This window comes from Elephas maximus, chromosome X (genome assembly GCF_024166365.1).
Source record: "Elephas maximus indicus isolate mEleMax1 chromosome X, mEleMax1 primary haplotype, whole genome shotgun sequence".
Taxonomy (NCBI): Eukaryota; Metazoa; Chordata; class Mammalia; order Proboscidea; family Elephantidae; genus Elephas; species Elephas maximus.
Genome location: NC_064846.1, coordinates 171,196,949 through 171,341,127, shown reverse-complemented (window position 1 = coordinate 171,341,127; position 144,179 = coordinate 171,196,949). Strand labels below are relative to the sequence as shown.

The 144,179-nt window shown below is 43.7% G+C and overlaps 1 protein-coding gene across 2 annotated transcripts; it reads right to left on the bottom strand.

Moving 5' to 3' along the window:
• Window positions 1-45,601: 45,601 nt before the first annotated feature.
• Window positions 45,602-125,995, bottom strand: LOC126069591 (uncharacterized). 2 transcript variants are annotated; one of them, XM_049873136.1, is made up of 2 exons: window positions 125,970-125,995; window positions 45,602-46,436 (listed from the first exon to the last, which is right to left on the bottom strand). In XM_049873136.1, exons 1-2 carry the CDS (start codon window positions 125,984-125,986, stop codon window positions 45,764-45,766), a joined length of 690 nt encoding a protein of 229 aa, XP_049729093.1. In that variant the 5' UTR covers window positions 125,987-125,995; the 3' UTR covers window positions 45,602-45,763. The 2 variants fall into 2 exon arrangements, with proteins under 2 accessions (XP_049729093.1, XP_049729092.1); XM_049873135.1 differs by lacking the exon at window positions 125,970-125,995 and adding an exon at window positions 48,441-48,539.
• Window positions 125,996-144,179: the final 18,184 nt, after the last annotated feature.

The following is a 144,179-nucleotide window of genomic DNA, read 5'->3' as shown; positions in this document are numbered from 1 at the left end:
TATTTAAGAGACAGGTTTGCTGGACAAATGATTCTTGGCTGGCAGTTTTTTTCCTTCAGTTTTTTAAATATGTCATCCCACTGCCTTCTTGCCTGCATGGTTTCTGCCGAGTAGTCCGAGTTTATTCTTACTGGCTTTCCTTTGTAGGTGACTTTTTGTTTATCCCTCGCTGCTCTTAAAATTCTCTCTTTAAGGTCCATTATGTTATGGAAAAAAAAAAGTTCTCTCTTTATCTTTGATTTTGGCAAGTTTGATTATATGTCTTGGTGACTTTCTTTTAAGATCTACTTTATGTGGAGTTCGATGAGCATCTTGGATAGATATCCTCTCATCTTTCACATTGTCAGAGAAGTTTTCTGCCAACAAATCTTCAGCAATTCTCTCTATTTTCTCTTATCCCTCCCTGTTCTGGTACTCCAGTCACTCATAGGTTATTTCTCTTGATAGAGTCCCACATGATTCTTAAGGTTTCTTCATTTTTTTTTTTTAATTCTTTTATCTGATTTTTCTTCAAATATATTAGTGCCAAGTGATTTACCTTTGAGTTCAGAAATTCTGGCTTCTACTTGCTCAATTCTGCTCCTCTGACTTTCTATTGAGTTATCTAATTCTGTAATTTTATTGTTAATCTTCTGAATTTCTGATTGCTGTCTGTGGATTTTTCCAGCTTATTAAGCTTTTCATTATGTTCCTGAATAATCTTTCTGATTTCTTCAACTACTTTATCTGTGTGTTCCTTGGTTTTTTCTGCATATTGTCTCCTTTCCTTCTTGATGCCTTGAAGGATTCTGTATATTAATCTTTTGTATTCTGGCCCTGGTAATTCCAGGAATGCACTTTCATCTAGAAGATCCCTGGATTCTTTGTTTTGAGAGCTTGTTGAGGTGATCATGGTCTGTTTCTTTATGTGACCTGATATTGAGTGTTGTCTCCAAGCCATCTCTAAGTTATTGTATTAGTTTATGCCTGCTTACCGTGTCATAGCATCTTCTTGTTTTGATATACTCAAATGTGTCGCTTGAGTGAACTAGCTTGATTATTTTTGCCTTTGGAGCTCTGGTGTCCTGTCCCCAGCTGGCTAGAGCTGTTATCAGGTATATCAGTCTAGGAGTCCATTCACTTTTCTTGTATGAATTCACCTCAGGTGTCCAGGTACCTGATCATCAAGTGTGTGGTACAGGCTCTGTCCTACAGTCCTAGAGGGGCAGGGGTGATTGGTGTAGGTACCAATAGTTGGTTGCAGCAGGGGGTCACGCTCTGAACAAGGCAGGGGGCTGAGAACCAATCTCTGAGTGTCTCTGAGGAAAGCACGTCCCTGTTCCCTAGAGCATGCAGGTTGGTGAGTTCTGCAGATGGACCCTGGGCACCCAATGTTTTTGGTTGTAAAGACTGGGAGGTACCAGTTATCCTTGGACCCCTATCACGGGTGGCTGGGTGAACTGAGTGGAGTTACCAGTCCTTAGGTCCCCGATGTGGGTAGGTGAGGACCTTGTTTAATAGGCAAAGCAATGTAAAACATCAAACACCCGCCCCTCCACCGCATAGCTGAAATGGTTGGAGTCTGACAACAAGGGCCTACACTCCCAAAATAGGTCCACACAAGTCCATGCAGAAGGGAAAGGTGCTCGAAATCCACAGACCATTTATGCCTGGACAGGAGCCGCTTCTGACCTGAGCTCCTCCAGATAGTAAAAATAGTGGAGCTGGCAAATTATCTTTTTCCCCAAGTGCAAATTTTTCCTTCTCCAAGGCTGGGAGGATGGCTCTATGTGTTCAACAGGGCCTATCTCAGGCCCAGGGAATTTAGCTGCTGAAGCCGGCTTGGGGGCGGGGGGTGTGGTATAATATATGCAAGTGCTTAGCTTTTGCTGAGAGCGCCATTCTTCTTAGGTTCCGGAGGTGTGAGTAGTCTGTGGGGCTGCTGCTTCTCCCTGACGAAACTGCGGCCGAATGCTAGTACCAATCTGCTGCCACCACTCCAGGAATGGTGCCTGAGAGCTCCCCACGATCAGGTCCAGTAATTCCTCTTCACTTCTAAACCGTCTCTTCCTCCCCCTGCCCCTCAGTTCATTTTCTAAGCTTGCCTTTGAAGCTCAGGACTCCCAGCTTGTCACAAATATACTCATTTTACTTCTTTTTTCAGGGCTTTCTTGTAAAGAGGGCTCGCCGGAAGCATCTATTTGGCCGCCTTGGCTCTGCCTCCCTTTTTTTCTTTATTGTACTTTAGATGAAGGTTTACAGAGCAGACTAGTCTCTCATTAAACAGTTAACACACATACTGTTTTGTGACATTGGTTGCCAACCCCACGACATGTCAACACTCTCCCCCTCTCAACCTTGGTTTCCCCATTACCAGCTTTCCTGTCCCCTCCTGCCTTCTTGTCCCTACCCCTGACCTGGTGTGTCCATTTAGTCTCATTTTGTTTTATGAGCTGGTCTAATCTTTGGCTGAAGAGTGTACCTCAGGAGTGACTTCAGTACTGAGTTAAAAGGGTGTCCAGGGGCCATACTCTCAGGATTTCTCCAGTCTCGGTCAGACCAGTAAGTCTGGGCTTTTTTTGTACAAATATTTTTGGGGACACAATTCAGTCCATAACAGATGACTATACAGGGCCATCCTTTACCCCATTTAGGTGGTGTTGCTTTACCACACTGATGTAACAGAAGGTCACCCTGTCCCTCATGACCATGTGGCATGGGTTATAGAGAGGGGAAAAACTCTCTAGGGAAGCCCTGCTTTCAACAGGTCTCCAGCGCTGGGCTGGGTCTCCAGCGCTGGGCTGGGTCTCCAGCGCTGGGCTGGGTCTCCACCCTACAGGTGAATTCAGATATGAGAAAGTTCTGGAAAGGCCCCCACCCAGGTACCCATTTGGCCCCTTCAACAAACTTTGCATAGCATTGTACTAAGTAAGTGGTGAAGACACGCTGCTCTGTTCCTGCCCAGCCGGGGCCACTGTGTAACTGAATTATTGTTGTTAGGTGCTGTCAAGTCTGTTCCCACTCATAGCGACCCCATGTACAACAGAACAAAACACTGCCTGGTCCGCTTTCATCCTCACAATCCTTGCTATATTTGAGCCTACTGTTGCAGTCACTGTGTTAGTGCATCTAGTTGAGGGTCCTCCTCTTTTTCACTGACCCTCTACAAGCCTGATGTCCTTCACCAGAGAGTAGAGTGGTGTAGTGGTTAAAGTGCTCACCAATTGCCTTAGGCTGACCTCTCTAAAAAAAGAGGAGCAAAAATAGTAAATCGTATAGATATATAGAGAGAGAGAGATTTATTTCAAGGAAATGGCACACACAGTTGTTGAGGCTAGACTGTCCCAAGTCCTTGGGTGAGGCTGGAGGCTTCTGATTCAGATAGCTGCAGGGGCTGGTGAACCCAAGATTGGCAAGTCAGACAGCAGGGCTCTGGCTCACAGGCTGCGAACACCAATGAACCCCAAGATCGGCAGGCAAGATGGCAGGTAAGCTGCCAGCTCAAGTCCCAGGAACGGAAGGTCAGACAAAGAGGAGACAGATCCAGGATCCAGAGAGAGCAAAAGTCCCAAAGCCTTGCTAGAGAGTCCACCTCTATTGGATGCAGGACACACCCCTATGGAAATTCCCTTTCAACTGATTGGCTACTCACAGCAGATCCCATCATGGAGGTGATCACGTTATATCAGATCTCATCATGGAAGTGATCACATCATCTTAACTACATCATAACTGCCAAACCACTGAGAATCATGGCCCAGCCAAGCTGACACACAACCTTAACCATCACAGTATGGAAATAAGAGTTTCTGTGTATGTTAACCTCTCACAGTTTTTTCGAGTTGTCTTCAAAACCAGCAACTGACCTTATGTCCTCTGGCACAGTAATAACTTCTCTATTTTATTATATAAAACTTTTCAAGATGCACAGAAGTAGGGTGAATAGTGTAAGGAATCCCCTATGTCCCTCACCAGATGCAGCAACGGTCAAGATTCTGCCGTATTAGCTAGATCTCCCCGCCCCACTTCTTATCTGTTTCTTTTTCTGAAATATTTTAAAGCAAACCCCAGACATCATGGCCCTTCATCCCCACATAGTTCAGTATTCTGGACTAAAACTATGAACATTTCCTTCCATAGCCACATTATACCAAAACATTCATAATTATTCCTCCTTGTAAGGATCCCTGGTGGTACAATGCTTAAGTACTCCACTGCGGTTTGAACCCACCCAGGAGCTCTCCAAGAGACCTGGCGATCTGCTCCTGGAAAGATTTCAGCCTAAGAAACTCTATGGGGCAGTTCTACTCTCTCACATGCAGAAACTGTGAGTCAATCGATTCAATGGCACCTGACAACATCAACAAATATTACAGGAAAATGATGTAAATTTACAACCTTAAGCCTGATCAGATGATAACCTTACTTAGAGCACAGAGGGGGAAGAATGGAATTTACCTTTGTCACCAAACACAAAACAAAACCTGGTGGCACAGTGGTTAAGAGCTCAGCTGCTAACCAAAAGGTTGGCAGTTTAGCACATAAACCAGAGACTCCATCAGCCTGAGACCAGAACTAGATAGTGCCTGGCTACCACCAATGACCACCCTGACAGGGAACACAAGAGTCCCTGACAGAGCAGGAGAAAAGTGTGCTGCAGAACTCAAATTCACGTAAAAAGACCAGACTTAATGGTCTGACTGAGACTGGAGGAACCCCAGAAGGCTTGGCCCCCGGACTCTCTGTTAACCCAGAACTAAAACCATTCCAAGGCCAACTCCTCAGACAAAGATTAGACTGGACTATAAACCACAAAATAATACTCATGAAGAGTGTGCTGCTTAGTTCAAGTAGATACATGAGTCTAATGGGCAGCTCCTGTCTGGAGACGAGATGAAAAGGAAGAAAGGGACAGGAGCTGGTTGAATGGACACGGGAAACCTGGGGTGGAAAGGAGGCATGGGCTCCCACATTATAGGGGTAGCAACTAGGGACACATAACAATGTGTGTACAACTTTTGGAGAAATTGAGCTGTAAACTTTCACCTAAAACACAATAAATAAAGGTCAGTAAAACAAACAATCCAAAAAAAAAAAAGTTTCGCAGTTCGAATCCATCAGCCGCTCCTTGGAAACCCTGTGAGGCAGTTCTACTCTGTCATATACGGTCACTATGAGTCGCAATCGACTCGATGGCAATGGTCAACAGGTTTTAAGGGTCTTATGAATTTCAGACTGTTGCTTTCTAACCGTGGGTGCCTGTGCAAGGAAATTTAGGAAGGTACATTCCAGATCGCCCTGACTTCTCTGGTGGTGGCTTCTGACTCCTATCATGGAAGACCTTTCCATCCACTGTGTACCTTCCCAAAGTTTCCCAACTTACTAAGACTCTTAGGAATTACAGTGATTTTAAGCTGTTGTTAATTGAGTCAATTCCGACTCATGGCGACCCCATGTGTGCAGAGTAGAACTGTGCTCCATAGGGTCTTCATGGCTGTCACCTTTTCACAATGGAGCTCCGGTAGCGCAGTGCTTAAATGCTCAGCTGCTAACTGAAAGGTCGATGGTTCGAATCCACCAGCCGTCCAGCGGGACAAAGATGTGGCAGTCTGCTTCCGTAAAGATGACAGCTTTGGGAACCCATGGGGCAATCCTGCTCTATCCTATAGGGTTGCCGTGAGTTGGAATCGACTCAATGGCAATGGCTTTCGTTTGATTTAGGGTGGTACAAACAATTTGCAGTCAACTACCAACCTAAAGGTTGGTGGTTCTAATCCACCGGCAGTGGTACTGCCAATGAAAAGGCCTGGAGAGGCGGAGCCAAGATGGCGGAATGGACAGACACTTCAGGCGGGCCCTCTTTACAACGAAGACCCCAAAAAACAAGTGAAACGAATATATTTGTGACAAGCTGGGAGCTCTGAGCATCAAAGGCAACCTTAGACAACGAACTGAGGGGCAGGGGAAGGAAGAGACCTTTCACAAGCGGAGAGGAGTTGTCGGACCTGAATCGCGGGGAACCTTCAGGCACCATTCCGGGATTGGCGGAGGCAGTGGTGGCGGGCTGGTCTTAGTGTTCCGCCGCAGTGTCCTCGGGGAGAAGCAGCGGCCACACAGCCCACTCACACCTCCGGACCTGAGGAGAACGCAGCTTCCTGGGGGAGAAGCAGCAGCCACACAGCCCACTCACACCTCCGGACCTGAGGAGAACGCAGCTTCCTGGGGGAGAAGCAGCGGCCACACAGCCCACGGAGACCTCCGGACCTGAGGAGAACGCAGCTTCCTGGGGGAGAAGCAGCGGCCACACAGCCCACGGAGACCTCCGGACCTGAGGAGAACGCAGCTTCCTGGGGGAGAAGCAGCGGCCACACAGCCCACGGAGACCTCCGGACCTGAGGAGAACGCAGCTTCCTGGGGGAGCAGCAGCGGCCACACAGCCCACGGAGACCTCCGGACCTGAGGAGAACGCAGCTTCCTGGGGGAGAAGCAGCGGCCACACAGCCCACTCACACCTCCGGACCTGAGGAGAACGCAGCTTCCTGGGGGAGAAGCAGCAGCCCCACAGCCCACTCACACCTCCGGACCTGAGGAGAACGCAGCTTCCTGGGGGAGCAGCAGCGGCCACACAGCCCACGGAGACCTCCGGACCTGAGGAGAACGCAGCTTCCTGGGGGAGAAGCAGCGGCCACACAGCCCACGGAGACCTCCGGACCTGAGGAGAACGCAGCTTCCTGGGGGAGAAGCAGCAGCCCCACAGCCCACGGAGACCTCCGGACCTGAGGAGAACGCAGCTTCCTGGGGGAGAAGCAGCAGCCCCACAGCCCACGGAGACCTCCGGACCTGAGGAGAACGCAGCTTCCTGGGGGAGAAGCAGCGGCCACACAGCCCACGGAGACCTCCGGACCTGAGGAGAACGCAGCTTCCTGGGGGAGAAGCAGCGGCCACACAGCCCACTCACACCTCCGGACCTGAGGAGAACGCAGCTTCCTGGGGGAGCAGCAGCGGCCACACAGCCCACTCACACCTCCGGACCTGAGGAGAACGCAGCTTCCTGGGGGAGCAGCAGCGGCCACACAGCCCACTCACACCTCCGGACCTGAGGAGAACGCAGCTTCCTGGGGGAGAAGCAGCAGCCCCACAGCCCACGGAGACCTCCGGACCTGAGGAGAACGCAGCTTCCTGGGGGAGAAGCAGCGGCCACACAGCCCACGGAGACCTCCGGACCTGAGGAGAACGCAGCTTCCTGGGGGAGAAGCAGCAGCCCCACAGCCCACGGAGACCTCCGGACCTGAGGAGAACGCAGCTTCCTGGGGGAGAAGCAGCAGCCCCACAGCCCACGGAGACCTCCGGACCTGAGGAGAACGCAGCTTCCTGGGGGAGAAGCAGCGGCCACACAGCCCACTCACACCTCCGGACCTGAGGAGAACGCAGCTTCCTGGGGGAGAAGCAGCAGCCACACAGCCCACTCACACCTCCGGACCTGAGGAGAACGCAGCTTCCTGGGGGAGCAGCAGCGGCCACACAGCCCACGGAGACCTCCGGACCTGAGGAGAACGCAGCTTCCTGGGGGAGAAGCAGCGGCCACACAGCCCACGGAGACCTCCGGACCTGAGCAGAAGGGCGCTCTCGGCAAAAGCTAAGTACTTGCCTATGTTTTACTGTGCGCCCCCCTCCACCCCCAAGCCGGCTTCAGCGGCTGAATCCCTGGGCCTGAGATGGACCCTGGTGAGCACCTGGAGCCGTCCTCCCGGCCTTGGGGAAGGGAAAAACTTGCAACTGGGGGTAAAAGATAATTTGCCAGCTCCGTTAACTGGGGGGGCTCAGGACAGAAGCGGCTCCCGTCCAGGCATAAACCGTCTGTGGACCTTGAGCACCTTTCCCTTTTGCATGGACCTGTGTGGGCCTATTTTGGGAGAATAGGCCCTGGTTGGCAGACTCCAGCCATTTCAGCGGTGCGGTGGAGAGGTGGGTGTTTGACGTTTGACATTGCTTTGCCTATTAAACAAGGTCCTCGCCTACCCAGAACAGGGACCTAAGGACTGGTGGCTTCACTTGGGTCACCCAGCCACCCGCGACAGGGGTCCAGGGATAACTGGTGCCTCCCAGTCCTTACAACAAAAACTTTGGGTACCCGTAGTCCCTCTGCAGAACCCACCCACCAGCACACTCTAGGGAACAGAGACACGTTTTCCTCAGAGACACTTCGGGGTCGGTTCTCAGCCCCCTGCCTTGTTCAGAGCGTGACCCCCTGCTGCAATCAGATACAGGTATATACGCCAATCACCCCTGCCCCTCTAAGTCTGTAGGACAGAGCCTGTACCACACACTTGATGATCAGTACCTGGACACCTGAGCTGAATTCATACAAGAAAAATGAATGGACTCCTAGACTGGTATACCTGATAACAGCTCTAGCCAGCTGGAGACAGGACATCAGAGCTCCAAAGGTGAAAATAATCAAGCTAGCTCACTCAAGCAACCCATAGGGGTATACCAAAACAAAACAAAGCAAGCAGCTATGACACAGTAAGCAAGCATTAACTAATACAATAAATTATACATGGCTCAGAGACAACAGTCAGTATCAAGTCACATAAAGAAACAGGCCATGATAACCTGAACAGGCTCTCAAAACAATCCAGGAATCTTGTAGATGAAAGTGCATTCCTGGAACTACCAGATGCAGAATACAAAAGATTAATATACAGAACCCTTCAAGACATCAGGAAGGAAATGAGGCAATACGAAGAACAAGCCAAGGAACACACAGGTAAAGCAATTGAAGAAATCAGAAATATTATTCAGGAACATAATGAAAAGCTTAATAAGCTGGAAAAATCCACAGACAGCAATCAGAAATTCAGAAGATTAACAATAAAATTACAGAATTAGATAACTCAGTAGAAAGTCAGAGGAGCAGAATTGAGCAAGTAGAAGCTAGAATTTCTGAACTCAAAGGTAAATCACTTGGCACTAATATATTTGAAGAAAAATCAGATAAAAAGAATTAAAAAAAATGAAGAAACCTTATGAATCATGTGGGACTCTATCAAGAGAAATAACCTACGAGTGATTGGAGTACCAGAACAGGGAGGGATAACAGAAAATACAGAGAAAATTGTTCAGGATTTATTGGCAGAAAACTTCCCTGATATTGAGAAAGATGAGAAGATATCTATCCAAGATGCTCATCGAACTCCACATAAGGTAGATCTTAAAAGAAAGTCTCCAAGACATATTATAATCAAACTTGCCAAAACCAAAGATAGAGACAATTGTAAGAGCAGCAAGGGATAAACAAAAAGTCACCTACAAGGGAGAGCCAATAAGAATAAGCTCGGACTACTCGGCAGAAACCACGCAGGCAAGAAGGCAATGGGATAACATATTTAAAAAATTGAAGGAAAAAATTGCCTGCCAAGAATCATATATCCATCAAAACTGTCTCTTAAATATGAAGGTGAAATTAAGACAGTTCCAGATAAACACAAGTTGAGGGAATTCGTAAAAAGCAAACCACAACTACAGGAAATACTAAAGGGAGTTATTTGGTTAGAAAATCAATAACATCAGACCCAAGACTAGAACACTGGGCAGAGGAACCAGAAGTCAACCCAGACAGGGAAATCCAAAAAAACAAAGCAAGATTTAAAAAAAAAAAAAAAGCCCAACACAGGGTAATGGCGATGTTATTATATAAAAGAAGACAACATTAAACTAATAAAGAGGGACTAAGAAATGTAATCATACACCTTCCATATGGAGAGTAAGATATGGCGATACAAAGAAATAAAACACAATAAAAATTATTGAAAAAAAAAAAGGCCTGGAGATCTGCTTCCATAAAGATGACAGCCAAGAAAATCCTATAAGGTCACTAGAAGTCAGGATTGATTTGATGGCAATGGTTTTACTTTTTTTTAAATAGGATACTTCAGAAGCAGATTGCCAGGCCTTTCTTCCAAGGTACATGGGGATGTGGTTAAAAAACCCAAAAACCCATCGCTGTTGAGTCAACTTATAGTGACCCTAGAGGACAGAGTAGAACTGCCCCATAGGGTTTCCTAGGAACACCTGGTGGATTTGAACTGCTAGCATTTTGGTTAGCAGCCATAGCTCTTAACCCCTGCTCCACCAGGGCTCTGTGGGTGGGTTAGGACCTCAAAAAAAGAACTTTAAATCTAGAAAGCCTTCAGTTTTCAAGTGGTATCTGACTCCTCTGGCCCCCTAGTTTGCCTCTGTCATGTGACTACCATTTTCAGAATTCTCTGACCAGCCCTGGTAGTTATGGAAACGTAAGAATGTTTCAATTTCCAACGACCTCTCAAGCTGGCAGTTACCACTGTTAGCACTCCTGAGAAGTCCTCTTCTCCTTTTTTCTCTGTCAGGGTGAAGCACTGTGGTTTAGTTATATTTTTACCCTGGCTGAGGTCACTGAGGCTTTTTGGTGGCCGGCTTTAATCTCTTAGTCTTCTCTGTGAAAGATCAGATGTCCCGTGATGGCCAAACAAAGCAGGTAAGCCTAGGCCGCCTTTCTGTTGCTGTAAACAAGCTTCATTTCATTTTCATCACGGACTGCTAGGCTGTATGCCGTTGGCAGTTAAAATGAGGCCACCTGAGTATCACTTTGAATGTGAGTTGTAACTCCTCACATTGGCCAATGTTACTTCCACCGCCACATCGCTCTTTACATGAGAACCATGACAGGATTTAGTGTCAATGTGGGAAGAAAGTAAATGCCTAATGTGTGACTTAGCTATATGTGATGGTGTCACCAAACCACAGGGTGTAATTCCTTTAATAAACCCATTGCATCTTTGCTCTTTATGAAGTATCTAATCTTAAAAGGTCTTGAGTCAAATCGAGAGAACAGAGACCAGAAGGGAAGTAGATTTTAGATCTTCCCATATGCTGCTATTAGTCAAGATTCACTTTTTGTGGGACATAGAGAAGGCCATAGGTCGCCGTGATTTTAGTGGACATGGTATTTGTCTATTGGTGTCTTTTGATGTGAATAAACGCCATGGACTATTAGCCAGGAAGCATGTGTCTAATGGCAAGAACTCTGAAGTTGTTGGGAATATCAGGCTTCGCAGCAAGGGGATAGAGATTGGAGGCTCCAAAATGCTCCATATGGACAGTCACTTACATTAGCCACACACCTGGTGACTCTGAGCAGACCCTATATCATACCCTTCTGTGCAAAGCAACTGAGGGGGAAGTCGTATGAGGACAGTTTTCTGAGTATCCCTGCTTCTTACTCCCAAGAGTTCGAATTGACAAGAAATGCACTTCAGTTGGTTCACAATCTAAATAAAAAAAACCAAAACCCAGTGCCGTCGAGTCGATTCCGACTCATAGCGACCCTATAGGACAGAGTAGAACTGTCCCACAGTCTAAATACTTAGTACAAATTCCTGGAATTGGAGTTGCTGAGCAAGGTACAACATGTCAGTTTTTCATAGATACAGTGAAATTACACCTCAAAAATGTCTTACAAGTAGATATTCCCACAGTGGTCATGGACTTATAGACTTCTTTTCTTTTCTAGATTTTATTTATTGTGTTGTTGTTGAGAATATACACAGCAAAACACACACCGGTTCAGTAGTTTCTACACGTACCATTTAGTGATGTTAATTACACGCTTCAAGCTGGGCAACCGTTCTCACCCTCCTTTTCCGAGTTGTTCCTCCCTCACTTGTTTTTTAATATACTTTAGGTAAAAGTTGACAGAGCAGATCAGTTTCTCATTCCAAAATGTATCCGCCAATTGTTTCAGAACATTGGTTGCCACCCCCCCCAATGTGTGAGCACTCTCCCCCTTTCCACCCCAGGTTCCCCATTTCCACTCGTCCAGTGTTCCTGTCCCTTCCTGCCTCCTCAGCTTTGCTTTTGGGCAGGTGTTGCCCATTAGGTCTCCTCTGCCTGATTGAGCTAAGAAGCACGTTCCTCACTGTGTTATTGTTTATTTTGTAGGCCAGGCCAGGGGAAGTCCCACGACCATTCTGGGGAGATTTTGTGTGCAGCCAGGGAAGCGTGCCTTTCCCCCTTGATATTTCATTAGCAAATGTCTATGTGTATTTCTACATGGGACACGGACCATTCTTTAACTTCTTTGGCTTCCTCCCTTGCTTTTTATGGAGCCCTGGTGGCACAGTGGTTAAGAGCCTGGCGGCTAACCAAGACATCAGAGGTTTGAACCCACCAGCCGCTCCTTGGAAACCCTATGGGGCAGTTCTACTCTGTCCAATAGGGTCGCTATGAGTCGGAATCGACTTGACGGCAACAAATGTCCTTTTTACCAGTTAAGCTAAATTATTGTTAGGTGTTAAGATGACTTCAGGGGATATTTTTGGTTTAAAAGTTAAAGATTCGGCTTCTTTTATTCTTACAGAAGATACTTAGAGCACTAATTGAAGGCCAGGAAGGAGATAGAATAGGTAAATATCACCTCAGGCAAGAAGGGCAGGATGTAAATAGTCAGCACCTTTGAAACTGTAGCTCATCCAATCTATTTTTTTTTTCCTCCTTGGTGTTCCTGGCTTGACTTCATAACTCCTCTACCCCGTCTGCAGTCGACTTGAAATGAAGCACTTTCTCCGCAAACTCCTCGGCCTCCTTTTCAGTTACATGTCTTGGACATGTGGCATCATCCTGGCAATGAGCAGATCCTGGCGAGTGTGGGAAGTGGACAGCGAGATCGTTCCCATGGTGTCTATTGGACTTTGGGAAGTTTTTTATATTCAAAACCTTAACATCTCTGGCGTGCTGGTCAAGATGGGGCAGGTGTGTGTTATGGATGGGAGCTGGGCCCTTCCTGATGAAATCACGTATGCGCAGGAGCTGATCGTGTTAGCTAATTTGATGAAGTCAGTAGTCCTGAGTTTTGGCACAATGACCCTTTGGGTCAGTTGGATCAAAGCTCCGTACCCAGAGTTTCTTAGAATGTATTACAAAATCTGCGCCCACCTTCTTTTGCTCAGCTCTTGCTGTACCCTGAGTGCAATGATCTGGAATTTCAGTGCGGATTTTTCTGGAGAAACCCCCTTTGACTTTCCAGAGAGCTTTCCTGTTAAAAAAGAAGCACTGATACGGGAAAAGGGCTCCTATGTCCTCCCATTGGCTATCACAGCTGCCTTCCTGTCTGTTATCAGTGCCTTCAGCTTCCTCTTTGAGCGATATTTACTAACACAGATTCGTGTGGAGCCCACAATTTTGGGCAGAAGTTCAAAACAAAGAGTATTCTGAGGGCTTTTACTTTTTGGAATGGCGACGTATACTTTTCCTGAAGAAATTTCTTACATATACATAACATTGTCGTAGCCATCCACTCATTTGAAATAAACATCCTTATTTGACTTGTCAGGGTGTGTCTGAAACTGATTTTCTCCTTTTGTGCCCCTTGCCATAAACCTGTTCCTTTCTTTGAAGCCTTCACTTCCTGAGATCTGCAGGTAATCACCTTCTATATATACCTGACTCATAGTGATCCCATAGGACAGAGGACAACTGCCCCATAGGGTTTCTAAGGCTGTAACCTTCATGGAAGCAGATTGCCACATCTTTCTCCCTTGGAGTGGCTGGTGGGTTTGAACCACTGAGCTTTTGGTTAGCATCTGTGCACTTAACCACTGTGCCACCAGGGCCCCTTCTTCTGTACATACACTGTCAAAAATCAAAGGCAGGAAGGAGAGCTTTTGCTTAGGAGGCATGGAGTTTATGTTAATGGGGGTGGGATGATTTGGAAAAGGATAGCGAGAATGGGTGCACCTCAAGGCTGTTATCAACTTTGGTGAAGGGAAGGACAACATACAATACAGGGGAAGTCAGCACAACTGGACTAAACCCAAAGCTAAGAATTTCCCTGAACACAACCAATACTTTGAGGCACAGAGTAGCAGGGGTTGGGGCCTGGGGACCATAGTTTCAGGGGACATGTAGGTCAGTTGACATAACTAAGTTTATTAAGAAAATGTTCTGCATTCCACTTTGGTGAGTGGCGCCTGGGGTCCTTAAAAGCTTTGGAGCGGCCATCTAAGATACATCTATTGGTCCTATCCCACTTGGAGCAAAGGAGAATGAAGAAAACCACAGACACAAGGAAAATATTCTAGAGGGCTAAGGGACCACATGACCCAGAGACTCCACCTGCCCGAGACCAGGAGAACTAGATGGTGCTTGGCTACCACCAATGACTGCCTTGACAGGGAATACAACAGAGAGTCCTGGACAGAGCAGGAGAAAAATGTAGGCCAGAACCCAAATTCATGTAAAAAGATCAGCCTTAATGGTCTGACAGAGACTGGAGGAACCCCCCAAACTATGGTCCCTAGACTCTGTTAACCCACAAGTGAATCCATTCCTGATGCCCACTCTTCAGACAAAGATTAGACAGGAGTATAAAACAAAAACGATACGCCTGAGGAATGTTCTTCTTAGTTCAATCAGATGTAAGAGACCAAATGGGCAGCTCCTGTCCAAAAGCAGGATAAGAAGGCAGGAAGGGACAGGAACTGGTCGAATGGACACAGGGAGCCCGGGGTGGAAAGGGGGAATGTGCTGTCACATGGTGGGGATTGCAGCTAATGTCACAAAACAATCCGTGTATACATTTTTGAATGAGAAATTAACGGGAGCTGTAAGCTTTCACCTAAAGCACCAAAAAAATTATATATATATATAAAGGTGTATTGGCTTGGGCATCTAGTAGACTAGGTTCTGGGTTCCACCTCATTACTCCTAGTTGTTTTTACAGAAGTTAATTGACTATTCAGGATTCCCAGGTAAGCAGAAAATCACAATGCCTTACAGATACTTCAAGTTTACTTTTTATTCTTTGCTTTTAAGTAGATTTATTTAGCCTATGGGAGATTTTTGCACTGAAAAGTCCAAATAAATTATTAGAATTATCTGGTTTCACCTATGGAATTAACAATTTATTTATCAAACTAGTTCTTAGGGCAGTCTTTACGGTTCCAATTGCTCTAAATTTAGTTTACGTGCCTATAAAATAATAGGAGTAGAAGGAAGAGGAGGAAAAAGAAAAAAGGAAGAGAAGGAGGAGAAATGATAAACTCAAAGGATAAATGACAAATTGGAAATAAATATTTGCAACTGAAAGTATTAACCAAAGACTAATATCCTTAACATATAAAAAAAGGCCTTAGAAACACCAGTCCCATAAAAAATGGACAAAGATTAAAAACAAGTGTTCACAAAAAAGGAAATACACATGTTGAACGTGAGTAGATATTCAATCCTCCGTATTAAGAGAAGTACACATTAAAACTGTACTGAAATATTTTCAACTCTCAGAATGTCAAGTGATCCTACAATCTGATGATACAGTTTTTGGTTGGGGCCAAGGGAAACCGACATTCTCAAATATTATTAGAAGAGTGCAGTTGACTCCTGTGCAGGGGATTCTGGCTTTATCTATCGGCTTCACTATCTGTCGTGGGCCCTCTCAGCCAGCAACCCCACTTCTGGACTTTGTCCTACAAACACCCTTGAACATCTGTACACTTGTGCAAATGATATTTGTACAAACATTAACTCAGACATCGCGTAGAATGGTAGAAAAAGGAAAACCGAAAACAATCCAAGTGACCAGCAATAGGGAACTAGCTAAGTAAACTACACAATAGAATACTACTGTCACGGCTTGAATTGTGTCTCCCCAAAAATGCCTTTCAACTTGGCTAGTCCATGATTGTCAGTATTGTGTGGTTGTCTACCATTTTGTCATCTGATGTGGTTTTCCTGTGTGTTGTAAATGCTACCTTTATGGTGTTAATGAGGTGGGATTAGTCACAGTTATGTCAATGAGGCCGGGCTCAATCTGCAAGATTAGGTTGTATCTTAAGAGAAAAACAAGTAGAGAGAGAGGGGGACCTCATTACCACCTAGAAATCAACACTGGGAGCAGAGTGTATCCTTTGGACTCGAGGTTCCTGCACTGAGAAGCTCATAGACCATACGAAGATTGATGACAAGGACCTTCCTGCAGAGCTGACAGAGAAAGCCTTTCCCTGGAGCTGGCACCCTGAATTGGGATTTCTAGCCTCCTGGACTGTAAGAGCAAACCCTGGTGGTTCTACGGCTGCTAACCAAAGGGTTGGCAGTTCAAATCTGCCAGGCGCTCCTTGGAAACTCTACGGGGCAGTTCTACTCTGTCCTATAGGGTCGCTATGAGTCGGAATCGACTCGACGTCACTGCGTAGACTGTAAGAGAATAAATTTCTCTTTGTTAAAGCCAAAAAAAAAAAGAATGCCTTGATGAAACAATAAAAAATATTAATTGTATTTTTTAAAATGTAATGAATGTCACTGAATTATACAAGTAGAAATTGTTGAGATGGTGTGTATTTTGTTATGTATATTCCCACTGCAATGAAAATATAAACAACAACAACAAAATCAAAGGGATGAAAAACTAGTGTTGTAGAGCCAGCACGGGAAACAGTACCAGTAAACACAACCAGCTCTAAGCTGAACCAAACCGGTTGCTGCTGACTTGATGCCAAAACTCACCTGTGTGCATAGGGAAATAATCATGTTTAGAGCTTAGGGATCTTATTGTTGTTAGTTGCCGTCCAAGTTGGCTCCAACTCATGGCGACTTTCTGTACAACAGAAGGAAACGCACCCTGGTCCTGCGCCGTCTTTATGATCGTTGGTATGTTTGAGTCCGTGCTTGCGGCTGTTATGTCAATCCAGCTCATGGAAGGGTTTCCCTAGTTTTCACTGACTCTGTACCGAACATGATGTCCTTTCCTAGCAACTGGTCTTTCCTGATGACGTGTCCAAAGTAAGCAAGTGGAAGGCTCGCCATCCTGGCTTCTAAGGAGCATTCTGGTTGTATTTCCTCTGAGACCGATTTGTTCGTTCTTTTGGCAATCCACGGTATATTCAAAAGTCTCCACCGACACCAAAGTTCGAATGCGCCAATTCTCCTGTCTTCCTTTTTCACTATCCAATTTTTGCATGCGTATGAGGCGACTGGATAGACCATGGCTTGGGCCAGATGCACCGTAGACATCCAGGTGACATCTTTGCTTTTTAAAACTTTAAAGAGGTCTTTTGCAGTAGATATGCCCAATGCAACTCGTTGTTCCATTTCTTGACTGCTTTAATGTCTTTAAGACATTACAATTGGTTAGGTGAGAGCACAGTTTCTCAACCTCAGAACTGTTGACATTTTCAGCTGGGATACTTGGGTGGTGGGAAGTGGGGTGGTCATACTGTGCTGAGCATTGTAGAGCAATGGCTGGGAAATGTGGATTAAGTCACAACGGGTGGCTTTAGTTGGGCCGCTATAGTCTGTGAGGTCATTCTCTTCACTCCGTAAAGCTGGGCCAGAAGAAAAGCCCCAGGGAAGAAGCCTGACAAGAAGCCCAGTCAATGCTGTAGGGAGGCAGGACAAGGGCAATGAAACAGGGATCCGTGGCTGGACTGAAGCTGCCACTCTGAGTCTTCCCATACCAGGACTGGTTTCCTGTGCTCCTCCTTGAGAACCATGACTCTTTGGATCCTTGGCAGGAATTGGTGTGAATGTCACCCTCCCGTCCTAAGCCATCGAAATATGGCTGGAGTTTTACAGCTGTAGGAGTTATTGCTCATTTGATTTTGAGACACCCTGAATAAGAGAACAGCCACTGAATGTCTTCCTGAGGCTTTGGAGCATATAAGGAATGTTAAGACCCTTAACTGCTAATAAGAGAAACCAATATCTGTTAGCCTAAGTCAGCGGTCCTCAGCTGGGGATGATTTTGCTCCCAGGGGACATTGGGAACGTCTGGAGACAGTTTGGATTGCCAGAGCTGGGAGAGGATGTTATTGGCATCTAGTGGATAGAGGCCAGAGATGCTGCTAGACATCCTACAATGCATAGGATGGCCCCCACCACAAAGAATTATCTGACTGTAAATGCTAACAGTGCTGAAGTGGAGAAACTCTAGCCTACATCAACAAACAAAACAGAATTATTTGAAGAGTCCTGTGCTAGTTCACAGAATCTAAGGAGAAGTTGAATTAGTCTTTAAAAAGGACAATACTATCTATATGGGATCAAATTGACAGCAGCAACTCAAAAGATTAGGTAGGAAACATAGGGGACAGTGAGTTCATGTTAATCGGGGAGGAACAACTCAGAAAAGGAGAGTGAGAATGGTTGTACAACTCAAAGAATGTCATCAATGTCATTGAATTGTACTTGTAGAAAGTGTTGAATTGGTGTATGTTCTGCTGTGTATATTCTCAACAATAACAAAATTTTTTTTTTAATTTTTTTAAAAAAGGACAATACTTGTGCTAACCTGTGATCCTGGGCAGTAGAAGTTCATGGACGTTCATCAAGCTGTATTGTATATATCACTCAACCCCCCCAATTCCCAGTCTCTCAGTTCAAATTTTCATAAGAATTTGATTGGTCTAGATTGGTCAAAGTCTCCTGCCAAGAAAATCAGCTGTGGCCAAAGGAGCAGGGTCTAGTGGTAGAAACGTGGCACACAGCAGACACTCAATAAACAAGAATGAATACATGACTGCAAAATACTAGGATATGATAGTAGATGTGTAATTCATGAACACTTAGGAAAATGGCGGTCATCTGGAGCCAACATGAATGTTCTAAGAACAACTTAGCTAACTATATTTCTACTTTTTCTTAGTCTGTGATGATGATGGTGTGAGTTGTGATGCTTTACAAAAAAAATAAATAACACAGTGCCCTGGACTCCAGCAGTTCTGCGTTGGGACTTGAGAATTTGCATTTCTAACAAGTCCTCAATGAAGGGGGATGGTTTTAGTCCAGGGACCACACTTGCGAATCAATGCTATAAAGCATTTCTTAACTAGAGCTTTCCCACTTTTACCTAAAGCTCACTCATCCTGAACACCTGGCTAAATTAGTAATAATTTTTAAACACTAACTCTTCAGTGACCACTTTGCTATAAATAGTTTGTGTCAAGACTGCTACGAATTAGACATTATGGTGTTGCTCTTTCTCATTTCCTAATTCCTAAGTGTTGATTTTTTCACCTTCCACATTAATGATAGTATGCAAACTTTTCCAGGCACGGGATAAACAGACTTCATAGAGTACGATACTTGATTTTGAAGTGGGAAAATTGAGTATAAATTAATCCCTTCAAGGAAACTTTGTGAGCTGGTATTTAACAAAAAGAACAACAGGTGAAAATTAAGCCAGTCTGTAGTGGGGGAAACGAAGAAGGAGAGAAATAATCTAAGTTCTGTAAGACAGGGAAAACAAGTCCTCCCGCATTTGAAGTATTCTTAAGGAAGTTCAAGGTCCATGTTCCATTTTTAAACGAAGTCTACTGTCTTAGTTTTCTAGGGCTGTGATAACAAAATACCACAAAATGGGTGGCTTTAAAGAACAGTAATTTATTTTCTCACAGTTCTGAAGGCTAGAAGTCTGAATTCAGGGTATTGGCACTGTTATGCTCTCTGTTATCTCTAGGGGAAGATTCTTCCTTGTCTCTTGGGTTCTGGGAGCCCCAGGCGTTTCTTGGTATTCCTTGACTTATAGACAGATCCTCACACTGTATCTTCCTGCTATGTGACTCTGTTTCCTTGTCTGTTCTCCCCTTTTACAAAACACCCCTCACAAGGAATTAGGACTGGAACCCACTCTACTCTGGTATGATTTAACCGATAGTATCTTTATTTTGTTTTGTTTTTATCTTGAAAGAAAGACCCTATTTACCCAAACAAGGTCACATTCACAGGTGCAGGGGTTAGGACTTGGAGATACCTTTTTGGGGGACACAATTCTTATCGTCTACTTTATCAAAAGGCACTTTTCTTGGAATGTCCAGTTTGGGAGAAAACGAAGTGAGGTTTCCAGTCAATCTGTTGACATAAAGCTGTGACATGATCAAAAAAAGGCCTCCAGTCAAAAGGAAAAAGCTGCCAGTCCAACCAAAAAACATGGCACTGCCATATTTCCACCAAGGCGTATCAGTTGGGAACTTGGGGTTCCAGAACTTCTGCACGGTGATGAGAGCAACATAGGACACAGGCACTAACATGGTGAGGCCGGCAAATAAAAACAGAGCTCCCCCTGCAATGGTCATGCTTCGCTCAAAAGAACTCCCCAGATGCAGACCCCAAATTCTCACAAAAAGACCATACTTAATAGTCTGACTGAGACTAGAGGAATCCCGGCAGTCATGGTCCCCAAACCTTCTGTTGGCCAGGACAGGAACCATTCCCGAAGACAACTCATCAGACATGAAAGGGACTGGACAGTGGGTAGGAGAGAGATGCTGATGAAGAGTGAGCTATTTACATCAGGTGGACACTTGAGACTGTGTTGGCATCTCCTGTCTGGAGGGGGGATGGGAGGATAGAGAGAGTTGGAAGCTGGCAAAATTGTCACCAAAGGAGAGACTGGAAGGGCTGACTCATTAGGGGGAGAGCGAATGGGAGTACGGAGTAAGGTGTATATAAACTTATATGTGACAGTCTGACTTGATTTGTAAACGCTCACTTGAAGCTCAATAAAAGTTAATAAAAAAAAAAAAGAACTCCCCAGTACTTCGGATAGGTCAGGCCAGGAAGGATGGCCAGGAATCTGAGCGTCCCAGCGGCCCTGGCGAGGCACATGAGGACACGGGCCAACCGGATGTCAGTGGAGAGTTCCAGTAGGTTGGTGTAGGCCTTGCACACGCTGTCAACCAGGGTCTTGAGTCACACACGCTTCCCATAGACCCAGCATGAACATCTCCCTCTCCAGAAAATCCCAGGAGATAGTCAACCACTGCGAAAGGAAGAGGGTCGCCAAGGTACACATGTGGCCAGCCACGGCCACCAGGAGCCCCGTGTATCTGATAAAGTAGAGCCTCCCAGTTCTCATTTTGCTCCCCTGTCCCAGGTGATTATGAAGAACTGTGTCTCTCAGGAGCATCAGGGCTGCCTTGTCAGATGGAAATCTTGAAGAATTTGCTGCAATGGAGCCAGCCCCATGGCAAGCCTGAGTTCACACCCCCCTTGCCCAATCAGAATGCAGCTGCATGTTAAATCAAGGTCCTTGGTAGCTGGGCTGCTATTGTTCACTCGTAATTCATGCAGATACATGCATACCGTGAAAACAGGTGGGAAACCTGTGGCCACTATAGGGCCAGGTGGGCGGCCCCACAGGCTGGGGCCGGTCCACAGGCAGGAAGAAGGCTTGCTGTTTGTACAAGGTAGTTATTGTAGCAATTTTATTCTCTAGAAGTAAACCACGTGGAATGTGGACTTCTTCAGCGTTAGAGTCATTGATCACGTTTTTAAAAATGGCTATTTGGTCATTTTTCATTTTTTTAAGTGCTCTGTCATATTGTCTCTTCCAAGGTTTGGTATCTGGTTCCATCATCCCTAAACCTGTCTTCACAAGAAGCCTCCAATTACCCCAACCTTCCATTAAAACAAGAGGTGGAGAGCTCCCTGAATTGAGACACTCCAGCTCCGAGTCAGGCTCATCATGGCTAGTGGCAGAGGAAAAGTTTCCAAGAGCTCCCTGTTGAGTCTACAATAATGTCTGGGTCCCTCAACCTGCTACTGGGGGTTCTTCCTAAGACTAGCCTGCAGTGCCCCTTTCTGGATGGAGCTTTGCACACTCTTCTTCCTCGAATTTCCTTCACACCAGCCAAGCCCAGCCTCTTGATTTTCCAAATCCCCTTCCTTCTGGGCTCTCCCCTCTCTCACCTCTCTGAAATGACACCTTCTCCAAGAAAGGCTTCCCAATCCACCCCTCCTTCTGTGTTGCTCTTCTCCTAAGGTGAGGCCACCTCTGTCACATTTTATTTGCAGAATATCCATGTTCACGCGCCCTGGTCTGTGAATTCTTCAAAAGCAGAGACCATTTCTTCTTTATAAGAAATTGCAACGAGAGTGGTAGGAGCACAAAGTTGCTCCTGCTTTTCCATATGCACAACTTCTTACATCTCCTTTGCATTTCCAAAGGCCTGTCACAGGTATCCCTCATGTCTCACACACAACCCTGAAAAAACACAAGTGAAAGGGTCCTGGTGCAAGTGGTTTGTGATTGGCTGCTAGCCTAGAGGTTAGCAGTTCAAACCCACCCAGCAGCTCCATGGAGAAAAAGGCCTGGTGATCTACTTGCAAAGATTATAGCCAAGAAAACCCTATGGAGCTCAGTTCTACTCTGTAAGACATGGGGTTTGATTTTTTTGGTTTTTACCTAGCTGGCACTTCCAATATCGTTTGAGAATTGTGATCATAGGTTGCAAGGGGATTGATTGTGCTATGATGACTCTGAAAGCTCCAAGAAAGTCTACTGTGGCTCCAAGTCTAGTAAAAAAAAAATTACAAGCTGGAGGGACTCAGGATCCTGGCAACTAAGAGTCTAGCCCAGTGTCCCAAGAAGTGGTGTAGCTCTCCAGTACTCTGGACATCATCCTGGCACCCTTCCTCCCCAGACAGGGGCATATATTGACCTTGACTCCATCAGGGAGTCAAATGGTAGTAGAATGGAAGACAAATCCACCAACAAACTCCTACAGTCTCCATTCCATTTGAGGGTATGGTTCCATGAGAAATCTATGTAACAAAATATCAACCCAGAGTCACCTTGCCCATCACTTGGTTTGTCACAAGGATCAAGGAGAGTTCTGTTCTCTCCTACTTTTAGAGTGAAGCACTTGGAGGAGTCTTTCTCTCTCACACACACACATACACACCATCTCTTTTTCTGAGGGAAAGGAGGAAGGAAAAAGAAAGACTAGGCCTATAGGGTCGCTATGAGTCGGATTCAACTTGATGGCACTGGGCTTGGTTTGGTTTGGTTTAGGCCTTGAGCTGCTAGGAGGAGACAGCATGAGGAGGGTGTAATTACTGCACACTCAGTCTCCATTCTTGGCTCACAGATACGATCTAGAGGGTAGAGACTCACAAAGGGACACACAGGTATGATTGTATTTGTGGTTTGTGAAAAAAATTTTTTTTTTTTTTTTTTGTGTGAAGGATGCCCCAATCCTTCACTCCAATGCAAAGAGGATGAAGAGGAATTCCAGTGAGTTCCAAGAAGGGATCCAATATAAGCATAATTGGCTTTGGTCAGAGCCTGTTATATTCAGGTGAATTTCTAGATTTTAATTACTCCATTTGGACTTTTTTTTTTTAATTGTGGTAAAATAGACACGGCATGAAATTTTCCATTTTAGCTATTTTCAAGTGTACAATACAGTGGTATTAATCACACTCCTCATGTTGTGAAGCCATCACCACTATTTGTTTCCAAACCTTTTTCATCACCCCAAACAGAAACTCAGTACTCCTTAAGAAATAATTCCCCATTCCCCTTCTTCCCCAGGCCCTGGTAACCTCTAATCTGCTTTCTGTCTCTAGGAATTTGCCTCTTCTAGATAATTCATGTAAGTTGGATCGTACAGTATTTGTCCTTTTGTATCTGGGTAATGGACATTTTAAATAAATGATTATATTGAACCCTATATTTTACACAGGCTTCCTTTCTCTTATGGGACACATCTCCAGGTGCTCCAGAATTTGAGAGTAAGTGCCAGGGCTCCGAACACACCCATGTTTGTCCATTAATTGAGTTTCCCACAAAAGAAAACTGGGTCATCAGAGGATTGAGATCACAACATTATTCATGACAATAATATCTGTGAGCCAGTGCCTCTGCATTGCTGGTGGCTCAACATGGCCTCCCGCCCAGGACAGGGGAAACTGCTTGGAACAGGTAGCAAAAGGACCACATGCCTCCAGCCATGCCCTTGTCTCTCCTGCCCCATGGATTCTTCATGAGGCTAGGTCAGGAGCAAGGATGTTCCGGGTCAGCCATGCTGCTCCTTTGACCAGCCCCTATGTGAGTCAGAAGCCCCACAGATGGGGGCTCATGGTTCTGTCCATGCCCTGATAGGAACCTGGAACAAATCCAACCTCAGAGGCAGGCAAGGCTTGCTTCAGCGATAAAGACTATGCCAGTAATTCTTGTCAAACCACTTTGATGGCAACACGTGTGTAGCCCTCGAGCATTCTGGCTCCTCTTGGGGCCCTTCCTGCTTGCTGACTCTCAAAGACCTTGCTTGGCAAGATGAGGTCAAGGTCAATGCCATCCTCTATGGCGGTCTACTCTGGTTGCTCAACATGACCCAGAATGACACAAGCACCTTAATTATTGCTGCAAGAGTTTTTGAATAGAACTTATATTTTTATTCAGAGATACACAATAAGTACCAATGACAAATACATTTTAAACAGATTGCTGTTATCTTATGGATATCATGGCCTATTATGATTTAGGTTCAGCTGGTCAAGAATTTGCTCTACATGTGTGTTGTGGTTGTTAGCTGCCATCAAGTAGGCCCCTGACTTATGACGAGCCCATACACAATGTGATCAGACCATTGTGATCCATAGGTTATAGGATACCTCACCAGGGCCTTTACTGCAGGCCATTTCTCATCTTGGCCCTTTCTTCCCTGTTGGGAACTCGAAAATGGAGAACTCCTAGAAATGGCAATCCTGCTGGTAGATTCAAACAGTGTGACTCAAATTTCAAAGGTGGCAGAAGTTGCGAGACTGAGCCATATCCTGCAATTACTTTGCTCCAATTTTCCAAGCAAATACCCTTCTGTTATACTAGGTTGTTTTGTTATTTGTTTTGGGGTTTTTTTTTTGTTGTTTGTTTTTTTGAGGGGGGAATTCACTAATAATTAGAACAGAATCTTAAACTGCGTCTCTTCAAAAGCCATTAAGCAGCTTGGAAGAAGGACTGTTAAATACGACCCAATCATTCAAATTCTTCAAGTGGCTCACTGTGTCAAAAACTTCCCATCAAAGCATTCCAGCCCTTCATACATCATTCCAACAATCGGCATTTGTTCAGTACCTCTGATGGGCCAGGTACTGTTGGAGGCCCTGGGAAGACAAATTTGATAAAGATGGAGGTCAGGGCATACTGGGGAGGCCACCACTTGAGCAAGGGCGAGGAAGGTGTGAAGCTGTGCCTAAGGCTTCTTCTGGACCAGGCCCATGTCACCATGCCGATGCCGTGTGCTGGAATGTGGGGAGTGAGGTGACAGATGGAGGGAGCAGGAGATGAAATACAAAAGAAAAGCAGAAGGCCAACTGCAGAAGCTAAGGGGACCGTTCATGGATTTGTTGCTGGGAGAGGGCATCAGGACTGGATTAGCATTCTGGAAAGATCCACCTGGCAGCAGTTGAGATGGGGGCTTTTGTTCCATGCTTCTTCCTCTGGTGCCAAGAAATGAAAATGCATTTCTATAAGGAGAGGGGAGCAGGTGCGTGCAGGATGCCACTCCTGGGCCTCACAGATACTTCTGGAACCTCCTGGCATTCATCAGCAATGTGAGAAACTCGGCAGATAGCTCAGCATGACGAGCCCAGACTTGGCTCCAGACGGAGCTGAGTTCCAATTCTGCCGCTTATTAGCTGTGGGTCCTTGGGCAGCTCACTCGCCCTCTCTGAGGCTCAGCCTGCCCACAGATCCTGGGATGGTTTCATGGAGTCAGGGAGGAATGCAGTAAGGCCCTGTGTGTCACAGTGTCCCCACAGTGTCTGGCATCAGCAGGGGTCTGTAACAGCACCTGTTCTGTTACTGCTTGGGGCAGGGCGAGGAGTCAAAGCTAGCCAGGGAGCCCAAGAAGGAAGGAGCACAGGAAAGGACAGGCCCAGGAGAGCCCACAGCAGAGAAGTCGGGAAGGCTGGGGATGGCTGCTTGGTGGCCTTGCTGAAAATGGTTTTCTGGTGTCTAGAGCCAGTACAGACAGCCCATAACCAAAACCAAAAACCCAGTGCCATCGAGTCGATTCCAACTCATAGCGACCCTATAGGACAAAGTAGAACTGCCCCATAGAGTTTCCAAGTAGCGCCTGGTGGATTTGAACTGCTGACCTCTTGGTTAGCAGTCTGTATAAACAGCACATAGGGGCTGTACTGGGAAAGGGGGGAGGGATGTAGACACTGCGAGGGGCAGAGAAGGCAATCAAGTCATCAGAGCCCCACTTTAGGTTTTTCATTTCTGAGAGAGATATGAGGCCCAGCACAGGGTCAAGAAAATGGTGGACTAGTTCCTTGGTTCTTGGGTCTCGCTCCATACTCTGATTAATCTGGATGGAGCCACAGGAATATACTCTCTGGTGTCTAGTCAGTATGGTCCCTGGAACCAACCCCAGCAGCCTCCTTTCATTCCTTCGCTGACGCCTGAGAGCAGTGGGTTTCAGTCAGGGGACATCTGGTGATGTCTGGGGACATTTTTGGTTGTCACAACTGGGGTAGGGTTGCTACTGACATCGAGTGGGAGGGCAGGGATGCTGCGTATCACCCTACAATGCACAGAACAGTCCTCAGCACAGTGAGTTTTGATTATTTTGAATACCAGATAAATTCCACTGAAACTCAGGAACCCTGCTCAGCTCTCCATAGCCTGCTTAGAGCCAATAAGGTCTGACAGGATTCAAATGGTGTTCCTCCAAAAAACTTGTGTTTGTGGTCTTCCATAACCTGAAGCAAATCTTATGGCCTTGTCCCATTCTCTCCCATATACAGATGTGTGTGTGTGTGTGTGTGTGTGTTTTACCTGCACGTGAGTGTGATTTCAGCATTAGCACTTTACTACCAAAAGGTGGGTGGGTGGAGCCCACCAGTAGTGGCAGAGAAGAAAGACCTAGCAGTTTGCTTCTGTAAAGATCACAGCCAAAAAAACTCTATGGAGCACAGTTCTACTCTATCCCACATGGGCTCCCAATGCATCGGAATCAGCTAAACAGGAAAGTTAAGCAACTGACTTAAGGTCCTTATAAACGACAAGACAAGCTTAAGTCTATGCCAACTTAGGTAGGGAGCTTCCGTGGCGGGTCCAAAACGACTGTGTCCGTGATCATCATGTGTGCAGGAAGTACTGAGCTCTGATGACTTGAATTCCACCATGGCCGCCCTGTGCCCAACATTAGTGGGAGGCACACACTCTCTGGGCCCCACGGAGCAGTATCCTCAGTGTCAGCATTCAACGTGGGGGATCTCTGGGTTTACCCCGGCCTAGGGAATCCAAATCTGCTTTATAACAAGCTCTCCCAGTGACTGCTCTGCACATGCAATTTAAGAAGCGTTGGCCTAGAGGTTTTTCTACCATAATTTGATACTTGATTATTTACTTCAGGTCGAGTTCATTTTAGTGCAGCCACTTTTCTGGGGCAGGAAAACTAAATATTCCTTCTTTATTGTTGCCGTGCATGTGGGGAGACAAATCACAAGTGTTATGTAGTGTAGTAAGGTTCTACGAAAAAAAAAAGAGAGACATATTGGTGAGGACAAGACTGCAGGTCACAGCAATGGCCGTGCCTCTGATGTGCTGTTGCTTGAGTTTAATGTTCAACAGGGATCATGGCAGGTTTTATTTGTTTTCAATAAAAAGTTGACAATTTCCAATTCAATTACGTTGATAAATTGTCTCTATTGTTGCTGCTGGCTGCCATCAAGTCCATTTCAACTCATGGTAACCCCATGTGACCCAGGAGACCTGCTCTGGTTTTCTAGGCTGCTTGAGCTCATTGTGGCAGCCACTGTGTCAATCCACCTTTTCCACAATCACTTTTCTGGAGCAGATCAATGAAATATTCCTTCTTTATTCTTGCTGTGCATGTGCTGAGATAAATCCCAAGTTTTATGCAGCGTAGAAACGTTCTAGGATAAAACAAAAAAGACATGGGTGCAGACAAGAGTGCAGGTCACAGCAATCACTGTGGCTCTGATGTGCTCTTGCTTGAGTTTAATGTTTGACAGGGAACAGGGTGCCATTTTTTTTTTTCAATAAAAAGTTGACAATTTCAAATTCAATTACATGGATAAATTGTCTCTGTTTCTGCTGGGTGCCATCGAGTCAATTTGATCTCGTAGTAACCCATGTGATGGAGTAGACATGCTCTGGTTTTCTAGCCTGTAATCTTTTTTTTTTTTAAATAATTTTTATTGTGCTTTAAGTGAAAGTTTACAAATCAAGTCAGTCTCTCACGCAAAAACTTACATACATCTGGCTACATACAGCCAAATGCTCTCCCCCTAATGAGACAACCTGCTCCCTCCCTCCACTCTCTCTTTTCATGTCCATTCCGCCAGCTTCTAACCCCCTCTACCCTCTCATCTCCCCTCCAGGGAGGAGATGCCAACATAGTCTCAAGTGTCCCCACCTGATCCAAGAAGCTCACTCCTCACCAGCATCCCTCTCCAACCCATTGTTCAGTCCAATCCATGTCTGAAGAGTTGGCTTCAGGAATGGTTCCTGTCCTGGGCCAACAGAAGGTCTGGGGGCCATGACCACCGGGGTCCTTCCAGTCTCAGTCAGACCATTAAGTCTGGTCTGATGAGAATTTGGGGTCTGCATCCCACTGCTCCCTCAGGGGTTCTGTGTTGTGTTCCCTGTCAGGGCAGTCATCGGTTGTATAGGCTATAATCTTTACAGAAGCAGATAGTCAAGTCTTTCTCCAGTGAAGCTGCTGGGTGGCTTTGAACCTCCACCTTTAGGTTACCAGCCAAGTACTTCACCATTGAGCCCCTATCTTTAATTATCCATGTGTAGAATACACACCTGGATTTTAGGATCGACTTTCCCCAATCCGAGGCATTCTTGTATTTGTCCACAAGAGGGCAGCATAAGGAGGTGTCTTAGCAAAAACCTTTGGCCAGTATGGTGTAGGAAATAACGCTACCATCTCGTGGGGAAATAGGAGACTGCTTCGTGAATGGAGATGAACGCTGTTCTTTTCTGTTCAAAGTGCCCTGGTGGTGCAATGGTTAAGTGGGCGGTTCCAAAACACCAGCTGCTCCTCAGCAGAGAAAACCTGGTGATCTGCCCCTGGAAAGTTTACAGCCCTGTGGGGCAGGTCTACTCTGTCCCATTGGGTCGCTGTGAGTTGGACTCGCTCAAGTGGCACACCACAACAATTGACTACTCGCTTTATTTTGATATGACTTGCACAAACATACTGTTCATGACATGATTTTTCTGATAAAAATGGTTATATATTCATTACAAAATTTGGTATAGAGATGAAAACACAAGTTGTCTGTATTCACAACGCTCAGAGGCAGCGAAGGTGACCAAGTTGGTAGTAACCTCACTTTTCTAGATGCCGCCTGTGGGACAGAGGAATCTACACATTTTAAAGGACACAGGTCCCCAGTGTAAAATGTTTTCTCATCTTCCCTTTCACATCAAATCTATCTTGAGCGTCTTCCCCATATCCCCAGATATTCTTTGATATTAATTTTTTTCTTTGCTGTAATAATTTATTTATTTGTTTTATTAAAATGTAGGTGAATGTTTACAAACGAAATTAGTTTCTCCTTGAGCAGTTAATACACAAATTATTTTGTACCATTGGTTGGAGAGCCCACTTACTAGTACCCAGGCCAGAAGTAACCTGATATCAGCTGATCTCAGTAAAGAGGGGAAGGCAGGGTTCCCTCAATCCTGTGAAGATGAGCCAATGGTGGGTCTTCTCTATTTCTCCCTCCTCTTCTCCTTTTTTTTTTTTTTTCTCCTTAGAAGGCCCACTGTACCCAGCTCCTTGGACCTTTGGCTATTTCTGGAATCCAAATGGCCTCCCCCTTTTGTTTTTTCCCCCTATGCCTATGAAAATACCGCTCAGAAGAAACCTTATGTTCAAATTGCAGTGTCCTTTATTAGGTGCCACCCAGTGGTTTGTGACCCAGCAACCACATGTGACAGAGAACTACCCTGGAGGGTTTTCCTGGGTGTAATCTTTATGGGAGCAGATGGCCAGGTCTTTCTTAGGAGAAGCTACGGGGTAGGTTCCTACTGTTGACTATTAGGTTAGCAGCCGAGCGCTTAACCTTTGCACCACCAGGGCTCCTTACCCTGAGATTGGACAGCTATTAATTTTGGGTTTCATACTTAATGCTTTAAGACTTCAGGAACTTACGTCAGTATATACAGTACAAAGCTTAAACTAGTAAATAAAAAAGTTACAAAAATAATTTAATATATGGTCACTTAATATATGGAGGTGTATGTTAGTATGCATTTTTCTAGGTGCTTTACCCTTAATAATAAAAAAGTTAAAAAAAGAAAATTGTAAGTGTTTAAAACCAACAAATCGAAATACTCATCTGCCTCGTGCAAAATAGCTACTTTATCAGGCTGCATCTCCTGGTACTAAATCATTTTAATAAGCACTTAATTGACAGAAAGATCGAGCCAGAAATTGCACCAAGCTGCACCTCTCTGTGATCTGCGTTAGGGCACAGGCCGCCTCAGCGTAGAACTGTTACAGGAGAAAATGGCCTCGGTTCTTGTCTTCGCTGTAGGGAAGAATTCCAACACTGAGACAATTAGTGCCAAGCAATTCGAGGTTTATTAGCTAGCAGAGGGTTAGTAGGGATAGTACACTTGACCAGGGAGTGTCAAGGGGGCTACTCAGAGAGAGAGAGAACCTGAGTGCCCCATCCAGTCATTTTCTTAGGACTTTATACCCTTTTCTTCTACCTCCCCCTGTTAACCCTTCACTGCCAAGTCAGGGACCCCTGTAGGGAGCATTTCCTCTTTCTCTTTCTAGTGCAAGCTCTCCCCCTTCTCCTTATATCATCCATTTCCTCTCTTTCTTTCCCAAGTGCAAGCTCTGCCCCTTAGGGAACCATTGAAAAACAAAATAAAGTCAGTAGAGTAAGATCAGTCTCAGTGGGCTTTTCTAGTAAATCCATCAAGGAAAAGTTTAAACATTTCAGGTAACAACTGTCAAACTTTTTAAGAGGCAAAAAGTAAAAAAAAAAAAAAGAACAAAAAGAAAAGTGAATGAAAGAAAAAACGATCATATCTGTAGGGTGCTGAGATGCTCTGAGAGACAGAGCAAACCGCTGCCCCCACCAGGCCTAACTCACCCCCAGCTGACTTCTACCACAGGTGGTGTTGGGCTTTTGCCCAGCCCAGGGCACGTCCCAGGGTGCTGAGGATCCTCTAGAACACTTGAGAACTGGTGGCTGAGGAGAGAAAAGCGGCCAGGTGTAAATACCCACAGCACCCAGAGTTAAGACAGAATGCTAAAACAGTCTCAAACTGCTCTGAAAAAGGACCACCCTAAATCCCCCCTTGCAGCACTTCCTTCATTTATTTAATGTGGTAAGATCTCTTTGGAGGAACCCCAGTTGCACAGTGGCTGAGAGCTCAGCTGCTAACCAAAATGTCGCCAGTTGGAATCCCCCAGCCGCCCCATGGAAGCCCTATGGGGCAGTGCTACTCTGTCCTATAGGGTCTCTTTGAGTCAAAATGAACTTGAGGGTAGTGGGAAGGAGACCAATCAAAGAAAAAGAAAAAGAAAAAGGAAGTGAGAATCATTAGCATAGGGCTCTAAGTAAAGCAGGTAACTTAATTATGTCCTATCAGATAGAGGAAACATTCTTAAGTTTCTGTAGCTTTGAACTTAACTAGAGTCACAACATATCTTGCCATATCAAAGAGTTCAGGTCAGAGCGGGGCTGCTGTGCTTTCTCTGTTCCCAAGTCTGAAGCCAAAACAAGAAACTGGGCATCTAGGAGGCTTCTCTTGCATGAGACACTCCACTATTCAGGTGAGTTTTGATTCTTTTGAACAGCAGAGAAATTCCACCCATGTCAGGAACCCTGCTCAGGCGTCCATAGCCTGTGTAGAGCTGAGAAATGCTCATACCATTCAGATTGTGTCCCTCCCTAAGGCTTGTGTTTCTGTTCTTGTGTAATGTGAATCCAATTTTCGGCCCTTGTCACATTCTCTCCCATTTACAGATGTGTGTGTGTTCCCCCGCACTTGAGTGTGATTTCACATTTTCAACTTGATTACTGACCAAAAAATGGTTGGTTGGAACCCACCAGTGGTGGCACAGAAGAAAGGCCTGGCAATCTGCTTCTGTAAAGATCACAGCCAGCAAAACCCTATAGAGCACAGTTCTGTTACTGCAACTGCACGAGTTAGATCCGCCTGTCGCAATTCTTGAGACAGGGGTCAGGTGGGTAGCAAGAGCTTTATTAGGTATGCCGGTATATGGAGACACAGGGGAATGATCTCCTCCTAAAGTCTTCTGTCTCACCAGAGTGCCGATCCGTTTGGGTTTTTAAAGGAAAAGGGGCCATAAGTTTTAGACTTGTGGGATGTGCACTCTCTTTCTTCTGTTCGGTTTTGGTGGTCATATCTCAAACATGTTGATCTTTTCCTGCCATTATCCCATCAGATCAGGGGGTAGCTGGCGCCATCCTTCGTCTTATTTGGCGGGCTTAGATAAGTATCACTTGTTTTCCTATTTGGCGGGCTTAGATAAGTATCACTTGTTTTCCACAGTCTTAGAGGAAACATTGGTTAACAGTTAACCCTTTGGGGAGCCAACATCAGGATCTTACTTGGAGGCAGGGATGGGCTAGGGAAGGGAAAGGAGAGATAGAAGGAAAAAAAAGTTGGCTCAGGTGTTGTTCAAGATATGGCTCAGCAGCCAGTTTCCGTTCTACTCCGTAACCTATGGGGTCTCCGTGAGTAGGAATCAACTGACAGAGCAGAGTTAATCACCTGATTTAGGTTCCTTATAAAAGACAAGCTTACATCTATGCCAGTTTAGTAGGGAGCTTCGATGGCAGGTCCAAACAACCCTGTCTGTGCCCCCTATGTGCCCAGTAGGTACTGAGCTCTGATTGGTTGAATTCCACCGTGGGCGCCCTGTGCCCGACCTTAGTGGGAGGCAGGCGTTCCCTGGGCCCCATGGAGCTGTACTGTCAGTGTGGGCACTCAACATGGGGAGTCTCTGGGCTTACCCCCGACCTACCGAATCCAAATCTGCTTTCTGACAAGCTCCCCAGGTGAGTCCTACGCACATGCAATTTAAGAAGCACCGGGCTAGTGGTTTTTCTACGCTAATTTTATACTTGATTATTGAGCTCAAGTTAATTTTTGTGCAGTCGCTTTTCTGGAGCAGGTAAAGGAAATATTCCTTCTTTTTTATTGCCGTGCATGTGGTGAGATAAATCACAAGTTTTATGTAGTTTGGTAACGTTCTAGGAAAAGAAGAGAGAGACACATTGCTGCAGACATGCGTGTGGGCCACAGCAGTGTCTGTGGCTCTGACGTGCTTGCTGTTCCTTACGTTTAATGGTCGACAGGGATCATGGTAGCTTTTATTTATTTTCAATAAAAAGTTGACAATTTTGCCTGGAGCAAAGGCAAAGGAAGAACACCAAGGTCACACGACAACTAAGAACCCAAGAGACAGAAAGGGCCACATGAACCAGAGACCTACATTATCCTGAGACCAGAAGAACTAGTTGGTGCCCGGCCACAATCGATGTCTGCCCTGTCAGGGAGCACAACAGACAACTCCTGAGGGAGCAGGAGACCAATGGGATACAGACCCCAAATTCTCATAAAAAGACCATACCTAATGGTATGACTGGGACTAGAGGAATCCCAGAGACAATGCTCCCCAGAACTTCTGATGCCACAGGACAGGAACCATCCCCGAAGACAACTCATCAGGCATGAAAAGGACTGGTCAGTGGGGGGGAGAGAGATGCTGAAGAAGAGTGAGCTAATTAAATCAGGTGGACACTGGAGAGTGTGTTGACAACTCTTGACTGGAGGGGGGATGGGAAGATAGAGAGAGAGGGAAGATGGCAAAATTGGCACGAAACGAGAGACTGAAAGGGCTGACTCAATAGGGGGAGAGCAAGTGGGAGAAGGGAGTAAGATGTATGTAAACTTACATGTGACAGACTGATTGGAATGGTAAATGTTCACTTGAAGCTTAATAAAAATTAATTAAAAAAAAAGTTGACAATTTTAAATTCAATGAAGTTGATAAATTGTCTCTGTTGTTGTTGTTGTTGGGTGCCATCAAGTCAATTTCAACTCATAGTAACCCTAAGGAAACCCTGGTGGCATAGCGGTTAAGTGCATGGCTGCTAACCAAAAGGTCAGCAGTTTGCATCCACCAGGTGCTCCTTGGAAACTCTGTGGAACAGTTCTACTCTGTCCTATAGAGTCGCTATGAGTCGGAATGGACTCAGTGGCAATGGATGGGTGGAGTAACCCCATGTGACAGAGTAGACGGGTTCTGGTTTCTAGGCTGTAATCTTTATAGAAGCGGATATCCAGGTCTTTCTCCAGTGAAGCTGCTGGGTGGATCTGAACCTCCACCTTTAGGTTACCAGCCAAGCGCTTAACCATTTCGTCCCTATCTTTAATTACCAATATGTCAAAAACATCTGGATTTTAGAAATGACTCTCCTCCAATCATGACGCATTCTTCTATTTGTCCACAAGAGGGCAGCATAAGCATGTGTATTAGCAAAAACCGTTGGAAAGTGTTGTGTCTGAAATTGTGTTGCCATCTTGTGGAGAAATAGGAGAATGCTTCAGGAATAGAGATAAAAGCTCCTGTTTTCTGCTCAAGGAGCCCTGGTGGTGCAATGGTTAAGTGGGCAGTTCCAATCCACCAGCAGCTCCTCAGGAGAAAAGACCTGGTGATCCCCTCCTGGAAAGATTACATCCCTACTGGGCAGTTCAACTGGGTCACGTTGGGTCGTATGACTTGGAATTGACTCAAGGACACACAACAACAACAACTGATTGCTCACTTTATACTGATATTACCTGTACAAATTATTCATTAGATTATTTTCTGAGAGAAATGAGTACATATTCATTATAAAAATTGGTATTGAGATGAAAACACAAGTCACCTATAGTCACACTACTCAGACGCAGCCAAGGTCAATAAGCTTGTGTTTTCACTTTTCTGGATGATAGGTCTGGGAAAGAGGAGGAATCTACACATTTTAAAAGACAATATGTCCCCACTATAAATTGTTTCTCTTCCTCCTTTTCACATCAAATGTATCTTGAGCACTTGCCCTGTATCCCTAGATATTCTTTGATATTACGAGTTTTAAAGATTGCATGGTGTTCCATTCTTTGTATACATTATACCTTGTTTATCAGATATAAACTGGCCATTTAGGCTGTTTTACCTGTCTTTAAATTACAAAAGATTTCACATGTAGAAACTCTATAGATAAAAAAGAAATCAGACACTCAATCACTACCCAACTGTGATACATGTTGATTTTTTGCCATCTTCGCTTCAGTTTTATTTGTGAAATAGAAGTTTACAGGGAAAGTTGAAGTACTCTCTCTACAATTAATCGCTATCCTTCTATCCCAGAGGTAACCTTGTATGAGAAGTTGGTGCTGTTCTTCCCACACTTGATCACACGTACTTTAACTTCAAAAGGATGTACTCATAAACAACATAGTATTGTTCTGTGTTTTTAAATTCTACACATAAATGTAATCACAAATGCATACACTTTTTTCACTTAATATTATAATTTTGAGATATACCAGTGTTGCCATAGACAAAAAATAGTTTATTTTAATGGTTCTAAGATATCAAAATTTATCAACATAATTTACTGGATAAATATAATTTCTCAGCACATCCCCCCTATTGAAGCATTTAAGTTGTTTCCAGTGATTAAGAGTCAGCGCTCTTGGATTTATGCAGTTGTGGATGAGCTCTCTAGGGGATGTCTCTAGTGAAGAGTTGAATATAAGAAACCGAGGTTATTGGGTACCTAGAAGAGGAAAGACTGATTCAAAAGTGTGAGCCTCCTCAGTTCTACTAGACACCACCACACTGCACTCCCGGTGACGCTAATTGACAGTTCAGCCAGGAGTGGATGAGGGTGCCCTTTCCTTGATTCTCTCCACCACCCTTCCGACCTTGCTGTAAGCCTCTTTGAGGTTAAGCATCTCTAATGGGTTGAATTCTGGCCCCTTCCCGAAAATATATGTCTACCCTGTCTAAGAGTAATAGTGCTCACTCTGTTAAAGTAAAAACAAAGAGATTTATTGAAGGTAATACAAGTGTCCAGTTGGGGAAACAGAAGGCAGAGAGGAATCTGTCAGGTTCTCTGAATAATGGAGGGAGAGGTGGCTTTTTATAGTAAAGATGGGGAAGGGAAGAACACAGTGGTCACATGGTCACAAGGTGTGTACCTCAGCAGCAGCTACCTCTTCCTAGAACGTCTAGAGTAAACTCCTTCTACAGTCACAATGCTGACCCTCACCCTTACTAAGAGCTTCTGAAGTGTATTCCTGACCTCCACTCTTATTGGACATAAGTCACCTTGGGGCTAGAGCCAGGCCTGTTAAACAAGCTGATTGATAGGTGCTGGGCTTTTCTGAAAGCACTGAGCCAGAGGCCCAAGGCCATATGCATATGAATGAGATAAAGTCAAGGTTACATTCTCAGGAATGCAGAAGCAGGAGCCCGGGAAAAATGGAGTGTTGATTGAGACCTCCTGTCAGCTGTTACTGTGAAACACTGATTTGAGCTGCCTGCTGCAAAGCCAATACTGAGGCAGGGGTGAGGTAACCAGCAAGAAGGCTTTATTGGATACCAGCATACAAGACACAGAGGGAGATGGGCTCCTCCAAAGTCTGTCTGTCTGCTGGAGACCGACCAGAGGATTTTATAGGGTTAGGGCTTAAAACAAAACAAAACAAAAAAACCAACCAGAGGATTTTATAGGGTTAGGGCTTAGGCCTGAAGAATCTGGAGAATGGCATTTCCCTTGGAGGGGGGGCATGTTGGCCACATTTCAGACATGGTGACCTTCTGTGGTATTCTTTAGAGGTCCTCTGATGCCATCCTGGTTTTCATCACAAGATGGGCCCCCATTGTCTGGTTGGCTCTTCCCAGATCTTATTGATCTTTGTTCTGCTCGTTCAAGAGGAACATAGGTTCATTTTAAACTTTATAGAACTGTGGAGAAAGGGAGAGGAAAGGGAGGAAACAAACCAGAAATCACAAAGTCACGGGGGTATGCAAAAGCTAACTATGCAAGCCATGTAGAAACAGTGCTCCATAGCCAGGACCTTAGGCCCCTAGGATCTCTTTCTCACGCCGCCCCTTTCACAGCCATTTTGGAAGCCCTGGTGGCCTAGTGGTTAAGAGCTACTGCTGCTAATCGAAAGGTCGACAGTTCGAATCCACCAGACACTTCTTGAAAACCCTCAGGGGCAGTTCTACTTTGTCCTATAGGGTCGCTGTGAGTCGGTATCGACTCGACGGCAACGGGTGTTTGGGTTCGGTCAGCCATTTTATTATGCCAAGTGCTTCGGTTTTAGGTATTTGCCAGCACAACCAAGAACCTGAGCGTGTGGCCTTACTTGGGAGGAGGGTCTTTGCAAGCCAACGACAAGTGTCCTGTCCAGGCGGGGAGAAGACATAGAGAAGAGGAGAAGGCCAGGGGAAGATGGAGCAGTGATTGGAGTGATGGAGCCACAGGCCAAGGAACATCCGGAGCCGCCAGCAGCTGGAAGAGGCCAAGAGCCTCCAGAGGGAGCGCGGCCCTGCCTGCGCCTTGATTGCAGACTCGTGGCCTCCAGAACTGGCGTTTAAAAAAAATTTTTTTATTGTGATAAAAATAGATGTAACAACATGGCATTCACCCATTAAACATTTTCTACACGTTCATTCAGCGACACCGATGACATTTATCATGTTGTGCAACCATCAGCAGTATCCATTGCCAAATTTCAGTCCCCAGAAGCAGATCCACGTTCCTTCAGAAATGGTGTCGCCCTTGCCCCTCCCTCCTGCCCTGGTCACCACTATTACAGTTTTGTCTCCTCATTTGCCTCTTCTAGATATTTCATATAAGTGAGATCATACAATATTTGTTCTTTGGTGACTAACTTACTTCACTCAGAATGATGATTTCTCGGCTCAGCCTAGATCAGAGCTTCACTCCTCTTTATGGCTATAGGGTCCCATGACTCGGAACCGACTCAGGACAGCGGTTAATATTCCATTAGATATAATCAGTTAAGGCAGCCCTAGGAAACTAATACCTTATCTCTCTGTGTTTAGTCTTGTTAGCGGGCCTGTGGGGTGAAATCTCAGACCCTTCACAGATTCCTGACTTGCCAGGAACGAGCAGAGCCTGGGCGCTGTCACTGTCCTCAAGGAGCTGAGCTTTGGCGGAGGGACACAGCCAGCCTGTGGCGACTCTCAGAGGTCAGGCATTGTAGGCTGCTAAGCCTCTTACAAAACACAGATAACAGAGACTTATGTGGCCCCAAATGTCCATCGCACTGAGTTAGAGAAACCCTAGGCTAGAAAAAATGGAAGGAAAGAGCAGTTTGGATTTGTTCCCCACTGTATCTCCTGTGGAAATCGTGGTGGTTTAGTGGTTAAATGCTAATGCTGCTAACCAAAAGGTCGGCGGTTCGAATCCGCCAGGCGCTCCTTGGAAACTCTACGGGACAGTTCTACTCTGTCCTATAGGGTCTCAATGAGTAGGAATTGACTCGACGGCAACGAGTTTGTTGTTGTTGTTTTTTTTTGGGGGGGAGGGGTTATATCCTGAGAAAACTCTGTTGAGCAGTGGTTAAAAGTTACAGTTTCTAACCAAAAGGTCGGCAGTTCGAATCCTCTAGCTGCTCCTTGGAAACTCTATGGGGCAGTTCTGCTCTGTCAATAGGGTCACTATGAGTCGGAATTGACTCCACTTTACTTTGGTTTTCTTCTGTTTATAAACCTCACTGTACCTGGCTTCTTCAAGCCATTTGCTCATTCTGGAGTCCAAATGGTCTCCCTACAGGAATAGAGAATAACTGCTCAGAATAAACCTTATGTTCACATTCCAGTGAGTTTTGATTATTTTGAACACCAGATAAATTCCACCCACACTCAGGAACCTTGCTCAGCCCTCCATGGCCAGCTTGCTGCTGATAAGGTCTAAATCGACTCAATTTGCCTTCCTCCAACAAACTAGTGTTTCTGTTCTTGAATAATCTGAAAAAATGTTCTGCCCTTGTCACATTCTCTCCCATTTGTATGTGTGTGTGTGTTGTACCGGCACATGAATATGAGTTCACCCTTAGCACTTGACTACTAACCAAAAGGTTGACGGTTGGAACTCACCGGTTGTGGTGCGGAAGAAAGGCCTGGAGATCTGCTGTTGTAAATACTACAGTCATCAAAACCACATGGAGCACAGTTCTCCCTGTTTACATGGGGTCCCTACGAGTTAGAGTCAACTCAACAGGAAAGGGCTAGTCAACTGACTTAGGTTCCTTATAAAAGATAAGCTTAAGTCTATGGCAGTTTAGGTAGGGAGCATTAATGGCGGGTTCAAAGAACCCTGTCCATAGGCACTATGTGCGCAGGTAGTACTGAGCTCTGATGGTTGAATTCCATCGTGGTCGCGCTGTGCCCAACGTTAGTGGGAGGCACGCATTCTTTGGGCCCCACGGAGCAGTACCGTCAGTGTCAGAATTCAACATGGGGCATCTCTGGGCTTACCCCTGACCTACCGAATCCATTTCTGCTTTTGCACAAGCTCCCCAGGTGAGTCCTATGCACATGCACTTTAAGAAGCATTGGCCTAGTGGTGTTTCTACCATAATTTTATACTTGATTATTTACTTTAGCAGGAGTTAACTTTAGGGCAGCCACTCTTCTGCAGCAGGAAAACGAAATATTCCTTCTTTACGATTGCCGTTCATGTGTGGAGATAAATCACAGGTTTATGTAGTGTAGTAACGTTCTAGGAAAAAAAAAGAGGCAGAGAGAGACATATTGGTGCAGACAAGAGTAGCAAAAAAAAAAAAAAAAACGAAAAACACCTAGCCCGCTGGTGCCATCGAGTGGATTCTGACTCATAGCGACCCCAGGTCACAGCTATCGCTGTGACTCCGATGTGCTGTTGTTTGAGTTTAATGTTCAACAGGGAGCGTGGTAGCATTTAGTTGTTTTTGATAAAAAGCTGACAGTTTCAAGTTCTATTGAGTTGAGAAATTGTTTCTGTTGTTATTGTTGGGTGCCATGGAGTCAATTTCAACTCATAGTAACCCCATGTGACAGAGTAGACCTGCTCTAGTTTCCTGGGCTGTCATCTTTACTGAAGGAGATAGCCAGGTCTTTCTCTAGCAAAGCTCCTGGCCGGGTTTGAACCTCCACTTTTATGAAACCACCCAAGTGCTTAACCATTGCGCCACTACCTTCAATTACCAATATGTAAAAAACACATCTGGATTCTAGAAATGACTCTTCTCCTATTAGGACGCATTCTCCAATATCTCCAAAAGAGAGCAGCGTAAGCAGCAAAAACCCCAAACCCATTGTAGTCCAGTGGATTCCGACTCATAAACCCAATAACCCAATGCGGTCGAGTCGATTCCAACTCATAAGAAAAAAAAAAAAAAAAACCAACTCATAGTGACCAAAATTAGCAAAAAGCATTTGAAAGTATTGCGTCTGAAATTGTGCTGCCGTCTAGTGGTGCAATTGGAGAATGCTGCCTGAATGGAGATAAAGGCTGGTATTTTTTTGTTCAAGGAGCCCTGGTGGTGCCATGGTTAAGTGGGCGGTTTAAACTCACCAGCTTGGTTGCTAGGAGAGTAACTGGAGCCCTAAGGCTCAGTGGTGAAGAGTTTGGCAGCTAACCAAAAGGTTGGCAGTTCCAATTCACCAGCCTGTCCTTGGAAACCCTATGGGGCAGTTCTAATCTCTTCAACAGGGTCACTATGAGTTGGAGTCGGCTGGACTGCAGCAGGTTGGCTTTATTTATTTTACCTGTCATCTGTGAGAGGGATCCATCTTTCAACTCCAGGAGGATTTAGCAAAAGTACAGAAGCCTCACAGAGCGCCAAAACAGAAATATTCATATTTGGGGTGAAGAAGGAATGTGTGCATGTTTGATATTTTGTACATGGGCAAAGTTGAAAATAATTTGGCTTCTAAGAATAATAGCTTCGAAACTCACTATAAAATGTATAATTGAGTAATTTATTTAAGCTTCCGATTTTTGTGGAAAACTAGTTTTGTATACGACATTGGAACATTTAAGAGAAGTTTCACTATACCGGTGAGTTTCATTTATTAGATTTAAAAGAGTTATTTACCTCTCTGGGAAGGTGTTTGTTAATTCAGACTGTTGAAGTGATTAAAGCCGGAACTGAGCGTAGTGTGTCAAGATTCAAACGGACTTTAAAATGGATGACGGTGTTTCATTAACTTGATTTGAAAATGGCGTCAAGTACTTTCCACAAGGCCCTTAAAAGTGGTTGCTATTATTTGCTTCGTGGTGGGGGCCATCCTATGCATTGTAGGATGTCCAGCAGCATCTCTGGCCTCTATCCACTAGATGCCAATAACATCCTCTCCCAGCTCTGACAATCCAAACTGTGTCCAGACGTTCCCAATGTCCCCTGGGAGCACAATCATCCCCAGCTGAGGACCGCTGACTTAGGCTCACAGAAATTGGTTTCTCTTATTAGCAGTTAAGGGTCTTAACATTCCTCATATGCTCCAAAGCCTCAGGAAGACATTCAGTGGCTGTTCTCTTATTCAGGGTGTCTCAAAATCAAATGAGCAATAACTCCTACAGCTGTAAAACTCCAGCCATATTTCGATGGCTTAGGACGGGAGGGTGACATTCACACCAATTCCTGCCAAGGATCCAAAGGGTCATGGTTCTCAAGGAGGAGCACAGGAAACCAGTCCTGGTATGGGAAGACTCAGAGTGGCAGCTTCAGTCCAGCCACGGATCCCTGTTTCATTGCCCTTGTCCTGCCTCCCTACAGCATTGACTGGGCTTCTTGTCAGGCTTCTTCCCTGGGGCTTTTCTTCTGGCCCAGCTTTACGGAGTGAAGAGGATGACCTCACAGACTATAGCGGCCCAACTAAAGCCACCCGTTGTGACTTAATCCACATTTCCCAGCCATTGCTCTACAATGCTCAGCACAGTATGACCACCCCACTTCCCACCACCCAAGTATCCCAGCTGAAAATGTCAACAGTTCTGAGGTTGAGAAACTGTGCTCTCACCTAACCAATTGTAATGTCTTAAAGACATTAAAGCAGTCAAGAAATGGAACGAGTTGCATTGGGCATATCTACTGCAAAAGACCTCTTTAAAGTTTTAAAAAGCAAAGATGTCACCTGGATGTCTACGGTGCATCTGGCCCAAGCCATGGTCTATCCAGTCGCCTCATACGCATGCAAAAATTGGGTAGTGAAAAAGGAAGACAGGAGAATTGGCGCATTCGAACTTTGCTGTCGGTGGGGACTTTTGAATATACCGTGGATTGCCAAAAGAACGAACAAATCGGTCTCAGAGGAAATACAACCAGAATGCTCCTTAGAAGCCAGGATGGCGAGCCCTCCACTTGCTTACTTTGGACACATCTTCAGGAAAGACCAGTTGCTAGGAAAGGACATCATGTTCGGTACAGAGTCAGTGAAAACTAGGGAAACCCTTCCATGAGCTGGATTGACATAACAGCCGCAAGCACGGACTCAAACATACCAACGATCATAAAGACGGCGCAGGACCAGGGTGCGTTTCCTTCTGTTGTACAGAAAGTCGCCATGAGTTGGAGCCAACTTGGACGGCAACTAACAACAAAAAGATCTCTAAGCTCTAAACATGATTATTTCCCTATGCACACAGGTGAGTTTTGGCATCAAGTCAGCAGCAACAGGTTTGGTTCAGCTTAGAGCTGGTTGTGTTTACTGATACTGTTTCCCATGCTGGCTTTACAACACTATTTTTTCATCCCTTTCATTTTGTTGTTGTTGTTTATATTTTCATTGTGGTGGGAATATACATAACAAAATACACACCATCTCAACAATTTCTACTTGTATAATTCAGTGACATTCATTACATTTTTAAAAATACAATTAATATTTTTTACTGTTTCATCAAGGCATTCTTTTTTTTTTGGCTTTAACAAGGAGAAATTTATTCTCTTACAGTCTACCCAGTGCTGTCGAGTCGGTTCCAACTCATAGCGACCCTATAGGACAGAGTAGAACTGCCCCGTAGAGTTTCCAAGGAGCGCCTGGCAGATTTGAACTGCCAACCCTTTGGTTAGCAGCCGTAGAACCACCAGGGTTTGCTCTTACAGTCCAGGAGGCTAGAAATCCCAATTCAGGGTGCCAGCTCCAGGGAAAGGCTTTCTCTGTCAGCTCTGGAGGAAGGTCTTTGTCATCAATCTTCGTTTGGTCTACAAGCTTCTCAGTGCAGGAACCTCGAGTCCAAAGGACACACTCTGCTCCCAGTGTTGATTTCTAGGTGGTAATGAGGTCCCCCTCTCTCTATACTTGTTTTTCTCTTAAGATACAACCTAATCTTGCAGATTGAGCCCGGCCTCATTGACATAACTGTGTCTAATCCCACCTCATTGACATCATAAAGGTAGCATTTACAACACACAGGAAAACCACATCAGATGACAAAATGGTAGACAACCACACAATACTGACAATCATGGACTAGCCAAGTTGAAAGGCATTTTTGGGGAGACACAATTCAAGCCGTGACAGTAGTATTCTATTGTGTAGTTTACTTAGCTAGTTCCCTATTGCTGGTCACTTGGATTGTTTTCGTTTTTCCTTTTTCCACCATTCTACGCGATGTCTGAGTTAATGTTCGTACAAATATCATTTGCACAAGTGTACAGATGTTCAAGGGTGTTTGTAGGACAAAGTCCAGAAGTGGGGTTGCTGGCTGAGAGGGCCCACGACAGATAGTGAAGCCGATAGATAAAGCCAGAATCCCCTGCACAGGAGTCAACTGTACTCTTCTAATAATATTTGAGAATGTCGGTTTCCCTTGGCCCCAACCAAAAACTGTATCATCAGATTGTAGGATCACTTGACATTCTGAGAGTTGAAAATATTTCAGTACAGTTTTAATGTGTACGGAGGATTGAATATCTACTCATGTTCAACACGTGTATTTCCTTTTTTGTGAACACTTGTTTTTAATCTTTGTCCATTTTTTATGGGATTGTTGTTTCTAAGGCCTTTTTTTATATGTTAAGGATATTAGTCTTTGGTTAATACTTTCAGTTGCAAATATTTATTTCCAATTTGTCATTTATCCTTTGAGTTTATCATTTCTCCTCCTTCTCTTCCTTTTTTCTTTTTCCTCCTCTTCCTTCTACTCCTATCATTTTATAGGCACGTAAACTAAATTTAGAGCAATTGGAACCGTAAAGACTGCCCTAAGAACTAGTTTGATAAATAAATTGTTAATTCCATAGGTGAAACCAGATAATTCTAGTAATTTATTTGGACTTTTCAGTGCAAAAATCTCCCATAGGCTAAATAAATCTACTTAAAAGCAAAGAATAAAAAGTAAACTTGAAGTATCTGTAAGGCATTGTGATTTTCTGCTTACCTGGGAATCCTGAATAGTCAATTAACTTCTGTAAAAACAACTAGGAGTAATGAGGTGGAACCCAGAACCTAGTCTACTAGATGCCCAAGCCAATACACCTTTATATATACATATAATTTTTTTGGTGCTTTAGGAGAAAGCTTACAGCTCACGTTAATTTCTCATTCAAAAATGTATACACGGATTGTTTTGTGACGTTAGCTGCAATCCCCACCATGTGACAGCACATTTCCCCTTTCCACCCTGGGCTCCCTGTGTCCATTCGACCAGTTCCTGTCCTTCCTGCCTTCTTATCCTGCTTTTGGACAGGAGCTGCCCATTTGGTCTCTTACATCTGGTTGAATTAAGAAGCACATTCCTCAGGCGTATTGTTTTTGTTTTATACTCCTGTCTAATCTTTGTCTGAAGAGTGGGCATCAGGAATGGATTCACTTGTGGGTTAACAGAGTCTAGGGACCATAGTTTGGGGGGTTCCTCCAGTCTCTGTCAGACCATTAAGGCTGATATTTTTACATGAACTTGGGTTCTGGCCTACATTTTTCTCCTGCTCTGTCCAGGACTCTCTGTTGTATTCTCTGTCAAGGCGGTCATTGGTGGTAGCCAAGCACCATCTAGTTCTCCTGGTCTCGGGCAGGTGGAGTCTCTGGGTCATGTGGTCCCTTAGCCCTCTAGAATAATATTTTCCTTGTGTCTGTGGTTTTCTTCATTCTCCTTTGCTCCAAGTGGGATAGGACCAATAGATGTATCTTAGATGGCCGCTCGAAAGCTTTTAAAGATCCCAGACGCCACTCACCAAAGTGGGATGTAGAACATTTTCTTAATAAACTTGGTCATGTCAACTGACCTACATGTCCCCCGAAACTATGGCCCCAGGCCCCAATCCCAGCGACTCTGTCCCTCAAAGTATTTGGTTGTGTTCAGGGAACTTCTTAGCTTTTGGTTTAGTCCAGTTGTGCTGACTTCCCCTGTATTGTATGTTGTCCTTCCCTTCACCAAAGTTGATAACAGCCTTGAGGTTCACCCATTCTCACTATCCTTTTCCAAATCATTCCACCCCCATTAACATAAACTCCATGCCTCCTAAGCAAAAGCTCTCCTTCCTGCCTTTGATTTTTGACAGTGTATGTACAGAAGGGGCCCTGGTGGCACAGTAGTTAAGTGCTCAGCTGCTAACCAAAAGGTCGGTGGTTCAAACCCACCAGCCACTCCAAGGGAGAAAGATGTGGCAATCTGCTTCCATGAAGGTTACAGCCTTGGAAACCCTATGGGGCAGTTGTCCTCTGTCCTATGGGATCACTATGAGTCAGGTATATATAGAAGGTGATTACCTGCAGATCTCAGGAAGTGAAGGCTTCAAAGAAAGGAACAGGTTTATAGCAAGGGGCACAAAAGGAGAAAATCAGTTTCAGACACACCCTGACAAGTCAAATAAGGATGTTTATTTCAAATGAGTGGATGGCTACGACAATGTTATGTAAATGTAAGAAATTTCTTCAGGAAAAGTATACGTCGCCATTCCAAAAAGTAAAAGCCCTCAGAATACTCTTTGTTTTGAACTTCTGCCCAAAATTGTGGGCTCCACACGAATCTGTGTTAGTAAATATCGCTCAAAGAGGAAGCTGAAGGCACTGATAACAGACAGGAAGGCAGTTGTGATTGCCAATGGGAGGACATAGGAGCCCTTTTCCCGTATCAGTGCTTCTTTTTTAACAGGAAAGCTCTCTGGAAAGTCAAAGGGGGTTTCTCCAGAAAAATCCGCACTGAAATTCCAGATCATTGCACTCAGGGTACAGCAAGAGCTGAGCAAAAGAAGGTGGGCGCAGATTTTGTAATACATTCTAAGAAACTCTGGGTACGGAGCTTTGATCCAACTGACCCAAAGGGTCATTGTGCCAAAACTCAGGACTACTGACTTCATCAAATTAGCTAACACGATCAGCTCCTGCGCATACGTGATTTCATCAGGAAGGGCCCAGCTCCCATCCATAACACACACCTGCCCCATCTTGACCAGCACGCCAGAGATGTTAAGGTTTTGAATATAAAAAACTTCCCAAAGTCCAATAGACACCATGGGAACGATCTCGCTGTCCACTTCCCACACTCGCCAGGATCTGCTCATTGCCAGGATGATGCCACATGTCCAAGACATGTAACTGAAAAGGAGGCCGAGGAGTTTGCGGAGAAAGTGCTTCATTTCAAGTCGACTGCAGACGGGGTAGAGGAGTTATGAAGTCAAGCCAGGAACACCAAGGAGGAAAAAAAAAATAGATTGGATGAGCTACAGTTTCAAAGGTGCTGACTATTTACATCCTGCCCTTCTTGCCTGAGGTGATATTTACCTATTCTATCTCCTTCCTGGCCTTCAATTAGTGCTCTAAGTATCTTCTGTAAGAATAAAAGAAGCCGAATCTTTAACTTTTAAACCAAAAATATCCCCTGAAGTCATCTTAACACCTAACAATAATTTAGCTTAACTGGTAAAAAGGACATTTGTTGCCGTCAAGTCGATTCCGACTCATAGCGACCCTATTGGACAGAGTAGAACTGCCCCATAGGGTTTCCAAGGAGCGGCTGGTGGGTTCAAACCTCTGATGTCTTGGTTAGCCGCCAGGCTCTTAACCACTGTGCCACCAGGGCTCCATAAAAAGCAAGGGAGGAAGCCAAAGAAGTTAAAGAATGGTCCGTGTCCCATGTAGAAATACACATAGACATTTGCTAATGAAATATCAAGGGGGAAAGGCACGCTTCCCTGGCTGCACACAAAATCTCCCCAGAATGGTCGTGGGACTTCCCCTGGCCTGGCCTACAAAATAAACAATAACACAGTGAGGAACGTGCTTCTTAGCTCAATCAGGCAGAGGAGACCTAATGGGCAACACCTGCCCAAAAGCAAAGCTGAGGAGGCAGGAAGGGACAGGAACACTGGACGAGTGGAAATGGGGAACCTGGGGTGGAAAGGGGGAGAGTGCTCACACATTGGGGGGGGTGGCAACCAATGTTCTGAAACAATTGGCGGATACATTTTGGAATGAGAAACTGATCTGCTCTGTCAACTTTTACCTAAAGTATATTAAAAAACAAGTGAGGGAGGAACAACTCGGAAAAGGAGGGTGAGAACGGTTGCCCAGCTTGAAGCGTGTAATTAACATCACTAAATGGTCCGTGTAGAAACTACTGAACCGGTGTGTGTTTTGCTGTGTATATTCTCAACAACAACACAATAAATAAAATCTAGAAAAGAAAAGAAGTCTATAAATCCATGACCATTGTGGGAATATCCATTTGTCAGACATTTTTGGAGTGTAATTTCACTGTATCTATGAAAAACTGACATGTTGTACCTTGCTCAGCAACTCTAATTCCAGGAATTTGTACTAAGTATTTAGACTGTGGGACAGTTCTACTCTGTCCTATAGGGTCGCTATGAGTCGGAATCGACTTGACGGCACTGGGTTTTGGTTTTTTTTTATTTAGATTGTGAACCAACTGAAGTGCATTTCTTGTCAATTCGAACTCTTGGGAGTAAGAAGCAGGGATACTCAGAAAACTGTCCTCATACAACTTCCCCCTCAGTTGCTTTGCACAGAAGGGTATGATATAGGGTCTGCTCAGAGTCACCAGGTGTGTGGCTAATGTAAGTGACTGTCCATACGGAGCATTTTGGAGCCTCCAATCTCTATCCCCTTGCTGCGAAGCCTGATATTCCCAACAACTTCAGAGTTCTTGCCATTAGACACATGCTTCCTGGCTAATAGTCCATGGCGTTTGTTCACATCAAAAGAGCACCAACAAACAGACAAATCCCATGTCCACTAAAATCACGGCGACCTATGGCCTTCTCTGTGTCCCACAAAAAGTGAATCTTGACTAATAGCAGCATATGGGAAGATCTAAAATCTACTTCCCTTCTGGTCTCTGTTCTCTCGATTTGACTCAAGACCTTTTAAGATTGACACCATCACATATAGCTAAGTCACACATTAGGCATTTACTTTCTTCCCACGTTGACACTAAATCCTGTCATGGCTCTCATGTAAAGAGCGATGTGGCGGTGGAGGTAACATTGGCCAATGTGAGGAGTTATAACTCACATTCAAAGTGATACTCAGGTGGCCTCATTTTAACTGCCAACGGCATACAGCCTAGCAGTCCGTGATGAAAATGAAATGAAGCTTGTTTACAGCAACAGAAAGGCGGCCTAGGCTTACCTGCTTTGCTTGGCCATCACGGGACATCTGATCTTTTCTGAGGGAAGATGAAGAGATTAAAGGCGGCCACCAAAAAGCCTCAGTGACCTCAGCCAGGGCAAAAATATAACTAAACCACAGTGCTTCACCCTGACAGAGAAAAAAGGAGAAGAGGACTTCCCAGGAGTGCTAACAGTGGTAACTGCCAGCTTGAGAGGTCGTTGGAAATTGAAACATTCTTACGTTTCCATAACTACCAGGGCTGGTCAGAGAATTCTGAAAATGGTAGTCACATGACAGAGGCAAACTAGGGGGCCAGAGGAGTCAGATACCACTTGAAAACTGAAGGCTTTCTAGATTTAAAGTTCTTTTTTTGAGGTCCTAACCCACCCACAGAGCCCTGGTGGAGCAGGGGTTAAGAGCTATGGCTGCTAACCAAAATGCTAGCAGTTCATATCCACCAGGTGTTCCTAGGAAACCCTATGGGGCAGTTCTACTCTGTCCTCTAGGGTAAATATGAGTTGACGTGACAGCAATGGGTTTTGTTTTTTTTTAACCCCATCCCCATGTACCTCGGAAGAAAGGCCTGGCAACCTGCTTCTGAAGTATCCTATTTTAAAAAAGTAAAACCATTGCCATCAAATCAATCCTGACTTTTAGTGACCTTATAGGATTTTCTTGGCTGTCATCTTTATGGAAGCAGATCTCCAGGCCTTTTTGTTGGCAGTACCACTGGGTGGATTACAACCACCAACCTTTAGGTTGGTAGTTGAGTGCAAATTGTTTGTACCACCCTAAACCAAACCAAAGCCATTGCCGTTGAGTTGATTCCAACTCATGACGACCCTATACGATAGAATAGAATTGCCCCATGGGTTTCCAAGGCTGTCATCTTTATGGAAGCAGGCTGCCGCATCTTTGTCCCGCTGAGCAGCTGGTGGATTTGAACCATCGACCTTTCAGTTAGCAGCTGAGCACTTAAGCACTGCGCTACCACAGCTCCATTGTGAAAAGTGACAGCCATGAAAACCCTATGGAGCACAGTTCTCTGCACACTTGGGGTCGCCATGAGTCGGAATTGACTCAATTAACAACAGCTTAAAATCACTGTAATTCCTAAGAGTCTTAGTAAGTTGGGAAACTTTGGGAAGGTACACAGTGGATGGAAAGGTCTTCCGTGATAGGAGCCAGAAGCCAGCACCAGAGAAGTCAGGGCGATCTGGAATGTACCTTCCTAAATTTCCTTGCACAGGCACCCAGGGTTAGAAAGCAACAGTCCGAAATTCATAAGACCCTTAAACCTGTTGACCCATTGCCATCAAGTCGATTTCGACTCATAGTGACCCTATAGACAGAGTAGAACTGCCTCAAGGGTTTCCAAGGAGCAGCTGGTGGATTCGAACTGCCAACCTTTTTTTGGTTTGTTTACTTTACTGATCTTCATTTATTTATTGTGTTTTAGGTGAAAGTTTACAGCTCAATTTCTGCAAAATTTATACACACATTGTTATGTGTCCCAAGTTGCTACCCCTATAATGTGAGAGCACGTTCCTCCCTTCTACCCCAGGTTTCCCGTGTCTACTCAACCAGCTCCTGTCCCTTTCTTCCTTCTCACCTCGCCTCCAGACAGGAGCTGCCCATTAGTGTCATGTATCTACTTGAACTAAGAAGCACTCTCTTCGTGAGTATTATTTCATGGTTTATAGTCCAGTCTAATCTTTGTCTGAAGAGTTGGCCTTGGAATGGTTTTAGTTCTGGGTTAACAGAGAGTCCGGGGGCCAAGCCTTCTGGGGTTCCTCCAGTCTCAGTCAGACCATTAAGTCTGGTCTTTTTATGTGAATCTGAGTTCTGCAGCACACTTTTCTCCTGGTCTGTCAGGGACTCTCTGTTGTGTTCCCTGTCGGGATGGTCACTGGTGGTAGCCAGGCACTATCTAGTTCTGGTCTCAGGCTGATGGAGTCTCTGGTTTATGTGCTAAACTGCCAACCTTTTGGTTAGCGGCTGAGCTCTTAACCACTGTACCACCAGGTTTTGATTTCTTTTTAATTAAATTTTTTTTTTAATAATTTTTGTTGTGCTTTAAGTGAAAGTTTACAAATCAAGTCAGTCTCTCACACAAAAACCCAGGTACACCTTGCTACACACTCCCAAGTACTTTCCCCCTAATGAGACAGCCTGTTCTCTCCCTCCACTCTCTCTTTTCGTGTCCTTTTTGCCAGTTTCTAACCCCCTCCACCCTCTCATCTCCCCTCTAGACAGGAGATGTCAACATAGTCTCAAGTGTCCACCTGATCTAAGAAGTTCACTCCTCACCAGCATCCCTCTCCAACCCATTGTCCAGTCCAATCCATGTCTGATGAGTTGGCTTCGGGAATGGTTCCTGTCCTGGGCCAACAGAAGGTCTGGGGTCCATGACCACCGGGGTCCTTCCAGTCTCAGTCAGACCATTAAGTCTGGTCTTTTTAGGAGAATTTGTGGTCTGCATCCCACAGCTCTCCTGCTCCCTCAGGGGTTCTCTGTTGTGCTCCCTGTCAGGGCAGTCATCGGTTGTGGGCAGGCACCATCTAGTTCTTCTAGTCTCAGGATGATGTAGTCACAGGTTCATGTGTCCCTTTCTGTCTCTTGCGCTCGTAATCACCTTGTATCCTTGGTGTTCTTCATTCTCCTTTGATCCAGGTGGGTTGAGACCAATTGATGCATCTTAGATGGCTGCTTGGTAGCGTTTAAGACCCCAGACACCACTCTTCAAACTGGGATGCAGAATGTTTTGTTAATAGATTTTATTATGCCAATTGACTTAGATGTCCCCTGAAACCATGGTTGCCAGACCGCTGCCCCTGCTACGCTGGCCTTCAAAGCATTCAGTTTATTCAGGAAACTTCTTTGCTTTCGGTTTAGTCCAATTGTGCTGACCTCCCCTGTACTGTGTGCTGTCTTTCCCTTCACCTAAAGTAGTTCTTATCTACTACCTAGTGAATTCCCCTCTCCCACCCTCCCTCCCTTCCCCCTCTCGTAACCACAAAAGAATGTTTTCTTTTCAGTTTAAACTATTTCTCAAGTTCTTATAATAGTGGTCTCATACAATATTTGTCCTTTTGCAACTGACTAATTTCACTCAGCATAATGCCTTCCAGGTTCCTCCATGTTATGAAATGTTTCACAGATTCCTCACTGTTCTTTATCAATGCATAGTATTCCATTGTGTGAATATGCCATAATTTATTTATCCATTCATCCATTGATGGGCACCTTGGTTGCTTCCATGTTTTTGCTATTGTAAACACTGCTGCAATAAATATGGGTGTGCATATATCTGTTGGTGTAAAGGCTCTTATTTCTCTAGGATATATTCCAAGGAGTGGGATTGCTGGATCCTATGGTAGTTCTATTTCTAGCTTTTTAAGGAAGCGCCAAATCGATTTCCAAACTGGTTGTGCCTTTTGACATTCCCACCAGCAGTGTAGAAGTGTTCCAATCTCTCCACAGCCTCTCCAACATTTATTATCTTGTGTTTTTGGATTAATGCCAGCCTCGTTGGAGAGAGATGAAATCTCATCGTAGTTTTGATTTGCATTTCCCTAATGGCTAATGATCGTGAGCATTTCCTCATGTATCTGTTAGCTACCTGAATGTCTTCTTTAGTGAAGTGTCTGTTCATATCTTTTGCCCATTATTTAATTGGGTTATTTGTCTTTTTGCAGTTGAGTTTTTGCAGTATCATGTAGATTTTAGAGATCAGTCGCTGATCAGAAATGTCATAGCTAAAAACTTTTTTCCGGTCTGTAGGTAGTCTTTTTACTCTTTTGGTGAAGTCTTTGGATGAGCATAAGTGTTTGATTTTTAGGAGGTCCCAGTTATCTGGTTTTTCTTCTACGTTCTTTATCGGGTTTTCTATACTGTTTATGCCATGTATTAGGGCTCCTAGCGCTGTTCCTATTTTTTTCTTCCATGATCTTTATCGTTTTAGATTTTATATTTAGGTCTTTGATCTATTTTGAGTTAGTTTTTGTGCATGGAGTGAGGTATGGGTCTTGTTTCATTTTTTGCAGATGAATATCCAGTTATGCCAGCACCATTTGTTAAAAAGACTGTCTTTTCCCCATTTAACTTTTTGGGGCCTTTATCAATTTTTTTTTTTTTTATCAAATATCAACTGCTCATATGTGTATGGATTTATGTCTGGATTCTCAATTCTGTTCCATTGGTCTATGTGTCTGTTGTTGTACCAGTACCAGGCCGTTTTGACTACTGTGGCGGTATAATAGGTTCTAAAATCAGGTAAAGTAAGGCCTCCCACTTTGTTCTTCTTTTTCAGTAATGCCTTATTTATCCGGGGCCTCTTTCTCTTCCATATGAAATTGGTGATTTGTTTCTCCCTCTCATTAAAGAATGTCCTTGGGATTTGGATCGGAACTGCATTACATGTATAGATCGCTTTTGGTAGAATAGACATTTTTATAATGTTAAGTCTTCCTATCCATGAGCAAGGTATGTTCTTCCACTTATGTAAGTCTCTTTTGGTTTCTTGCAGAAGTGTACCGTAGTTTTCTTTGTATAAGTCTTTTACATCTCTGGTAAGATTTATTCCTAAGTGTTTTATCTTCTTGGGGGCTACTGTAAATGGCATTGATTTGGTGATTTCCACTTCGATGTTCTTTTTGTTGGTGTAGGGGAATCCAAGTGATTTTTGTATGTTTATCTTGTATCCGGATGCTCCACTGAACTCTTCTATTAGTTTCAGTAGTTTTCTGGAGGATTCCTTAGGGTTTTCTGTGTATAAGATCATGTCATCTGCAAATAGAGATACTTTGACTTCTTCCTTGCCAATCTGAATGCCCTTTATTTCTTTATCTAGCCTAATTGCTCTGGCTAGGACTTCCAGCACAATGTCGAATAAGAGTGGTGATAAAGGGCAACCTTGTCTGGTTGCTGATCTCAGTGGGAATGCTTTCAGGCTCTCTCCATTTAGGGTGATGTTGGCTGTTGGCTTTGTATAAATGCCCTTGATTATGTTGAGAAATTTTCCTTCTATTCCTATTTTGCTGAGAGTTTTTATCATGAATGAGTGTTGAACTTTGTCAAATGCCTTTTCTGCATCAATGATTAAATCATGTGATTCTTGTCTTTTGTTTTACTTATGTGGTGGATTACATTAATTGTTTTTCTAATGTTGAACCATCCCTGCATACCTGGTATGAATCCCACTTGGTCATGGTGAATTATTTTTTTGATATGTTGTTGAATTCTATTGGCTAGAATTTTGTTGAGGACTTTTGCATCTACATTCATGAGGTATCCAGGTCTATAATTTTCTTTTCTTGTGGTGTCTTTACCTGGTTTTGGTATCAGGGATATGGTGGCTTCATAGAATGAGTTTGGGAGCATTCCATCCTTTTCTATGCTCAGAAATACCTTTAGTAGTAGTGGTGTTAACTCTTCTCTGAAAGTTTGGTAGAACTCTGCAGTGAAGCCCTCCGGACCAAGGCTTTTTTTTGTTGGGAGTTTTTTGATTACCTTTTCAATCTCTTCTTTTGTTATGGCTCTGTTTAGTTGTTCTGCCTCTGTTTGTGTTAGTTTAGGTAGGTAGTGTGTTTCTAGGAATTCATCCATTTCTTCTAGGTTTACAAATTTGAGTATAGTTTTTCATAGTAATCAGATATGATTCTTTTAATTTCAGTTGGGTCTGTTGTAATATCGCCCGCCTCATTTCTTATTTGGGTTATTGCTTCCTCTCCTGTTTTTCTTTTGTCAGTTTGGCCAATGGTTTATCAATTTTGTTGAGTTTTTCAAAAAACCAGCTTTTGGTCTGGTTAATGCTTTCAATTGCTTTTCTGTTCTCTATTTCATTTAGTTCTGCTCTAATTTTTATTATTTGTTTTCTCCTGGTGCCTGTGGGTTTCTTTTGTTGCTCTCTTTCTATTTGTTCAAGTTGTAGGGATAGTTCTTTGATTTTGGTTCCTGTCCTGTGCCATCAGAAGGTCTGGGGAGCATTGTCTCTGGGATTCCTCTAGTCGCAATCATACCATTAGGTATGGTCTTTTCATGAGAATCTGGGGTCTGTATCCCATTGGTCTCCTGCTCCCTCAGGAGTTGTCTGTTGTGCTCCCTGACAGGGGAGACATCGATTGTGGCCGGGCACCAACTAGTTCTTCTGGTCTCAGGATAATGTAGCTCTCTGGTTCATGTGGCCCTTTCTGTCTCTTGGGTTCTTAGTTGTCGTGTGACCTTGGTGTTCTTCCTTTGCCTTTGCTCCAGGTAGGTTGAGACCAATTGATGTATCTTAGATGGCCGCTTGTTGGCATTTAGGACCCCAGGCGCCACAATTCAAAGTGGGATGCAGAATGTTTTCATAATAGAATTATTTTGCCCATTGACTTAGAAGTCCCCTCAAACCATGTTCCCTAGACCCCAGCCCCTGCTCCGCTGACCTTTGAAGCTTTCATTTTATCCCGGAAACCTCTTTGCTTTTAGTCCAGTCCAATTAGGCTGACCTTCCTTGTATTGAGTGTTGTCTTTCCCTTCACCCAAAGGAGTTCTTATCTACTGATTGATCAATAAAAATCCCTCTCCCTCCCTCCCTCCCTCCCCCCTTTGTAACCACAAAAGTATGTGTTCTTCTCCGTTTTTTCTATTTCTCAAGATCTTATAATAGTGGTCTTATACAATATTTGTCCTTTTGCCTCTGACTCATTTCGCTCAGCATAATGCCTTCCAGATTTCTCCACGTTATGAAATGTTTCAGAGATTCGTCACTGTTCTTTATCCATGCGTAGTATTCCATTGTGTGAATATACCACAATTTATTTACCCATTCATCCGTTGACGGACACCTTGGTTGCTTCCAGCTTTTTGCTATTGTAAACAGAGCTGCAGTAAACATGGGTGTGCATATATCTGTTTGTGTGAAGGCTCTCGTGTCTCTAGGGTATATTCCGAGGAGTGGGATTTCTGGGTTGTATGGTAGTTCTATTTTTAACTGTTTAAGATAACGCCAGATGGATTTCCAAAGTGGTTGTACCATTTTACAATCCCACCAGCAGTGTATGAGAGTTCCAATCTCTCCGCAGCCTCTCCAACATTTATTATTTTGTGTTTTTTAGATTAATGCCAGTCTAGTTGGTGTGAGATGGAATCTCATCGTAGTTTTAATTTGCATTTCTCTAATGGCTAATGATCGGGAGCATTTTCTCATGTGTCTGTTGGCTGCCTGAAAATCTTCTTTAGTGAAATGTGTGTTCATATCCTTTGCCCACTTCTTGATTGGGTTGTTTGTCTTTTTGTGGTTGAGTTTTGACAGAATCATGTAGATTTTAGAGATCAGGCGCTGGTTGCAGATGTCATAGCTGAAAATTCTTTCCCAGTCTGTAGGTGGTCTTTTTACTCTTTTGGTGAAGTCTTTAGATGAGCATAGGTGTTTGATTTTTAGGAGCTCCCAGTTATCTGGTTTCTCTTCATCATTTTTGGTAATGTTTTGTATTCTGTTTATGCCCTGTATTACGACTCCTAGGGTTGTCCCTATTTTTTCTTCCATGATCTTTATCGTTTTAGTCTTTATGTTTAGATCTTTGATCCACTTGGAGTTAGTTTTTGTGCATGGTGTGAGGTATGGGTCCTGTTTCATTTTTTTGCAAATGGATATCGAGTTATGGCAGCATCATTTGTTAAAAAGACTATCCTTTCCCGAATTAACTGACACTGGTCCTTTGTCAAATATCAGCTGCTCATACATTGGTGGATTTATTTCTGGGTTCTCAATTCTGTTCCATTGATCTATCTGCCTTTTGTTGTACCAATACCAGGCTGTTTTGACTACTATAGCTCTATAATAGGTTCTGAAATTAGGTAGAGTGAGGCCTCCCACTTTCTTCTTCTTTTTCAGTAATGCTTTGCTTATCCGGGGGTTCTTTCCCTTCCATATGAAATTAGTGATTTGTTTCTCTATCCCCTTAAGATATGACACTGGTATTTGGATTGGAAGTGCGTTATATGTATAGATGGCTTTTGGTAGGTAGACATTTTTACTATGTTAAGTCTTCCTATCCATGAGCAGGGTATGTTTTTCCAGTTAAGTATGTCCTTTTGAATTTCTTGTAGCAGAGTTTTATAGTTTTCTTTGTATAGGTCTTTTACATCCTTGGTAAGATTTATTCCTAAGTATTTTATCTTCTTGGGGGCTACTGTGAATGGTATTGATTTGGTGATTTCCTCTTCGATGTTCTTTTTGTTGATGTAGAGGAATCCAAGTGATTTTTGTATGTTTATCTTATAACCTGAGACTCTGCCAAACTCTTCTATTAGTTTCAGTAGTTTTCTGGAGGATTCCTTAGGGTTTTCTGTGTATAAGATCATGTCGTCTGCAAATAGAGATAATTTTACTTCCTCCTTGCCAATCCGGATGCCCTTTATTTCTTTTTCTCGCCTAATTGCCCTGGCTAGGACTTCTAGCGCAATGTTGGATAAGAGCCGTGATAAAGGGCATCCTTGTCTGGTTCCCGTTCTCAAGGGAAATGCTTTCATGTTCTCTCCATTTAGAGTGATGTTGCCTGTTGGCTTTGCACAGATGCCCTTTATTATGTTGAGGAATTTTCCTTCAATTCCTATTCTGGTGAGAGTTTTTATCATAAATGGGTGTTGGACTTTGTCAAATGCCTTTTCTGCATCAATTGATAAGATCATGTGGTTTTTGTCTTTTGTTTTATTTATGTGGTGGATTACATTAATGGTTTTTCTGATATTAAACCAGCCTTGCATACCTGGTATAAATCCCACTAGATCGTGGTGAATTATTTTTTTGATATGTTGTTGAATTCTCTTGGCTAGAATTTTGTTGAGGATTTTTGCATCTATGTTCATGAGGGATATAGGTCTGTAATTTTCTTTTTTTGTAATGTCTTTTTTTACCTGCTTTTGGTATCAGGGAGATGGTGGCTTCATAGAATGAGTTGGGTAGTATTCCGTCATTTTCTATGCTTTGAAATACCTTTAGTAGTAGTGGTGTTAACTCTTCTCTGAAAGTTTGGTAGAACTCTGCAGTGAAGCCGTCCGGGTCAGGGCTTTTTTTTGTTGGGAGTTTTTTGATTACCGTTTCAATCTCTTTTTTTGTTATGGGTCTATTTAGTTGTTCTACTTCTGAATGTGTTAGTTTAGGTAGGTAGTGTTTTTCCAGGAATTCATCCATTTCTTCTAGGTTTGCAAATTTGTTAGAGTACAATTTTTCGTAATAATCTGATATGATTCTTTTAATTTCAGTTGGGTCTGTTGTGATGTGGCCCTTCTCGTTTCTTTTTCGGGTTATTTGTTTCCTTTCCCGTATTTCTTTAGTCAGTCTAGCCAATGGTTTATCAATTTTGTTAATTTTTTCAAAGAACCAGCTTTTGGCTTTGTTAATTCTTTCAATTGTTTTTCTGTTCTCTAATTCATTTAGTTCAGCTCTAATTTTTATTATTTGTTTTCTTCTGGTGCCCGATGGATTCTTTTGTTGCTCCCTTTCTATTTGTTCAAGTTGTAGGGACAGTTCTCTGATTTTGGCTCTTTCTTCTTTTTGTATGTGTGCATTTATCGATATAAATTGGCCTCTGAGCACTGCTTTTGCTGTGTCCCAGAGGTTTTGATAGGAAGTATTTTCATTCTCGTTGCATTCTGTGAATTTCCTTATTCCCTCCTTGATGTCTTCTATAACCCAGTCTTTTTTCAGGAGGGTATTGTTCAGTTTCCAAGTTTTTGATTTCTTTTCCCTAGTTTTTCTGTTATTGATTTCTAGTTTTATTGCCTTGTGGTCTGAGAAGATGCTTTGTAATATTTCAATGTTTTGGATTCTGCAAAGGTTTGTTTTATAACCTAATATGTGGTCTATTCTAAAGAATGTTCCATGTGCACTAGAAAAAAAAGTATACTTTGCAGCAGTTGGGTGGAGAGTTCTGTATGAGTCAATGAGGTCAAGTTGGTTGATTGTTGTAATTAGGTCTTCCGTGTCTCTGTTAAGCTTCTTACTGGATGTCCTGTCCTTCTCCGAAAGTGGTGTGTTGAAGTCTCCTACTATAATTGTGGAGGTGTCTATCTCACTTTTCAGTTCTGTTAAAATTTGATTTATGTATCTTGCAGCCCTGTCATTGGGTGCATAAATATTTAATATGGTTATGTCTTCCTGATCAATTGTCCCTTTTATCATTATGTAGTGTCCTTCTTTATCCTTTGTGGTGGATTTAAGTCTAAAGTCTATTTTGTCAGAAATTAATATTGCTACTCCTCTTCTTTTTTGCTTATTGTTTGCTTGATATATTTTTTTCCATCCTTTGAGTTTTAGTTTGTTTGTGTCTCTAAGTCTAAGGTGTGTCTCTTGTAGGCAGCATAGAGACGGATCGTGTTTCTTTATCCAGTCCGAGACTCTCTGTCTCTTTATTGGTGCATTTAGTCCATTTACATTCAGCGTAATTATAGATAAATAAGTGTTTAGTGTTGTCATTTTGATGCCTTTTTATGTGTGTTGTTGACAATTTCATTTTTCCACATACTTTTTTTGTGCTGAGATGTTTTTCTTAGTAAATTGTGAGATCCTCATTTTCGTAGTGTTTGACTTTATGTTTGTTGAGTCGTTACATTTTTCTTGGCTTTTATCTTGAGTTATGGGGTTGTTATACCTCTTTGTGGTTACCTTAATATTTACCCCTATTTCTCTAAGTAAAAACCTAACTTGTATTGTTCTATATCGCCTTGTATCACTCTCCATATGGCAGTTCTATGCCACCTGTATTTAGTCCCTCTTTTCGATTATTGTGATCTTTTACCTATTGACTTCAGTGATTCCCTGTTATGAGCATTTTTTTAAATTAATCTTAATTTGTTTTTGTGATTTCCCTATTTGAGTTGATATCAGGATGTTCTGTTTTGTGACCTTGTGTTGTGCTGGTATCTGATAGTATTGGTTTTCTGACCAAACAATATCCTTTAGTATTTCTTGTAGCTTTGGTGTGGTTTTTGCAAATTCTCTAAACCTGTGTTTATCTGTAAATATCTTAATTTCGCCTTCTTATTTCAGAGAGAGTTTTGCTGGATATATGATCCTTGGCTGGCAGTTTTTCTCCTTCAGTGCTCTGTATATGTCGTCCCATTCCCTTCTTGCCTGCATGGTTTCTGCTGAGTAGTCTGAACTTATTCTTATTGATTCTCCCTTGAAGGAGACCTTTCTTTTCTCCCTGGCTGCTTTTAAAATTTTCTCTTTATCTTTGGTTTTGGCAAGTTTGATGATAATATGTCTTGGTGTTTTTCTTTTTGGATCAATCTTAAATGGGGTTCGATGAGCATCTTGGATAGATATCCTTTCGTCTTTCATGATGTCAGGGAAGTTTTCTGCCCGCAGATCTTCAACTATTTTCTCTGTGTTTTCTGTCCTCCCTCCCTGTTCTGGGACTCCAATCACACGCAAGTTATCCTTCTTGATAGAGTCCCACATGATGCTTAGGGTTTCTTCATTTTTTTTTTAATTCTTTTATCTGATTTTTTTTCAGCTATGTTGGTGTTAATTCCCTGGTCCTCCAGATTTCCCAGTCTGCGTTCTAATTGCTCGAGTCTGCTCCTCTGACTTCCTATTGCATTGTCTAATTCTGTAATTTTATTGTTAGTCTTTTGGATTTCTACATGCTGTCTCTCTATGGATTCTTGCAACTTATTAATTTTTCCACTATGTTCTTGAATAATCTTTTTGAGTTCTTCAACTGTTTTATCAGTGTGTTCCTTGGCTTTTTCTGCAGTTTGCCTTATTTCGTTTGTGATGTCTTGAAGCATTCTGTAAATTAGTTTTTTATATTCTGTATCTGATAATTCCAGGATTGTATCTTCATTTGGGAAAGATTTTGATTCTTTTGTTTGGGGGGTTGTAGAAGCTGTCATGGTCTGCTTCTTTATGTGGTTTGATATCGACTGCTGTCTCAAAGCCATGACTGGGAAACTTGTTTTTCCAGAAAATCCGCTAAAAAAAAATACAGTCAGATCCCTATCAGAGCTGCCTTTGGATTACAACCGCCCCCTTGTTCCCTGTAAGGATGAAAGTCCGAGATTTGGATCATATATGCTTGGCTGGAGGTGGTTCTGTGTTTTTAGTCCAATTAGGGATGGATTTTTGGTCCCTGGGTTTTTTGTGGTTCCTTCTCTCAGGCCGGAAGAATGGGTTAGGAAAAGACCAAAAAAAAAAAAAAGGGGCGGGGAAGCAAAGCCGCCGCGGAGCCGGAGCCGTTCTCCCTCTGGCTCAGGAAATTCCAACGTTAATGAAGCCGCCTGGGAAGGGTGGGGGAGAGTTCAGAGAGATAGGCGAGTAGCACCTCGGAATATAGCCAAAGTTGCTTGTCTTGCTTGGAATGACTATTTTATCTGAGATTCCCGAGGGGCGTGTCGCCTACGTGTGCTGGCTGTGTGGAGATTGCCCTCGGGGGTCTGGCCCGCTGAAGCCGCGGTCAGATCCTCCGCTGCCAGTCCAAAGCCCAGCGTCCAGGTTCCCCTGCTGGGACGCTGCACTCCCGGCTCCCAAATCAGTCGCTGCCTCCCGGGGACTTCTCGTCCCGCCAGCCGCGTCGCCGCGCCGACTCCGCGGACTGACTGGGCCCCCTCCCGGGGTTAGTTCAGGGGAGTAGGGCTGCGGCCCTTGTTTGCGCCAGCACAAGATTTTTGAGTTCAGCTCCCCTGGGCCCAGAAGCCCGGCGCCAAGGTTACCTGACTGGGACGCTGGTTCCAGGCTCTGAAAACAGTGGCTGCTTCCCCGTATTTGTTTGTTTTCAGCCTCTAAATCTGTGTTTGTTGTTCAGGGTTCGTAGATTGTTATGTATGTGATTGATTCACTTGTTTTTCCGAGTCTTTGTTGCAAGAGGGATCCGAGGTAGCGTCTACCTAGTCCTCCATCTTGGCCCCGCCTCCCTGGATTTTCGCTTACATGTATTTTTGTCTGACTTGCAAAACTATCTCATTGACAACAGCACCGAGACAGCACTCTTCCTCAGAACATTTATTTTCAAGGGTGTAGATAGTCACTTGGTTAAGACTCTCTTGGGGAATATGGTTTCACATCCTGGTTTTGACCACTGAAGAAAACCACTGTGACTCTAATAGTACCCAGCAAGTTCTCTCCTTTTTCAAAATGGGTGATTGAGAGCTTGCCATAAGTAACCCCATGAAGAATTTAGAAGTTCTTTTCCTTCCCCTGCCTGCCTCCTCCTTCCCATGCCTTTGCTATTGACTTTGTTTTGACCTAATGCCAATGACTTTGTTCTTTGTTTGATGTGATGCAAATAACTTCTTTTGTTCTGCCCAGACCACCTGTGATTCACAAGCCCTCACAGGGAAATGAGAAGCCGGTGTCTGACTTGTATACATGTTTAGCCTGATAAAGAGAAGTCCAGCATGTATCTCTTTAGTCTGATAAAGAGATTCTTGTCACTATCTGGTAATGAAGAACTCCTCCTGCCAGGGGATCTGTAGGCTACAAAGACACTTCTAACCTTTGTAAAAATTCCATATAGGCTCTAATGAAAAATCGCTTTTTGGGACGCCTTATTTTATTTATTTTTTTATTTTTTTATAGAGACGGCCTGTGTTGCTGTCAGGATTCTGGCGATGTACACATCTCCTGGATGAACTTTCTCATTCTTCCTGACTTGGAGTATGTTTCCTTGGCTCAACTGCTCCGGGGCACAGACCCTAGTCAGGCAACAACAGGTTTTTCTCGAAAAACCTATCTGTTAGTCTAGAAATCTCGATTAAAATTACATAGCGTGGTCAGCCTGTTTCATTGACTTCGGGGCCCTGGTGGGGCAGTGGTTAAGCGTTTGGCTGGTAAGCAAAAGGTTGGGAGTTCAAATCCACCAGCTGCTCCTTGGAAACCCTATGGGGCAGTTCTACTCTGTAGTATAGGGTGTTGTAGGGTAAGAAACACCACAAGGTTTAGTAAAGCAAAAAAGAAACTTCCATTGGGCATATAATCCAAAAGGTAGAAGTGGGAACTGGTTAACCATGCTGCCCGTCACCTCTGCCCGAGTTCAAGGAAATATTATAGAATAGGCAAGCCATGGTATTTTCAGTCACATCATATGCATGTGAAAGCTGGACAATGAATAGCGAAGAGGGAAGAAGGGTTGACGCCTTTGAATTGTGTTGTTGGGGAAGAATATTGAATATACCATGGACTGCCAAAAGAACCAACAAATCTGTCTTGGAAGAAGTGCGGCCAGAATGCTCCTTAGAGGCAAGGATGGCGAGACTGGGTCTTACATATTTTGGACATGTTGTCAGGATGGATCAGTCCCTGGAGAAGGACATCATGCTTGGCCCAGAGTACAGGGTCAATGGAAAAGAGGAAGACCCTCAACAAGGTGGATTGACACAGTGGCTGCAACAGTGAGCTCAAGCATAACAGGGATTGTAAGGATGGCACAGGACCGGGCAGTGTTCCCTTCTGTTGTGCACAGGGTCGGTATGAGTCGGAAGCGACTGGACGGCACCTAACAACAACAACAACAGGCAAGAACGGGTAAACGTACAAGCATGCCGCCACAGCCATGTCTGCCCAAGTCCGAGGAACATTACAGAGTCATTAGTATATATCAACCTTAGAAATGGGCAAATGCATTGAAAGCATCACCTTTTCACAGATTGGCTAGAAACTGAGATCTTGTTACCAATTGCTAATCTGACACAAAGTGTCCTTGACTACTCTGGGGTAGGAGTACACACGAAAGACAAACTTTATCTTCAGCAAGCTTTATTTTGCTTGAGTCAAGCAAAAGGAGTCTGTGGGGATCTAAGCCTCTCCAAAAGACTGACTGGAAAAGGGAAGCAAGGGAAGGGCTTATATGGGTTCCCTGGACACAACAGAGTAATGAATATTTAGTGGGCTTATTTCAAGGGTCCAGTCCTTCTCAGAATGGGGTGTATGTTAATTAGGTTGCCCTGGCTTCTACAATCTAACATGGAATCAGCTGCTATTCAAGATGGAGTCCTCTGGGCAACCCTTGGCATCACTTCTTATGGGATATAGCACAAGCGCACTTGATCTTCAGGACTACATTGCCATCTTCGGAGGGCTAAGGAAGGTCAAACAGCAGTCACACTCTCTTCCTCTGCTCATGCTGAGCCTGCAAAGGAAAGGCGAAGGGGACTAGGAAAACACTAAGAAGGAGATAGTAATTCCTGGACTGCCCCAATCCTATCTCATGTTGACAGGGTGGGTTCCTGTTTACCCAACTTGTAGAGGGGAATCTTTTAAAAGCTCTTTTGTTCTGCCAGCACAGTTAACCCTATCTGTTTAAATCCTATGTTTTGAATTGTCTTTCTTAAGACTATTTGGTACAGGTTTCAGTGAACACAGTCAGGAGGGTCTTCATTGGTCCAAGAAAGTTTCTATGCACTAAATGCTAACAGAAAAAGATAAGAGTGGAAAGTCTCCTGTGTTGTGTTTGACTGGTTTCTGTGAAAAGTTCCCTAAAAGATAGCCTCCAAGATTATCTTAGTGATTCTCTTTCTACCTCAGGGCCCGGTTGATGTGAGTTCAGCTCCAGCTGGGTCACATTCTCTATGCTCAAGGACAGGGAGTAATGGTTCCAATATTATTTCCTAAATCAAGGGTGGCTTAGAGTCAGAATCAACTCAGAGATGGCAATGGGTTTGGTTCGATTTGGTTTTCACTGAGTGTACTGAAAGTTGTCTTTTCCTGAGACACCAGGAAGGTGTTTGTAAATCGAGATTATTGAAGACACTAAAATGAGAAGTGAGTGTAGTAGTCCAAGAGATTGAAATGGACTTTAAAATGGATGGCGGTGTTTCATCAACTTGATTTACAAAGGGGGTCAAGTACTTTCCACAAGCCCCTTAAAAGTGGTTGCTATGATTTGCTAGACTTCAAATAGGATAATAAGCCTTGTAGCCTGAACCTAAAAAGTTTAAGGCATTTGAACTTGTAAGTTAAATAAATCGAAGATCAAATTGTAAAACAATGAATGTCTTTGGTAGGCACATGCACACATGCACACCCAGGCGCAGAGCCCACTTACGAGGGTTATAATGGACACTTTGAAGGGCTGTTGTTGTCATTGTTGTTAGGTGCTGTCGAGCCGGTTCCAACTCATAGTGACCCGAGCACAAGGGAACAAAACACTGCCAGGTCCTGTGCCATTCTCACAGTCGTTGCTCTGCTGAGCCCATTGTTGCAGCCACTGTGTCAATGCATCTCCTTGAGGGTCTTCCTCTTTTTCTCTGACCCTGTACTTTACCAAGCAGGATGTCCTTCTCCAGGGGCTGATCCCTCCTGAGGACATATTCAAAGTCTGTGAGAGGTAGTCTTGCCATCCTTGCTTCTAAGGAGCATTCTGATTGTACTTCTTCCAAGACAGACTGGTTCATTCTCTTGGCAGTTCATGGTATAGTCAATATTCTTCTCCAACATCAGGTTTCAAAGGCCTGGATTCTTCTTTGGTCTTCCTTATTCATTGTCCAGCTTTCACATGCATATGAGGTGATTGAAACAGAATGGCTTGAGTCAGGCACACCTTAGTCCTCAAGGTGACCTCTTTGCTTTTCAATACTTTAAAGAGGTCTTTTCCAGATTTACCCAATGCAATAGGTCTTTTGACTTCTTGACTGCTGCTTCTGTAAGGGGGAGGGGGAGAGCTTACACTGGAGAAGAAGAAGAGAGAAGGGGTGGTGTCATTTCTCCATAAAAGGGTCCCTAGGTAGTTAAACTTTAAGCCAAGGAAAGGATCACTATAGGGGTCCCTAATTTGATAAAGTCCCTGACTTGATAAGGTCACTGACTTGGTACTTAAACCTTAAGCTAAGGAAATAGTCTTTATTGGGTCCCTGTCTTGGCTGTTAAACATTAACAGGGACAGACAAGAGACAAGAAGGGTATAAAACCCTAAGAAAACATCTCTCAGGGCTCTAAGATTCTCTCTATATCCGAGTAGCCCGCTGGACGCTCCCTAGTCAAGTGTACTTTTGTTGCTGACCCTCTGTTAGATAATAAACCTCTGCTCCCTTGACACTATTTGTCTCCGTGTTTGAATTCTTTCCTACACTGAAGACAAGAACCCAGGCTATTCTCCGGTTACACTTCCAGGGGCCTTGATTGGGGATCCAAGTAAGATGAAATCCTTGAAGAGCTCAATCTTTTCTCCCATTATCATGATGTTGCTTATTGGTCCAGTTGTGAGGATTTTTGTTTTCTTTATGTTGAGGTGCAATCCATACCGAAGGCTGTAGTCTTTGATCTTCATCAGTAAGTGCTTCAAGTCTTCTTCACTTACAGCAAGCAAGGACTGTATAATGTCTAAATAACTGTGCCTCCACACACACACAGATACACACATGCACAGAAATCACCAATCTGTCTGTCCAAGTTTATGTCAATAATATGATGAAATACCAGTACTGTTTACCATGTTGAGTAGGAAACATCATAACAGACATCTTAACTTTGATTGGAAGGCTTGTCTTATCCATAAAACCGATACTAACCATAAAAAAGAACCTAAAGCAACTTGGAAAGTCTGTCAAAGTGCTGAATAGTGATGAAAATTTGTCTTATCCTGCTAGAAAGGAATAGTCAACCCACATTTACCTCATAATTGAAATCTCACAAAACTCTCCTGGCTGTAGGTGGGTGGACAGCCAAATCAGTAGCAACCAGGTCAGAAGTCACCTGATATTGGTTGATCTCAAGAAAGAGGGGAAGGTATGTGCTGTGCAGTGAATTACTTAAGGTGGTCTTTCTCACTATGCTCTTGTCACTCCCACCCAGGTGATTGGGGAGGACCCAGCAGATAAGGCAATTATAGCCTAGCAAGGGGACTGGTCAGTTTTGTCATCCTACTGGGCTTGAAATCAGCCACTGCAGAGGTGGGAAAGAGCAGCCCCCTCATCATCAAGGAAGAATAGTCAGGAGCGTAGCTCATGCTTTGGACGCGGGATCCCTGTACTGAGGAGCTCCTGGACCCAGGAGAGAGACAGTGAGCTGTAACCCTGAAGATGGCGAGAAGCAGTGGCAGAGAAACAACAGCAGGAGAGACCCAGCAGCAGGAGACAGCGAGGTGGGCTTCCTGGCCCATGGAGGAAGAAAGCTGAGTGCCTTTGGGCGGGAGCCTAGGGCCAGGGAGAGGCGTGCCCGCAAGCACAGCTGGGAAGTGGCTGTCCTGATGGAAGAACTGTATCCTTGGATGATCTTGAGCCTGAATTGGAAACTGTTCCTTCCCTAAAAACCCGATAATTGTGAGTATTGCCAGTGAGTTGTGTGTGGCCACTGCAATGAATTCTCGAACTCAGCAGAGAAGTAGAGAGTGCTGAGGGAGGGACGGTTGGTGTCAGAATTGGTAAAGATGGCAGAGAGGAGGCATGGCTGACCTGCGCCTCACAGGAATCAAACTTGGGCTGTTGGCCTTGATTCTCCTTCCCCCTCGTGAAGTTTGAGGAGGTCCGATGCTGCCCGCTTTTGTAGCAGGGTTCAGGCAATCCGGTTAGAATGAGCCAATAGTGGGTCTTCTATATTTCTCCCTCTTCTACTCTTTATAAGTCCCATTGACCCTAGCTTCTGGGAGCCATTGGCTTTTCCTGGTATCCAAATGGCCTTCCTACATGCATATAAAATATCTGCTCAGAATAAACCTTTTGTTCAATTTCCGGTGAGTTTTGATTCTTTTGAACACCAGATAAATTCCACTGAACTCAGGGTCCCTGCTGAGCCCTCTACAGCCTGCTTAGAGCCAATAAGGTCTGATAGGATTCAGATTGTGTTCCTCCAAAAACACTTCTGTTTCTGTTCTTGCATAACCTGAATGAAATGTTCTGCCCTTCTGATATTCTCTCATTTACAGGTGTGCTCCCGTGTGCGTGTGTGTTTTGCGCACAGTTCAGTAATTTCACTCTTTGAACTTGACTACAAACAGAAAGGTTGGTGTGTGGAACACACCAATGGGGGCACAGAAGAAAGGCCTGGTGATTTGCTCCTGTAAGGATTACAACCAACAGAAGTCTATGGGGCACATTTCTACTCTGTAATGCATGGGGTTCCCATTAGTCAGAATCAACTAAAGGGGACAGGGTTCACCGGCTGACTTACATTCTTTAGGGAAGAGAAGCTTAAGTCTATGCGCATTTCGGTAGGGAGCATCGTGGTGGGTCCAAACAACCCTGTCTGTGGGCACTGTGTGCACAGGAAGTACTGAGCTCTGATGGCTGAATTTCACCGTGGTAGCCCAGTGCCCAACGTTAGTGGGAGGGAACCATCCTCTGGGCCCCACAGAGCACTACCATCAGCATCTGCATTCAAAATGGAGAATCTCTGCACTCACCCCGCACCCACCGAACCCAAATCTGCTTTTTAACAAGCTCCCCAGGTGAGTCCTACGCACATGCAGTTTAAGAAGCATTGGTCTAGTGGTTTTTCTACCGTAATTTTATACTTGATTATTTACGTCAGCAGCAGTTAACTTGAGTGCAGTCACTTTTCTGGAGCAGGAAAATGAAATATTCCTTCTTTATGGTTGCCGTGCATGTGGTGAGTTAAGTCACAACTTATATGCAGGGTAGTTACATTCTGGAAAAAGAAGAGAGAGAGTGAGAGAGACATATTGGTGCAGACAAGAGTACTTCCCCCCCAAAAAAAACCAAACCCACTGCCATGGAGCGGATTCGCACTCATGGCGAACCCAGGTCACTGCAATCGCTGTGGCTCTGGTGTGCTGTTGTTTGAGTTTAATGTTCAGCAGGGAGTGTGGTAGCATTTATTTGTTTTGGGAAAAAAAAGCTGAGTTTTCAAGCTCTATTACATTGATAAATTGTTTTTGTTGGTATTTTTCGGTGTCATCAAGTGAATTTGAACTCCTAGCAACCTCATGGGACAGAGTAGGCCTGCTCTGGTTTTCTGGGCTGTAATCTTTTTTTTTTTTTTAATCTTTACTGAAGTAGATAGCCAGGTGTGTCCCTAGGAAAGCTGCTGGGCGGATTTGAATCTCCACCTTAATGTAACCATCCAAGTGCTTAACCATTGTGCCACTATCTTTAATTACCAATAGAACATCTGGATTGTAGAAATGACTTTTTTTACCATGACGCATTCTCCTATTTTTCCACAAGAGGGCAGCATAAGCCCATGTTTTAGCAAAAAGCTTTGGAAAGTCTGGTGCGTGAAATTGTGCTGCCATCTCGTGGTGAAATAGGAGAATGCTTCATGAATGGAGATAAACTCTGGTATTTTTGGTTCAAGGAGCCCTGGAGGTGCAATGGTTAAGTGGGCGGTTCAAACTCACCAGCTTGGTTGCCAGGATGGTAACTGGAGTCCTAAGGCTCAGTGGTGAAGAGTTCTGCAGCTAACTAAAAGGTTGGCAGTTCCAGTTCACCAGCCTGTCCTTGGAAACCCTATGGGGCAGTTCTAATCTAACCAGTAGGAACGCTGAGTCGGAGTCGGCTGGACTGCAACGGGATTGAGTGATTGATTCATTTATTTTAACCGTCCTCTGTGATAGGGGTGCATCTTTCAACTCCAGGAGGATTCTGCAAAACCACAGATGCCTTACAGAGAACCAAAACAGAAATATTCATGTTTTGGGTGAAGAAGGAATGTGTGCATATTTGATATTTTCCACATGGGCAAAGGTGAAAATAATTTGGCTTCTAAGAATAATAGCTTTGAAATTCACTATAAAATGTAAAATTGAGCAATTAAGCTGTGATTTTTGTGGAAAACTAGTTTTATATACAGCTTTGGAACCTTTTCAGAGAAGTTTCTCTGTGTTGGTGAATTTCATTTATTAGATTTACAAGAGTTATTTACGTATGTGGGGAGGTGTTAATTCAGAGCATTGAAGTGATTAAAGCGGGATCTGAGTGTCCTGTATCAAGAGATTCAATTGGACTTCAAAGTGGATGAAGGTGTGTCATTAACTTGATTTGCAAATGGCCTCGAATACTTTCCAATGTTGTAGGGGAAAAACATCACAAAGTTTAGTAAAGCAAAAAGAAAGTCTTATTCGGCACGTATTCAAAAAGACAAAAGTCGAGAAGCAGACAAGCATGCTGCCAGAGCTGATGTCTGCCCGAGTCCAAGAAAACGTTACAGAAGAGACAAGAGTGGGAAAAGCGGGAAGCACGCTGCCACAGCCACGTCCGCCCGAGTCCAAAGACAGCTACAGAGTCGTCAGCATATATTAATGTTACAAAATGGGCAAAACCAGGGAAAACATCACCGTTTCACAGACTGCCTAGAAACTGATCCTACATTTTCAATCATCTTTCTTAACAACCTTTGGTGGAGGTTTCAGTACCCACAGTCAGGAGGGTCCTCACTGGTCCAACAAATTTTCTATTCACTAAATGCTAATAGAAAACAGATAGGAATGTTTGATTGGCTTTATGGGAAAAGTTCCCTAAAAGATATTTTTCCTCCCTTAAAGATCATTTCCAAACTATTGTCTATCTCAGGACCTAGTTGATGTGTCCTTCTGAGCCCAGCGCCAGCTGGGTCACATTCTCTACGCTGAAGAACAGGGAATAATGACTCCAATATTAATTCCTAATTCACCATAAGCCCCTTCAAAGTGGTTGCTATTATTTGCTAGACTTCAAGTAGAGTAATAAGGCCAGCAGGCTGAACTTAAAGGGTTAAGGCATGTGAGTTTTCAGTTAAATAAATTGACTATCAAATTGTAAAACAACAAGTTCTTGGCAGGTACTTGTGCACCCAAACACACACACACACACACACCCCACTCACAAAGGGTATAATCAACATTTTGAAGCACTGTATGAACCAGGAACCAAAGGAAACCTGTTGCCGTCAAGTTGATTCCGACTCACAGTGACCCTATAGGACAGAGTAGAACTGCCCCATATGGTTTCCAAGGAGTGACTGGTGGATCCCAAATGCTGACCTTTTGGTTAGCATCCGCAGCTTTTAACCACTATGCCACTAGGGTTTCCTGAAGGACTGTATAATGTCCAAATAAGTGTGCTTACACACACACACACACACACACACACACACACACACAAAGACATTCACCAATTACAAATCAATCTGTACAACCCTATGTCAATATTACGATCAAAGCCAAAACCTACTGCCATCCAGTGGATTCTGACAGCGACCCCATAGGATTTTTGAGACTGTAAATCTCTAAGGAAGCCCACTGCCACACCTTCCTCCTGTGGAGCCGCCGGTGGTTTCCAACTGCGGACCTTTCCCTTAGCAGTGGATCGCTTAAAGCACTGCGCCACCGAGGCTCCTTTAATAATATGATCAAATACCAATAATTTACCCGTGTTGAATAAGAAAATTAATAACACACATCTAAGTTTGGTTTTAAGGCTTTTCTTATCCACAAAAGCACATATCAACACTAGAAAAAGTGACCCCAACTGCAAAAGCCTGCCAGAAACTGCTCTATAGCAATGTAAATTTGTCTCATCCTGCTAGAAAAGTCCACAAAGCATTATCTCCTAATTTCCCTCTCATCAAAAGTCTGTTGGATTCTGCATCCCACTTTGAAGTGTGGTGTCTGGGGTTTTAAATGCTAACAAGCGGCCATCTAAGATGCCTCAATTAGTCTCAACCCACCTGGATCACATGAACCAGAGTCTACATCATCCTGAGACCAGAAGAACTAGATGGTGCCCGGCCACAACCGATGACTGCCCTGACAGGGAGCACAACAGAGAACCCCTGAGGGAGCAGGAGATCAGTGGGATGCAGACCCCAAAAACTCACAAAAAGACCAGACTTAATGGTCTGACTGAGACTAGAGGAATCCCGGCGGTCATGGTCCCCAAACCTTCTGTTGGCCCAGGACAGGAACCATTCCCGAAGACATCTCATCAGACGTGGAAGGGACTGGACAGTGGGTAGGAGAGAGATGCTGATGAAGAGTGAGCTACTTGTATCAGGTGGACACTCGAGACTGTGTTGGCATCTCCTGTCTGGAGGGGAGATGGGAGGGTAGAGAGGGTTAGAAACTGGTAAAACGGTCATGAAAGGAGAGACTGGAAGGAGGGAGCGTCCTGACCCATTAGGGGGAGAGTAAATGAGAGTATGTAGTAAGGTGTATATAAGCTTCTATGTGACAGACTGACTTGATTTGTAAACGTTCACTTAAAGCACAATAAAAATTATTCAAAAAAAAAGTCTGTTGGTCTCAGGTGGGTGGAGAGCTCACTTACTAGTAGCCAGGCCAGAAGTAACCTGATATCAGCTGATCTCAGTAAAGAGGGGAAGGCAGGGTTCCCTCAATCCTGTGAAGATGAGCCAATGGTGGGTCTTCTCTATTTCTCCCTCCTCTTCTCCTTAGAAGGCCCGTCGTACCCAGCTCCTTGGAGCCTTTGGCTATGTCTGGAATCCAGATGGTCTCCCCCTATGCCTATGAGATAACCGCTCAGAAGAAACCTTATGTTCAAATTGCAGTGTCCTTATTAGGTGCCACCCAGTGGGTTGTGACCCAGCAACCACATGTGACAGAGAACTACCCTGGAGGGTTTTCCTGGGTGTAATCTTTATGGGAGCAGATGGCCAGGTCTTTCTTAGGAGAAGCTACGGGGTAGGTTCCTACTGTTGACTATTAGGTTAGCAGCTGAGCGCTTAACCTTTGCACCACCACGGTTCCTTACCCTGAGATTGGACAGCTATTAATCTTGGGTTTCATACTTAATGCTTTAAGACTTCTGGAACTTCCGTCAGTATATACAGTAGAAAGCTTAACTAGTAAATAAAAGGAAAGTTACAAAAATAATTTAATATATGGTCACTTAAAGTATGGAGCTGCACGTTAGTATGCATTTTTCTAGGTGCTTTACCCTTAATAATAAAAAAGTTAAAAAAAAATTTTTAAGTGTTTAAAACGAACAAATCGAAATACTCATCTGCCTCGTGCAAAATAGCTACTTTATCAGGCTGCATCTCCTGGTACTAAATCATTTTAATAAGCACTTAATTGACAGAAAGATCCAGCCAGAAATTGCACCAAGCTGCACCTCTCTGTGATCTGCGTTAGGGCACAGGCCGCCTCAGGGTAGAACTGTTTCAGGAGAAAACGGCCTCGGTTCTTGTCTTCGCTGTAGGGAAGAATTCCAACACTGAGACAACTAGTGCCAAGCAATTCGAGGTTTATTAGCTAGCAGAGGGTTAGTAGGGATAGTACACTTGACCAGGGAGTGTCAAGGGGGCTGCTCAGAGAGAGAGAGAACCTGAGTGCCCCATTCAGTCATTTTCTTAGGACTTTATACCCTTTTCTTCTACCTTCCCCTGTTAACCCTTCACTGCCAAGTCAGGGACCCCTGTAGGGACCATTTCCCCTTTCTCTTTCTAGTGCAAGCTCTCCCCCTTCCCCTTATATCATCCATTTCCTCTCATTCTTTCCAAAGTGCAAGCTCTCCCCCTTATGGAACCATTAAAAAATAAAATAAAGACAGTAGAATAAGATCAGTCTCAGTGGGCTTTTCTAGTAAATCCATCAAGGAGAAGTTTGAACATTTCAGGTAACAACTGTCAAACTTATTAAGGGGCAAAAAGTAAAAAAAAAAAACAACAAAAAAGAAGAAAAAGAAAAGTGAATGAAAGAAAAAACGATCATATCTGTAGGGTGCTGAGATGCTCTGAGAGACAGAGCAAACCGCTGCCCCCACCAGGCCTAACTCACCCCCAGCTGACTTCTACCACAGGTGGTGTTGGGCTTTTGCCCAGCCCAGGACACGTCCCAGGGTGCTGAGGATCCTCTAGAACACTTAAGAACTGGTGGCTGAGGAGAGAAAAGCGGCCAGGTGTAAGTACCCACAGCACCCAGAGTTAAGACGGAATGCTAAAACAGTCTCAAACTGCTCTGAGGACCACCCTAAATCCCCCCTTGCAGCGCTTCCTTCATTTATTTAATGTGGTAAGGTCTCTTTGGAGGAACCCCGGTTGCACAGTGGCTAAGAGCTCGGCTGCTAACCAAAATGTGGCCAGTTGGATTCCCCCAGCCGCCCCATGGAAGCCCTATGGGGCAGTGCTACTCTGTCCTATAGGGTCTCTTTGAGTCACAATGTACTTGAGGGCAGTGGGAAGGAGACCAATCAAAGAAAAAGAAAAAGGATGTGAGACTCATTAGCATATGGCTCTAAGTAAAGCAGGTAACTTAATTATGTCCTATCAGATAGAGGAAACATTCTTAAGTTTCTGTAGCTTTGAACTTAACTAGAGTCGCAACATATCTTGCCATATCAAAGAGTTCAGGTCAGAGCAGGGCTGCTGTGCTTTCTCTGTTCCCAAATCTGAAGCCAAAACAAGAAACTGGGCATCTAGGTGGCTTCTCTTGCATGAGACACTCCACTATTCAGGCGAGTTTTGATTCTTTTGAACAGCAGAGAAATTCCACCCATGTCAGGAACCCTGCTCAGGCGTCCATAGCCTGTGTAGAGCTGAGAAATTCTCATACCATTCAGATTGTGTCCCTCCCTAAGGCTTGTGTTTCTGTTCTTGTGTAATCTGAATCCAATTTTCGGCCCTTGTCACATTCTCTCCCATTTACAGATGTGTGTGTTTCCCCCGCACTTGAGTGCGATTTCACATTTTCATCTTGATTACTGACCAAAAAATTGTTGGTTGGAACCCACCAGTGGTGGCACAGAAGAAAGGCCTGGCAATCTGCTTCTGTAAAGTTCACCCCCAGCAAAACCCTAGAGAACACAGTTCTACTCTGAAACCAAGGGGTCTCCATGAGTCAGAATCAACTGACAAAAGAGTTAACCAATTGATTCAGGTTCCTTATAAAAGACAAGCTTACATCTATGCCGATTTAGTAGAGAGCTTCGACGGCGGGTCCAAACTTTCCTGTCTGTGGCCACTGTGTGCACAGTAGATACTGAGCTCTGATTGTTTGAATTCCACCGTGGCGCCCTGTGCCCGACGTTAGCGGGAGGCACGCATTTCCTGGGTCCCACGGCGCAGTACCGTCAGCGTCGGCATCCAACGTGGGGAGTCTCTGGGCTTACCCCTGGATCTAAGTCTGCTTTTTGACAGGCTCCCCATGAGTCCTCACCCACCCAGTGCTGTCAAGTCGATTCCGAGTCATAGCGATTGAAGAAGCATTGGTCTAGAGGTTTTTCTATCATAATTTTATCCTTGATTATTTACTTCAGCTCGAGTTAATTTTAGTTCAATCACTTTTCTGGAGCAGGTCAATGAAATATTCCTTCTTGATTTTTGCTGTGCATATTTATTGTTGCTGTGCATGTGCCGAGAAACGTTCTAGGAAAAATCAAAAAAGACATGGGTGCAGACAAGAGTGCAGGTCATAGCAATCACTGTGGCCTCGATGAGCTCTTGCTTGAGTTTAATGTTTGACAGGGAACAGGGTGGCATTTTTTTTTTTTCTCAGTAAAAAGTTGACAATTTCAAATTCAGTTACATGGATAAATTGTCTCTGTTCTTGCTGGGTGCCATCGGGTCAATTTGAACTCTTAGTAATTCATGTGATGGAGTAGACATGCTCTGGTTTTTCAGGGTATAATCTTTTTTTTTTTTTTTAATAATTTTTATTGTGCTTTAAGTGAAAGTTTAGAAATCAAATCAGTCTCTCACACAAATACCCATATTCACCTTGCTACACACTCCCAATTACTCTCCCCCTAATGAGACAGCCAGCTCTCTCCTGCCTCTCTCTCTTTTCGTGTCCATTTCATCAGCTTCTAACCCCCTCCACCCTCTCATCTCCCCTCCAGGCAGGAGATGCCAACATAGTCTCAAGTGTCCCCACCTGATCCAAGAAGCTCACTCCTCACCAGCATCCCTCTCCAACCCATTGTTCAGTCCAATCCATGTCTGAAGAGTTGGCTTCAGGAATGGTTCCTGTCCTGGGCCAACAGAAGGTCTGGGGGCCATGACCACCGGGGTCCTTCCAGTCTCAGTCAGACCATTAAGTCTGGTCTGATGAGAATTTGGGGTCTGTATCCCACTGCTCTCCTGCTCCCTCAGGGGTTCTGTGTTGTGTTCCCTGTCAGGGCAGTCATCGGTTGTATAGGCTATACTCTTTATGGAAGCAGATAGTCAAGTCTTTCTCCAGTGAAGCTGCTGGGTGGCTTTGAACCTCCACCTTTAGGTTACCAGCCAAGTACTTCACCATTGAGCCCCTATCTTTAATTATCCCTGTTTTAGAATACACACCTGGATTTTAGGATCGACTTTCCCCAATCCGAGGCATTCTTGTATTTGTCCACAAGAGGGCAGCATAAGGAGGTGCCTTAGCAAAAACCTTTGGCCAGTGTTGTGTAGGAAATAGGGTACCATCTCCTGGGGAAAGAGGAGACTGCTTCATGAATGGAGATGAACGCTGTTCTCTTCTGTTCAAAGTGCCCTGGTGGTGCAATGGGTAAGTGGGCGGTTCCAAAACACCAGCTGCTCCTCAGCAGAAAAAACCTGGTGATCTGCCCCTGGAAAGTTTACAGCCCTGTGGGCAGGTCTACTCTGTCACATTGGGTCGCTGTGAGTTGGACTCGCTCAAGTGGCACACCACAACAATTGACTACTCGCTTTATTTTGATATGACTTGCAGAAACATACTGTTCACGACATGATTTTTCTGATAAAAATGGTTATATATTCATTACGAAATTTGGTATAGAGAAGAAAACACAAGTTGTCTGTAGTCACAACACTCAGAGGCAGCGAAGGTTACCAAGTTGGTAGTAACCTCACTTTTCTAGATGCCGCCTGTGGGAAAGAGGAATCTACACATTTTAAAGGACACAGGTTCCCAGTGTAAACTGTTTTCTCATCTTCCCTTTTTACATCAAATCTATCTTGAGCGTCTTCCCCATATCCCCAGATATTCTTTGATATTAAATTTTTCCTGGCTGTAATAATTTACTTATTTGTCTTATTAAAATTTAGGTGAATGTCTACAAAGGAAATTAGTTTCTCCTTGAGCAGTTAATACACAAATAGTTTTGTAACATTGGTTGATGTGATTATGAGTTTTAACGGGGCATGGTGTCCTATCCTGTGGGTACATTATAACTGGTTGGACAGATACAAATTTGTCTTTTAGATGTTTTACCTGTCTTTACATTGTAAATGGTTTCACATATAGGAACTCTACTGACAAAAAGTAAATCAGCCACCCAATTAATCACTGCCCGATCTTGATAGAGGTTGAATTTTTGCCCTCTTCCCTTCAGTTGTATTTCTGAAATACTAGTTTGCAGGGAAAGTTGAAGTACCCACTCTGCAATTAATCGCTGTCCTTTTATCCCCACGGTCACCTCGGATCTGAAGTTGGTGTCATTCTCCCTATTCTTGATCGCATCCTGTTATTACCAAAGGATGTAGTGTTCATCAACTTAGAATTGTTCTGTTTTTCAATCTAATCACAAGCGCATGTTCTTTGGTCACTTAAGACTATAACTGTGAGATCTACCCATGTCGCTAGGGACACAGTACATTTTAACAGTTCTAAGATATCATCATTTATCAATATAACTTACTGGACCTCCAGAAGAATGGACAAATCTGTCTTGGGAGAAGTTCAGCTAGAATGGACCTTGGAAAGGAGGATGGCCCACGTACCTTGGGCATGTGGTCGGGAGGGACCAATCCCTGGAGAAGGACACTGTTTTAGTCATCCAGTGCTGCTATAACAGAAATACCACAAGTGGATGGCTTTAACACAGTGATGTTTATTTTCTCATCGTAAATTTGGCTAAGAGTTCAAATTCAGGGCATCAGGTCTAGGGGAAGCCTTTCTCTCTCTGTCGGCTTTGGAGGCAGGTCTTTCTGGACCACAATCTTCCCCTAGACTAGGAGCTCCGTTGCCCAGGAACCCCAGGTCCAAAGGAGGCGCTTTGCTCCTGGCACTGCTTTCTCGGTGGTCTGAGCTCCCCAACTCTCTGCTTGCCTCCCTTTCCTTTTATCTCTTGGAAGACCCAAGGTGGTGCAGGCCACAGTCCAGGGACACTCCCTTTATACTGGGCCACGGAGGTGACCTGAGTAAGGGTGTTACAATCCCACCCTAATCGTCTTAACATAAAATGACAATCACAAAATGGAGGACAACCGCACAATACTGGGAATCATGCCCTAACCATGTTGACACATATTTTTGGGGGGACACAATTCAATGCATGACAGACAGCATGCTTGGTAAGGTAGAGGGTCAGCGAAAAAGAGGAAGACCCTTGACAAGATGGAGTGACACAGTGGCTGCAACAATGGGCTCAACCATAACCAGGGTTGTGAGCATGGCACAGGACTGGGCAGTGCTCCATGCTCTTGTACATAGGGCCGCTATGAGTCTGAACTGACTGACAGCACCTAACAGCACCAACTAAGAAAGCAGCTTGGTTGCCCGGAGGGTGACTGCTATCTATTATAGGGATGCAGCTTTCAGCTCCAGGAGGGTTTGCCAAAAGGACGGAAGCCTTGCGGAAAACCAAAATGGAAGCATTCCTATTTTGCGTGAAGGAGGAGTGCGTGCATATCTGGTGTTTTATACATGGGCAATGTTGGACAGGATTTGGCTTCTAAGAACAATAGCTTCGGAAATCACTATGAAATGTATGATTGAGTAATGAATGTAAGCTTGTGATTTTGGGGGAAAACTGATTTAATGTACAGCATTGGAACATTTTAAGAGAACTTACGTTTCAGTCTATTTGTAAGTTTCATATCCTAGATTTAACAGACTTATCAATCTAGCTGGTGTTGTAGAGAAAACCTTGAACACTGTTTCAAGTTAAAACAGAAAGGCTTATTAAGTTTTTTAAGCCGCTGCAGTTGGGGAACTCTGTAGCCCATTGAAAACGGAGCCAGGTAGTCCTGGGGCAGTTTCGTTATCCAAGTATTCTCATGGGGTAAAAAGAGGTACCAAACCCTAGGGCGGGCAATGACAGGAAATCAGTGAAGATTGCGATAATCACAGCCTGGTGGGTTACTAGTTATTCATGGTGTAGTCCCTGATTACAGAGAGTTCCATAGGATGCTTAGATCATGGTGCCAAGATGCTTACGTGTATTTTTTTTTATTAACTTTTATTGAGCTTCAAGTGAACGATTACAAATCAAGTCAATCTGTCATATATAAGTTTATATACCTCTTACTCCGTACTCCCACTTGCTCTCCCCCTAATGAGTCAGCCCTTCCAGTCTCTCCTTTCGTGACAATTTGGCCAGCTTCCAGCTCTCTCTATCCTTTCATCCTCCCTCAAGACAGGAGATGCCAACACAGTCTCAAGTGTCCACCGGATATAATTAGCTCACTCTTCATCAGCATCTCTCTCCCCCCAGCTGACCAGTCCTTTTCATGCCTGATGAGTTGTCTTCGGGGATGGTTCCTGTCCTGTGCCATCAGAAGGTCTGGGGAGCATTGCCTCTGGGATTCCTCTGGTCTCAGTCAGACCATTAAGTATGGTCTTTTTATGAGAATTTGGGGTCTGCATCCCACTGATCTCCTGGTCTCTCAGGAGTTCTCTGTTGTGCTCCCTGTCAGGGCAGTCATCGATTGTGGCCGGGCACCAACTAGTTCTTCTGGTCTCAGGATGATGTAGGTCTCTGGTTCATGTGGCCCTTTCTGTCTCTTGGGCTCCTAGTTGTCGTGTGACCTTGGTGTTCTTCATTCTCCTTTGCTCCAGGTGGGTTGAGACCAATTGATGCATCTCAGATGGCCGCTTGTTAGCATTTAAGACCCCAGACGCCACATTTCAAAGTGGGATGCAGAATGTTTTCATAATTGAATTATTTTGCCAATTGACTTAGAATTCCCCTTAAACCATGGTTCCCAAACCCCCGCCCTTGCTCCGCTGACCTTTGAAGCATTCATTTTATCCCGGAAACTTCTTTGCTTTTGGTCCAGTCGAATTGAGCTGACCTTCCATGTATTGACTGTTGTCCTTCCCTTCACCTAAAGCAGTTCTTATCTGCTAATTAATCAGTAAAAAAACCCTCTCCCTCCCTCCCTCCCTCCCCTCCTCGTAACCACAAAAGTATGTGTTCTTCTCAGTTTGTACTATTTCTCAAGATCTTATAAGAGCGGTCTTATACAATATTTGTCCTTTTGCCTCTGACTGATTTCGCTCAGCATAATGCCTTCCAGGTTCCTCCATGGTATGAAATGTTTCACAGTATTCGTCACTGTTCTTTATCGATGCGTAGTATTCCATTGTGTGAATATACCACAATTTATTTACCCATTCATCCGTTGATGGACACCTTGGTTGCTTCCAGCTTTTTGCTATTGTAAACAGAGCTGCCATAAACATGGGTGTGCAGATATCTGTTTGTGTGAAGGCTCTTGTGTCTCTAGGGTATATTCCGAGGAGTGGGATTTCTGGGTTGTATGGTAGTTCTATTTCTAACTGTTTAAGATAACGCCAGATAGATTTCCAAAGTGGTTGTACCATTTTACATTCCCACCAGCAGTGTGTAAGAGTTCCAATCTCTCCGCAGCCTCTCCAACATTTATTATTTGGTGTTTTTTGGATTATTGCCAGCCTTGTTGGAGTGAGATGGAATCTCATCGTAGTTTTAATTTGCATTTCTCTAATGGCTAATGATCGAGAGCATTTTCTCATGTATCTGTCAGCTGCCTGAATATCTTCTTTAGCGAAGTGTGTGTTCATATCCTTTGCCCACTTCTTGATTGGGTTGTTTGTCTTTTTGTGGTTGAGTTTTGACAGAATCCTATAGATTTTAGAGATCAGGCGCTGGTCGGAGACGTCATAGCTGGAAATTCTTTCCCAGTCTGTAGGTGGTCTTTTTACTCTTTTGGTGAAGTCTTTAGATGAGCATAGGTGTTTGATTTTTAGGAGCTCCCAGTTATCTGGTTTCTCTTCGTCACTTTTGGTAATGATTTGTATTCTGTTTATGCCTTGTATTAAGGCTCCTAAGGTTGTCCCTATTTTTTCTTCCATGATCTTTATCGTTTTAGTCTTTATGTTTAGGTCTTTGAACCACTTGGAGTTAGTTTTTGTGCATGGTGTGAGGTATGGGTCCTGTTTCATTTTTTTGCAAATGGATATCCAGTTATGCCAGCACCATTTGTTAAAAAGACTATCCTTTCCCCAATTAACTGACACTGGGCCTTTGTCAAATATCAGCTGCTCATATGTGGATGGATTTATATCTGGGTTCTCAATTCTGTTCCACTGGTCTATGTGCCTGTTGTTGTACCAATACCAGGCTGTTTTGACTACTGTGGCTGTATAATAGGTTCTGAAATTAGGTAGAGTGAGGCCTCCCACTTTCTTCTTCTTTTTCAGTAATGCTTTGCTTATCCGAGGCTTCTTTCCCTTCCATATGAAGTTGGTGATTTGTTGCTCTATCACCTTAAAAAATGAGATTGGAATTTGGATCGGAAGTGCATTGTATGTATAGATGGCTTTTGGTAGAATAGACATTTTTACTATGTTAAGTCTTCCTATCCATGAGCAGGGTATGTTTTTCCACTTAAGTATGTCCTTTTGAATTTCTTGTAGTAGAGCTTTGTAGTTTTCTTTCTTTTTTTTTTTTTTTAATTAATTTTTATGAAGCTTCAAGTGAACATTTACCATTCCAATCGGTCTGTCACATGTAAGTTTACATACATCTTACTCCCTTCTCCCACTTGCTCTCCCCCTATTGAGTCAGCCCTTTCAGTCTCTCGTTTCGTGCCAATTTTGCCAGCTTCCCTCTCTCTCTCTCTTCCCATCCCCCCTCCAGTCAAGAGTTGCCAACACACTCTCCCGTGTCCACCTGATTTAATTAGCTCCCTCTTCATCAGCATCTCTCTCCCCCCAGCTGACCAGTCCTTTTCATGCCTGATGAGTTGTCTTCGGGGATGGTTCCTGTCGTGTGCCATCAGAAGGTCTGGGGAGCATCGCCTCCGGGATTCCTCTGGTCTCAGTCAGACCATTAAGTATGGTCTTTTTATGAGAATTTGGGGTCTGCATCCCACTGATCTCCTGGTCTCTCAGGAGTTCTCTGTTGTGCTCCCTGTCAGGGCAGTCATCGATTGTGGCCGGGCACCAACTAGTTCTTCTGGTCTCAGGATGATGTAGGTCTCTGGTTCATGTGGCCCTTTCTGTCTCTTGGGCTCCTAGTTGTCGTGTGACCTTGGTGTTCTTCATTCTCCTTTGCTCCAGGTGGGTTGAGACCAATTGATGCATCTCAGATGGCCGCTTGTTAGCATTTAAGACCCCAGACGCCACATTTCAAAGTGGGATGCAGAATGTTTTCATAATTGAATTATTTTGCCAATTGACTTAGAATTCCCCTTAAACCATGGTTCCCAAACCCCCGCCCTTGCTCCGCTGACCTTTGAAGCATTCATTTTATCCCGGAAACTTCTTTGCTTTTGGTCCAGTCGAATTGAGCTGACCTTCCATGTATTGAGTGTTGTCCTTCCCTTCACCTAAAGCAGTTCTTATCTGCTAATTAATCAGTAAAAAAAACCCTCTCCCTCCCTCCCTCCCTCCCTCCCCCCCTCGTAACCACAAAAGTATGTGTTCTTCTCAGTTTGTACTATTTCTCAAGATCTTATAAGAGCGGTCTTATACAATATTTGTCCTTTTGCCTCTGACTGATTTCGCTCAGCATAATGCCTTCCAGGTTCCTCCATGGTATGAAATGTTTCACAGTATTCGTCACTGTTCTTTATCGATGCGTAGTATTCCATTGTGTGAATATACCACAATTTATTTACCCATTCGTCCGTTGATGGACACCTTGGTTGCTTCCAGCTTTTTGCTATTGTAAACAGAGCTGCCATAAACATGGGTGTGCAGATATCTGTTTGTGTGAAGGCTCTTGTGTCTCTAGGGTATATTCCGAGGAGTGGGATTTCTGGGTTGTATGGTAGTTCTATTTCTAACTGTTTAAGATAACGCCAGATAGATTTCCAAAGTGGTTGTACCATTTTACATTCCCACCAGCAGTGTGTAAGAGTTCCAATCTCTCCGCAGCCTCTCCAACATTTATTATTTGGTGTTTTTTGGATTATTGCCAGCCTTGTTGGAGTGAGATGGAATCTCATCGTAGTTTTAATTTGCATTTCTCTAATGGCTAATGATCGAGAGCATTTTCTCATGTATCTGTCAGCTGCCTGAATATCTTCTTTAGCGAAGTGTGTGTTCATATCCTTTGCCCACTTCTTGATTGGGTTGTTTGTCTTTTTGTGGTTGAGTTTTGACAGAATCCTATAGATTTTAGAGATCAGGCGCTGGTCGGAGACGTCATAGCTGGAAATTCTTTCCCAGTCTGTAGGTGGTCTTTTTACTCTTTTGGTGAAGTCTTTAGATGAGCATAGGTGTTTGATTTTTAGGAGCTCCCAGTTATCTGGTTTCTCTTCGTCACTTTTGGTAATGTTTTGTATTCTGTTTATGCCTTGTATTAGGGCTCCTAAGGTTGTCCCTATTTTTTCTTCCATGATCTTTATCGTTTTAGTCTTTATGTTTAGGTCTTTGAACCACTTGGAGTTAGTTTTTGTGCATGGTGTGAGGTATGGGTCCTGTTTCATTTTTTTGCAAATGGATATCCAGTTATGCCAGCACCATTTGTTAAAAAGACTATCCTTTCCCCAATTAACTGACACTGGGCCTTTGTCAAATATCAGCTGCTCATATGTGGATGGATTTATATCTGGGTTCTCAATTCTGTTCCACTGGTCTATGTGCCTGTTGTTGTACCAATACCAGGCTGTTTTGACTACTGTGGCTGTATAATAGGTTCTGAAATTAGGTAGAGTGAGGCCTCCCACTTTCTTCTTCTTTTTCAGTAATGCTTTGCTTATCCGAGGCTTCTTTCCCTTCCATAGGAAGTTGGTGATTTGTTGCTCTATCACCTTAAAAAATGAGATTGGAATTTGGATCGGAAGTGCATTGTATGTATAGATGGCTTTTGATAGAATAGACATTTTTACTATGTTAAGTCTTCCTATCCATGAGCAGGGTATGTTTTTCCACTTAAGTATGTCCTTTTGAATTTCTTGTAGTAGAGCTTTGTAGTTTTCTTTCTTTTTTTTTTTTTTTAATTAATTTTTATGAAGCTTCAAGTGAACATTTACCATTCCAATCGGTCTGTTACGTGTAACTTTACATACATCTTACTCCCTTCTCCCACTTGCTCTCCCCCTATTGAGTCAGCCCTTTCAGTCTCTCGTTTCGTGCCAATTTTGCCAGCTTCCCTCTCTCTCTCTCTTCCCATCCCCGCTCCAGTCAAGAGTTGCCAACACACTCTCCCGTGTCCACCTGATTTAATTAGCTCCCTCTTCATCAGCATCTCTCTCCCCCCAGCTGACCAGTCCTTTTCATGCCTGATGAGTTGTCTTCGGGGATGGTTCCTGTCGTGTGCCATCAGAAGGTCTGGGGAGCATTGCCTCCGGGATTCCTCTGGTCTCAGTCAGACCATTAAGTATGGTCTTTTTATGAGAATTTGGGGTCTGCATCCCACTGATCTCCTGGTCTCTCAGGAGTTCTCTGTTGTGCTCCCTGTCAGGGCAGTCATCGATTGTGGCCGGGCACCAACTAGTTCTTCTGGTCTCAGGATGATGTAGGTCTCTGGTTCATGTGGCCCTTTCTGTCTCTTGGGCTCTTAGTTGTCGTGTGACCTTGGTGTTCTTCATTCTCCTTTGCTCCAGGTGGGTTGAGACCAATTGATGCATCTCAGATGGCCGCTTGTTAGCATTTAAGACCCCAGACGCCACATTTCAAAGTGGGATGCAGAATGTTTTCATAATTGAATTATTTTGCCAATTGACTTAGAATTCCCCTTAAACCATGGTTCCCAAACCCCCGCCCTTGCTCCGCTGACCTTTGAAGCATTCATTTTATCCCGGAAACTTCTTTGCTTTTGGTCCAGTCGAACTGAGCTGACCTTCCATGTATTGAGTGTTGTCCTTCCCTTCACCTAAAGCAGTTCTTATCTGCTAATTAATCAGTAAAAAAACCCTTTCCCTCCCTCCCTCCCTCCCTCCCTTCCTTCCTCCCTCCCCCCCCCGTAACCACAAAAGTATATGTTCTTCTCAGTTTGTACTATTTCTCAAGATCTTATAAGAGCGGTCTTATACAATATTTGTCCTTTTGCCTCTGACTGATTTCGCTCAGCATAATGCCTTCCAGGTTCCTCCATGGTATGAAATGTTTCACAGTATTCGTCACTGTTCTTTATCGATGCGTAGTATTCCATTGTGTGAATATACCACAATTTATTTACCCATTCATCCGTTGATGGACACCTTGGTTGCTTCCAGCTTTTTGCTATTGTAAACAGAGCTGCCATAAACATGGGTGTGCAGATATCTGTTTGTGTGAAGGCTCTTGTGTCTCTAGGGTATATTCCGAGGAGTGGGATTTCTGGGTTGTATGGTAGTTCTATTTCTAACTGTTTAAGATAACGCCAGATAGATTTCCAAAGTGGTTGTACCATTTTACATTCCCACCAGCAGTGTGTAAGAGTTCCAATCTCTCCGCAGCCTCTCCAACATTTATTATTTGGTGTTTTTTGGATTATTGCCAGCCTTGTTGGAGTGAGATGGAATCTCATCGTAGTTTTAATTTGCATTTCTCTAATGGCTAATGATCGAGAGCATTTTCTCATGTATCTGTCAGCTGCCTGAATATCTTCTTTAGCGAAGTGTGTGTTCATATCCTTTGCCCACTTCTTGATTGGGTTGTTTGTCTTTTTGTGGTTGAGTTTTGACAGAGTCCTATAGATTTTAGAGATCAGGCGCTGGTCGGAGACGTCATAGCTGGAAATTCTTTCCCAGTCTGTAGGTGGTCTTTTTACTCTTTTGGTGAAGTCTTTAGATGAGCATAGGTGTTTGATTTTTAGGAGCTCCCAGTTATCTGGTTTCTCTTCGTCACTTTTGGTAATGTTTTGTATTCTGTTTATGCCTTGTATTAGGGCTCCTAAGGTTGTCCCTATTTTTTCTTCCATGATCTTTATCGTTTTAGTCTTTATGTTTAGGTCTTTGAACCACTTGGAGTTAGTTTTTGTGCATGGTGTGAGGTATGGGTCCTGTTTCATTTCTTTGCAAATGGATATCCAGTTATGCCAGCACCATTTGTTAAAAAGACTATCCTTTCCCCAATGAACTGACACTGGGCCTTTGTCAAATATCAGCTGCTCATATGTGGATGGATTTATATCTGGGTTCTCAATTCTGTTCCACTGGTCTATGTGCCTGTTGTTGTACCAATACCAGGCTGTTTTGACTACTGTGGCTGTATAATAGGTTCTGAAATTAGGTAGAGTGAGGCCTCCCACTTTCTTCTTCTTTTTCAGTAATGCTTTGCTTATCCGAGGCTTCTTTCCCTTCCATAGGAAGTTGGTGATTTGTTGCTCTATCACCTTAAAAAATGAGATTGGAATTTGGATCGGAAGTGCATTGTATGTATAGATGGCTTTTGATAGAATAGACATTTTTACTATGTTAAGTCTTCCTATCCATGAGCAGGGTATGTTTTTCCACTTAAGTATGTCCTTTTGAATTTCTTGTAGTAGAGCTTTGTAGTTTTCTTTCTTTTTTTTTTTTTTTAATTAATTTTTATGAAGCTTCAAGTGAACATTTACCATTCCAATCGGTCTGTCACATGTAAGTTTACATACATCTTACTCCCTTCTCCCACTTGCTCTCCCCCTATTGAGTCAGCCCTTTCAGTCTCTCGTTTCGTGCCAATTTTGCCAGCTTCCCTCTCTCTCTATCTTCCCATCCCCCTTCCAGTCAAGAGTTGCCAACACACTCTCCCGTGTCCACCTGATTTAATTAGCTCCCTCTTCATCAGCATCTCTCTCCCCCCAGCTGACCAGTCCTTTTCATGCCTGATGAGTTGTCTTCAGGGATGGTTCCTGTCCTGTGCCATCAGAAGGTCTGGGGAGCGTTGCCTCCGGGATTCCTCTGGTCTCAGTCAGACCATTAAGTATGGTCTTTTTATGAGAATTTGGGGTCTGCATCCCACTGATCTCCTGGTCTCTCAGGAGTTCTCTGTTGTGCTCCCTGTCAGGGCAGTCATCGATTGTGGCCGGGCACCAACTAGTTCTTCTGGTTTCAGGATGATGTAGGTCTCTGGTTCATGTGGCCCTTTCTGTCTCTTGGGCTCCTAGTTGTCGTGTGACCTTGGTGTTCTTCATTCTCCTTTGCTCCAGGTGGGTTGAGACCAATTGATGCATCTCAGATGGCCGCTTGTTAGCATTTAAGACCCCAGACGCCACATTTCAAAGTGGGATGCAGAATGTTTTCATAATTGAATTATTTTGCCAATTGACTTAGAATTCCCCTTAAACCATGGTTCCCAAACCCCCGCCCTTGCTCCGCTGACCTTTGAAGCATTCATTTTATCCCGGAAACTTCTTTGCTTTTGGTCCAGTCGAACTGAGCTGACCTTCCATGTATTGAGTGTTGTCCTTCCCTTCACCTAAAGCAGTTCTTATCTGCTAATTAATCAGTAAAAAAAACCCTCTCCCTCCCTCCCTCCCTCCCTCCCTTCCTCCCTCCCTCCCCCCCCGTAACCACAAAAGTATGTGTTCTTCTCAGTTTGTACTATTTCTCAAGATCTTATAAGAGCGGTCTTATACAATATTTGTCCTTTTGCCTCTGACTGATTTCGCTCAGCATAATGCCTTCCAGGTTCCTCCATGGTATGAAATGTTTCACAGTATTCGTCACTGTTCTTTATCGATGCGTAGTATTCCATTGTGTGAATATACCACAATTTATTTACCCATTCATCCGTTGATGGACACCTTGGTTGCTTCCAGCTTTTTGCTATTGTAAACAGAGCTGCCATAAACATGGGTGTGCAGATATCTGTTTGTGTGAAGGCTCTTGTGTCTCTAGGGTATATTCCGAGGAGTGGGATTTCTGGGTTGTATGGTAGTTCTATTTCTAACTGTTTAAGATAACGCCAGATAGATTTCCAAAGTGGTTGTACCATTTTACATTCCCACCAGCAGTGTATAAGAGTTCCAATCTCTCCGCAGCCTCTCCAACATTTATTATTTGGTGTTTTTTGGATTATTGCCAGCCTTGTTGGAGTGAGATGGAATCTCATCGTAGTTTTAATTTGCATTTCTCTAATGGCTAATGATCGAGAGCATTTTCTCATGTATCTGTCAGCTGCCTGAATATCTTCTTTAGCGAAGTGTGTGTTCATATCCTTTGCCCACTCCTTGATTGGGTTGTTTGTCTTTTTGTGGTTGAGTTTTGACAGAATCCTATAGATTTTAGAGATCAGGCGCTGGTCGGAGACGTCATAGCTGGAAATTCTTTCCCAGTCTGTAGGTGGTCTTTTTACTCTTTTGGTGAAGTCTTTAGATGAGCATAGGTGTTTGATTTTTAGGAGCTCCCAGTTATCTGGTTTCTCTTTGTCACTTTTGGTAATGTTTTGTATTCTGTTTATGCCTTGTATTAGGGCTCCTAAGGTTGTCCCTATTTTTTCTTCCATGATCTTTATCTTTTTAGTCTTTATGTTTAGGTCTTTGAACCACTTGGAGTTAGTTTTTGTGCATGGTGTGAGGTATGGGTCCTGTTTCATTTCTTTGCAAATGGGTATCCAGTTATGCCAGCACCATTTGTTAAAAAGACTATCCTTTCCCCAATGAACTGACACTGGGCCTTTGTCAAATATCAGCTGCTCATATGTGGATGGATTTATATCTGGGTTCTCAATTCTGTTCCACTGGTCTATGTGCCTGTTGTTGTACCAATACCAGGCTGTTTTGACTACTGTGGCTGTATAATAGGTTCTGAAATTAGGTAGAGTGAGGCCTCCCACTTTCTTCTTCTTTTTCGGTAATGCTTTGCTTATCCGAGGCTTCTTTCCCTTCCATATGAAGTTGGTGATTTGTTGCTCTATCACCTTAAAAAATGAGATTGGAATTTGGATCGGAAGTGCATTGTATGTATAGATGGCTTTTGGTAGAATAGACATTTTTACTATGTTAAGTCTTCCTATCCATGAGCAGGGTATGTTTTTCCACTTAAGTATGTCCTTTTGAATTTCTTGTAGTAGAGCTTTGTGGTTTTCTTTTTTTTTTTTTTTTTAATTAATCTTTATGAAGCTTCAAGTGAACATTTACCATTCCAATCGGTCTGTCACGTGTAAGTTTACATACATCTTACTCCCTTCTCCCACTTGCTCTCCCCCTATTGAGTCAGCCCTTTCAGTCTCTCGTTTCGTGCCAATTTTGCCAGCTTCCCTCTCTCTCTATCTTCCCATCCCCCTTCCAGTCAAGAGTTGCCAACACACTCTCCCGTGTCCACCTGATTTAATTAGCTCCCTCTTCATCAGCATCTCTCTCCCCCCAGCTGACCAGTCCTTTTCATGCCTGATGAGTTGTCTTCGGGGATGGTTCCTGTCCTGTGCCATCAGAAGGTCTGGGGAGCGTTGCCTCCGGGATTCCTCTGGTCTCAGTCAGACCATTAAGTATGGTCTTTTTATGAGAATTTGGGGTCTGCATCCCACTGATCTCCTGGTCTCTCAGGAGTTCTCTGTTGTGCTCCCTGTCAGGGCAGTCATCGATTGTGGCCGGGCACCAACTAGTTCTTCTGGTTTCAGGATGATGTAGGTCTCTGGTTCATGTGGCCCTTTCTGTCTCTTGGGCTCCTAGTTGTCGTGTGACCTTGGTGTTCTTCATTCTCCTTTGCTCCAGGTGGGTTGAGACCAATTGATGCATCTCAGATGGCCGCTTGTTAGCATTTAAGACCCCAGACGCCACATTTCAAAGTGGGATGCAGAATGTTTTCATAATTGAATTATTTTGCCAATTGACTTAGAATTCCCCTTAAACCATGGTTCCCAAACCCCCGCCCTTGCTCCGCTGACCTTTGAAGCATTCATTTTATCCCGGAAACTTCTTTGCTTTTGGTCCAGTCGAACTGAGCTGACCTTCCATGTATTGAGTGTTGTCCTTCCCTTCACCTAAAGCAGTTCTTATCTGCTAATTAATCAGTAAAAAAAACCCTCTCCCTCCCTCCCTCCCTCCCTCCCTTCCTCCCTCCCTCCCCCCCCGTAACCACAAAAGTATGTGTTCTTCTCAGTTTGTACTATTTCTCAAGATCTTATAAGAGCGGTCTTATACAATATTTGTCCTTTTGCCTCTGACTGATTTCGCTCAGCATAATGCCTTCCAGGTTCCTCCATGGTATGAAATGTTTCACAGTATTCGTCACTGTTCTTTATCGATGCGTAGTATTCCATTGTGTGAATATACCACAATTTATTTACCCATTCATCCGTTGATGGACACCTTGGTTGCTTCCAGCTTTTTGCTATTGTAAACAGAGCTGCCATAAACATGGGTGTGCAGATATCTGTTTGTGTGAAGGCTCTTGTGTCTCTAGGGTATATTCCGAGGAGTGGGATTTCTGGGTTGTATGGTAGTTCTATTTCTAACTGTTTAAGATAACGCCAGATAGATTTCCAAAGTGGTTGTACCATTTTACATTCCCACCAGCAGTGTATAAGAGTTCCAATCTCTCCGCAGCCTCTCCAACATTTATTATTTGGTGTTTTTTGGATTATTGCCAGCCTTGTTGGAGTGAGATGGAATCTCATCGTAGTTTTAATTTGCATTTCTCTAATGGCTAATGATCGAGAGCATTTTCTCATGTATCTGTCAGCTGCCTGAATATCTTCTTTAGCGAAGTGTGTGTTCATATCCTTTGCCCACTCCTTGATTGGGTTGTTTGTCTTTTTGTGGTTGAGTTTTGACAGAATCCTATAGATTTTAGAGATCAGGCGCTGGTCGGAGACGTCATAGCTGGAAATTCTTTCCCAGTCTGTAGGTGGTCTTTTTACTCTTTTGGTGAAGTCTTTAGATGAGCATAGGTGTTTGATTTTTAGGAGCTCCCAGTTATCTGGTTTCTCTTTGTCACTTTTGGTAATGTTTTGTATTCTGTTTATGCCTTGTATTAGGGCTCCTAAGGTTGTCCCTATTTTTTCTTCCATGATCTTTATCTTTTTAGTCTTTATGTTTAGGTCTTTGAACCACTTGGAGTTAGTTTTTGTGCATGGTGTGAGGTATGGGTCCTGTTTCATTTCTTTGCAAATGGGTATCCAGTTATGCCAGCACCATTTGTTAAAAAGACTATCCTTTCCCCAATGAACTGACACTGGGCCTTTGTCAAATATCAGCTGCTCATATGTGGATGGATTTATATCTGGGTTCTCAATTCTGTTCCACTGGTCTATGTGCCTGTTGTTGTACCAATACCAGGCTGTTTTGACTACTGTGGCTGTATAATAGGTTCTGAAATTAGGTAGAGTGAGGCCTCCCACTTTCTTCTTCTTTTTCGGTAATGCTTTGCTTATCCGAGGCTTCTTTCCCTTCCATATGAAGTTGGTGATTTGTTGCTCTATCACCTTAAAAAATGAGATTGGAATTTGGATCGGAAGTGCATTGTATGTATAGATGGCTTTTGGTAGAATAGACATTTTTACTATGTTAAGTCTTCCTATCCATGAGCAGGGTATGTTTTTCCACTTAAGTATGTCCTTTTGAATTTCTTGTAGTAGAGCTTTGTGGTTTTCTTTTTTTTTTTTTTTTTAATTAATCTTTATGAAGCTTCAAGTGAACATTTACCATTCCAATCGGTCTGTCACGTGTAAGTTTACATACATCTTACTCCCTTCTCCCACTTGCTCTCCCCCTATTGAGTCAGCCCTTTCAGTCTCTCGTTTCGTGCCAATTTTGCCAGCTTCCCTCTCTCTCTATCTTCCCATCCCCCTTCCAGTCAAGAGTTGCCAACACACTCTCCCGTGTCCACCTGATTTAATTAGCTCCCTCTTCATCAGCATCTCTCTCCCCCCAGCTGACCAGTCCTTTTCATGCCTGATGAGTTGTCTTCGGGGATGGTTCCTGTCCTGTGCCATCAGAAGGTCTGGGGAGCGTTGCCTCCGGGATTCCTCTGGTCTCAGTCAGACCATTAAGTATGGTCTTTTTATGAGAATTTGGGGTCTGCATCCCACTGATCTCCTGGTCTCTCAGGAGTTCTCTGTTGTGCTCCCTGTCAGGGCAGTCATCGATTGTGGCCGGGCACCAACTAGTTCTTCTGGTTTCAGGATGATGTAGGTCTCTGGTTCATGTGGCCCTTTCTGTCTCTTGGGCTCCTAGTTGTCGTGTGACCTTGGTGTTCTTCATTCTCCTTTGCTCCAGGTGGGTTGAGACCAATTGATGCATCTCAGATGGCCGCTTGTTAGCATTTAAGACCCCAGACGCCACATTTCAAAGTGGGATGCAGAATGTTTTCATAATTGAATTATTTTGCCAATTGACTTAGAATTCCCCTTAAACCATGGTTCCCAAACCCCCGCCCTTGCTCCGCTGACCTTTGAAGCATTCATTTTATCCCGGAAACTTCTTTGCTTTTGGTCCAGTCGAACTGAGCTGACCTTCCATGTATTGAGTGTTGTCCTTCCCTTCACCTAAAGCAGTTCTTATCTGCTAATTAATCAGTAAAAAAAACCCTCTCCCTCCCTCCCTCCCTCCCTCCCTTCCTCCCTCCCTCCCCCCCCGTAACCACAAAAGTATGTGTTCTTCTCAGTTTGTACTATTTCTCAAGATCTTATAAGAGCGGTCTTATACAATATTTGTCCTTTTGCCTCTGACTGATTTCGCTCAGCATAATGCCTTCCAGGTTCCTCCATGGTATGAAATGTTTCACAGTATTCGTCACTGTTCTTTATCGATGCGTAGTATTCCATTGTGTGAATATACCACAATTTATTTACCCATTCATCCGTTGATGGACACCTTGGTTGCTTCCAGCTTTTTGCTATTGTAAACAGAGCTGCCATAAACATGGGTGTGCAGATATCTGTTTGTGTGAAGGCTCTTGTGTCTCTAGGGTATATTCCGAGGAGTGGGATTTCTGGGTTGTATGGTAGTTCTATTTCTAACTGTTTAAGATAACGCCAGATAGATTTCCAAAGTGGTTGTACCATTTTACATTCCCACCAGCAGTGTATAAGAGTTCCAATCTCTCCGCAGCCTCTCCAACATTTATTATTTGGTGTTTTTTGGATTATTGCCAGCCTTGTTGGAGTGAGATGGAATCTCATCGTAGTTTTAATTTGCATTTCTCTAATGGCTAATGATCGAGAGCATTTTCTCATGTATCTGTCAGCTGCCTGAATATCTTCTTTAGCGAAGTGTGTGTTCATATCCTTTGCCCACTTCTTGATTGGGTTGTTTGTCTTTTTGTGGTTGAGTTTTGACAGAATCCTATAGATTTTAGAGATCAGGCGCTGGTCGGAGACGTCATAGCTGGAAATTCTTTCCCAGTCTGTAGGTGGTCTTTTTACTCTTTTGGTGAAGTCTTTAGATGAGCATAGGTGTTTGATTTTTAGGAGCTCCCAGTTATCTGGTTTCTCTTCGTCACTTTTGGTAATGTTTTGTATTCTGTTTATGCCTTGTATTAGGGCTCCTAAGGTTGTCCCTATTTTTTCTTCCATGATCTTTATCGTTTTAGTCTTTATGTTTAGGTCTTTGAACCACTTGGAGTTAGTTTTTGTGCATGGTGTGAGGTATGGGTCCTGTTTCATTTCTTTGCAAATGGATATCCAGTTATGCCAGCACCATTTGTTAAAAAGACTATCCTTTCCCCAATGAACTGACACTGGGCCTTTGTCAAATATCAGCTGCTCATATGTGGATGGATTTATATCTGGGTTCTCAATTCTGTTCCACTGGTCTATGTGCCTGTTGTTGTACCAATACCAGGCTGTTTTGACTACTGTGGCTGTATAATAGGTTCTGAAATTAGGTAGAGTGAGGCCTCCCACTTTCTTCTTCTTTTTCGGTAATGCTTTGCTTATCCGAGGCTTCTTTCCCTTCCATATGAAGTTGGTGATTTGTTGCTCTATCACCTTAAAAAATGAGATTGGAATTTGGATCGGAAGTGCATTGTATGTATAGATGGCTTTTGGTAGAATAGACATTTTTACTATGTTAAGTCTTCCTATCCATGAGCAGGGTATGTTTTTCCACTTAAGTATGTCCTTTTGAATTTCTTGTAGTAGAGCTTTGTGGTTTTCTTTTTTTTTTTTTTTTAATTAATCTTTATGAAGCTTCAAGTGAACATTTACCATTCCAATCGGTCTGTCACGTGTAAGTTTACATACATCTTACTCCCTTCTCCCACTTGCTCTCCCCCTATTGAGTCAGCCCTTTCAGTCTCTCGTTTCGTGCCAATTTTGCCAGCTTCCCTCTCTCTCTATCTTCCCATCCCCCTTCCAGTCAAGAGTTGCCAACACACTCTCCCGTGTCCACCTGATTTAATTAGCTCCCTCTTCATCAGCATCTCTCTCCCCCCAGCTGACCAGTCCTTTTCATGCCTGATGAGTTGTCTTCGGGGATGGTTCCTGTCCTGTGCCATCAGAAGGTCTGGGGAGCGTTGCCTCCGGGATTCCTCTGGTCTCAGTCAGACCATTAAGTATGGTCTTTTTATGAGAATTTGGGGTCTGCATCCCACTGATCTCCTGGTCTCTCAGGAGTTCTCTGTTGTGCTCCCTGTCAGGGCAGTCATCGATTGTGGCCGGGCACCAACTAGTTCTTCTGGTTTCAGGATGATGTAGGTCTCTGGTTCATGTGGCCCTTTCTGTCTCTTGGGCTCCTAGTTGTCGTGTGACCTTGGTGTTCTTCATTCTCCTTTGCTCCAGGTGGGTTGAGACCAATTGATGCATCTCAGATGGCCGCTTGTTAGCATTTAAGACCCCAGACGCCACATTTCAAAGTGGGATGCAGAATGTTTTCATAATTGAATTATTTTGCCAATTGACTTAGAATTCCCCTTAAACCATGGTTCCCAAACCCCCGCCCTTGCTCCGCTGACCTTTGAAGCATTCATTTTATCCCGGAAACTTCTTTGCTTTTGGTCCAGTCGAACTGAGCTGACCTTCCATGTATTGAGTGTTGTCCTTCCCTTCACCTAAAGCAGTTCTTATCTGCTAATTAATCAGTAAAAAAAACCCTCTCCCTCCCTCCCTCCCTCCCTCCCTTCCTCCCTCCCTCCCCCCCCGTAACCACAAAAGTATGTGTTCTTCTCAGTTTGTACTATTTCTCAAGATCTTATAAGAGCGGTCTTATACAATATTTGTCCTTTTGCCTCTGACTGATTTCGCTCAGCATAATGTCTTCCAGGTTCCTCCATGGTATGAAATGTTTCACAGTATTCGTCACTGTTCTTTATCGATGCGTAGTATTCCATTGTGTGAATATACCACAATTTATTTACCCATTCATCCGTTGATGGACACCTTGGTTGCTTCCAGCTTTTTGCTATTGTAAACAGAGCTGCCATAAACATGGGTGTGCAGATATCTGTTTGTGTGAAGGCTCTTGTGTCTCTAGGGTATATTCCGAGGAGTGGGATTTCTGGGTTGTATGGTAGTTCTATTTCTAACTGTTTAAGATAACGCCAGATAGATTTCCAAAGTGGTTGTACCATTTTACATTCCCACCAGCAGTGTATGAGAATTCCAATCTCTCCGCAGCCTCTCCAACATTTATTATTTGGTGTTTTTTGGATTATTGCCAGCCTTGTTGGAGTGAGATGGAATCTCATCGTAGTTTTAATTTGCATTTCTCTAATGGCTAATGATCGAGAGCATTTTCTCATGTATCTGTCAGCTGCCTGAATATCTTCTTTAGCGAAGTGTGTGTTCATATCCTTTGCCCACTTCTTGATTGGCTTGTTTGTCTTTTTGTGGTTGAGTTTTGACAGAATCCTATAGATTTTAGAGATCAGGCGCTGGTCGGAGACGTCATAGCTGGAAATTCTTTCCCAGTCTGTAGGTGGTCTTTTTACTCTTTTGGTGAAGTCTTTAGATGAGCATAGGTGTTTGATTTTTAGGAGCTCCCAGTTATCTGGTTTCTCTTCGTCACTTTTGGTAATGTTTTGTATTCTGTTTATGCCTTGTATTAGGGCTCCTAAGGTTGTCCCTATTTTTTCTTCCATGATCTTTATCGTTTTAGTCTTTATGTTTAGGTCTTTGAACCACTTGGAGTTAGTTTTTGTGCATGGTGTGAGGTATGGGTCCTGTTTCATTTCTTTGCAAATGGATATCCAGTTATGCCAGCACCATTTGTTAAAAAGACTATCCTTTCCCCAATGAACTGACACTGGGCCTTTGTCAAATATCAGCTGCTCATATGTGGATGGATTTATATCTGGGTTCTCAATTCTGTTCCACTGGTCTATGTGCCTGTTGTTGTACCAATACCAGGCTGTTTTGACTACTGTGGCTGTATAATAGGTTCTGAAATTAGGTAGAGTGAGGCCTCCCACTTTCTTCTTCTTTTTCAGTAATGCTTTGCTTATCCGAGGCTTCTTTCCCTTCCATATGAAGTTGGTGATTTGTTGCTCTATCACCTTAAAAAATGAGATTGGAATTTGGATCGGAAGTGCATTGTATGTATAGATGGCTTTTGGTAGAATAGACATTTTTACTATGTTAAGTCTTCCTATCCATGAGCAGGGTATGTTTTTCCACTTAAGTATGTCCTTTTGAATTTCTTGTAGTAGAGCTTTGTAGTTTTCTTTCTTTTTTTTTTTTTTTAATTAATTTTTATGAAGCTTCAAGTGAACATTTACCATTCCAATCGGTCTGTCACATGTAAGTTTACATACATCTTACTCCCTTCTCCCACTTGCTCTCCCCCTATTGAGTCAGCCCTTTCAGTCTCTCGTTTCGTGCCAATTTTGCCAGCTTCCCTCTCTCTCTATCTTCCCATCCCCCCTCCAGTCAAGAGTTGCCAACACACTCTCCCGTGTCCACCTGATTTAATTAGCTCCCTCTTCATCAGCATCTCTCTCCCCCCAGCTGACCAGTCCTTTTCATGCCTGATGAGTTGTCTTCGGGGATGGTTCCTGTCCTGTGCCATCAGAAGGTCTGGGGAGCGTTGCCTCCGGGATTCCTCTGGTCTCAGTCAGACCATTAAGTATGGTCTTTTTATGAGAATTTGGGGTCTGCATCCCACTGATCTCCTGGTCTCTCAGGAGTTCTCTGTTGTGCTCCCTGTCAGGGCAGTCATCGATTGTGGCCGGGCACCAACTAGTTCTTCTGGTCTCAGGATGATGTAGGTCTCTGGTTCATGTGGCCCTTTCTGTCTCTTGGGCTCCTAGTTGTCGTGTGACCTTGGTGTTCTTCATTCTCCTTTGCTCCAGGTGGGTTGAGACCAATTGATGCATCTCAGATGGCCGCTTGTTAGCATTTAAGACCCCAGACGCCACATTTCAAAGTGCGATGCAGAATGTTTTCATAATTGAATTATTTTGCCAATTGACATAGAAGTCTAGAAGGGAATCTTTTAAAAGCTCTTTTGTTCTGCCGGTATAGTTAACCCTATCTGTCTCAATCCTATGTTTTGAATTGTCTTTCTTAAGAATATTTGGTACAGGTTTCAGTGAACACAGTCAGGAGGGTCTTCACTGGTCCAAGAAAGTTTCTGTGCACTAAATGCTAACAGAAAAAGATAAGAGTGGAAAGTCTCCTGTGTTCTGTTTGGCTGGTTTCTGTGAAATGTTCCCTAAATGATAGCCTCCAAGATTATCTCAGTGATTCTCTTTCTACCTCAGGGCCCAGTTTATGTGAGTTCAGCTCCAGCTGGGTCACAATGTCTATGCTCAAGGACAGGGAATAAGGATTCCAATATTATTTCCTAAATCAAGGGTGGCTTAGAGTCAGAATCAACTCAGAGATGGCAACGGGTTTGGTTCGATTTGGTTTTCACTGAGTGTACTGAAAGTTGTCTTTTCTTGAGACACCAGGAAGGTGTTTGTAAATCGAGATTATTGAAGACACTAAAATGAGAAGTGAGTGTAGCACTCCAAGAGATTGACATGGACTTTAAAATGGATGGCGGTGTTTCATCAACTTGATTTGCAAAGGGGGTCAAGTACTTTCCACAAGCCCCTTAAAAGTGGTTGCTATGATTTGCTAGACTTCAAATAGGATAATAAGCCTTGTAGCCTGAACCTAAAAAGTTTAAGGCATTTGAACTTGTAAGTTAAATAAATCGAAGATCAAATTGTAAAACAATGAATGTCTTTGGTAGACACATGCACACATGCACACCCAGGCGCAGAGCCCACTTACGAGGGTTATAATGGACACTTTGAAGGGCTGTTGTTGTCATTGTTATTAGGTGCTGTCGAGCCAGTTCCAACTCATAGTGACCCAAGCACAAGGGAACAAAACACTGCCTGGTCTGTGTTGAGCCCATTGTTGCAGCCACTGTGTCAATGCATCTCCTTGAGGGTCTTCTTCTTTTTCTCGCTGATCCTGTACTTTACCAAGCAGGATGTCCTTCTCCAGGGGCTGATCCCTCCTGAGGACATATTCAAAGCCTGTGAGAGGTAGTCTTGCCATCCTTGCTTCTAAGGAGCATTCTGATTGTACTTCTTCCAAGACAGACTGGTTCCTTCTTTTGGCAGTTCATGGTATAGTCAATATTCTTCTCTAACATCAGGTTTCAAAGGCCTGCATTCCTCTTTGGTCTTCCTTATTGATTGCCCAGCTTTCACATGCATATGAGGTGATTGAAACAGAATGGCTTGAGTCAGGCACACCTTAGTCCTCAAGGTGACCTCTTTGCTTTTCAATACTTTAAAGAGGTCTTTTCCAGATTTACCCAATGCAATAGGTCTTTTGACTTCTTGACTGCTGCTTCTGTAAGGGGGAGGGGGAGAGCTTACACTGGAGAAGAAGAAGAGAGAAGGGGTGGTGTCATTTCTCCATAAAAGGGTCCCTAGGTAGTTAAACTTTAAGCCAAGGAAAGGATCCCTATAGGGGTCCCTAATTTGATAAAGTCCCTTACTTGATAAGGTCACTGACTTGGTACTTAAACCTTAAGCTAAGGAAATAGTCTTTATAGGGTTCCTGTCTTGGCTGTTAAACATTAACAGGGACAGACAAGAGACAATGAGGGTATAAAACCCTTAGAAAACAACTCTCGGGGCTCTAAGATTCTCTCTATATCTGAGTAGCCCGCTGGACGCTCCCTAGTCAAGTGTACTTTTGTTGCTGACCCTCTGTTAGATAATAAACCTCTGCTCCCTTGACACTATTTGTCTCCGTGTTTGAATTCTTTCCTACACTGAAGGCAAGAACCGAGGCTTTTCTCCGGTTACATTTCCAGGGGCCTTGATTGGGGATCCAATTAAGATGAAATCCTTGAGGAGCTCAGTCTTTTCTCCCATTATCATGATGTTGCTTATTGGTCCAGTTGTGAGGATTTTTGTTTTCTTTATGTTGAGGTGCAATCCATACTGAAGGCTGTAGTCTTTGATCTTCATCAGTAAGTGCTTCAAGTCTTCTTCACTTACAGCAAGCAAGGACTGTATAATGTCTAAATAACTGTGCCTACACACACACACGGATACACACATGCACAGAAATCACCAATCTGTCTGTCCAAGTTTATGTCAATAATATGATGAAATACTAGTAATGTTTACCATGTTGAATAGGGAATGTCATAACAGACATCTTAACTTTGATTTTAAGGCTTGTCTTATCCATGAAACCAAATATTAACCATAATGAAGAACCTAAAGCAAACTTGGAAAGTCTGCCAGAAAGTGCTGAATAGTGATGAAAATTTGTCTTCTCCTGCTAGAAAGGAATAGTCAACCCACATTTACCTCATAATTGAAATCTCACAAAACTCTCCTGGCTGTAGGTGGGTGGACAGCCAAATCAGTAGCAACCAGATCAGAAGTCACCTGATATTGGTTGATCTCAACAAAGAGGGGAAGGTATGTGCTGTGCAATGAATTACTTAAGGTGGCCTTTCTGGCTATGCTCTTGTCACTCCCACCCAGGTGATTGGGGAGGACCCAGCAGATAAGGCAATTATAGCCTAGCAAGGGGTCTGGTCAGTTTTGTCATCCTACTGGGCTTGAAATCAGCCACTGCAGAGGTGGGAAAGAGCAGCCCCCTCATCATCAAGGAAGAACAGTCAGGAACGTAGCTCATGCTTTGGACGCGGGATCCCTGTACTGAGGAGCTCCTGGACCCAGGAGAGAGACAGTGAGCTGTAACCCTGAAGATGGCGAGAAGCAGTGGCAGAGAAACAACAGCAGGAGAGACCCAGCAGCAGGAGACAGCGAGGTGGGCTTCCTGGCCCATGGAAGAAGAAAGCTGAGTGCCTTTGGGCGGGAGCCTAGGGCCAGGGAGAGGCGTGCCCGCAAGCACAGCTGGGAAGTGGCTGTCCTGATGGAAGAACTGTATCCTTGAATGATCTTGAGCCTGAATTGGAAACTGTTCCTTCCCTAAAAACCCGATAATTGTGAGTATTGCCAGTGAGTTGTGTGTGGCCACTGCAATGAATTCTCGAACTCAGCAGAGAAGTAGAGAGTGCTGAGGGAGGGACGGTTGGTGTCAGAATTGGTAAAGATGGCAGAGAGGAGGCATGGCTGACCTGCGCCTCACAGGAATCAAACTTGGGCTGTTGGCCTTGATTCTCCTTCCCCCTTGTGAAGTTTGAGGAGGTCCGATGCTGCCCGCTTTTGTAGCAGGGTTCAGGCAATCCGGTTAGAATGAGCCAATAGTGGGTCTTCTATATTTCTCCCTCTTCTACTCTTTATAAGTCCCATTGACCCTAGCTTCTGGGAGCCATTGGCTTTTCCTGGTATCCAAATGGCCTTCCTACATGCATATAAAATATCTGCTCAGAATAAACCTTTTGTTCAATTTCCAGTGAGTTTTGATTATTTTGAACACCACATAAATTCCACTGAACTCAGGATCCCTGCTGAGCCCTCTACAGCCTGCTTAGAGCCAATAAGGTCTGATAGGACTCAGATTGTGTTCCTCCAAAAAAACTTCTGTTTCTGTTCTTGCATAACCTGAATGAAATGTTCTGCCCTTCTGATATTCTCTCATTTACAGGTGTGCTCCCGTGTGTGTGTGTGTGTATGTACCCACAGTTCAGTAATTTCACTCTTTGAACTTGACTACAAACAAAAAGGTTGGTGTGTGGAACACACCAATGGGGGCACAGAAGAAAGGCCAGGTGATTTGCTCCTGTAAAGATTACAACCAACAGAAGTCTATGGGGCACATTTCTACTCTGTAATGCATGGGGTTCCCATTAGTCAGAATCAACTCAACGGGACAGGGTTCACCGGCTGACTTACATTCTTTAGGAAAGACAAGCTTAAGTCTATGCCCATTTCGGTAGGGAGCATCGTGGTGGGTCCAAACAACCCTGTCTGTGGGCACTGTGTGCACAGGAAGTACTGAGCTCTGATGGCTGAATTTCACCGTGGTAGCCCAGTGCCCAACGTTAGTGGGAGGCAAGCATTCTCTGGGCCCCACAGAGCACTACCATCAGCATCCGCATTCAAAATGGAGAATCTCTGCACTTACCCCCACCCACCGAACCCAAATCTGATTCTTAACAAGCTCCCCAGGTGAGTTCCACGCACATGCAGTTTAAAAAGCATTGGTCTAGTGGTTTTTCTACCGTAATTTTATACTTGATTTTTTACGTCAGCAGCAGTTAACTTGAGTGCAGTCACTTTTCTGGAGCAGGAAAATGAAATATTCCTTCTTTATGGTTGCCGTACATGTGGTGAGTTAAGTCACAACTTATATGCAGGGTAGTTACATTCTGGAAAAAGAAGAGAGAGAGTGAGAGAGACATATTGGTGCAGACAAGAGTACTCCCGCCCCCCCAAAAAAACCAAACCCACTGCCACGGGGCGGATTCCCACTCATGGCGACCCCAGGTCACTGCAATCGCTGTGGCTCTGGTGTGCTGTTGTTTGAGTTTAATGTTCAGCAGGAGTGTGGTAGCATTTATTTGTTTTGGGGAAAAAAAGCTGAGTTTTCAAGCTCTATTACATTGCTAAATTGTTTTTGTTGGTATTTTTCGGTGTCATCAAGTGAATTTGAACTCCTAGCAACTTCATGGGACAGAGTAGGCCTGCTCTGGTTTTCTGGGCTGTAATCTCTTTTTTTTTTTTAATCTTTACTGAAGTAGATAGCCAGGTGTGTCCCTAGGACAGCTGCTGGGCGGATTTGAATCTCCACCTTAATGTAACCATCCAAGTGCTTAACCATTGTGCCACTATCTTTAATTACCAATATGTAAGAACATCTGGATTGTAGAAATGACTTTTTTTTACCATGACGCATTCTCCTGTTTTTCCACAAGAGGGCAGCATAAGCCCATGTTTTAGCAAAAAGCTTTGGAAAGTCTGGTGCGTGAAATTGTGCTGCCATCTCGTGGTGAAATAGGAGAATGCTTCATGAATGGAGATAAACTCTGGTATTTTTGGTTCAAGGAGCCCTGGAGGTGCAATGGTTAAGTGGGCGGTTCAAACTCACCAGCTTGGTTGCCAGGATGGTAACTGGAGTCCTAAGGCTCAGTGGTGAAGAGTTCTGCAGCTAACTAAAAGGTTGGCAGTTCCAGTTCACCAGCCTGTCCTTGGAAACCCTATGGGGCAGTTCTAATCTAACCAGTAGGAACGCTGAGTCGGAGTCGGCTGGACTGCAACGGGATTGAGTGATTGATTCATTTATTTTAACCGTCCTCTGTGATAGGGGTGCATCTTTCAACTCCAGGAGGATTTTGCAAAACCACAGATGCCTTACAGAGAACCAAAACAGAAATATTCATGTTTTGGGTGAAGAAGGAATGTGTGCATATTTGATATTTTCCACATGGGCAAAGTTGAAAATAATTAGGCTTCTAAGAATAATAGCTTTGAAATTCACTATAAAATGTAAAATTGAGCAATTAAGCTGTGATTTTTGTGGAAAACGAGTTTTATATACAGCTTTGGAACCTTTTCAGAGAAGATTCTCTGTGTTGGTGAATTTCATTTATTAGATTTACAAGAGTTATTCACGTATGTGGGGAGGTGTTAATTCAGAGCATTGAAGTGATTAAAGCGGGATCTGAGTGTCCTGTATCAAGAGATTCAACTGGACTTCAAAGTGGATGAAGGTGTGTCATTAATTTGATTTGCAAATGGCCTCGAATACTTTCCAATGTTCTAGGGGAAGAACATCAGAAAGTTTAGTAAAGCAAAAAGAAAGTCTTATTCGGCACGTATTCAAAAAGACAAAAGTTGAGAAGCGGATAAGCATGCTGCCAGAGCTGATGTCTGCCCCAGTCCAAGGAAAAGTTACAGAACAGAGAAAAGTGGGAAAAGCGGGAAGCACGCTGCCACAGCCACGTCCGCCCGAGTCCAAAGACAGCTACAGAGTCGTCAGTATATATTAACGTTACAAAATGGGCAAAACCAGGGAAAACATCACCTTTTCACAGCCTGCCTAGAAACTGTGATCGTACATTTTCAATCGTCTTTCTTAACAACCTTTGGTGGAGGTTTCAGTACCCACAGTCAGGAGGGTCCTCACTGGTCCAACAAATTTTCTATTCACTAAATGCTAATAGAAAACAGATAGGAATGTTTGATTGGCTTTATGGGAAAAGTTCCCTAAAAGATATTTTTCCTCCCTAAAAGATCATTTCCAAGGTTGTCCCATCTATTGTTTATCTAAGGGCCTAGTTGATGTGTCCTTGTGAGCCCTTCTGAGCCCAACACCAGCTGGGTCACATTCTCTACGCTGAAGAACAGGGAATAATGACTCCAATATTAATTCCCAAATCACCACAAGCCCCTTCAAAGTGCTTGCTATTATTTGGTAGCCTTTAAATAGAATAATAAGGCCAGCAGGCTGAAGTTAAAGGGTTAAGGCATTTGAGCTTTTCAGTTAAATAAATTGACTATCAAATTGTAAAACAACAAATCTTTTTGGCAGGTACTTGTGCGCCCACACACACACACTCACACACACACTCCACTCACAAAGGGTATAATCAACATTTTGAAGGACAGTATAAACCAAAAACCAAACCAAACCCGTTGCCCTCGAGTCCATTTCGACTCACAGTGACCCTATAGGACAGAGTAGAACTGCCCCATATGGTTTCCAAGGAGTGACTGGTGGATCCCAAATGCTGACCTTTTGGTTAGCATCTGAAGCTTTTGACCACTATGCCACTAGGGTTTCCTGAAGGACTGTATAATGTCCAAATAAGTGTGCTTACACACACACACACACACACACACACACACACACACACAAAGACATTCACCCATTACAAATTGATCTGTACAACCCTGTGTCAATATTAGGATCAAAGCCGAAACCTACTGCCATCCAGTCGATTCTGACAGCGACCCCATAGGATTTTTGAGACTGTAAATCTCTAAGGAAGCCCACTGCCACACCTTCCTCCTGTGGAGCCACCGGCGGTTTCCAACTGCAGACCTTTCCCTTAGCAGTCGATCACTTTAAGCACTGCACCACCGAGGCTCCTTTAATAATATGATCAAATACCAATAATTTACCCGTGTTGAATAAGAAAATTAACAGCACACATCTTAGTTTGATTTTAAGGCTTTTCTTATCCACAAAAGCACATATCAACACTAGAAAAACTGACCCCAAGTGCAAAAGCCTGCCAGAAACTGCTCTATAAAAAAACGTCAATTTGTCTCATTCTGCTAGAAAAGTCCACAAAGCATTATCTCCTAATTTCCATCTCATCAAAAGTCTGTTGGATTCTGCATCCCACTTTGAAGTGAGGTGTCTGGGGTCTTAAATGCTAACAAGTGGCCATCTAAGATGCCTCAATTGGTCTCAACCCACCTGGATCACATGAACCAGAGTCTACATCATCCTGAGACCAGAAGAACTAGATGGTGCCCGGCTACAACTGAAGAATGCCCTGACAGGGAGCACAACAGAGAACCCCTGAGGGAGCAGGAGAACAGTGGGATGCAGACCCCAAATTCTCACAAAAAGACCAGACTTAATGATCTGACTGAGACTAGAGGAATCCCGGTGGTCATGGTCCCCAAACCTTCTGTTGGCCCAGGACAGGAACCATTCCCGAAGACATCTCATCAGACGTGGAAGGGACTGGACAATGGGTAGGAGAGAGATGCTGATGAAGGGTGAGCTACTTGTATCAGGTGGACACTCGAGACTGTGTTGGCATCTCCTGTCTGGAGGGGAGATGGGAGGGTAGAGAGGGTTAGAAACTGGTAAAATGGTCACGAAAGGACAGACTGGAAGGAGGGAGCGTGTCGACCCATTAGGGGGAGAGTAAATGAGAGTATGTAGTAAGGTGTATATAAGCTTCTATGTGACAGACTGACTTGATTTGTAAACGTTCACTTAAAGCACAATAAAAATTATTCAAAAAAAAAGTCTGTTGGTCTCAGGTGGGTGGAGAGCCCACTTACTAGTAGCCAGGCCAGAAGTAACCTGATATCAGCTGATCTCAGTAAAGAGGGGAAGGCAGGGTTCCCTCAATCCTGTGAAGATGAGCCAATGGTGGGTCTTCTCTATTTCTCCCTCCTCTTCTCCTTAGAAGGCCCGTCGTACCCAGCTCCTTGGAGCCTTTGGCTATGTCTGGAATCCAGATGGTCTCCCCCTATGCCTATGAGATAACCGCTCAGAAGAAACCTTATGTTCAAATTGCAGTGTCCTTATTAGGTGCCACCCAGTGGGTTGTGACCCAGCAACCACATGTGACAGAGAACTACCCTGGAGGGTTTTCCTGGGTGTAATCTTTATGGGAGCAGATGGCCAGGTCTTTCTTAGGAGAAGCTACGGGGTAGGTTCCTACTGTTGACTATTAGGTTAGCAGCTGAGTGCCTAACCTTTGCACCACCATGGTTCCTTACCCTGAGATTGGACAGCTATTAATTTTGGGTTTCATACTTAATGCTTTCAGACTTCTGGATCTTCCGTCAGTATATACAGTACAAAGCTTAACTAGTAAATAAAAGGAAAGTTATAAAAATAATTTAATATATGGTCACTTAATGTATGGAGCTGTACGTTAGTATGCATTTTTCTAGGTGCTTTACCCTTAATAATAAAAAAGTTAAAAAAAAAAGAAAATTTTAAGTATTTAAAACCAACAAACCTAAATACTCATCTGCCTCGTGCAAAACAGCTACTTTATCAGGCTGCATCTCCTGGTACTAAATCATTTTAATAAGCACTTAATTGACATAAAGATCCAGCCAGAAATTGCACCAAGCTGCATCTCTCTGTGATCTGCGTTAGGGCACAGGCCGCCTCAGCGTAGAACTGTTTCAGGAGAAAACGGCCTCGGTTCTTGTCTTCGCTGTAGGGAAGAATTCCAACACTGAGACAATTAGTGCCAAGCAATTCGAGGTTTATTAGCTAGCAGAGGGTTAGTAGGGATAGTACACTTGACCAGGGAGTGTCAAGGGGGCTGCTCAGAGAGAGAGAGAACCTGAGTGCCCCATTCAGTCATTTTCTTAGGACTTTATACCCTTTTCTTCTACCTCCCCCTGTTAACCCTTCACTGCCAATTCCCCTTTCTCTTTCTAGTGCAAGCTCTCCCCCTTCCCCTTATATCATCCATTTCCTCTCTTTCTTTCCCAAGTGCAAGCTCTCCCCCTTATGGAACCATTAAAAAATAAAATAAAATAAAGACAGTAGAGTAAGATCAGTCTCAGTGGGCTTTTCTAGTAAATCCATCAAGGAAAAGTTTGAACATTTCAGGTAACAACTGTCAAACTTATTAAGAGGCATAAAGTAAAAAAAAAAAAAAAGAACGAAAAGAAAGGTGAATGAAAGAGAAAAGATCATATCTGTAGGGTGCTGAGATGCTCTGAGAGACAGAGCAAACCGCTGCCCCCACCAGGCCTAACTCACCCCCAGCTGACTTCTACCACAGGTGGTGTTGGGCTTTTGCCCAGCCCAGGACACGTCCCAGGGTGCTGAGGATCCTCTAGAACACTTAAGAACTGGTGGCTGAGGAGAGAAAAGCGGCCAGTTGTGAATACCCACGCACCCAGAGTTAAGACAGAATGCTAAAACAGTCTCAAACTGCTCTGAGGACCACCCTAAATCCCCCCTTGCAGCGCTTCCTTCATTTATTTAATGTGGTAAGATCTCTCTGAAGGAATCCCGGTTGCACAGTGGCTAAGAGCTCGGCTGCTAACCAAAATGTCCCCAGTTGGAATCCCCCAGGAGCCCCATGGAAGCCCTATGGGGCAGTGCTACTCTGTCCTTTAGGGTCTCTATGAGTCACAATGAACTTGAGGGTAGTGGGAAGGAGACCAATCAAAGAAAAAGAAAAAGGAAGTGAGAATCATTAGCATATGGCTCTAAGTAAAGCAGGTAACTTGATTATGTCCTATAAGATAGAGGAAACCTTGTTAAGTTTCTGTAGCTTTGAACTTAACTAGAGTCGCAACATATCTTGCCATATCAAAGAGTTCAGGTTAGAGCAGGGCTGCTGTGCTTTCTCTGTTCCCAAATCTGAAGCCTAAACAAGAAACTGGGCATCTAGGAGGCTTCTCTTGCATGAGACACTCCACTATTCAGGTGAGTTTTGATTCTTTTGAACAGCAGAGAAATTCCACCCATGTCAGGAACCCTGCTCAGACGTCCATAGCCTGTGTAGAGCTGAGAAATGCTCATACCATTCAGATTGTGTCCCTCCCTAAGGCTTGTGTTTCTGTTCTTGTGTAATCTGAATGCAATTTTCGGCCCTTGTCACATTCTCTCCCATTTACAGATGTGTGTGTGTTCCCCCGCACTTGAGTGTGATTTCACATTTTCAACTTGATTACTGACCAAAAAATGGTTGGTTGGAACCCACCAGTGGTGGCACAGAAGAAAGGCCTGGCAATCTGCTTCTGTAAAGATCACAGCCAGCAAAACCCTATAGAGCACAGTTCTGTTACCGCAATTGCGCGAGTTAGATCCGCCTGTCGCAAATAGCCAATTCTTGAGACGGGTCAGGTGGGTAGCAAGAGCTTTATTAGGTATGCCGGTATACGGAGACACAGGGGAATGATTTCCTCCTAAAGTCTTCTGTCTCACCAGAGTGCCGATCCGTTTGGGTTTTTAAGGGAAAAGGGCCCATAAGTTTTAGACGTGTGGGATGTGCACTCTCTTTCTTCCGTTCGGTTTTCGTGGTCGTATCTCAAACATGTTGATCTTTTCCTGCCATTATCCCATCAGATCAGGGGGTAGCTGGCGCCATCCTTCGTCTTATTTGACGGGCTTAGATCAATATCACTTGTTTACCACAGTCTTAGAGGAAACATTGGTTAACAGTTAACCCTTTGGGGAACCAACATCAGGATCTTACTTGGAGGCAGGGATGGGCTAGGGAAGGGAAAGGAGAGATAGAAGGAAAAAAAAATTGGCTCAGGTGTTGTTCAAGATATGGCTCAGCAGCCAGTTTCCGTTCTACTCCGTAACCTATGGGGTCTCCGTGAGTAGGAATCAACTGACAGAGCAGAGTTAATCACCTGATTTAGGTTCCTTATGAAAGACAAGCTTACATTTATGCCGGTTTAGTAGGGAGCTTCGATGGCAGGTCCAAACAACCCTGTCTGTGCCCCCTATGTGCCCAGTAGGTACTGAGCTCTGATTGGTTGAATTCCACCGTGGGCGCCCTGTGCCCGACCTTAGTGGGAGGCAGGCGTTCCCTGGGCCCCATGGAGCTGTACTGTCAGTGTGGGCACTCAACATGGGGAGTCTCTGGGCTTACCCCCGACCTACCGAATCCAAATCTGCTTTCTGACAAGCTCCCCAGGTGAGTCCTACGCACATGCAATTTAAGAAGCGCCTGGCTAGTGGTTTTTCTACGCTAATTTTATACTTGATTATTCAGCTCGAGTTAATTTTTGTGCAGTCGCTTTTCTGGAGCAGGTAAAGGAAATATTCCTTCTTTTTTATTGCCATGCATGTGGTGAGATAAATCACAAGTTTTATGTAGTTTGGGAACGTTCTAGGAAAAGAAGAGAGAGACACATTGGTGCAGACATGCGTGCGGGCCACAGCAGTGTCCGTGGCTCTGACGTGCTTGCTGTTCCTTGCGTTTAATGGTCGACAGGGATCATGGTAGCTTTTATTTATTTTCAATAAAAAGCTGACAATTTTAAATTCAATGAAGCTGATAAATTGTCTCTGTTGTTGTTGTTGTTGGGTGCCATCAAGTCAATTTCAACTCATAGTAACCCTAAGGAAACCCTGGTGGCATAGCGGTTAAGTGCTATGACTGCTAACCAAAAGGTCAGCAGTTTGCATCCACCAGGTGCTCCTTGGAAACTCTGTGGAGCAGTTCTACTCTGTCCTATAGAGTCGCTATGAATCGGAATGGACTCAGTGGCAATGGATGGGTGGAGTAACCCCATGTGACAGAGTAGACGGGCTCTGGTTTCTAGGCTGTAATCTTTATAGAAGCGGATATCCAGCTCTTTCTCCAGTGAAGCTGCCGGGTGGATCTGAACCTCCGCCTTTTGGTTACCAGCCAAGCGCTTAACCATTTCGTCCCTATCTTTAATTATCAATATGTCAAAAACACCTGGATTTTAGAAATGACTCTCCTCCAATCATGACGCATTCTTCTATTTGTCCACAAGAGGGCAGCATAAGCATGTGTATTGGCAAAAACCTTCGGAAAGTATTGTGTCTGAAATTGTGTTGCCATCTTGTGGAGAAATAGGAGAATGCTTCAGGAATAGAGGTGAAAGCTCCTGTTTTCTGCTCAAGGAGCCCTGGTGGTGCAATGGTTAAGTGGGCAGTTCCAATCCACCAGCAGCTCCTCAGGAGAAAAGACCTGGTGATCCCCTCCTGGAAAGATTACATCCCTATTGGGCAGTTCAACTGGGTCACGTTGGGTCGTATGACTTGGAATTGACTCAAGGACACACAACAACAACAACTGATTGCTCACTTTATACTGATATTACTTGTACAAATTATTCATTAGATTATTTTCTGATAAAAATGAGTACATATTCATTATAAAAATTGGTATCGAGACGAAAACACAAGTCACCTATAGTCACACTACTCAGATGCAGCCAAGGTCAATAAGCTTGTGTTTTCACTTTTCTAGATGATAGGTCTGGGAAAGAGGAGGAATCTACACATTTTAAAAGACGATATGTCCCCACTATATATTGTTCTCTTCCTCCTTTTCACATCAAATGTATCTTGAGCACTTTCTCTGTATCCCTAGATATTCTTTGATATTATGAGTTTTAAAGATTGCATGGTGTTCCATCCTTTGTATACATTATACCTTGTTTATCAGATATAAACTGGCCATTTAGGCTGTTTTACCTGTCTTTAAATTACAAAAGATTTCAAATATAGAAACTCTATAGATAAAAAAGAAATCAGACACTCAATCACTACCCAACTGTGATACATGTTGATTTTTTGCCATCTTCGCTTCAGTTTTATTTGTGAAATAGAAGTTCACAGGGAAAGTTGAAGTACTGTCCCTACAATTGATCGCTATCCTTCTATCCCAGAGGTAACCTTGTATGAGAAGTTGGTGCTGTTCTTCCCACACTTGATCACGTACTTTAACTTCAAAAGGATGTACTCATAAACAACGTAGTATTGTTCTGTGTTTTTAAATTCTAGACATAAATGTAATCACAAATGCATACACCTTTTTCACTTAATATTATAATTTTGAGATATACCAGTGTTGCCATAGACAAAAAATAGTTTATTTTAATGGTTCTAAGATATCAAAATTTATCAACATAATTTACTGGATAAATATAATTTCTCAGCACACCCCCCCTATTGAAGCATTTAGGTTGTTTCCAGTGATTAAGAGTCAGCGCTCTTGGATTTATGCAGTTGTGGATGAGCTCTCTAGGGGATGTCTCTAGTGAAGAGTTGAATATAAGAAACCGAGGTTATTGGGTACCTAGAAGAGGAAAAAAAAAAAGAAGAGGAAAGGCTGATTCAAAAGTGTGAGCCTCCTCCGTTCTACTAGACACCACCACACTGCACTCCCGGTGACGCTAATTGACAGTTCAGCCAGGAGTGGATGAGGGTGCCCTTTCCTTGATTCTCTCCACCACCCTTCCGACCTTGCTGTAAGCCTCTTTGAGGTTAAGCATCTCTAATGGGTTGAATTCTGGCCCTTCCCCAAAAATATATGTCTACCCTGTCTAAGAGTAATAGTGCTCACTCTGTTAAAGTAAAAACAAAGAGATTTATTGAAGGTAATACAAGTGTCCAGTTGGGGAAACAGAAGGCAGAGAGGAATCTATCAGGTTCTCTGAATAATGGAGGGAGAGGTGGCTTTTTATAGTAAAGATGGGGAAGGGAAGAACACAGTGGTCACATGGTCACAAGGTGTGTACCTCAGCAGCAGCTACCTCTTCCTAGAACGTCTAGAGTAAACTCCTTCTACAGTCACAATGCTGACCCTCACCCTTACTAAGAGCTTCTGAAGTGTATTCCTGACCTCCACTCTTATTGGACATAAGTCACCTTGGGGCTAGAGCCAGGCCTGTTAAACAAGCTGATTGATAGGTGCTGGGCTTTTCTGAAAGCACTGAGCCAGAGGCCCAAGGCCATATGCATATGAATGAGATAAAGTCAAGGTTACATTCTCAGGAATGCAGAAGCAGGAGCCCGGGAAAAATGGAGTGTTGATTGAGACCTCCTGTCAGCTGTTACTGTGAAACACTGATTTGAGCTGCCTGCTGCAAAGCCAATACTGAGGCAGGGGTGAGGTAAGCAGCAAAAAAGGCTTTATTGGATACCAGTATACAAGACACAGAGGGAGATGGGCTCCTCCAAAGTCTGTCTGTCTGCTGGAGACCGACCAGAGGATTTTATAGGGTTAGGGCTTAGGCCTGAAGAATCTGGAGAATGGCATTTCCCCTTGGAGGGGGGGCATGTTGGCCACATTTCAGACATGGTGACCTTCTGTGGTATTCTTTAGAGGTCCTCTGATGCCATCCTGGTTTTCATCACAAGATGGGTCCCCATTGTCTGGTTGTCTCTTCCCAGATCTTACTGATCTTTGTTCTGCTCGTTCAAGAGGAACATAGGTTCATTTTAAACTTTATAGAACCGTGGAGAAAGGGAGAGGAAAGGGAGGAAACAAACCAGCAATCACAAAATCACCGGGTATGCAAAAGCTAACTATGCAAGCCATGTAGAAACAGTGCTCCGTACCCAGGACCTTAAGCCCCTAGGATCTCTTTCTCACGCCGCCTCTTTCACAGCCATTTTGGAAACCCTGGTGGCCTAGTGGTTAAGAGCTACTGCTGCTAATCGAAAGGTCGACAGTTCGAATCCACCAGACACTTCTTGAAAACCCTCAGGGGCAGTTCTACTTTGTCCTATAGGGTCGCTGTGAGTCAGTATCGACTCGACGGCAACGGGTTTTTGGGTTCGGTCAGCCATTTTATTATGCCAAGTGCTTCGGTTTGCGTGTGGCCTTACTTGGGAGGAGGGTCTTTGCACACCAGTGACAAAGTGTCCTGTCCAGGCGGGGAGAAGACATAGAGAAGAGGAGAAGGCCAGGGGAAGATGGAGCAGTGATTGGAGTGATGGAGCCACAGGCCAAGGAACATCCGGAGCCGCCAGCAGCTGGAAGAGGCCAAGAGCCTCCAGAGGGAGCGCGGCCCTGCCTGCGCCTTGATTGCAGACTCGTGGCCTCCAGAACTGGCGTTTAAAAAAATTTTTTTTATTGTGATAAAAATGGATGTAACAGCACGGCATTCACCCATTAAACATTTTCTACACGTTCATTCAGCGACACCGATGACATTTATCATGTTGTGCAACCGTCAGCAGTATCCCTTGTCAAATTTCCGTCCCCAGAAGCAGAACCACGTTCCTTCAGAAATGGTGTCGCCCCTGCCCCTCCCTCCTGTCCTGGTCACCACTATTACAGTTTTGTCTCCTCATTTGCCTCTTCTAGATATTTCATATAAGTGAGATCATACAGTATTTGTCCTTTGGTGACTAACTTACTTCACTCAGAATGATGATTTCTCGGCTCAGCCTAGATCAGACCTTCACTCCTCTTTATGGCTATAGGGTCCCATGACTCGGAACCGACTCAGGACAGCGGTTAATATTCCATTAGATATAATCAGTTAAGGCAGCCCTAGGAAACTAATACCTTATCTCTCTGTGTTTCATCTTGTTAGCGGGCCTGTGGGGTGAAATCTCAGACCCTTCACAGATTCCTGACTTGCCAGGAACGAGCAGAGCCTGGGCGCTGTCACTGTCCTCAAGGAGCTGAGCTTTGGCGGAGGGACACAGCCAGCCTGTGGTGACCCTCGGAGGTCAGGCATTGTAGGCTGCGAAGCCTCTTACAAAACACAGATAACAGAGACTTATGTGGCCCCAAATGTCCATCGCACTGAGTTAGAGAAACCCTAGGCTAGAAACAATGGAAGGAAAGAGCAGTTTGGATTTGTTCCCCACTGTATCTCCTGTGGAAACCGTGGTGGTTTAGTGGTTAAGTGCTAATGCTGCTGACCAAAAGGTCGGCGGTTCGAATCCGCCAGGCGGTCCTTGGAAACTCTACGGGACAGTTCTACTCTGTCCTATAGGGTCTCAATGAGTAGGAATTGACTCGACGGCAACGAGTTTGTTGTTGTTGTTGTTTTTGGGGGGAGGGGTTATATCCTGAGAAAACTCTGTTGCGCAGTGGCTAAAAGTTACAGCTTCTAACCAAAAGGTCGGCAGTTCGAATCCTCTCGCTGGTCCTTGGAAACTCTATGGGGCAGTTCTACTCTGTCAATAGGGTCACTATGAGTCGGAATTGACTCCACTTTGCTTTGGTTTTCTTCTGTTTATAAACCTCACTGTACCTAGCTTCTTCAAGCCATTTGCTCATTCTGGAGTCCAAATGGTCTCCCTACAGGAATAGAGAATAACTGCTCAGAATAAACCTTATGTTCACATTCCAGTGAGTTTTGATTATTTTGAACACCAGATAAATTCCACCCACACTCAGGAATCTTGCTCAGCCCTCCATGGCCAGCTTGCTGCTGATAAGGTCTAAATCGACTCAATTTGCCTTCCTCCAAAAAACTAGTGTTTCTGTTCTTGAATAATCTGAAAAAATGTTCTGCCCTTGCCACATTCTCTCCCATTTGTATGTGTGTGTGTGTTGTACCGGCACATGAATATGAGTTCACCCTTAGCACTTGACTACTAATCAAAAGGTTGATGGTTGGAACTCACCAGTTGTGGTGCGGAAGAAAGGTCTGGAGATCTGCTGTTGTAAATACTACAGTCATCAAAACCACATGGAGCACAGTTCTCCCTGTTTACATGGGGTCCCTACGAGTTAGAGTCAACTCAACAGGAAAGGGCTAGTCAACTGATTTAGGTCCCTTATAAAAGATAAGCTTAAGTCTATGGCAGTTTAGGTAGGGAGCATTAATGGCGGGTTCAAAGAACCCTGTCCATAGGCACTATGTGCGCAGGTAGTACTGAGCTCTGATGGTTGAATTCCATCGTGGTCGCGCTGTGCCCAACGTTAGTGGGAGACGCGCATTCTTTGGGCCCCACGGAGCAGTACCGTCAGTGTCAGAATTCAACATGGGGATCTCTGGGCTTACCCCTGACCTACCGAATCCATTTCTGCTTTTGCACAAGCTCCCCAGGCGAGTCCTATGCACATGCACTTTAAGAAGCATTGGCCTAGTGGTGTTTCTACCATAATTTTATACTTGATTATTTACTTTAGCAGGAGTTAACTTTAGGGCAGCCACTTTTCTGCAGCAGGAAAACGAAATATTCCTTTTTTGCGATTGCCGTTCATGTGTGGAGATAAATCACAGGTTTATGTAGTGTAGTAACGTTCTAGGAAAAAAAAAGAGACAGAGAGAGACATATTGGTGCAGACAAGAGTAGCAAAAAGAAAAAAAAAACCAAAAACACCTAGCCCGCTGGTGCCATCGAGTGGATTCTGACTCATAGCGACCCCAGGTCACAGCTATCGCTGTGACTCCGATGTGCTGTTGTTTGAGTTTAATGTTCAACAGGGAGCGTGGTAGCATTTAGTTGTTTTTGATAAAAAGCTGACAGTTTCAAGTTCTATTGAGTTGAGAAATTGTTTCTGTTGTTATTGTTGGGTGCCATGGAGTCAATTTCAACTCATAGTAACCCCGTGTGACAGAGTAGACCTGCTCTAGTTTCCTGGGCTGTCATCTTTACTGAAGGAGATAGACAGGTCTTCCTCTAGCAAAGCTCCTGGCCGGGTTTGAACCTCCACTTTTATGAAACCACCCAAGTACTTAACCATTGCGCCACTACCTTCAATTAGTAATATATAAAAAACACATCTGGTTTCTAGAAATGACTCTTCTCCTATTATGACGCATTCTCCAATATCTCCAAAAGAGAGCAGGGTAAGCATCAAAAACCCCAAACCCATTGTAGTCCAGTGGATTCCGACTCATAAACCCAATAACCCAATGCGGTCGAGTCGATTCCAACTCATAGCGACCAAAATTAGCAAAAAGCATTTGAAATCGATGTCTGCCCTGTCAGGGAGCACAACAGACAACTCCTGAGGGAGCAGGAGACCAATGGGATACAGACCCCAAATTCTCATGAAAAGACCATACCTAATGGTATGACTGCGACTAGAGGAATCCCGGAGACAATGCTCCCCAGAACTTCTGATGCCACAGGACAGGAACCATTCCCGAAGACAACTCATCAGGCATGAAAAGGACTGGTCAGCTGGGGGGAGAGAGATGCTGATGAAGAGGGAGCTAATTAAATCAGGTGGACACTGGAGAGTGTGTTGGCAGCTCTTGACTGGTGAGGGGATGGGAAGATAGAGAGGGAAGATGGCAAAATTGGCACGAAACGAGAGACTGAAAGGGCTGACTCAATAGGGGGAGAGCAAGTGGGAGAAGGGAGTAAGATGTATGTAAACTTACATGTGACAGACTGATTGGAATGGTAAATGTTCACTTGAAGCTTCATAAAAATTAATTAAAAAAAAAAAAGAAAGAGAACCACAAAGCTCTACTACAAGAAATTCAAAAGGACATACTTAAGTGGAAAAACATACCCTGCTCATGGATAGGAAGACTTAACATAGTAAAAATGTCTATTCTACCAAAAGCCATCTATACATACAATGCACTTCCGATCCAAATTCCAATCTCATTTTTTAAGGTGATAGAGCAACAAATCACCAACTTCATATGGAAGGGAAAGAAGCCTCGGATAAGCAAAGCATTACTGAAAAAGAGGAAGAAAGTGGGAGGCCTCACTCTACCTAATTTCAGAACCTATTATACAGCCACAGTAGTCAAAACAGCCTGGTATTGGTACAACAACAGGCACATAGACCAGTGGAACAGAATTGAGAACCCAGATATAAATCCATCCACATATGAGCAGCTGATATTTGACAAAGGCCCAGTGTCAGTTCATTGGGGAAAGGATAGTCTTTTTAACAAATGGTGCTGGCATAACTGGATATCCATTTGCAAAAAAATGAAACAGGACCCATACCTCACACCATGCACAAAAACTAACTCCAAGTGGTTCAAAGACCTAAACATAAAGACTAAAACGATAAAGATCATGGAAGAAAAAATAGGGACAACCTTAGGAGCCCTAATACAAGGCATAAACAGAATACAAAACATTACCAAAAGTGACAAAGAGAAACCAGATAACTGGGAGCTCCTAAAAATCTGGGAGCTCCTAAAAATCAAACACCTATGCTCATCTAAAGACTTCACCAAAAGAGTAAAAAGACCACCTACAGACTGGGAAAGAATTTTCAGCTATGACATCTCCGACCAGCGCCTGATCTCTAAAATCTACATGATTCTGTCAAAACTCAACCACAAAAAGACAAACAACCCAATCAAGAAGTGGGCAAAGGATATGAACACACACTTCGCTAAAGAAGATATTCAGGCAGCTAACAGATACATGAGAAAATGCTCTCGATCATTAGCCATTAGAGAAATGCAAATTAAAACTACGATGAGATTCCATCTCACTCCAACAAGGCTGGCAATAATCCAAAAAACACCAAATAATAAATGTTGGAGAGGCTGCGGAGAGATTGGAACTCTTATACACTGCTGGTGGGAATGTAAAATGGTACAACCACTTTGGAAATCTATCTGGCGTTATCTTAAACAGTTAGAAATAGAACTACCATACAACCCAGAAATCCCACTCCTCGGAATATACCCTAGAGACATAAGAGCCTTCACACAAACAGATATATGCACACCCATGTTTATTGCAGCTCTGTTTACAATAGCAAAAAGCTGGAAGCAACCAAGGTGTCCATCAACGGATGAATGGGTAAATAAATTGTGGTATATTCACACGATGGAATACTATGCATCGATAAAGAACAGTGACGGATACTGTGAAACATTTCATAACATGGAGAAACCTGGAAGGCATTATGCTGAGCGAAATCAGTCAGAGGCAAAAGGACAAATATTGTATAAGACCACTATTATAAGATCTTGAGAAATAGTATAAACTGAGAAGAACACATACTTTTGTGGTTACGAGGGGAGGAGGGAGGGAGGGAGGGGGGAGGGAGGGAGGGAGGGAGAGGGTTTTTTTACTGATTAATTAGCAGATAAGAACTGCTTTAGGTGAAGGGAAGGACAACACTCAATACATGGAAGGTCAGCTCAATTCGACTGGACCAAAAGCAAAGAAGTTTCCGGGATAAAATGAATGCTTCAAAGGTCAGCGGAGCAAGGGCGGGGGTTTGGGAACCATGGTTTAAGGGGAATTCTAAGTCAATTGGCAAAATAATTCTATTAAGAAAACATTCTGCATCCCACTGTGCATTGTGGCGCCTGGGGTCCTAAAAGCCAACAAGCGGCCATCTAAGATACATCAATTGGTCTCAACCCACCTGGAGCAAAGGCAAAGGAAGAACACCAAGGTCACACGACAACTAAGAACCCAAGAGACAGAAAGGGCCACATGAACCAGAGACCTACATCATCCTGAGACCAGAAGAACTAGTTGGTGCCCGGCCACAATCGATGACTGCCCTGACAGGGAGCACAACAGAGAACTCCTGAGAGACCAGGAGATCAGTGGGATGCAGACCCCAAATTCTCATAAAAAGACCATACTTAATGGTATGACTGGGACTAGAGGAATCCCAGAGACAATGCTCCCCAGAACTTCTGATGCCACAGGACAGGAACCATCCCCGAAGACAACTCATCAGACATGAAAGGGACTGGTCAGTGGAGGGGAGAGAGATGCTGATGAAGAGTGAGCTAATTAAATCAGGTGGACACTGGAGAGTGTGTTGGCAGGTCTTGACTGGAGAGGGGATGGGAAGATAGAGAGGGAAGATGGCAAAATTGGCACGAAACGAGAGACTGAAAGGGCTGACTCAATAGGGGAGAGCAAGTGGGAGAAGGGAGTAAGATGTATGTAAACCTACATGTGACAGAGTGATTGGAATGGTAAATGTTCACTTGAAGCTTCATAAAAATTAATTAAAAAAAAAAAAAAGCATTTGAAAGTATTGCATCTGAAATTGTGCTGCCATCTAGTGGTGCAATTGGAGAATGCTGCCTGAATAGAGATAAAGGCTGGTATTTTTTTGTTCAAGGAGCCCTGGTGGTGCCATGGTTAAGTGGGCGGTTTAAACTCACCAGCTTGGTTGCTAGGAGAGTAACTGGAGCCCTAAGGCTCAGTGGTGAAGAGTTTGGCAGCTAACCAAAAGGTTGGCAGTTCCAATTCACCAGCCTGTCCTTGGAAACCCTATGGGGCAGTTCTAATCTCTCCAAGAGGGTCACTATGAGTTGGAGTCGGCTGGACTGCAGCAGGTTGGCTTTATTTATTTTAACTGTCATCTGTGAGAGGGATCCATCTTTCAAGTCTAGGAGGATTTAGCAAAAGTACAGAAGCCTCACAGAGAGCCAAAACAGAAATATTCATATTTGGGGTGAAGAAGGAATGTGTGCATATTTGATATTTTGTACATGGGCAAAGTTGAAAATAATTTGGCTTTTAAGAACAATAGCTTCGAAACTCACTATAAAATGTATAACTGAGTAATTTATTTAAGCATCTGATTTTTGTGGAAAACTAGTTTTGTATGCAACATTGGAACATTTAAGAGAAGTTTCACTATATCGGGGAGTTTCATTTATTAGATTTAAAAGAGTTATTTACCTCTCTGGGAAGGTGTTTGTTAATTCAGACTGTTGAAGTGATTAAAGCCGGAACTGAGCATAGTGTGTCAAGATTCAAATGGACTTTAAAATGGATGACGGTGTTTCATTAACTTGATTTGAAAATGGTGTCAAGTACTTTCCACAAGCCCCTTAAAAGTGGTTGCTATTATTTGCTTCGTGGTGGGGGCCATCCTATGCATTGTAGGATGTCCAGCAGCATCTCTGGCCTCTACCCACTAGATGCCAATAACATCCTCTGCCAGCTCTGACAATCCAAACTGTGTCCAGACGTTCCCAATGTCCCCTGGGAGCACAATCATCCCCAGCTGAGGACCGCTGACTTAGGCTAACAGATATTGGTTTCTCTTATTAGCAGTTAAGGGTCTTAACATTCCTCATATGCTCCAAAGCCTCAGGAAGACATTCAACGGCTGTTCTCTTATTCAGGGTGTCTCAAAATCGAATGAGCAATAACTCCTACAGCTGTAAAACTCCAGCCATATTTCGATGGCTTAGGACGGGAGGGTGACATTCACACCAATTCCTGCCAAGGATCCAAAGGGTCATGGTTCTCAAGGAGGAGCACAGGAAACCAGTCCTGGTATGGGAAGACTCAGAGTGGCAGCTTCAGTCCAGCCACGGATCCCTGTTTCATTGCCCTTGTCCTGCCTCCCTACAGCATTGACTGGGCTTCTTGTCAGGCTTCTTCCCTGGGGCTTTTCTTCTGGCCCAGCTTTACGGAGTGAAGAGAATGACCTCACAGACTATAGCGGCCCAACTAAAGCCACCCGTTGTGACTTAATCCACATTTCCCAGCCATTGCTCTACAATGCACAGCACAGTATGACCACCCCACTTCCCACCACCCAAGTATCCCAGCTGAACGTGTCGACAGTTCTGAGGTTAAGAAACTGTGCTCTCACCTAACCAATTGTAATGTCTTAAAGACATTAAAGCAGTCAAGAAATGGAACAACGAGTTGCATTGGGCGTATCTACTGCAAAAGACCTCTTTAAAGTTTTAAAAAGCAAAGATGTCACCTGGATGTCTACGGTGCATCTGGCCCAAGCCATGGTCTATCCAGTTGCCTCATACACATGCAAAAATTGGATAGTGAAAAAGGAAGGCAGTAGAATTGGCGCATTCGAACTTTGCTGTCGGTGGAGACTTTTGAATATACCGTGGATTGCCAAAAGAACGAACAAATCGGTCTCAGAGGAAATACAACCAGAATGCTCCTTAGAAGCCAGGATGGCGAGCCTTCGACTTGCTTACTTTGGACACGTCATCAGAAAAGACCAGTTGCTAGGAAAGGACATCATGTTCGGTAGAGAGTCAGTGAAAACTAGGGAAACCCTCCATGAGCTGGATTGACACAACAGCCGCAAGCACGGACTCAAACATGCCAATGATCATAAAGACGGCGCAGGACCGGGGTGCGTTTCCTTCTGTTGTACAGAAAGTCGCCATGAGTTGGAGCCAACTTGGGCAGCAACTAACAACAAAAAGATCTCTAAGCTCTAAACATGATTATTTCCCTATGCACATAGGTGAGTTTTGGCATCAAGTCAGCAGCGACAAGTTTGGTTCAGCTTAGAGCTGGTTGTGTTTACTGATACTGTTTCCCGTGCTGGCTTTACAACACTATTTTTTCATCCCTTTCATTTTGTTGTTGTTGTTGTTTATATTTTCATTGCGGTGGGAATATACATAACAAAATACACACCATCTCAACAATTTCTACTTGTATAATTCAGTGACATTACATTTTTAAAAATACAATTAATATTTTTTACTGTTTCATCAAGGCATTCTTTTTTTTTTTGGCTTTAACAGGGAGAAATTTATTCTCTTACAGTCTACCCAGTGCTGTCGAGTCGATTCCGACTCATAGCGACCCTATAGGACAGAGTAGAACTGCCCCGTAGAGTTTCCAAGGAGCGCCTGGCAGATTTGAACTGCCAACCCTTTGGTTGGCAGCCGTAGAACCACCAGGGTTTGCTCTTACAGTCCAGGAGGCTAGAAATCCCAATTCAGGGTGCCAGCTCCAGGGAAAGGCTTTCTCTCTCTGTCAGCTCTGGAGGAAGGTCCTTGTCATCAATCTTCCTATGGTCTACGAGCTTCTCAGTGCAGGAACCTCGAGTCCAAAGGACACACTCTGCTCCCAGTGCCGATTTCTTGGTGGTAATGAGGTCCCCCTCTCTCTCTACTTGTTTTTCTCTTAAGATACAACCTAATCTGGCAGATTGAGCCCGGCCTCATTGACATAACTGTGACTAATCCCACCTCATTAACACCATAAAGGTAGCATTTACAACACAGAGGAAAACCACGTCAGATGACAAAATGGTAGACAACCACACAATACTGACAATCATGGACTAGCCAAGTTGAAAGGCATTTTTTGGGAGACACAATTCAAGCCGTGACAGTAGTATTCTATTGTGTAGTTTACTTAGCTAGTTCCCAATTGCTGGTCACTTGGATTGTTTTCAGTTTTCCTTTTCCTTTTTCTACCATTCTACGCGATGTCTGAGTTAATGTTTGTACAAATATCATTTGCACAAGTGTACAGATGTTCAAGGGTGTTTGTAGGACAAAGTCCAGAAGTGGGGTTGCTGGCTGAGAGGGCCAACGACAGATAGTGAAGCCGATAGATAAAGCCAGAATCCCCTGCACAGGAGTCAACTGTACTCTGCTAATAATATTTGAGAATGTCGGTTTCCCTTGGCCCCAACCAAAAACTGTATCATCAGATTGTAGGATCGTTTGACATTCTGAGAGTTGAAAATATTTCAGTACAGTTTTAATGTGTACTTCTCAATACGGAGGATTGAATATCTACTCACGTTCAACACGTGTATTTCCTTTTTTGTGAACACTTGTTTTTAATCCTTGTCCATTTTTTATGGGACTGGTGTTTCTAAGGCCTTTTTTTTATATGTTAAGGATATTACTCTTTGGTTAATACTTTCAGTTGCAAATATTTATTTCCAATTTGTCATTTATCCTTTGAGTTTATCATTTCTCCTCCTTCTCTTCCTTTTTTCTTTTTCCTCCTCTTCCTTCTACTCCTATTATTTTATAGGCACGTAAACTAAATTTAGAGCAATTGGAATCGTAAAGACTGCCCTAAGAACTAGTTTGATAAATAAATTGTTAATTCCATAGGTGAAAACAGATAATTCTAATAATTTATTTGGACTTTTCAGTGCAAAAATCTCCCATAGGCTAAATAAATCTACTTAAAAGCAAAGAATAAAAAGTAAACTTGAAGTATCTGTAAAGCATTGTGATTTTCTGCTTACCTGGGAATCCTGAATAGTCAATTAACTTCTGTAAAAACAACTAGGAGTAATGAGGTGGAACCCAGAACCTAGTCTACTAGATGCCCAAGCCAATACACCTTTTTTTATATATGTAATTTTTTTGGTGCTTTAGGTGAAAGCTTACAGCGCACGTTAATTTCTCATTCAAAAATGTATACACGGATTGTTTTGTGACATTAGCTGCAATCCCCACCATGTGACAGCCCATTCCCCCTTTCCACCCCGGGCTCCCTGTGTCCATTCGACCAGTTCCTGTCCCTTCCTGCCTTCTTATCCTGCTTTTGGACAGGAGCTACCCATTTGGTCTCTTACATCTGATTGAACTAAGAAGCACATTCCTCAGGCGTATCGTTTTTGTTTTATACTCCTGTCTAATCTTTGTCTGAAGAGTGGGCATCAGGAATGGATTCACTTGTGGGTTAACAGAGAGTCTAGGACCATAGTTTGGGGGGTTCCTCCAGTCTCTGTCAGACCATGAAGGCTGATCTTTTTACATGAATTTGGGTTCTGGTCTACATTTTTCTCCTGCTCTGTCCAGGACTCTCTGTTGTGTTCCCTGTCAAGGTGGTCATTGGTGGTAGCCAAGCACCATCTAGTTCTCCTGGTCTCGGGCAGATGGAGTCTCTGGGTCATGTGGTCCCTTAGCCCTCTAGAATAATATTTTTCTTGTGTCTGTGGTTTTCTTCATTGTCCTTTGCTCCAAGTGGGATAGGACCAATAGATGTATCTTAGATGGCTGCTCGAAAGCTTTTAAAGACCCCAGACGCCACTCACCAAAGTGGGATGTAGAACATTTTCTTAATAAACTTGGTCATGTCAATTGACCTACATGTCCCCCGAAACTATGGCCCCAGGCCCCAATCCCAGCGACTCTGTCCCTCAAAGTATTTGGTTGTGTTCAGGGAACTTCTTAGCTTTTGGTTTAGTCCAGTTGTGCTGACTTCCCCTGTATTGTATGTTGTCCTTCCCTTCACCAAAGTTGACAACAGCCTTGAGGTTCACCCATTCTCACTATCCTTTTCCAAATCATTCCACCCCCATTACATAAACTCCATGCCTCCTAAGCAAAAGCTCTCCTTCCTGCCTTTGATTTTTGACAGTGTGTGTACAGAAGAAGGGGCCCTGGTGGCACAGTAGTTAAGTGCTCAGCTGCTAACCAAAAGGTTGGTGGTTCAAACCCACCAGCTGCTCCAAGGGAGAAAGATGTGGCAATCTGCTTCCATGAAGGTTACAGCCTTGGAAACCCTATGGGGCAGTTGTCCTCTGTCCTATGGGATCACTATGAGTCAGGTATATATAGAAGGTGATTACCTGCAGATCTCAGGAAGTGAAGGCTTCAAAGAAAGGAACAGGTTTATAGCAAGGGGCACAAAAGGAGAAAATCAGTTTCAGACACACCCTGACAAGTCAAATAAGGATGTTTACTTCAAATGAGTGGATGGCTGCGACAATGTTATGTATATGTAAGAAATTTCTTCAGGAAAAGTATACGTCGCCATTCCAAAAAGTAAAAGCCCTCAGAAGACTCTTTGTTTTGAACTTCTGCCCAAAATTGTGGGCTCCACATGAATCTGTGTTAGTAAATATCGCTCAAACAGGAAGCTGAAGGCACTGATAACAGACAGGAAGGTAGTTGTGATTGCCAATGGGAGGACATAGGAGCCCCTTTCCCATATCAGTGCTTCTTTTTTAACAGGAAAGCTCTCTGGAAAGTCAAAGGTGGTTTCTCCAGAAAAATCCGCACTGAAATTCCAGATCACTGCACTCAGGGTACAGCAAGAGCTGAGCAAAAGAAGGTGGGTGCAGATTTTGTAATACAATTCGAAGAAACTCTGGGTACGGAGATTTGATCCAACTGACCCAAAGGGTCATTGTGCCAAAACTCAGGACTACTGACTTCATCAAATTAGCTAACACGATCAGCTCCTGCGCATACGTGATTTCATCAGGAAGGGCCCAGCTCCCATCCATAACACACACCTGCCCCATCTTGACCAGCACGCCAGAGATGTTAAGGTTTTGAATATAAAAAACTTCCCAAAGTCCAATAGACACCATGGGAACGATCTCGCTGTCCACTTCCCACACTCGCCAGGATCTGCTCATTGCCAGGATGATGCCACATGTCCAAGACATGTAACTGAAAAGGAGGCCGAGGAGTTCGCGGAGAAAGTGCTTCATTTCAAGTCGACTGCAGACAGGGTAGAGGAGTTATGAAGTCAAGCCAGGAACACCAAGGAGGAAAAAAAAATAGATTAGATGAGCTACAGTTTCAAAGGTGCTGACTATTTACATCTTGCCTGAGGTGATATTTACCTATTCTATCTCTTTCCTGGCCTTCAATTAGTGCTCTAAGTATCTTCTATAAGAATAAAAGAAGCCGAATCTTTAACTTTTAAACCAAAAATATCCCCCGAAGTCATCTGAACCCCTAACAATAATTTAGCTTAACTGGTAAAAAGGACATTCGTTGCCGTCAAGTCGATTCCGACTCATAGCGACCCTATTGGACAGAGTAGAACTGCGCCATAGGGTTTCCAAGGAGCGGCTGGTGGGTTCAAACCTCTGACCTCTTGGTTAGCCGCCAGGCTCTTAACCACTGTGCCACCAGGGCTCCAGAAAAAGCAAGGGAGGAAGCCAAAGAAGTTAAAGAATCGTCCGTGTCCCATGTAGAAATACACATAGACATTTGCTAATGAAATATCAAGGGGGAAAGGCACGCTTCCCTGGCTGCACACAAAATCTCCCCAGAATGGTCGTGGGACTTCCCCTGGCCTGGCATATAAAGTAAACAATAACACAGTGAGGAACGTGCTTCTTAGCTCAATCAGGCAGAGGAGACCTAATGGGCAACACCTGCCCAAAAGCAAAGCTGAGGAGGCAGGAAGGGCCAGGAATACTGGAGAGTGGAAATGGGGAACCTGGGGTGGAAAGGGGGAGAGTGCTCACACATTGGGGGGATGGCAACCAATGTTCTGAAACAATTGGCGGATACATTTTGGAATGAGAAACTGATCTGCTCTGTCAACTTTTACCTAAAGTATATTAAAAAACAAGTGAGGGAGGAACAACTCGGAAAAGGAGGGTGAGAACGGTTGCCCAGCTTGAAGCGTGTAATTAACATCACTAAATGGTACGTGTAGAAACTACTGAACCGGTGTGTGTTTTGCTGTGTATATTCTCAACAACAACACAATAAATAAAATCTAGAAAAGAAAAGAAGTCTATAAGTCCATGACCATTGTGGGAATATCTATTTGTAAGACATTTTTGGAGTATAATTTCCCTGTATCTATGAAAAACTGACATGTTGTACCTTGCTCAGCAACTCCAATTCCAGGAATTTGTACTAAGTATTTAGACTGTGGGACAGTTCTACTCTATCCTATAGGGTGGCTATGAGTCGGAATCGACTCGACGGCACTGGGTTTTGGTTTTTTTTATTTAGATTGTGAACCAACTGAAGTGCATTTCTTGTCAATTCGAACTCTTGGGAGTAAGAAGCAGGGATACTCAGAAAACTGTCCTCATACGACTTCCCCCTCAGTTGCTTTGCACAGAAGGGTATGATATAGGGTCTGCTCAGAGTCACCAGGTGTGTGGCTAATGTAAGTGACTGTCCGTACGGAGCATTTTGGAGCCTCCGATCTTTATCCCCTTGCTGCGAAGCCTGATATTCCCAACAACTTCAGAGTTCTTGCCATTAGACACATGCTTCCTGGCTAATAGTCCATGGCGTTTATTCACATCAAAAGACACCAACATACAGACAAATTCCATGCCCACTAAAATCACGGCGATCTGTGGCCTTCTCTATGTCCCACAAAAAGTGAATCTTGACTAATAGCAGCATATGGGAAGATCTAAAATCTACTTCCCTTCTGGTCTCTGTTCTCTCGATTTGACTCAAGACCTTTTAAGATTAGATACTTCATAAAGAGCAAAGATGCAATGGGTTTATTAAAGGAATTACACCCTGTGGTTTGGTGACACCATCACACATAGCTAAGTCACACATTAGGCATTTACTTTCTTCCCACATTGACACTAAATCCTGTCATGGTTCTCATGTAAAGAGCGATGTGGCGGTGGAGGTAACATTGGCCAATGTGAGGAGTTACAACTTACATTCAAAGTGATACTCAGATGGCCTCATTTTAACTGCCAACGGCATACAGCCTAGCAGTCCGTGATGAAAATGAAATGAAGCTTGTTTACAGCAACAGAAAGGCGGCCTAGGCTTACCTGCTTTGTTTGGCCATCACGGGACATCTGATCTTTTCTGAGGGAAGATGAAGAGATTAAAGGCGGCCACCAAAAAGCCTCAGTGACCTCAGCCAGGGCAAAAATATAACTAAACCACAGTGCTTCACCCTGACAAAGAAAAAAGGAGAGGAGGACTTCTCAGAAGTGCTAACAGTGGTAACTGCCAGCTTGAGAGGTCGTTGGAAATTGAAATATTCTTACATTTCCATAACTACCAGGGCTGGTCAGAGAGTTCTGAAAATGGTAGTCACATGACAGAGGCAAACTAGGGGGCCAGAGGAGTCAGATACCACTTGAAAACTGAAGGCTTTCTAGATTTAAAGTTCTTTTTTTGAGGTCCTAACCCACCCACAGAGCCCTGGTGGAGCAGGGGTTAAGAGCTATGGCTGCTAACCAAAATGCTAGCAGTTCAAATCTACCAGCTGTTCCTAGGAAACCCTATGGGGCAGTTCTACTCTGTCCTGTAGGGTCACTATGAGTTGACGCGACAGCAATGGGTTTTGTTTTTTTTTAACCCCATCCCCGTGTACCTTGGAAGAAAGGCCTGGCAATCTGCTTCTAAAGTATCCTATTTTAAAAAAGTAAAACCATTGCCATCAAATCAATCCTGACTTTTAGTGACCTTATAGGATTTTCTTGGCTGTCATCTTTATGGAAGCAGATCTCCAGGCCTTTTCGTTGGCAGTACCACTGGGTGGATTAGAACCACCAACCTTTAGGTTGGTAAAAAGAAATCTTTTATTTTTCTTAGTTGAGTGCAAATTGTTTGTACCACCCTAAACCAAACCAAAGCCATTGCCATTGAGTCAATTCCAACTCATGACGACCCTATACGATAGAGTAGAATTGCCCCATGGGTTTCCAAGGCCGTCATCTTTATGGAAGCAGGCTGCCACATCTTTGTCCCGCTGAGCGGCTGGTGGATTTGAACCATCGACCTTTCAGTTAGCAGCTGAGGACTTAAGCACTGCGCTACCACAGCTCCATTGTGAAAAGTGTGACAGCCATGAAAACCCTATGGAGCACAGTTCTACTCTGCACACATGGGGTCGCCATGAGTCGGAATTGACTCAATTAACAACAGCTTAAAATCACTGTAATTCCTAAGAGTCTTAGTAAGTTGGGAAACTTTAGGAAGGTACACAGTGGATGGAAAGGTCTTCCGTGATAGGAGCCAGAAGCCAGCACCAGAGAAGTCAGGGCGATCTGGAATGTACCCTCCTAAATTTCCTTGCAGAGGCACCCAGGGTTAGAAAGCAACAGTCTCAAATTCATAAGACCCTTAAACCTGTTGACCCATTGCCATCAAGTCGATTTCGACTCATGGTGACCCTATAGACAGAGTAGAACTGCCTCACAGGGTTTCCAAGGAGCAGCTGGTGGATTCGAACTGCCAACCTTTTTTTGGTTTGTTTACTTTACTGATCTTCATTTATTTATTGTGTTTTAGGTGAAAGTTTACAGCTCAATTTCTGCAAAACTTATACACACATTGTTATGTGCCCCAAGTTGTTACCCCTATAATGTGAGAGCACGTTCCTCCCTTCTACCCCAGGTTTCCCGTGTCTACTCAACCAGCTCCTGTCCCTTTCTTCCTTCTCATCTCGCCTCCAGACAGGAGCTGCCCATTAGTCTCACGTATCTACTTGAACTAAGAAGCACTCTCTTCATGAGTATCATTTCATGGTTTATAGTCCAGTCTAATCTTTGTCTGAACAGTTGGCCTTGGAATGGTTTTAGTTCTGGGTTAACAGAGAGTCCGGGGGCAAGCCTTCTGGAGTTCCTCCAGTCTCAGTCAGACCATTAAGTCTGGTCTTTTTACGTGAATTTGAGTTCTGCAGAACACTTTTCTCCTGCTCTGTCAGGGACTCTCTGTTGTGTTCCCTGTCAGGGTGGTCACTGGTGGTAGCCAGCCACTATCTAGTTCTGGTCTCAGGCTGATGGAGTCTCTGGTTTAGGTGGTGAACTGCCAACCTTTTGGTTACCGGCTAAGCTTTTAACCACTGTGCCACCAGGTTTTTTTTTTTTTAATTAAACTTTTTTTTTTAATAATTTTTGTTGTGCTTTAAGTGAAAGTTTACAAATCAAGTCAGTCTCTCACACAAAAACCCATATACACCTTGCTACACACTCCCAAGTACTCTCCCCCTAATGAGACAGCCTGTTCTCTCCCTCCACTCTCTCTTTTCGTGTCCTTTTTGCCAGTTTCTAACCCCCTCCACCCTCTCATCTCCCCTCTAGGCAGGAGATGTCAACATAGTCTCAAGTGTCCACCTGATCTAAGAAGTTCACTCCTCACCAGCATCCCTCTCCAACCCATTGTCCAGTCCAATCCATGTCTGACGAGTTGGCTTCGGGAATGGTTCCTGTCCTGGGCCAACAGAAGGTCTGGGGTCCGTGACCACCGGGGTCCTTCCAGTCTCAGTCAGACCGTTAAGTCTGGTCTTTTTAGGAGAATTTGGGGTCTGCATCCCACTGCTCTCCTGCTCCCTCAGGGGTTCTCTGTTGTGCTCCCTGTCAGGGCAGTCATCGGTTGTGGGCAGGCACCATCTAGTTCTTCTAGTCTCAGGATGATGTAGTCACAGATTCATGTGGCCCTTTCTGTCTCTTGGGCTCGTAATCACCTTGTGTCCTTGGTGTTCTTCATTCTCCTTTGATCCAGGTGGGCTGAGACCAATTGATGCATCTTAGATGGCTGCTTGCTAGCGTTTAAGACCCCAGACACCACTCTTCAAACTGGGATGCAGAATGTTTTGTTAATAGATTTTATTATGCCAATTGACTTAGATGTCCCCTGAAACCATGGTCGCCAGACCGCTGCCCCTGCTACGCTGGCCTTCAAAGCATTCAGTTTATTCAGGAAACTTCTTTGCTTTTGGTTTAGTCCAATTGTGCTGACCTCCCCTGTACTATGTGCTGTGTTTCCCTTCACCTAAAGTAGTTCTTATCTACTACCTAATTAGTGAATACCCCTCTCCCACCCTCCCTCCCTTCCCCCTCTCGTAACCACAAAAGAATGTTTTCTTTTCAGTTTAAACTATTTCTCGAGTTCTTATAATAGTGGTCTTATACAATATTTGTCCTTTTGCAACTGACTCATTTCACTCAGCATAATGCCTTCCAGGTTCCTCCATGTTATGAAATGTTTCACATATTCCTCACTGTTCTTTATCGATGCGTAGTATTCCATCGTGTGAATATGCCATAATTTATTTACCCATTCATCCATTGATGGGTACCTTGGTTGCTTCCATGTTTTTGCTATTGTAAACACTGCTGCAATAAACATGGGTGTGCATATATCTGTTGGTGTAAAGGCTCTTATTTCTCTAGGATATATTCCAAGGAGTGGGATTGCTGGATCGTATGGTAGTTCTATTTCTAGCTTTTTAAGGAAGCGCCAAATCGATTTCCAAAGTGGTTGTACCATTTGACATTCCCACCAGCAGTGTAGAAGTGTTCCAATCCCTTCACAGCCTCTCCAACATTTATTATCTTGTGTTTTTGGATTAATGCCAGCCTCATTGGAGAGAGATGAAATCTCATCGTAGTTTTGATTTGCATTTCTCTAATGGCTAATGATCGTGAGCATTTCCTCATGTATCTGTTAGCTACCTGAATGTCTTCTTTAGTGAAGTGTTTGTTCATATCTTTTGCCCATTATTTAATTGGGTTATTTGTCTTTTTGCAGTTGAGTTTTTGCAGTATCATGTAGATTTTAGAGATCAGGCGCTGATCAGAAATGTCATAGCTAAAAACTTTTTTCCGGTCTGTAGGTAGTCTTTTTACTCTTTTGGTGAAGTCTTTGGATGAGCATAAGCGTTTGATTTTCAGGAGCTCCCAGTGATCTGGTTTTTCTTCTACATTCTTTATCGGGTTTTCTATACTGTTTATGCCATGTATTAGGGCTCCTAGCGCTGTTCCTATTTTTTTCTTCCATGATCTTTATCGTTTTAGATTTTATATTTAGGTGTTTGATCCATTTTGAGTTAGTTTTTGTGCATGGAGTGAGGTATGGGTCTTGTTTCATTTTTTTGCAGATGAATATCCAGTTATGCCAGCACCATTTGTTAAAAAGACTGTCTTTTCCCTGTTTAACTTTTTGGGGCATTTATGAAAAATTTTTTTTTTTTTTTTTTATCAAATATCAACTGCTCATATGTGTGTGGATTTATGTCTGGATTCTCAATTCTGTTCCATTGGTCCATGTATCTGTTGTTGTACCAGTACCAGGCCGTTTTGACTACTGTGGCGGTATGATAGGTTCTGAAATCAGTTAAAGTAAGGCCTCCCACTTTGTTCTTCTTTTTCAGTAATGCCTTATTTATCCGGGGCCTCTTTCCCTTCCATATGAAATTGGTGATTTGTTTCTCCCTCTCATTAAAGAATGTCCTTGGGATTTGGATCGGAATTGCATTACATGTAGAGATCGCTTTTGGTAGAATAGACATTTTTATAATGTTAAGTCTTCCTATCCATGAGCAAGGTATGTTCTTCCACTTATGTAAGTCTCTTTTGGTTTCTTGCAGAAGTGTACCGTAGTTTTCTTTGTATAAGTCTTTTACATCTATGGTAAGATTTATTCCTAAGTATTTTATCTTCTTGAGGGCTACTGTAAATGGCATTGATTTGGTGATTTCCACTTCGATGTTCTTTTTGTTGGTGTAGAGGAATCCAAGTGATTTTTGTATGTTTATCTTGTATCCTGATACTCCACTGAACTCTTCTATTAGTTTCAGTAGTTTTCTGGAGGATTCCTTAGGGTTTTCTGTGTATAAGATCATGTCATCTGCAAACAGAGATACTTTGACTTCTTCCTTGCCAATCTGAATGCCCTTTATTTCTTTATCTAGCCTAATTGCTCTGGCTAGGACTTCCAGCACAATGTCAAATAAGAGTGGTGCCATCCTTGTCTGGTTCCCAATCTCAATGGGAATGTTTTCAGGCTCTCTCCATTTAGGGTGATGTTGGCTGTTGGCTTTGTATAAATGCCCTTGATTATGTTGAGAAATTTTCCTTCTATTCCTATTTTGCTGAGAGTTTTTATCATGAATGAGTGTTGAACTTTGTCAAATGCCTTTTCTGCATCAATGATTAAATCATGTAATTCTTGTCTTTTGTTTTACTTATATGGTGGATTACATTAATTGTTTTTCTAATGTTGAACCATCCCTGCATACCTGGTATGAATCCCACTTGGTCATGGTGAATTATTTTTTTGATATGTTGTTGAATTCTATTGGCTAGAATTTTGTTGAGGACTTTTGCATCTACATTCATGAGGTATCCAGGTCTATAATTTTCTTTTCTTGTGGTGTCTTTACCTGGTTTTGGTATCAGGGATATGGTGGCTTCATAGAATGAGTTTGGAAGCATTCCATCCTTTTCTATGCTCAGAAATACCTTTAGTAGTAGTGGTGTTAACTCTTCTCTGAAAGTTTGGTAGAACTCTGCAGTGAAGCCCTCCGGACCAAGGCTTTTTTTTTGTTGGGAGTTTTTTGATTACCTTTTCAATCTCTTCTTTTGTTATGGCTCTGCCTCTGTTTGTGTTAGTTTAGGTAGGTAGTGTGTTTCTAGGAATTCGTCCATTTCTTCTAGGTTTACAAATTTGAGTATAGTTTTTCATAGTAATCAGATATGATTCTTTTAATTTCAGTTGGGTCTGTTGTAATATCGCCCGTCTCATTTCTTATTTGGGTTATTTGCTTCCTCTCCTGTTTTTCTTTTGTCAGTTTGGCCAATGGTTTATCAATTTTGTTGAGTTTTTCAAAAAACCAGCTTTTGGTCTGGTTAATGCTTTCAATTGCTTTTCTGTTCTCTATTTCATTTAGTTCTGCTCTAATTTTTATTATTTGTTTTCTCCTGGTGCCTGTGGGTTTCTTTTGTTGCTCTCTTTCTATTTGTTCAAGTTGTAGGGATAGTTCTTTGATTTTGGTCCTTTCTTCTTTTTGGATGTGTGCATTTATTGATATAAATTGGCCTCTGAGCACCGCTTTTGCTGTGTCCCAAAGGTTCTGACAGGAAGTGTTTTCATTCTCATTGGATTCTCTGAATGTCTTTATTCCATCCTTAATGTCTTCCATAATCCAGTCTTTTTTGAGCAGGGTATTGTTCAGTTTCCAAGTGTTTGATTTCTTTTCCCTGTTTTTCCTGTTATTGATTTCCACTTTTATAGTCTTATGGTCAGAGAAGATGCTTTGTAATATTTCGATGTTTTGGATTCTACTAAGGCTTGCTTTATGACCTAATATGTGGTCTATTCTAGAGAATGTTCCATGTGCGCTAGGAAAGAAAGTATACAGTTGGTTGCTGTTGGGTGGAGTGTTCTGTATATGTCTACGAGGTCAAGTCAGTTGGTTGTGGCATTTAGATCTTCCGTGTCTTTATTAAGCTTCTTTCTGGATGTCCTGTCCTTCACCGAAAGTGGTGTGTTGAAGTCTCCTACTATTATTGTGGAGCTGTCTATATCACTTTTCAATGCTGATAGTTTGTTTTATGTATCTTGCAGCCCTGTCATTGGGTGCAGAAATATTTAATATGGTTATATCTTCTTTTTTTTTCTTGGTGTATTGTCCCTTTAATCATTATATAGTGTCCTTCCTTATCCTTTCTGATGGATTTAACTTTAAAGTCTGTTTTGTCAGAAATTAATATTGCCACTCCTGCTCTTTCTTGATTGTTGTTTGCTTGATATATATTTTTTTATCCTTTGAGTTTTAGTTTGTTTGTGTCTCTAAGTCTAAGGTGTGTCTATTGTAGGCAGCTTATAGACGGATCCTGTTTTTTAATCCATTCTGCCACTTTCTGTCTCTTTATTGGTGCATTTAGTCCATTTACATTCAGGGTAATTATGGATAGGTATGAATTTAGTGCTATTGTTTTGATGTCTTTTTTCGTGTGTTGTTGACAGCTTCTTTTTCCCACTTGATTTTATGTGCTGAGTAGGTTTTCTTTATATATTGTCCTTTCCTCATATTTGTTGTTGTTGATTTTGTTTCTGCTGAGTCTGTATTTTTCCCTTGTATTTTATTTTGATGAGTAGGACAGTTTGTATCCTTTGTGGTTACCTTATTAGTTACCCCTATTTTTCTAAATTTGTAACTAACTTTTATTTCTTTGTATCGCCGTATGTTCTTCTCCATACGGAAGGTGTATGATTACATTTCTTAGTCCCTCTTTATTATTTTAATGGTGTCTTTTTTTATATAATAACATCGCCGTTACCCTGTGTTGGTTTTTTTTTTTTTTGGATTTGGATTTCCCTGTCTGGGTTGACTTCTGGTTGCTCTGCCCAGGGTTCTAGTCTTTGGTCGATACCTGATATTATTGATTTTCTAACCAAAGAACTCCCTTTAGTATTTCTTGTAGTTTTGGTTTGGTTTTTACGAATTCCCCCAACTTGTGTTTATCTGGAAATGTCTTAATTTCACCTTCATATTTAAGAGACAGTTTTGATGGATATATGATTCTTGGCAGGCAATTTTCCTTCAGTTTTTTAAATATGTCATCCCATTGCCTTCTTGCCTGCATGGTTTCTGCCGACTAGTCCGAGCTTATTCTTATTGGCTCTCCCTTATAGGTAACTTTTATCCCTCGCTGCTCTTATAATTGTCTGTTTATCTTTGGTTTTGGCAAGCTTGATTATAATATGTCTTGGAGACTTTCTTTTAAGATCTACCTTATGTGGAGTTCGATGAGCATCTTGGATAGATATCTTCTCATCTTTCACAATATCAGGGAAGTTTTCTGTCAATAAATCCTCAACAATTTTCTCTGTAGTTTCTGCTATCCCTCCCTGTTCTGGTACTCCAGTCACTCGTAGGTTATTTCTCTTGATAGAGTCCCACATGATTCTTGAGTTTTCTTCATTTTTTAAAATTCTTTTATCTGATTTTTCTTCAAATATATTAGTGCCAAGTGATTTATCTTCGAGTTCAGAAATTGTAGCTTCTACTTGCTCAATTCTGCTCCTCTGACTTTCTATTGAGTTATCTAATTCTGTAATTTTATTGTTAATCTTCCGAATTTCTGATTGCTGTTTGTCTATGGAATTTTCCAGCTTATTAAACTTTTCATTATGTTCCTGAATAATCTCTCTGATTTCTTCAGTTGCTTTATCTGTGCGTTCCTTGGCTTGTTCTGCGTATTGCCTCATTTCCTTCCTGATGTCTTGAAGGGTTCTGTATATTAAACTATTGTATTCTGCATCTGGTAATTCCAGGAATGCACTTTCATCTAAAAGATTCTTGGATTCTTTGTTTTGAGAGCCTGTTGAGGTGATCATGGCCTATTTCTTTATGTGACTTGATATTGACTGTTGTCTCTGAGCCATCTATAAGGTATTGTATTAGTTTATGCTTGCTTACTGTGTCGTAGCTGCTTGCTTTGTTTTGTTTTGGTATACCCCTATGGGTTGCTTGAGTGAGCTAGCTTGATTATTTTCGCCTTTGGAGCTCTGGTGTCCTGTCCCCAGCTGGCTAGAGCTGTTATCAGGTATATCAGTCTAGGAGTCCATTCACTTTTCTTGTATGAATTCAGCTCAGGTTTCCAGCTGGCTGATATCAAGTGTGTGGTACAGGCTCTGTCCTACAGTCTTAGAGGGGCAGGGGTGATTGGCGTATATACCCGTATCTGATTGCAGCAGGGGGTCACGCTCTGAGCAAGGCAGGGGGCTGAGAACCGACCCCCAAGCGTCTCTGAGGAAAACGCGTCTCTGTTCCGTAGAGCGTGCTGGTGGGTGGGCTCTGCAGAGGGACTATGGGTACCCAAAGTTTTTGTTGTAAGGACTGGGAGGCACCAGTTATCCCTGGACCCCTGTCGTGGGTGGCTGGGCGACCCAAGTGAAGCCACCAGTCCTTAGGTCCCTGTTGTGGGTAGGCGAGGACCTTGTTTAATAGGCAAAGCAATGTCAAACGTCAAACACCCACCTCTCCACTGCACCACTGAAATGGTTGGAGTTTGCCAACCAGGGCCTATTCTCCCGAAATAGGCCCACACAGGTCCATGCAAAAGGGAAAGGTGCTCAAGGTCCACGGACGGTTTATGCCTGGACGGGAGCCACTTCTGTCCTGAGCTCCCCCAGTTAATGGAGCTAGCAAATTATCTTTTTCCCCCAGCTGCAAATTTTTTCCTTCCCCAAGGCTGGGAGGACGGCTCCAGGTGATCACCAGCGTGTATCTCAGGCCTAGGGATTCAGCCGCTGAGGCCGTCTTGGGGGTGGGGTGGGGGTGCGTTAAAATATAGGCTACTCCTTAGCTTTTGCCCAGAACGCCCTTCTCCTCAGGTGCCGGAGGTGTGAGTGGGCCGTTTGGCTGCTGCTTCTCGCTGAGGAAACTGCGTTCTCCTCAGGTCCAGGAGGTGTCAGTGGGCTGTGTGGCTGCTGCTTCCCCCTGAGGAAACTGTGGCCCAACGCTAGGACCAGCCTGCGGCAGCAGCCACTCCAGGAATGGGGCCTGAGGGCTCCTCGCAATTCAGGGGCCCTAACACCTCTCAGCTTCTGAATGGTCTCTTTCTTCCCCTGCCCCCTCAGTTCCTTGTCTAAGCTTGCCTTTGACCCGCAGGGCTCCCAGCTCCCAGCTGGTCACAAATATATTCCTTTAAATTGTTTTTTCAGGTCTTTGTTGTAAAGAGGGCTCCAGGGAAGCTTCTGTCTATTCCACCATCCTGGCTCCACCTCCCACATCTGCTTTTTAACAAGCTCCCCAGGTGAGTCCTATGCATATGCAGTTTAAGAAGCATTGGTCTAGTGGGTTTTCTACCCTAATTTTATACTTGATTATTTACGTCAGCAGGAGTTAACTTTAGTTCAGTCACTTTTCTGGAGCAGGAAAATGAAATATTCCTTCTTTATGATTGCCATACATGTGGTGAGATAACTCACAAGTTTTATGCAACGTAGTAAGGTTCTAGAAAAAAAAAAAAAAGAGAGAGAGACATATTGGTGCAGACAAGAGTACCCCCGCCCCTCCAAAAAAAAACAAACCCACTGCCATGAAGCGGATTCCCACTCATGGCGACCCCAGGTCACTGCAATCGCTGTGGCTCTGATGTGCTGTTGTTTGACTTTAATGTTCAGCAGGGAGCGTGGTGGCATTTATTTGTTTGTGATAAAAAGCTGAGATTTTCAAGTTCTCTTAAGTTGATAAATTGTTTTTGTTGGTATTTTTGGGTGTCATCAAGTGAATTTGAACTCCTAGTAACCTCATGGGACAGAGTAGGCCTGCTCTGGTTTTCTGGGCTGTAATCTTTACTGAAGTAGATAGCCAGGTGTTTCCCTAGCAAAGATGCTGGGCGGGTTTGAACCTCCACCTTAATGTAACCACCCAAGTGCTTAACCATTGCGCCACTATCTTTAATTACCAATATGTAAGAAAAAATTTTTTTTTTTTTTAGTTTTTAAGAAACATCTGAATTTTAGAAATGACTCTTTTCTTACCATGACGCATTCCCTATTTGCCCACAAGAGGGCAGCATAAGCATATGCATTAGCAAAAAGCTTTGGAAAGCATGCTGTGTGAAATTGTGCTGCCATCTCGTGGTGAAATAGGAGAATGCTTCATGAACGGAGATAAACTCTGGTATTTTTGGTTCAAGGAGCCCTGGAGGTGCAATGGTTAAGTGGGCGGTTCAAACTCACCAGCTTGGTTGCCAGGATGGTAACTGGAGTCCTAAGGCTCAGTGGTGAAGAGTTCTGCAGCTAACTAAAAGGTTGGCAGTTCCAGTTCACCAGCCTGTCCTTGGAAACCCTATGGGGCAGTTCTATTCTATCCAGTAGGGACACTATGAGTCGGAGTCGGCTGGACTGCAGTAGGATTGACTGATTGATTCATTTATTTTAACTGTCATCTGGGATACGGGTGCATCTTTCAACTCCAGGAGGATTCTGCAAAACCACAGATGCCTTACAGAGAACCAAAACAGAAATATTCATCTTTTGCATGAAGAAGGAATGTGTGCATATTTCATATTTTCCACATGGGCAAAGGTGAAAATAATTAGGCTTCTAAGAATAATAGCTTTGAAATTCACTATAAAATGTAAAATTGAGCAATTAAGCTGTGATTTTTGTGGAAAACTAGTTTTATATACAGCTTTGGAACCTTTTAAGAGAAGTTTCTCTGTATTGGGGAGTTTCATTTATTAGATTTCCAAGAGTTATTTACATATGTGGGGAGGTGTTAATTCAGGGAATTGAAGTGATTGAAGCCGGATCTGAGTGTCCTGTACCAAGAGATTCAAATGGACTTTAAAGTGGATGAAGGTGTGTCATTAACTTGATTTGCAAATGGCCTTAAATACTTTCCAATGTTGTAGGGGAAAAACATCACAAAGTTTAGTAAAGCAAAAAGAAAGTCTTATTCGGCAAGTATTCAAAAAGACAAAAGTCCAGAAGCGGAGAAGCATGCTGCCAGAGCTGATGTCTGCCCGAGTCCAAGGAAACGTTACAGAAGAGACAAAAGTGGAAAGGCGGCAAGCACTCTGCCACAGCCACGTCCGCCTGAGTCCAAAGACAGCTACAGAGTCGTCAGTATATATTAACGTTACAAAATGGGCAAAACCAGGGAAAACATCACCTTTTCACAGACTGCCTAGAAACTGAGATCCTACATTTTCAATCGTCTTTCTTAACAACCTTTGGTGGAGGTTTCAGTACCCACAGTCAGGAGGGTCCTCACTGGTCCAACAAATTTTCTATTCACTAAATGCTAATAGGAAACAGGAATGTTTGATTGTCTTTATGGGAAAAGTTCCCTAAAAGATATTTTTCCTCCCTAAAAGATCATTTCCAAGGTTGTCCCATCTATTGTCTATCTCAGGGCCTAGTTGATGTGTCCTTCTGAGCCCAGCGCCAGCTGGGTCACATTCTCTATGCTGAAGAACAGGGAATAATGACTCCAATATTAATTCCTAATTCACCATAAGCCCCTTCAAAGTGGTTGCTATTATTTGCTAGACTTTAAGTAGAGTAATAAGGCCAGCAGGCTGAACTTAAAGGGTTAAGGCATGTGAGCTTTTCAGTTAAATAAATTGACTATCAAATTGTAAAACAACAAGTTCTTGGCAGGTACTTGTGCGCCCAAACACACACACACACACACACACACCCACCCCACTCACACAGGGTATAATCAACATTTTGAAGCACTGTATAAACCAGGAACCAAAGGAAACCTGTTGCCGTCAAGTTGATTCCTACTCACAGTGACCCTATAGGACAGAGTAGAACTGTCCCATATGGTTTCCAAGGAGTGACTGGTGGATCCCAAATGCTGACCTTTTGGTTAGCATCCGCAGCTTTTAACCACTATGCCACTAGGGTTTCCTGAAGGACTGTATAATGTCCAAATAAGAAGTGTGCTTACACACACACACACAAAGACATTCACCAATTACAAATCGATCTGTACAAGCCCATGTCAATATTAGGATCAAAGCCAAAACCTACTGCCATCCAGTCGATTCTGACAGCGACCCCATAGGATTTTTGAGGCTTTAAATCTCTAAGGAAGCCCACTGCCACACCTTCCTCCTGTGGAGCCGCCGGTGGTTTCCAACTGCAGACCTTTCCCTTAGCAGTTGATCGCTTTAAGCACTGCGCCACGGAGGCTCCTTTAATAATATGATCAAATACCAATAATTTACCCGTGTTGAATAAGAAAATTAATAACAGACATCTCAGTTTGATTTTAAAGCTTTTCTTATCCACAAAAGCACATATCAACACTAGAAAAAGTGACCCCAACTGCAAAAGCCTGCCAGAAACTGCTCTATAGCAACGTAAATTTGTCTCATCCTGCTAGAAGAGTCCACAAAGCATTATCTCCTAATTTCCATCTCATCAAAAGTCTGTTGGATTCTGCATCCCACTTTGAAGTGTGGTGTCTGGGGTCTTAAATGCTAACAAGCGGCCATCTAAGATGCCTCAATTGGTCTCAACCCACCTGGATCACATGAACCAGAGTCTACATCATCCTGAGACCAGAAGAACTAGATGGTGCCCGGCCACAACTGATGACTGCCCTGACAGGGAGCACAACAGAGAACCCTTGAGGGAGCAGGAGAACAGTGGGATGCAGACCCCAAAAACTCACAAAAAGACCAGACTTAATGGTCTGACTGAGACTTGAAGAATCCCGGTGGTCACGGTCCCCAAACCTTCTGTTGGCCCAGGACAGGAACCATTCCCGAAGACATCTCATCAGACATGGAAGGGACTGGACAGTGGGTAGGAGAGAGATGCTGATGAAGAGTGAGCTACTCGTATCAGGTGGACACTCGAGACTGTGTTGGCATCTCCTGTCTGGAGGGGAGATGGGAGGGTAGAGAGGGTTAGAAGCTGGTAAAATGGTCACGAAAGGAGAGACTGGAAGGAGGGAGTGTCCTGACTCATTAGGGAGAGAGTAAATGAGAGTATGTAGTAAGCTGTATATAAGCTTACATGTGACAGACTGACTTGATTTGTAAACGTTCACTTAAAGCACAATAAAAATCATTCAAAAAAAAAAAAACTATGTTGGTCTCAGGTGGGTGGAGAGCCCACTTACTAGTAGCCAGGCCAGAAGTAACCTGATATCAGCTGATCTCAGTAAAGAGGGGAAGGCAGGGTTCCCTCAATCCTGTGAAGATGAGCCAATGGTGGGTCTTCTCTATTTCTCCCTCCTCTTCTCCTTAGAAGGCCCGTCATACCCAGCTCCTTGGAGCCTTTGGCTATGTCTGGAATCCAGATGGTCTCCCCCTATGCCTATGAGATAACCGCTCAGAAGAAACCTTATGTTCAAATTGCAGTGTCCTTATTAGGTGCCACCCAGTGGGTTGTGACCCAGCAACCACATGTGACAGAGAACTACCCTGGAGGGTTTTTTCCTGGGTGTAATCTTTATGGGAACAGATGGCCAGGTCTTTCTTAGGAGAAGCTACGGGGTAGGTTCCTACTGTTTACTATTAGGTTAGCAGCTGAGTGCTTAACCTTTGCACCACCAGGGCTCCTTACCCTGAGATTGGACAGCTATTAATTTTGGGTTTCATACTTAATGCTTTAAGACTTCTGGAACTTACGTCAGTATATACAGTACAAAGCTTAACTAGTAAATAAAAGGAAAGTTACAAAAATAATTTAATATATGGTCACTCAATGTATGGAGCTGTACGTTAGTATGCATTTTTCTAGGTGCTTTACTCTTAATAAAAAAAATTAAAAAAAATTTTTAAGTATTTTAAACCAATAAATTGAAATAGTCATCTGCCTCGTGCAAAACAGCTACTTTATCAGGCTGCATCTCCTGGTACTAAATCATTTTAATAAGCACTTAATTGACAGAAAGATCCAGCCAGAAATTGCACCAAGCTGCATCTCTCTGTGATCTGCGTTAGGGCACAGGCCGCTTCAGGGTAGAGCTGTTACAGGAGAAAACGGCCTCGGTTCTTGTCTTCGCTGTAGGGAAGAATTCCAACAGTGAGACAATTAGTGCCAAGCAATTCGAGGTTTATTAGCTAGCAGAGGGTTAGTAGGGATAGTACACTTGACCAGGGAGTGTCAAGGGGGCTGCTTAGAGAGAGAGAGAACCTGAGTGCCCCATCCAGTCATTTTCTTAGGACTTTATACCCTTTTCTTCTACCTCCCCCTGTTAACCCTTCACTGACAAGTCAGGGACCCCTGTAGGGACCATTTCCTCTTTCTCTTTGTAGTGCAAGCTCTCCCCCTTCCCCTTACATCATCCATTTCCTCTCTTCCTTTCCCAAGTGCAAGCTCTGCCCCTTATGGAACCATTGAAAAATAAAATAAAGACAGTAGAGTAAGATCAGTCTCAGTGGGTTTTCTAGTAAATCCATCAAGGAAAAGTTTGAACATTTCAGGTAACAACTGTCAAACTTATTAAGCGGCAAAAAGTAAAAAAAAAGAACGAAAAGAAAAGTGAACGAAAGAAAAAAACGATCATATCTGTAGGGTGCTGAGATGCTCTGAGAGACAGAGCAAACCGCTCCCCCACCAGGCCTAACTCACCCCCAGCTGACTTCTACCACAGGTGGTGTTGGGCTTTTGCCCAGCCCAGGGCACGTCCCAGGGTGCTGAGGATCCTCTAGAACACTTAAGAACTGGTGGCTGAGGAGAGAAGAGCGGCCAGTTGTAAGTACCCACAGCACCCAGAGTTAAGACAGAACGCTAAAACAGTCTGAAACTGCTGTGAGGACCACCCTAAATCCCACCTTGCAGCGCTTCCTTCATTCATTTAATGTGGTGAGATCTCTTTGGAGGAATCTCGGTTGCACAGTGGCTAAGAGCTCGGCTGCTAACCAAAATGTGGCCAGTTGGATTCCCCCAGCCGCCCCATGGAAGCCCTATGGGGCAGTGCTACTCTGTCCTATAGGGTCTCTTTGAGTCACAATGAACTTGAGGGCAGTGGGAAGGAGACCAATCAAAGAAAAAGAAAAAGGAAGTGAGACTCATTAGCATATAGCTCTAAGTAAAGCAGGTAACTTACTTATGTCCTATCAGATAGAGGAAACATTCTTAAGTTTCTGCAGCTTTGAACTTAACTAGAGTCACAACATATCTTGCCATATCAAAGAGTTCAGGTCAGAGCAGGGCTGCTGTGCTTTCTCTGTTCCCAAATCTGAAGCCAAAACAAGAAACTGGGCAACTAGGAGGCTTCTCTTGCATGAGACACTCCACTATTCAGGAGAGTTTTGGTTCTTTTGAACTGCAGAGAAATTCCACCCATGTCAGGAACCCTGCTCAGACGTCCATAGCCTGTGTAGAGCTGAGAAATTCTCATACCATTCAGATTGTGTCCCTCCCTAAGGCTTGTGTTTCTGTTCTTGTGTAATCTGAATCCAATTTTCGGCCCTTGTCACATTCTCTCCCATTTACAGATGTGTGTGTTTTCCCCCGCACTTGAGTGCGATTTCACATTTTCATCTTGATTACTGACCAAAAAATGGTTGGTTGGAACCCACCAGTGGTGGCACAGAAGAAAGGCCTGGCAATCTGCTTCTGTAAAGTTCACCCCCAGCAAAACCCTAGAGAACACAGTTCTACTCTGAAACCAAGGGGTCTCCATGAGTCAGAATCAACTGACAAAAGAGTTAACCAACTGATTCAGGTTCCTTATAAAAGACAAGCTTACATCTATGCCAATTTAGTAGAGAGCTTCGACGGCGGGTCCAAACTTTCCTGTCTGTGGCCACTGTGTGCACAGTAGATACTGAGCTCTGATTGTTTGAATTCCACCGTGGCGCCCTGTGCCCGACGTTAGCGGGAGGCACGCATTCTCTGGGCCCCACGGCGCGGTACCGTCAGCGTCGGCATCCAACGTGGGGAGTCTCTGGGCTTACCCCTGGATCTAAGTCTGCTTTTTGACAGGCTCCCCATGAGTCCTCACCCACCCAGTGCTGTCAAGTCGATTCCGAGTCATAGCGATTGAAGAAGCATTGGTCTAGAGGTTTTTCTATCATAATTTTATCCTTGATTATTTACTTCAGCTCGAGTTAATTTTAGTTCAATCACTTTTCTGGAGCAGGTCAATGAAATATTCCTTCTTGATTTTTGCTGTGCATATTTATTGTTGCTGTGCATGTGCCGAGAAACATTCTAGGAAAAATCAAAAAAGACATGGGTGCAGACAAGAGTGCAGGTCATAGCAATCACTGTGGCCTCGATGAGCTCTTGCTTGAGTTTAATGTTTGACAGGGAACAGGGTGGCATTTTTTTTTCTCTCAGTAAAAAGTTGACAATTTCAAATTCAGTTACATGGATAAATTGTCTCTGTTCTTGCTGGGTGCCATCGGGTCAATTTGAACTCTTAGTAATTCATGTGATGGAGTAGACATGCTCTGGTTTTTCAGGCTATAATCTTTTTTTTTTTTTTTTAATAATTTTTATTGTGCTTTAAGTGAAAGTTTAGAAATCAAATCAGACTCTCACACAAATACCCATATTCACCTTGCTACACACTCCCAATTACTCTCCAGCTCTCTCCTGCCTCTCTCTCTTTTCCTATCCATTTCATCAGCTTCTAACCCCCTCCACCCTCTCATCTCCCCTCCAGGCAGGAGATGCTAACATAGTCTCAAGTGTCCCCACCTGATCCAAGAAGCTCACTCCTCCCCAGCATCCCTCTCCAACCCCATTGTCCCGTCCAATCTATGTCTGAAGAGATGGCTTCAGGAATGGTTCCTGTCCTGGGCCAACAGAAGGTCTGGGGGCCATGACCACCGGGGTCTTTCCAGTCTCAGTCAGACCATTAAGTCTGGTCTTTTTATGAGAATTTGGGGTCTGTATCCCACTGCTCTCCTGCTCCCTCAGGGGTTCTGTGTTGTGTTCCCTGTCAGGGCAGTCATGGGTTGTATAGGCTATAATCTTTACGGAAGCAGATAGTCAAGTCTTTTTCCAGTGAAGCTGCTGGGTGGCTTTGAACCTCCACCTTTAGATTACCAGCCAAGTACTTCACCATTGAGCCCCTATCTTTAATTATCCATATGTAGAATACACACCTGGATTTTAGGATCGACTTTCCCCAATCCGAGGCATTCTTGTATTTGTTCACAAGAGGGCAGCATAAGGAGGTGTCTTAGCAAAAACCATTGACCAGTGTTGTTTTAGGAAATATGCTACCAACTCGTGGGGAAATAGGAGAGGGCTTCATGAATGGAGATGAACACTGTTCTTTTGTGTTCCAATTGCCCTGGTGGTGCAATGGTTAATGGGCGGTTCCAAAACACCAGCTGCTCCTCAGCAGAGAAAACCTGGTGATCTGCCCCTGGAAAGTTTACAGCCCTGTGGGGCAGGTCTACTCTGTCACATTGGGTCGCTGTGAGTTGGACTCGCTCAAGTGGCACACCACAACAATTGACTACTCGCTTTATTTTGATATGACTTGCACAAACATACTGTCCATGACATGATTTTTCTGATAAAAATGATTATATATTCATCACAAAATTTGGTATAGAGAAGAAAACACAAGTTGTCTGTAGTCACAACACTCAGAGGCAGCGAAGGTGACCAAGTTGGTAGTAACCTCACTTTTCTAGACGACACCTGTGGAAAAGAGGAATCTACACATTTTAAAGGACGCAGGTCCCCAGTGTAAACTGTTTTCTCATCTTCCCTTTCACATCAAACCTATCTTGAGCGTCTTCCCCATATCCCCAGATATTCTTTGATATTAAATTTTTCTTGGCTGTAATCAT